The 110,826-nt window shown below is 41.7% G+C and overlaps 2 protein-coding genes across 6 annotated transcripts in view; both read left to right on the plus strand.

Moving 5' to 3' along the window:
- Window positions 1–6,443, plus strand: part of DEF6 (DEF6 guanine nucleotide exchange factor) — a 46,917-nt gene extending 40,474 nt beyond the window's left edge. The window contains exons 8-11 of the mRNA XM_069073511.1: window positions 337–503; window positions 2,873–3,071; window positions 5,365–5,455; window positions 5,854–6,443. Coding sequence (XP_068929612.1) covers window positions 337–503; window positions 2,873–3,071; window positions 5,365–5,455; window positions 5,854–6,071 — 675 coding nt within the window. The 3' untranslated portion in view covers window positions 6,072–6,443. The remainder of the gene's footprint in view (window positions 1–336; window positions 504–2,872; window positions 3,072–5,364; window positions 5,456–5,853) is intronic.
- Window positions 6,444–15,888: 9,445 nt separating this feature from the next.
- PPARD (peroxisome proliferator activated receptor delta) lies at window positions 15,889–86,935 on the plus strand. Of its 5 annotated transcripts, none has more exons than XM_069073513.1 (8): window positions 15,889–16,092; window positions 65,348–65,427; window positions 73,300–73,536; window positions 80,867–81,018; window positions 82,079–82,217; window positions 83,819–84,021; window positions 84,187–84,637; window positions 85,409–86,935. In XM_069073513.1, the coding sequence occupies exons 3-8, from the start codon at window positions 73,401–73,403 to the stop codon at window positions 85,654–85,656; spliced, it is 1,329 nt and encodes a 442-aa protein (XP_068929614.1). In that variant the 5' UTR covers window positions 15,889–16,092; window positions 65,348–65,427; window positions 73,300–73,400; the 3' UTR covers window positions 85,657–86,935. The 5 variants fall into 5 exon arrangements, with proteins under 5 accessions (XP_068929614.1, XP_068929618.1, XP_068929617.1 ...); XM_069073517.1 differs by having other exon boundaries at window positions 84,310–84,637; XM_069073514.1 differs by lacking the exon at window positions 15,889–16,092 and adding an exon at window positions 18,589–18,610.
- The last annotated feature ends 23,891 nt before the right edge of the window (window positions 86,936–110,826 follow it).

A 110,826-nucleotide genomic window follows, 5' to 3' on the forward strand; every position in this document is an offset into this window, starting at 1 on the left:
TCTCTCTCTCTCTCTCTCTCTCTCTCTCTCTCTCTCTCTCTCTCTCTCTCTCTCTCTCTCTCTCTGTGTGTGTATATATATATACATGTATATATATATACACATATCTTCCCCAGCTAGGTTCTCTGAGGGAAGAGATTGCATGCACTTTTGCCTTTGTGCTTAGTATAATTCCTGGTACATAGCAGGTTCTTAATAAATGTCAGTTGATTGATCAGTCAGCGGATTGGCTATTATGAGACTGGACTTCTGAGTCAATGCCCTCAGAAGTTCTGTGCTGTTATGCACTGGTTCTGCTGTGCCCTCAGTGACCCTGTGCTTCCTCCTCTGGATCAGGCACGAGCCTCCATGAAGGCAGAAATGGAGATAAAGGAAGAAGAGGCCATCAGGCAGCGACAGCGTATCTCTGAGCTGGAGGAGATGCAGCAGAGACTACAGGAGGCTTTGCAGCTGGAGGTGAAGGCTCGCCGCGATGAGGAGTCCATGCGCTATGCCCAAACCAGGTAGGTCGCACCTGCCAATGACCAGATACCCTGGCCTTGGTCTTCCCCCTAATTGAGCCCATTCTCAATCCTTTCCCTGAATCTACTGGGACTTACCTCACCCCAACTGTTCTATAGACCTCATCCCAGCCCACTTTTATCCCTGCCCCATCCTCACCCCATCATTGTTCAGTTGTATCTGACTTCATTTGGAGTTTTCTTTGCAAAGATATTAGAGTGGTTTACCATTTCCTTCTCCGAGTTTCTGAAGAAACTGAGGCAAACAGGGTTAAGTGACTTACCCAGGTCACACAACTAGGAAGTGTCTGAGGCTAGTTTTGAACTCATATCTTCTTGATTCCAGGTCTGGGTACCCTATCCTAGCTGCTCCAGTAGACCTTACCTATGATAAATAACAACAACAATAAAAATAATGATTCATGTATAAAAGGACTTTACTATTTACAAAATTCTTCACCGATATTAACTTGGATTTCTCAAAACAGCCCTATGTAGAAGAAAAAAATTAATACTATAAAATACTAAAAAAAAAATTACTATAATCTGTGTTGTAGCTTGCCAGAAACAATTTTTTAAAATTAATTTTAGGTTCACTTAAATCTAATCAGTGTTCTGCTTAGCTCATTTAATCTTTTGGCATACCTTTGGCCATATTTCTAAAACCATAAAACCACTCAATCCTTCTCTGACCGGTTCCCTTCAAGGGTTCTACTCTTCCTCTGATTAAAGGTGAACAGAAACTTCTCTCTTATCCTCACCCTAATCCCTTCACGGTATAGGGAAAAGCAATGATCTTTAACTTATCTTTGAACACATCTTAACTAGACACCAGGTATGCATAGTCAGGGGTGTGCTGGTAAATGTTTAACACAGAAAACATAGACTTTTAAGTTTAATCTGCATTTTTAATATTTTCTTCATCACTTTAAGTCAAGACAATCAACAAAACAATAAATCAAGCCCTTGTTTGTAGCATCTGCTCTTTGACAGTTTCTGAGGTGTAAATGTTTACTTTCTGGGTGAGCAATTTAACAATTGGCTCTTTCAGGCCTACTATAAGCTGACTTTAACACCTCCTGATGGTGCAGTGTACAGAGGGCTGGACCTGGAGTCAGGAAGACTCATCTTCCTGAGTTCAAACCTGGCCTCTGTCACCAGTTGTGTGACCCTTGGCAAGTCACTTAACCCTCCTCATCTGTAAAATAAGCTGGAAAAGGAAATGACAAACCACTCTGCCAAGAAAACCCCAAAAGGACTCAACAACAACAAACACCACCCCTTAATCCATTTTCTTGATTTAGGGCCTTAGTTTTTTAGTAACATGATTTTTTAAATACTCTCTTAAAAGACAGAGGTTATTCCTAAGATAAGGGGGGAAGGGATTTAGTAGAGGGCATTTTTTCTAAAAAAAAAGTTTAAGTACTGATAAAGGATTCCTTCTTTCAGGTAAGTCTGAAAAGAACTTCAGACCTGATAAAATCTTTAATATTTCCAGTTGAACTAAAAAGGAGACTTTAATATGCTTCCACATCTGTGAGTTAGGTAGGGCCAGAAACCATACTGGCACATTTTACTTTTTACTCCATTTTACAGAAGAGGAAACTGAAGCCCAAATTGGGGAAGTAACTTGCTCAGCGTCACACAGTTAGGAAGGGACAGTGCCTAAACTCAAAATCAGGTCCTCTGATTCCACATATAATGCTCTGTCTATTACACTTCACTCCCTCCCACTCTGGCCACATTTCCTTGGCCCTCTCAGCTGTCAACAGACTATGATGTTAGGCTGTGTTTGTTGTTCAGTCGTGTCCCAGTCTCCATGATCCCATCTGGGTTGGTTTTTTGTTTGTTTGTTTTTGGCAAAGATACTGGTGGTTTGCCATTTCTTTCTCTAGCCCATTTTACAGATGAGGAAAACTGAGGTAAACAGGGTTAAGTGGCTTGCCGAGGATCACACAGCTAGTCTGAGGTTGCATTTGAACTCGGGAAGATGAGTCTTCCTAACTCCAGACTAGGCATTCTATCCACTGTGCCACCTAGCCGCCCATGATAATTATAATAGCTAACATTTATCTAGTGCTCACTGTGGCAAGCACTATATTAAGTGCTATACAATTATCATCTTATTTTGTCTTCACAACAACTCTGGGAGGTAAGTACTATTATTTTCTCCATTTTTATAGTTGGGGAAACGGAGGCAAACAGGATTAAGTGACGTGCCCAGGGTCACACAGCTAGTAAGTGTCCGAGGCCAGATTTGAACTCTATGGTAGTCTTCCTAACTGCAGGTCCAGCTCTCTGTGCACTATGGCGCCACCTAGCGGCCCAATGTTAGGCTGTACTCCTTATTAACCTCCCAACCCCCTGAACAGGCTTCTGGAGGAAGAGGAGGAAAAACTGAGGCAGCTGATGCAGCTGAAGGAGGAGCAGGAGCGTTATATTGAGCAGGCCCAGCAGGAGAAGCAAGAATTGCAGCAGGAGATGGAGATCCAGAGTCGCTCCCTGCAGCAGGCCCAGCAGCAGCTGGAACAGGTGCGGCAGAACCGCCAGCGGGCGGACGAGGACGTGGAGGTGAGAGCCTGCGAGCCCAGAGCCCAGATCGGTTTCTTTAGGCACCGGCACCCCAGGGGATCAGCATCCGCTCCACCCAACGGCTGGGCCCCTTTGCCTCCAGACTGAACATCTTTTGTGTCTCCGGTGTTAGGGTATATAGGAGAAGTGTATGCAATTGGCTGGTTGGGTGTTATCCTGCGTTCCGAAGAGGACCGAAATGGTCACTACGCTAAGTCAGGTTTCAATACGAGCTCGGAATGCTCTACCGCAGGGTGGGCACAAACAGTCCGCGTGAACATGTGGGGTGGGTTCTCCAAATCTGTGCATCCCGCATTTCCTTTGAGCTGTTTCAGTTCTGTTTGCTCATGGAGCACAGCACCTTCTCTAATGAGGGCACACCATGCTGAGTGGTCCTGTGCCAGTGTCTCCCATGTCATACAATCAGGTTCCAAAGTTCTTAAGAGAGACCTTGAGAGTGTCCTTGTATCATTTCTTCTGACCACCATGTAAGCACTTGCCCTGCGTGAGTTCTCCATAAAAGTCTTTTTGGCAAGCGTAGTTTTTGCATTAGAACAACATGGCCAGCCCATCAGCGTTGCGCTCTCTGAAGCAGAGTTTGAATGCTTGGCAGTTTAGTTCAAGGAGGGACATCAGTGTCTTCTACCTTATCCTGCTGGGTGATTTTCAGAATCTTCCTAAAACAATTCAAATGGAAGTGATTCAGTTTCCTGGCGTGTTGCTGGTACACTGTCCAGGTTTCACAGGCATACAACAATGAGGTCAGCACAGTGGCTCTGTAGACCTTCAGTTTGGTTGTCAGTCTAATAACTCTTCTCTGCCACCTCCCAAACACTGAACTAGCTCTGGCAATGCATGCATTAACCTCATTATCAATGTGTACATCCCTGGAAATTAACTACAAAGGAGATATGGAGGATGACACTCTCTGCATCCAGAAATTGGCCTTATCCTCAACTCACTTATAATGCAAAGGCAGGGGAAAGAACCCAAACGCTATTTTTCCTTGAAGATTTTACAAAGATGGGATTCACCAAAGACCAAAAAAGCACTAGTTGAGATTAGCACCAAAAAATTAAAAATTGAATATATATATATATATATATATATATATATTTTTTTTTTTTAAACACCTACTTTTTTGGTAAGGAAATGGTTATCAGCACAACCACTCTTTTTTTCATTGTATTTTTTTTTTTGGAGGAGGGGAGGGCAGGGCAATTGGGGTTTAAGTGACTTGCCCAAGGTCACATGGCTAGTAAGTGTGTCAAGTGTCTGAGTCCAGATTTGAACTCAGGTCCTCCTGACTCCAGGGCCAGTGCTCTATTCACTGGGCCACCTAGTCGCCCCTTTTTCATTGTATTTTATTCACTGTATCAACTTTTAGTGGGGCAAGAGTTTGTTATTGTTTTTTTTTAAAGTGGGATCCGTGAGCCCCAGTTTAAAGGCTTTGCAACTTAACAGCAATGGCTATGGTTGGCCATATTTGGAGATGTTTTTCTCAACAGGTTTCCTGGTTGAACCCATATACTTGGAAAGGCAACTGACCATCCAGGGCAGTGTTAAGTAAATGTCAGATGAGTAGTTGACACAATAAGGGTGTGTGTGTGTGTGTGTGTGTTACTTTTTTACTATCCTGCCTGTTGGATTCTGTATCAGTCCAGGGTAGGTTCTCATACCTCTTTCTCCTTGGCACCTTGTCATTATTGTAGATTCCCAAGATCATAGAATCATAGATTTGGAGTCATAAGGGACCTCAGAGGCCATCTAGTCCAACTCCCAGATTTTACAGAAGAGGAAACTGAGGCCCAGGGAGTATATTTGCCCAAGGTCACATAAGCAATAAGGAGTAGATACAGGATTTGAACCCATATCCTCCTACTCCAAAGACAGTGATTTTTCCCACTGTGCCATAATGTTGGTTCTTTAATTCCATTCTATTCAATGAACATTTATCAAGTACCTACTGTTTACAGATAACAGAGTTGGTACAGGGAGAGATACAGAATTCATTAAGACACTGACACTCACTTTACCTGAATAGGTAGAGTTATATCTATGAAAATAACTGGCAATACTGAATAAATTAAGTGCTTAGGAGAGATAAAAACAAGATGAGATTCCAGGAAGGAAGGCTCTATTCTAGACTTAATTGCAGCCCCTTACATCTGTTACCAACCAGTGTGGAAAGGTGGTCCTGTGCCGGGATCCAGTCTTGCAATGCTTCTCCCTCCTCTGCGCCCTTCTCTGCTCTGGACTCTCTAATAGCTCTGCTCTGTTCATTTCCTGGCAGGCGGCCCAGCGGAAGCTTCGCCAGGCCAGCACTAATGTCAAGCACTGGAACGTTCAGATGAGCCGACTCATGCACCCGATCCGGCCTGGAGGTGAGAGGGGCTAGTTTCTGGGACTACTGTTCCAGAGGCTTCCACAGGCCTCTGGGTAGACAGATAGGGAAGGGCAGCCAGAGCAAGGTGCAAGGATGAAGATGAAGTGTAGAAAGACAGTATTCTAGGCATAGGATGACAACAAATAAGCCAGTTGTCTTGAACTATAGAGTGCATGAGTGGGAGTCATATGAAATCAGGTGAAGTAAAAGGTTACTACAGTATTTTAGAGAGAATTGCTATAAGCAGTGGCCAGCTCTCTCAGGCCCCATTCCTCCTTCTCTGGATGGCTAGAAACACAGAGGAAATAATAGTATGGGGTGGGAGTAGGGGAAAACTGGTACCGTCTCTCTCCTTATGCACCCTCCCTTTATTCTTCTCCCCTTCTTTCCTGACAGACAAGCGTCCTCCCACCAGCAGCTCCTATCCTGGCTTCCAGCCTCCACTGTTAGCCAGGCGTGACTCCTCTCTGAAACGTCTGTCCCGTTGGGGATCCCGGGACAATGAGACACCCACAATCAATAGTTGTGAGCCACCGAATAAAGAGGATAAATCCTCTACCCTTGCCCCCACCTCTCAGGAAGAAAAGCAGCCCAATTTGGAACCAACCAACTAGCTTCCTAAAGACCGTCTACCGTGACTTACACAGCTGGACTGTGAGTGATACCAGCCGTCTACTAAAAGAAACCATTTAGGCCAGGATATCTAGAGGTTCCATGCCCTCAAATTCTCTACCAGTCAACAGTGGGGTCAGGTACACTTTTTCCATGTGGCTTCTGGCCTCAGACAATTGAGGGCCCTCAGGATACTGATCTTTGACTTAGTCCTAAGAACCTGCCAATGGAAGCTGAGACAGAGGGACCAGAGCAGGGAGCCAGGAGCTCTTTGCCCCCTCCTATCCATCTTCTTCATTCCTCCAGGATGTCAATATAGTGGATTTGTTAATATACATTTCTAAATAAAACCTACTCTTAGAATTCATAGATAATGTGGGGTCTGTCTATCTTTTCTTGGTACCCCAGCTCTGCTCATCTCTCAGTCCATTAGCAAATATGTTAATCATTAATTTGACATGTATTTACTAATCCCTCCTGTGTGTCTGATGCTGTCGTAATCTCTGTGTAGGATACATATACAGGACAAGGCATGGTCCCTGACTATAAGGAATTTACAATATAGTTGGAGAGATAAGGTATAAAACAAGAGTGGGTGATATATGGCAGTATAGAATTGTGTGGTTCAGGTTATAAGTGCTATGGGAGGCTGTTAGTGAAGAATAAATAAATCAGTGAAAAGTATTTACTAGAGGAGAGCTGAGAAGATGGAGTAGCATGAAGTAGAACCTGGCTTCCTACCACAACTACTCCAATCTAAAATATGCAACAGAGTGAGTCCTGATGGGGAAAACCAAGAAAAAAAAATCACAGTGAGTCATTTTTCCAGGCCAGATCAGCATAGGGAGACAGATAGAGAGGTCTACAGACATTGAAGATAGGGTCTAGGCAGAATCTCCCTTAGCAGAGCATTCCAGTGTGGCAAGTGAAGAGACCAAGGTTGTCTACCAGGCAAGGAGAGGTCCCAGACCTGAAAGGGCCCATTCGTGTGTGAGGTGAAGGAACAGGTGCCAAGTGGCAATTCTTTTGCTTACTACCCAGATCCCAGTCATGGATCCAGGGCAGACTGAGCAGGGAAGGCAGGGACAATTTTCCAAGGCGAGTATTGAGGTGGCAAACCCTAAGCTGAATATTGAGGAAGGAGTAAGTTCAGAAGCAAACCGCAACATGACTCAGACTTCTGCTATCGTTTTGGTCCTTCATTCTTGAAGAGGACCAATGACATTGTGACGGTAATGTCTTGACTTACAAGTGAACTGGATTTAAGTGAGGCAGAGATGTGCAAAGTCATCAGCCTCACTCTCTCCTCCAGAATCATGGGAGTCCAGTGGCAAAGACACAGGTCAGAAAGACTGACCCAGGATGCAGTGAGAGACCTTGATGTTTTTAAGCTAAGGTCTTTCCCAGGTCTCAGTTTGTCTGAATCAACACCCATTCAGTAGTTGAAGGCTAGGTAAGAATTGAAGCAAAATATGTCCTAGTTTGCCTTCACAAAGAATCAATGGGGGGTAGTGGAGGAGAAGACCCTCAGAGTTTTTATAAGAAGAGGGAAAGGCAGCTCTGTGCAGAAGAGAGGTAGAGCTGGCCTTAGAGCAACAAAGATCTGAGTTCAAGTTCTGTCTCTGATAACAGTGACTGAGACGGACTCTGAGACTGGCAGTGTGAATCTTGACAAGTAATTTAACCTCTCGATGCTCTAGGGAAACTCTCTAAGCCTATAACTGCAAAGATTGTGCTGACTGGAATGGTAAAGGGAATTTCATATGCCAATGAAATTACAGTTCCAATGCTTATTGGCATCCCCAATATAAAGGTATTTTGGAAGGATATAAACAGTTTTTATCCCAAACAAAGAGAAACTGCAGATATAAGTTGCTTAAGTTCACAAAAGTTTGGTTTTAAAAAATCTAATAAAGCTAGAAATGTTCTTGAGGAAAATTTCTAAGATAATCAAGGGGATGGAATAGTTTACACATAAGAGAAAATCAAAAAGATTAGAAGCTTTCATTATGGCTCTATGATAACCAAGGATGTGGATTAAGCTCAAATATTTTTGTCATCAAATCCTTAAAAAACTTGAATTGATACCCTCTCAAGTTTTGTCATGAATCATAGAGCAGGAAAGCAAGTTGGTCATTGACTCATTTTTTTCCTGCTTTTTGGAGGAGGGAGGGCAGGGCAATTGGGGTTAAGTGACTTGCCCAAGGTCACATGGCTTGTAAGTGTTAAGTGTTGGAGTTGAGATTTGAACTCAGGGCCTCCTGACTCCAGGGCTGGTGTTCTATTCACTGCACCACCTAGCTGCCCCATGATTGACTCATTTTACTGATGAAGACCTAAGAAACTGAAGTGTGAAAATAAAGTGGGCTGTTTCACTAGATATACTGTGAATTCCTCTCACTAGAAGTGCTCAAGCACAATTGTCTGGAATGCTTTAATGACCTCTTAGTAATCCAATGGAAAGAAAATATTGTTAGTTTAGATCTATATTGAATGAAGGTATTTATAGGTAATTTTTTTAAAAAGTAATTTAAGTTCAAAGCTATACTATTATAGGGAAGCAGTGTGTTTTAAGAATGAATTTGTTGACATTCAGTCATTTTTGAGTCATGTCTGACTCTTCATGACCTATTTAGAGTTTTCTTAGCAAAAGTACTAGAGTGGTTTGCCATTTCTCCAGCTCATCTTACAGATAAGGAACTGAGGCAAACAGGCTTAAGTAACTTGCCCAGGGTCACATAGCTAGTATGTGTCTGAGGCCAGATTTGAACTCAGGAAGATGAATCTCCTGGCATTTTATCTACTATACCACGTAGCTGCCCCCCAAAATGAATTTGTTAGTTTTTTATATATGATTCTAAGTGTAAGGTACCAAAAAGGATATACCCCTGAAGTGGATTTCATATTCCACTATTAAGACCACAAAGTTAAAGAGCATAGTAAAATGGTTTTAACAGTGGCTCTGCTAAGACTATCACTAGCTTGACAGCAGAGGTCCCACTAAAGAAAGTGGGGCTCCCCACACAATGCCACCCTGCCCTTGATTCCAACTGTTCACTCTCTATTCACTTTCAACACATTCCATCCTTGCAGCTCAGCCCAGATCTGCTTGTCATTTGAGGATAGATAAGCAACTTCAAGTCACAAATTAGAGTTGTAGACAATGATGAATCAGTGAAATGAAAGCAAAATAGAAAGCAAGCAAACAAAAAAAGAATCCAATTATAACCCAGAAGAAGAGAGTGACTCCAAAATATCTAAGCAAAACCTCAAAAAAACAGCTTGGGTACATATTCAACTAGAATTTCTGGAAGGCTGTTAGTGAAGAATAAATGAATCAGTGAAAAGTATTTATTACAGCAGAACTGAGATGATAGAATAGCAGGAAGTAGGACCTGGCTCCCTACCACAACTACTCCAATGTAGAATATTCAACAGAGTGAGTCCTGATGGGAAAAAATTGCAATGGGTCATTTTTCCAGGCCAGATGAGCATAGGAAGACAGATAGAGAGGTCTACAGACACTGAGGGTAGGGTCTAGGCAGAATCTCCCTGAGCAGAGCACTCCAGTGTGGCAAGTGAAAGACACCAAGGCTGTCTACCAGGCAAGGAGAGATGAAACAAGCGTCTTTTTTTTTAAGAGTTCAAAATGTTTTGATAATAATAATGAGTACTAAAGGAAAAAAAGGAAAAGAGAATAGATATGGATGAGACAATTAGAAAGAGAATTAACAGGTTGGCATAAGAAGTACAAAACTTTGCTCAAGAAACAAACTTCCTGAATATTTAAATAGATGAAATAGAAGCCAATGACATCAAGAAACAACAAAGTTAAAAGACCAAAGGGAAGAAAATATAAGATATCTTAAAGCAAAAACAACTGACTTGGAAAGCAGATCAGAAGATAATTTAAGAAAAAATAGACTACCTGAAAGCCATGACCCAAAAAAGGGACCTAGACATTACATTTAAAGAAATCATAAAAGAAAATTGCCTAGTTCCTTTAGAATCAGAGGGTAAAAATAAAGTGAAATAAAATAGAATGAATAAATAATAAATGTAATATATAATAAAATAGAGTGAATAAAGTGAAAATAGAAAATCCACCAGTCATGTCCCAGAAGAAAGCAAAAAGTTAAAATATCCAGGAACATTGTAGCAGAGCTTCCAGGTCAAAGAAGAAATATTGTAAGCAGTTAAAGAAAGAAAGAATTCAAGTACCAAGAAGTCATAGTTAGGATCACACAAGATTTAGCAGCAAGTATTCTAAAAGAGTAGAGAATATGATATTCCCAAAAACAAAATATATCAGCTTACAACCAAGAATAATTTACCTAGCAAGACTGAGTATAATACTACAGGGGGAAAAAAATGGGTCTTTAATGAAATAGAAGACTTACAAGCGTTTCTGATGAAAAGACAAGAGCTGCATAGAAAATGTGAAGTATAAATACAGGAGTCAAGAGAAACATGCACTAAACATGAACAAACAATCATAAGGGACTGAACAAGGGTAAACTCTTTACATTCTAATATGGGGAGATGATAAATATGTCTCCTCAGAACCTATCAGATGCCATAGAGGGAGCATCTAATTAGACAAAGGGCCTGAGAATAGTTCTAATTTAGAAGTCTTGATGATCCTAAAAAAAAAAAAAATGGAAAAGGAGGGAAAGAGGAATATACTGGGTAGAAGGAGGAAAAGGAAGAATGAATGAAGAAAATTATCTTACAAAATCAGAGTATATAAGTAAAAGTCTATACAACAGAGGAAGTGGTGAGGAGCAGGTAAAGCCTTGAACCTGATTCTCATTTGAACTGGTCAACAGAGAGAAGAACACATACGCATATGTACAAAGTTGGGTACAAAAATACATTTCATTCAAGAGGGAAATGAGAGGGAAAGGAGAAAAGGAAGATGAAGGACTAAAAGGGAGAATAGATCAAGGGAGGGATTAGTCCTAAGCAAAATAAGTTCTAGTTAAGGAGGATGGTTCTCAAGGAGCAATTTAAAAGAAAAGAAAGAAAACATAGCCTGTGATTGGTTGTAGGATGATGGAAAGAAAAAAGGGGTAGGGAGCAGAAGCAGACTACACAGAACAAAGTACTAGTGCTAAACATACTTCTTCTTTAAAAAGAAGGGGCAGAGGGCGGCTAGGTGGTACAGTGAACAGAGCACTGGAGTCAGGAGGACCTGAGTTCAAATCCAGCCTCTGACACTTAACACTTACTAGCCGTGTGGCCTTGGGCAAGTCACTTAATCCCAATTGCCCTCCAAAAAAAAAAAAGCGAAAAAAAAAGAAGGGGCAGGACATCAGAAAACCTAGAAAGACTCAAATGAACTGATACAAAATGAAGTGAGCAGAATGAGGAAAACATTGTACATCGTAACAGCAATATAGTAGGATGAACAACTATGAATGACTTAACTATTCTCAGCAATATTGTGATCCAAGACAATCCCTAAAGCTCTTATGATGAAAAATGCTATCTGCCTCCAGAGAAAGAACTGATATTGTCTGAATACAGACTGAAGCATATTATTTTTCACTTTCTTTTTTGCTTGCTTTTTCTTGCACAAAATGACTAATATGGAAATGTTTTACATGACTGCATATGTATAACCCATATCAGAGTGCTTACGGTCTTAGGAAGGGGGGAGGAGAGGGAAGGAGGGATAGAATTTGGGACTCAAAACTTGAAAAAAAAACAACAAATGTTAAAAAATAATTTTACATGTAATTGGGGGAAAATGAAATATTATTTTTAAAAAGGGGGCAGGAAACAAATAGAATAAAAAGTATGAGAAGAGGATGGAGTAAACCACACAATTATCAATAATTACTGTCAATGAGATGAACTCACCTATAAAATAGAGGATGATGGCAATAATGGATAAGCAAGTGGAATCCAATAATACAGTTTGTTGTTGTTTTTTACAATAAACACACTTGAAACATAAAGATTCACATAAACATAGACATAAAATAAAGCATGGAAGAAAAATCTATTATGTTTCAGCTGAAGTAAAAAAGACAGGGAGAGCAATCATGATCTTAGACAAATCAATAGCAAGAATAGATTTATTTAATAGAGATAAACAGGGAAGCTATGTTTTGCTGAAAAGTACCATAGACAATGGATTAATAGCAATACTAAAAATGTGTGTGCCAAATGACATAGCATCTAAAAACTTAAAGGAGAAGTTAACTAAGAATGCTGGAAGGGGGAAGGTTGTAAACAACTTTAAGTGCAAAATACAAAACTTTATATTTGATTCAGCAGGTAATGGGGAGCCACTAGAGTTTATTGAGTTGGGGGAGGGCAGTTGAAGCTACACTTTAGGAAAACCACTTTGACAGATGAATGGAAGATGTGTTGGAGTGGAGAGAGACATGAGAGAGGGTAACCAATGAGAAGGTTATTTCAATAGTCCAAGTGAGAATAAAGAGAGCCTGAATTAGAGTGGTGGCTGTATGGTGAAGAGATGGGGGATACATAGTAGAAATCACAAGATTTGGCTATAGATTGGGAAAGACAGAAAGAGAAGTACCATATAAAAAGCTACAGAATGTAAAAAGGTATTTAGGAATCTAACTAGCAAGAAACCACAGGAAATATATCAGTGGAAAAGATATATATAAAGAGGAATTACCATCTATTTGCTACTGCAACTTAAGGCCCATGGGACATTTTCATTTACTTTGTAGCTGAAACCTTCCATATGTGTTTTTCTCCCATTAGAATGTGAGTTCCTTAAGACAGAAACTATCTCATTTTTCTATTTTATTCCCAACCCTTACCACAGTAAGAACTTAATAAATGCAATTAATTAATTCATTAATTCTTTCACATATGAATACAATTGCAAAACATGTATTTAAGATGTAACGTGGCCAGTCCTTCCGTTACACAAGAATAAAGACAGGCAAATAATTGGAAAAATATCAATTACTCATTGTTAGACTATGCCAATATAATAAAATGACAATAGCACCTAAATTAATTTAGTTATTCACTGTCATATTAATCAAACAAGCAAAGGATTACTTTGTAGAGCTAGAAAAAAATAATAGAAAAAGTAATTTTCATTTGGAAAAACAAAAGGCCAAGAATCTAAAAATAAATAATGAACAGCGGTGGAAAACAAGGGGGCTCACAGTACCAGACCTCAAGCTATTATACAAAACAGTAATCACCTAAACTAAAAAGGAAAATAGAAAATTTGATCAATGTTGTGAAGTGAGCAGAACCAGGAGAAATAATACAAAATACAAAAAAATATAATAACAACACTGAGAACCACTACCACCACTTCAAAAAACATAAGAACCGGGGCAGCCAGGTAGCACAGCAAGTAAGAGCACCGGCTCCAGTGTCAGGATGACCTGGGGATGGAATCTGGACTCAGACACTTAGCACCCACCCAGAAACACCTGGCCGTGTAACCTGGAGCAAGTTACTTAACCCCGATTGCTTAAAAAAAAAAATAAGAATTCTTATAAATGGAATGACCAATGACAGAGGACCAGTGATGAAACATATTACCCACTTCCTGCTAGAGAGGAGACTTAAGATTCAGAGTAAGACATACATTTTGGGGCACAGTCATTGAGGAAATTTATTTTTTCTTGACCATTAAAAAGATTTGTTTTTCTTTTTCTTTCTCTTTAAATTTTAGGAGAAGAGTTGAGAGGGAGTCTAGCAATAGAAATGTCAAAAAGAAAGAAAGAAAAGAGGATAATTGAAGCATTTTTAAATGCACAGAAGACAAAGAAAGCCAGAGAAGCAAGTCAGTTTTGAAGGTTACATATTGAATTTATGATATACTTAAAAGGAAAAGCAAGTCGTACATAAAGAAGATTGTTTCATGTGCAATCTTTTTCTGTTCTACTTTGTTCATGGAAATGTTTATTTTATTTAGTATTTGGTAAGTTGAGAATAAAGAAAAATAAAATTGAAGGGGCGGCTAGGTGGCACAGTGAATAGAGCACAGGACCTGAGTTCAAATTTGCCCTCAGACACTTAACACTTACTAGCCCTGTGACCTTGGGCAAGTCACTTAACCCCAATTGCCCTGCCTTCCCTCCTCCAAAAAGCAAAAAAATAAAATAAAATTTAAAGACATTTCCTAAATTGATAGGTCCCACTTTGTTTCCCTTCTTTTTGGTTACCACAAAAAAAATGCTGCTATAAATATCTTGGTATATATGGTCCTTTCTGGCAGCCTTTCATATATTTGGGAGTATATATACCCATTATTGGGCCAAAAGGTAGGAATAATTTAGTCACTTTTCTAGCATACTTTCTATTTGTTTCTTTTTTCCTTTAATAAATTTTTATGACAAACTTAATCATCAGCAAATACAAACATTTTAATATAGAAAGAATAAAAAAGGACATTGTATCTGAAATTGTAAACTTCTGCTGCATATGACTAAAGTGTATGTTGTTTAACATGGTAGTAATAAGATTACCTTGTGTCTTTTCAACTGCCTTTTTTTCTGCATATTTTTCAATGTTTTACTGATTATTTTTTGGTCTCTATCACTACTCACTTCTCACTTCTGCTCCTTCCCATTTCAATTCGTTTTACAGAATGGTTTGACTAATTTGTAGAGCCATCAATAGCCACTTAGTGTGCCTGCCTTCCCCCAGTTAATAAGTCACTAAGCATTTATTAATTGCCTACTATGTTTCAGACTGTGCTAAGTGGAAGGCATACAAAAAGAAGTTAAAAAAAAAAACAGTATCTGCCCTCAGGGAGCTCACTGTCTAATGGTGGAGATGTCAAGCAAACAAATATGCCCCAACAAGATATATACAGGAAACCCAGGAAATAATGAAAGAGCGAAGGCACTAGGATTAATAGAGTTTGGGAAAATCTTCCTATATAAGACTGGATTTTAGTTGGGACCTAGAGGAAGTCAGAAAAGCCAGGAGACGGAGATGAAGGTGGAGATCATTCTAGGCATTTAGGACAACCAAAGTAAATTTCTGCAGGGAAGGGATGAAGTGTCTTGTCAGTGTCACTGAGTCCAAGAGTATCCGTGGAGAGAAATATGTAAGACTGGACAGGTGGAGGTGATGTGGGACGGGGATGGGGGGAAGGGAGGGGAGGTGGCTGTTATTCCGTCGTGTCTGACCCTTTATAAAGCCATCTGGGGTTTTCTTGGCAAAGATAGTGGAGTGGTCTTGTCAGAAGGGCTATGCCACTAACTAGACCTGGAGTGACTTCATTTAAATTCTCTGAGCCTAAATCATCTTCAACTATACTTCCCCCTATTCACTGAAGCACTCTCCTTTTAATCAAATGCAGTAATATTTGGAAAGTGCTTAGCACAGTGTCACGTCTGGCACAGAGTGGTTAATAAATGCTTGCTGACTGATGTCAACCCTTTTCCCCCTTCCTTCCCCCCAAAAATCCAGATTTGCATGAGTCCAGAGCTGAGGACCCTTGATGCAAAGGGCCAACTCCCATCCTGGGCCCCCAACAATTGGATAGGTTCCTCCCAATCTGTAAAGAGACGACGAAATAAAAATTCCAGCAAAGTCACCAGTCCACAAAACTACCTGCCAGCCTCGCTCCCATCTCGTTTTTAATGCCCGCAACCGGACACCAGGAGGAGCTGCAGCTAAGCCCAGAGCAGCAGGCGCGGCTCGCAGCGGGAGGCCAGACTTGAGGATCAACAACTGGCCAATGTCTATAGCGGGGGTGGGGCGAAGTGCGGACGAGAGACTGGGTTGGAGGAAGGTTACGTGAGGAGGACGCTAGACGGAGGGACAGGCAGAGCCCGGTGGGAGGAGGATGGGCGGGGGAAGAGGAGGATGCGTGGTGACGTCACCTGGTGAGGGCGGGGCCTTCCGGGGCGGCGCAGCGTGTGACGCCTCCGCTGCTGTGCCGGGGTTAATGGGAAAAGTTTTGGCCGGACAGAGGACCCCGAGGAGTCCGGGAGGCAGCGACGGAGGCGGAGGCTTAGCAGGTTCCGGAGCCGGATCCCGAGCGGGCCATAGCCCGGGCAGGTAGGCCGGGGACACTCAGGTCCCGAAGCTTGGGCTCGGGTGAGAGGGAGCGGACACCCCGCGGGAAGATGAGCGGGGCTGGGGCCAGCCCGAGGCCGAGGAGTGCGGACGGGGGTCGTCCCTTCCCTCCCTTATTCCCTCCAGTTCTCAGCCTCGGCCCCTTGGCGTGACGTCTCCGTAGCCTCCTCCCCCTGCCCGTCTCGGCCGTCCCAGTCCCTCCCGTTTCTCCTCCCTTCCCTTCGCTTGTCCCTCCCCATCTCTTCCTTCTCCTCCCTCCCCATCTTTCACCTCTCCTCCTTTCCCATCTCTTCTCCCTCTCCATCTCTCCCATTTCTTCTCCCTCCACATGTCTCACCTTCCTCCCTCCCTGTCCCTCCTATCTTTTCTCCCTTTCCATCTCTCCCACCATTTGTCCCTCTCGGTCTCTTCTCCCTTCCCTTCTCTTTTCCTTCCCTCTCTCCTACCTGTCTGTCTCTCCTCCCTCAATGTCTCTCTCACCATCTCGCCCATTTCTTGTTGCTCCCCATCTCTCATCTCTCCCACCTTTTGACCTTTCCGGCTTCTATTTCCTCCCTCCCCATCTCTGCCATCCCTTCTCCTTCCCCGTCTCTCCCATTCCTTCTCCGTCCCTTCTCCCTTCCTACATCCCTCTCTCCTCCCTCCTCATCTTTCTTCCCTCCCTTTCTCAGCAGTCTCTCCTTCCTGTTTCCCATCTCTTCTCCCTCCCTGTCTCTTCATCTTTCCTATCTCTTCTCCTTTCCCATCTCTCCCCCTATCCTGTCCCTGCCATCCCTTCTTCCTTTCCATCTCCCACTTATATCTTCTCCCTCCAAGTCTCTTCTTCCTCTCCCTCCCTCCTGTTCCTTCTCCTTACCCATCTCTGTCATCCCTTCTCCCTCTCCATCTCACCCATCTCTTTTTCCCTGTCTCTTCTGCCTTCCCATCTCTCCCCTTCTTTCCCATCCCTTTTCCCTCTCCATCTCTCCTGTTCCTTCTCCTTCCCCATCTCTTCAGTTCCTTCTCCCACCCCATTTCTGCCATCCACTCTCCTTCTTGCCTCTCACTTCTCCCTCGCTAGCTCTTCTCTTCCCCTCACCTCCTTTCCCATTTCTTCTTCCTCCCCATCTCTTCTTCCTTATCTCCCTCATGTCTTCTCCCTTACCATCTCCCTTCATCCTTCTATCCCAAATTCCTCTGCTTTGCTATCTGTTGTCCTCAGTCCTCATCTCTCCCTATCTTACTTCCCCATCTTCTTTCTTGTTTCTTCTTCTCCTGCCCCTGATCCTTCCAGATCTCTGCCTTCTTCCCCTCTATCGATGTTTCCATACTGCTCTTCTCCCAAGTCTCTTCTTCAACCTTGTGTCAGGGCCATTTCTGTTTTCTGTCTTTGTATCTGTTACTCCATTTCCTTGTCCCTGTTCTTCCCTCTCCCTCCTCCCCCCATTGAGCAGTTTCTCTTAAGGTCATCTGTGTGTCCCACAAGTCTCACCATTGATTCCTCTGGAGCTGATGGTTATGGGGAAACTGAGCCCCATCTTCTGAGTACTGCCACCCTCACTATACTTCCAGCCCCCACAGGTGCACCCCAGCTCTGTCTTCTTGCCACCTTCCCAGTCCGTTTGTGTTCTCTCTCTATCCATCAGTGTGTCACTTCCCTCTGGGTTCATTCCCCACCCCTTGTTCATTTTCTTATCCTTTTCCCTATTCCCCCAATTCTGTCCTCCTACCACCTTGCCCCATGACGCTCCCTTTCTGACTCCAATTCCTCCATTATCTCAGAGGCCTCATCCTTTCTTCCAGTTTCCATATGTTGTCTTCTATCCTCTCTAATGGCTTTTCCAAACTTTCCTTGTTTCTATACCTTCAGTGTTCTTTTTCAGTGTAGGTCCCTAGCCCTAGTGCCTGTTACTTTCTCTGTCACCCCACTTCCCTGGTTTAAATCACCCATTTCCCAGTGGCTCTCATTAACCCATCAGCTTCTTTTCACACTCTGCTGATCTGATCTACTTCCTAGTTGTTTTCCCCAGTCCTTGTCTCTCCCTATTCTCCTAGGTGCTTGTTGCTTCACTTCAGTTTTTATGGTCCTGACTACTTATCTCTTCTCCTTCTGTAACCCCAATTTTTTATTCAATACAAGTCCCCAGTGTCCTTCCTGGATCCTTGTCCCCTTGCACTGGTGAAGGAACATTAGCTCCACACATTGTTTTTCCCTTTCTCCCTTAGGAGTTTAAGATCCTAGCTTGTGTGCAGCCAAACATGAGGAAGATGGGGCAGGAATGTGAATATGAAGAGTGGAGGGTGGGGGTGGGGAGCAGGGGAACAGAGGCAGTGAATATGCTTTCCAGTTAGTGGGAAATTTTTTGTAATCTCAACTCTAAAATTTCCCTCTTTATGGCCGATGACTTCCAGGAATCTTCAGGGAATGAAGAGCAGCTGAACTGGGTGTGGGCCAAGGATTGCTGGAGGCCTCCTCCAACCTTTTCCCTTCCAGGAAGAGAGAGAGAGAGAGTGTGTGTGTGTAAGAATGATTCCATAACTCTGCTTCATGTTTCTCTTCCCTGCTATATCCTAGCCTAAGAATATTATTCTTCAGTTCTGGTTTTAGGATCAGATCTCTAGTCTGATGAGCCCAGGAATTTGCAGATATCCATCCCTTTTAGATAAGAGATAGTGGAGTAAAGTAGATAGTAGACCTGTTTTAGAGTCAGGATGACCTGGATTCACATCCAGCCTCTGACTCACATTACTACTGTAACCTCAATCAAGCCATTCAACCTCTTTTTGACCCTGGACAACATACCTCCAGAGATAGACTTTCTCTCCCTCTTTCCCCCACTCTGTACCATCCTTCTGGACTGCAAGTTATAGATGATTTGCCATCTACATGGAGGGCGTTTCCACTCCTGAAATTCCCTGCAATATTGAAGTCACAATGGGTTTAAAAATTAAAACCCAAACCTCTCATCTTTTGTGGTTCAGCACCATTATCCTTTTTCCATAGCTCTGACCCCATCTGTCTGCGAGATGAATTCTATTTCCCTGCTTTCTGAGATCTAGGTAGAAATTAGGAAACCTAGAGACCCTCAGACACAGTTGTGGGACTGGTGGACATTGGTCTGCCTGCCTTATGAGGTATACAGCAGCAGACCAAAAGCTTAAAGAGAATCAGAAGTTATCTCCTATTGTATAGCACTATACCTAAACTGTACAAGAAGAATGGCCCCATTCTTAAAAGATTCCTCAGAGAGGAGAGATCTTACCATTTTAGTAGCTTGTCATTTAATTTCCCTGAAGGCAGTTTATGATTATTTATTCTGGTCTTGTCTTATGGAAAAACCTTGATTTAGATGACATAAAACATCCTTTATTTAGGTCATATATTTCTGACCTTATTTTGGAAGATCCTGAAAGTTTGACTAGCTTTCTTTAATTTCAGAGCAAAATTACTGTCCCTTTAGGCTTCAGTTTTTAGATCTTCTGTTTTATAGAATTGTTTGGATTTCATCTTAGAGGCTGACTTGGATACACTTGGCAAATATCAAGGGAACAAAATTCCCAAAGATTTGGAATCAGTTTCTGAGGTTCCTCAGGATCCTCACCAAGGAGAGGTAACTTTAAGGTTGATGTAAGGAAAAATTTTCAAAAAGTAGCCTGACTCACAAGTGAACTTAAACGTCAAGAGATCACTGAAATCCTGCTAGTTGAAACTGGATGGATACTTGTCTTTGGTCTTGTCTGAGGGCCTTTCCCACTTTGTGAGCTTGTGGAAGTAGGATTCAAGGAGATTGATGATCCCCCTTTTCTCTAAGAACCTCTTAACCTTGAGATGCATATAAACCATGAAAGATGTAATGACCCTCTTGTTTTTCTTTTAAAATATTTCTTGATGCACCTTTTTTCACATCACTGTCATTTTCCTATGATTCCTACTCCCCTCTCCAAGAGCACTTCCTTGTAATAAAGTCCAGTCAAGCAAGGCAGATCTGTATACTGGCCGTGACTGAAATGTATATTATGCTAGTTTGCATTGATAAACCACCTTTATGCCAAGAGGCAGATGTACTTCACCATCAGTCCTCTGAAGTCAAGTTGGCCCCTTCATCTTTATGAAGAATATCCCTGCAGATTTCTGTTGGGTTATTTTATTGAGGTTGTAATGAGGTCCTTTGGTGGTCATCTGTAGCCTTTGGCCTTCAAACAACACTTGGCCTATACAATCCAAGGAAGTGAAGATCTACCTCATTCTGACATTCACTAATCTACCCCATTGTTTGCCATTTCTTTCATTTAAATTGACAGAAAGACATTCTTTCAGAAGACTTAAAGCTGCTTGATAATAACTTTGATTAGGAACTGACAGGCCAGTGGTTGTCCTGAGGCTGACTCAAGCTCTGGCTGCTACAGCCAGGTGAATCTCTTATACTTTGCTCACTCCTGTTTCTTCTGAGCAGGGAGTAGTTGTATATTATAATTCCAAGTCTAGTAACAGCTAGTTTCTATTTGATAGTCGATTTCAAGGCTGTATTTTTTCTTTGGTCTTTAAAGGGCATGGGATTGGCAGGTACCTCATACTCTCCTAGATTAGGTCTAGTAGCTGATTTGCTCATATTGGTATCTTATGTCTAGCTACATGAATTTGACCTGGCTTATTGAATTTATAGCCCTTGTGTTCCCTTTCCTAGCCTTGTCTCTTTGGAAGATGTGGCTTCTCCCCTTCCTGAATCCACTGTCGGAGACCTGCTTTTATTAAGGCTTCCTGTCCAATATTCTAGGCACTCTTCCCTAAGGGTATCTGAATAGGCCCAAGCAGTACCAGTGTTAATTATAGCCAGGGGACCTGTCAGGTGCTCTCATTTGGCACGATTTAGGCAAGAATGCAGCTGTCCTTTTCTTTATTCAAGCAGTTGTTAGGGCCTACAGATCCCAGCATGTTTTCCAGCATTGCAGGCCCCTGGGCCCCTTCTCCTTCCCTCCCCTCCCCCTACTCCCCAAGCCAGGAGGAGTTGGGACCTGTCCCTTTCCCAGATTCCAGATACTTATGGAAGAGGAAGAAGACTATCTTCCTTACCCTCTGTTGTGCCATCTGCTTTCCAGGGGCTCCTCCCGCCAAGTCATAGTATCCTGCACCTCTGCCCCGAGTGTGCTCTCTCCTTATTGCCAACATTGACATCTCTCAGCACCTTTTCTATTCCTTACTTCTCACACAGAAATACTGAGGGTAATTTATGATGTCTATGACATGTCATGTAATGTTATTTAATCAGTCAACAATCATTTATTAAGTGCCCATAGTATGCTAGAAACTAGGGCTACAAAGATTAAAAAAATGAACCTGAGGGTTGCCCTAAGGATTTCTAGGATCTTGACTCAGACTGGGCTACAGTATGTCAGAGTCTGTGATAAACATCTAATCTGAGAATAACATGAAGTGAATTACTTCCCTAATCAAGTTTCAGACATGTGAATCTTGCTTCATTGACAGATGGCTCCCAGCTTTCATAATGACAGGGAATGTGTATTTAGGATATGACTTAGGATTTGTCTCCAAGTGGCTTTGGGGTTATGGAATCAGATGTGACTCTGGGTGTTAGCATTTTGTAGAATTTCTGTGTGTTGGATGTCTAGTCTTTTTTATTTAATATTTTATCCCCCCCCCAGTTACATGTAAAAACAATTTTAACACTTTTTTCAAATTTTGAGTTACAAATTTTCTCCCTCCTCTCCTGTCATTGAGAAGGCAAGCATTTTGACATAGGTTATACATGTGTAATCATGTAAAGCACATTTTCATGTAAGATGTGCTATGAAAGAAAACATAGACCAAAAGAAAAAAAAACAAGAAAAAGTATCTTCGGTCTGCATTCAGGCTCTACTAGTTCTTTCTCTGGAGATGGACAACAACTTTCATTATAGTCCTGCTTCAGAATTGTCTTAGATCAGTTTTATTGCTGAGAATAGCTAAATTATTCACATTAGGTCATCATATATTACTGTTACTGTATATGATGTTCTCCTGGTTCTGTTCATTTCACTTTGCATCAGTTCATGTAAATCTTTCCATGTTTTTTTTTTCTGAGAGCATCCTGTTTGTCATTTCTTTTAGTGCAATAGTATTCCATCATAATCATATACAACTTGTTCATTCAGTTTCCCAGTTGATGAACCTTCCCTCAATTTCCAATTCTTTGCCACCACTAAAAAAGCTGCTATAAATATTTTTGTACATACAAGTCCTTTTCCTTCTTGTTTTTTATTTCTTGGGGATACAAGCCTTGTGGTGGTATTGCTTGGTCAAAGGAAATGCATAGTTTTATAGTCCTTTGGGCATAGTTCCAAATTGCTCTCCAGAGTGGTGGAATCAGTTTACAACTTTACCAGCAGTGCATTATTGTTTTAATTTCCCCAAATCTCCTCCAGTATTTGTCATTTTCCTCTTCTGTCATATTAGCCAATCTGATAGATGTGTAGTGGTACTTCAGAATTGTTTTAATTTTCATTTCTTTAATCAATAGTGATTTAGAACATTTTTCCTTAGGATGATAGATAGCTTTGATTACTTTGCCTGAAAACCGCCTGTTCATACCCTTTGACCATTTATCAATTGAGGAATGGCTCTTATTTCTATAAGTTTGACTCAGTTTTTAATATATTTGAGAAATGAAGTCTTCATCAGAGAAACTTGCTGTAAATTTTTTTTCACAGTAATGGATCACTGTGTATTTCACTCTGTACTGCTTTCCTCCTTTTTATCCTGCTTGGTCTCTCTCTCCTTTTACCCTCTCCATTCTCCGGTATTTGGCTTTTGACTTTTACTTCCCCTAGTCCTCCCCTCCTTCTGTTGGTGCCTGCCACCCTCTTCCCCTCCTACTTTCCTGTATGGTAAGATAGATTTCTACTCCCAGCTGAGTTTGTATGTTATAGAGAGTATGGTTCACGTCCCCCCACACTTCCCCATCTTCTCTACTGTAAAATCTCTTTCAGACCTCTTTTATGTCAGATGATTTACCCCACTCTACCTCTCCATTACCCCTTCTCCTAGTACATTCTTCTTTCTTATCCCTTAATTTTTTTTTTTTAGGTAATAGATGCCTAGTCTTGATCCTACTCCCTGGCCCTCTCCCTTCCCCTCACCTCAGCCCAGGCACACTCTTGTGAAGCATGTGTCTGCTTACTTGGAAGTAAGCTGGTTGCTTTTAAGAATGAGAGACATTTTCTGACTCAGACCAAGAGAGTGATGACATTTCAGGTCAGGGAAAGGGAGATGCAGGAGGAGCTAGCCTGTGTTGATATACCCTGTGTTTTTTGTTCTCAGACTGAAACCCTTTTGAAATTTCCTTGCCTGACTCTAGCTCCTTTTATTAATTAATTTATTTTTAGTTTTCAGCATTCACTTCCACAAGATTTTGAGTTCCAAATTTTCCCTCCATAGCTCTCCCCTCCCCCCACCCCAAGATGGTGTGCATTCTGATTACCCTTTTCCTAATCTGCCTTCTCTTTTATCACCCCTCCCCCTTCTCTTATCTCCTTCCCTTCTATTTTCCTGTAGGGCAAGATAGATTTCTATACACAGATGTTTTCTGTTGCATATATGTGAGATATATTTCTATATTCTATACCTGTATATCGTATTTCCCAGTTGCATGTAAAAACAGTTAACATTAGTTTTTAAAACTTTCTGAGTTGCACATTCTCTCCCTTCCTCCCCACCCACCCTCATTGAGAAGGCAAGCAATTTGATATAGGGTATACATGTGTAGTCATGCAAAACACTTCCATAACAGTCATGTTGTGAAAGGCTAACTATATTTCCCTCCATCCTGTCCTGCCCCCCCCATTTATTCTGTTCTCTCCTTCGACCCTGCTCCTCTTCAAAAGTGTTTGCTTCTGATTTCCCCCTCCTCTCATTTGCCCTCCCTTCCATCACACATACCCCCATCCCCTTCCTCCGTACTTTCCTATAGGATCTGATAGATTTCCATATCCAATTGAGTGTGCATGTTATTCCCTCCTTAATCCAACAAATATCATCTTTCCATGTAGGAGTTCAACTTTAATAAGTCCCTTATGAGTTCTCTTTCCTATTTTACCTTTCATCCTTCTCTTGATTCCTCTATTTGAAAGTAAGATTTTCTGCTCAGCTCAGGTCTTTTCCTCAAGAATGCTTGTCCTCAAGAATGAAAGTCCTCTATTTCATTGAATATCTGTTTTTTACCCTGAAGTATTATACTCAGTTTTCCTGAGTAGGTGATTCTTGGTTTTAATCCTAGTTCCCTTGACCTGCAGAATATCATATTCCAAGGCCCTTGATCCTTTAATGTAGAGGCTGCTAAAACTTGTGTTATCCTGATTGTGTTTCCACAATACTTGAATTGTTTATTTCTGGCTACTTGTAACATTTTCTCCTTGACCTGGGAACTCAGAGATTTGGCTATAATATTCCTAGGAGTTTTCCTTTTGGGATCGCTTTTAGGAGGTAATTGGTGGATTCTTTTGATATCTGTTTTGCCCTCTGGTTCTAGAATATCAGGGCAGTTTTTCTTGATAATTTCTTGAAAGACGATGTCTAGGTTCTTTTTTTTGATCATGGCTTTCAGATAGTCCGATAATTTTTAAATTATCTCTCTTGGATCTGTTTTCCAGGTCAGTTTTTTTTTCTAGTGAGATATTTCACATTGTCTTCTATTTTTTTCATTGTTTTGGTTTTGCTTTATAATTTCTTGATTTCTCGTAAAGTTATTACCTTCCATTTGCTACATTCTAATTTTGAAGGAATTATTTTCTTCAGTGGGTTTTTGGACCTCCTTTTCCATCTGACCAGTTTTGTTTTTTAAAGCATTCTTCTTCTCATTGGCTTTTTTGTACCTATTTTGCCATTTGGGTTAGTCTATTTTTTAAGGTATTATTTTCTTCAACGTTTTTTTGTGTCTCCTTTAGCAAGCTGCTCATTTTTCATTATTTTCTTGCATCACTCTCATTTCTCTTCCCAATTTTTCTTCAGTCTCTCTTACTTGATTTTCAAAATCCTTTTTGAGCTCTTCCATAGCCTGCAATCAATTCATATTTTTCTTGGAGGCTTTGGATGTAGTAGCTTTGACTTTGTTATCTTCTTCTGGTTGTATGTTTTGATTTTCCTTGTCACTAAAGTAAGATTCTGAGTCTGATTTTTTTTTCCCCACTTTGTTCATTTCCCCAGCCAATTACTTGACATTTTGTTAAAGCTTTTTATTAAGGTAGGTCTCTGCTTCTGGTGTGGAGGGGGTACTGTCCCAAGCTTCAGGGGTTTTGTATACCTGTTTTCAGAGCTATTTCTAGGGACCTGTAAATTTTTAGTTCTTCCAAGGTTGTATGATCAAAGGAGAGGTGTTTATTCCTCCACCTAGGACTGTGACCTAGATCTAAGCATGGGCAGCAAAGCAAGAGAATCCTGCCTCAGCACCAACAAAGAGATCCCAGCAATCTCTCTGTGATCAGCCACTCGATTCTCCCCCCCACTGTCTGTGGGCAAAGAGCTCCAGAAGCAGGCCCAGCTGCTGCCACCACTGCCTCTGCCTCTGCCCCTGCCCTGGGGTGGGGACAGAGGCAAGATCTTGCTCCTCTCTCACCCAGTTCCAACAGACCTTTCCTACTGACTTTCTAAATTGTGTTTGGTGTTTGTGGGTTGAGAAGTCTGGAAACCACCACAGCTGCCAGTGATTCAGTCCCTGAATCCTGATCTGGCCCTGTCTGTGCCTGTGTGGCCCATGCTGGACTGTGCTCCTCTCTCACACTGGTGCAACAGACCTTTCCTGTTGACCTTCCAGATTGTCTTGGGCTGGAAATCTGTTCTATTCAGTCATTTTGTGGGTTCTGCTGCTCTAGAATTTATTTAGAGTCATTTTTATAGATATTTGTAGGGGTTTGGGGGAGATCTTAAGCAAGTCTATGCTTTTATTCTGCCATCTTGGCTCTGCCCCTCCTCTGGCTCCTTTTAGCTGAAGGTTTTGGTTTTCTCTCTCCAGTTTTCTGTGGTGTGTTTGGCATGCATGTGGCGGTTTGCTGCTCAATGACATGTTTACCTCCCCAAAGAGGTAAACTTATTTTTGTAATTGGAATTTCCCATTATTTCAGATATAAATCCATGAAAGGAGATTTGGGTGATATTCATGTGGGGGCAGAGCCCCAAATGACAAAATTCCTGGGTAGCTACTGTCTGCCATTGTTTCTGTACAATTCTTTACACAGAGTAGATGCTTGGTAAATATTTGTTGGCTAAATAAATGAATGTCAGTGTCATTGCATTTTTGTTGGGAAAACCAAGGCTTCCAGTGCTCTCTTCTTTCAATATTCCTGCTGCCATGAAGATCTAAATGTCGAGTCACCACAACTTCCAGCCTGTGATCTGCAAATTTGTTTCCTCCATCTTATTTTTTTTTCTTTTTGGAGGGGGGAAGGCAGGGCAATTAGGGTTAAGTGACCTGCCCAAGGCCACACAAGTAGTAAGTGTCAAATAACACAGGTCCTCCTGGCTCCAGGGCCAGCACTCCATTGACTGTGCCACCTTGCTGCCCCTTCCCCTATCTTGTTTGGGCCACTTCACTGTAAAGCATGTAACAGTGCTTTCAGCTTACAGTATTTGTTCTTAAGATAACTGATGTTTTATGGCATCCTAACTTTGGGTAGGTAATGTTCACTATCCTGCTCTGTATCTGTACACATGAGGGAAAACACTTACAAAAGATCTGGCTGCAGTCACTGGTTCTAACTGGGACACCAGAGGGAAAGATCAGGCTGTGCACTGTCAGAAGTTCATCAGTACTTTCCCTGAAATGCTGCCTGTCTTCATAGGCTATGCTTTCCCTTCTCTATCTTTTGGATTATTTTGGTTTTCCTATGACCAAAAAGGCTAGTGAACCTAGTATGTCTGTCAGTAAGGACTGGGAGGGGTGGGGGGTGGGGGTGGCCAGGAATTGTTTGCAGAGCTTGCAGAAAGACCACAGCCAGGGGTCCATCTTGTTCTCATAGCTGCACAAAAGGAAATTTGGAGTTGTTGGGCTGGGGTGTGATAATGAGGAAGAAGAGGGGTCTTTGGGTGACTGAGACTCACTGGGAAGGATTGAGGTAGGACACACACAAGCACACACACGTGTAAGCAATGAAGTTTCTCAAGATTTTGCTTTTTCTCACAGGGCTGCTCAATAGTTGTTTTTAATTTTTTTTTTCATTAGAATCATCATCAGCTGGGCAGTCGAAGTAATTTTTCATACTCTAAGAATGGTCTGCTTAGCTTATTCTTCTACTTCAAATTTTGTCTCTAATCTTAGATTTTTCTGAAATGGGAAGTGGTCCGCAATATCTCTTAATTAGCCTTCACATTTTTTCTGTTAGGGAAGTGATTTTCTTCCTCTCTGTCATCAAAATAGCAAATAACTATTAAGCATGACACTAGGTTTGTAAAAAAGTAACACTTGTCAGCCTTGCCCTGAGAGTTGTAAAGTCTAGCTGGGAGCTAGGACATGCAAGTTAAAAGATAAAAACAGCCAGTAGTGGCAGCCAGCACAGTAGAGCCCTGAATTTAAGTCACAAGGTCTGGGTTTGAATCATAACTTGTAATTTATTGCCTACATGACCTTGGACAAGTCACTTCCCCTCCATATTTCTCATCTATAGAATGAGAGAATTGGACTGTTTTATCTCCAAGGTCCTTTATTTGCTCTGACTTCACTGCATGGAATGCAGTGCAGACACAGTTATAGGTACTCGAGGAGAGAGTGCCACCAGTGTCGAGTGATTGTTGGTAAGGTGACACTTGAAGGAAGGGTATAACTTAGAAAATAAAGAGGAAGCTGTCAGGGAGAAGATAAGAGAATGAATGTACATGGTATGTATACGAAACAGTGACTTCAAATTAAAATTTCAAGTTTATTTAAAAATCATATTACTAATCTCTTCACTACTACTGCTGCTGTCTAAACTGCTTCTCTTTTGGAAACCTGTGGTCCAGTGACTATGATAGGACCACAAGGGTTTTGTAAGCAGCAGAAATAGGTATCTCTGATGTAGAACTTTGAGGAAGATTGGTTTGTCTTCATTATTCATGGAAGATGAAGTTAGAGAAATAGAATAGTAGAATTTTAGACATAAGAAGGGCCTCATATATCTTAGAACAACCTCTCATTCCTTCTTTGGAACCGTGGATAGACAGTGCCTTAAATGACAAGGAGCTCACTATCTCATGAGATAGCCTATTTTCATTGTCGAAATATTCTTAAGATCTTAGAAACTTCTTTGTAGAGTGTATTGGAAAGATTATTAGACCTAGTGTCAGAATGCCAGAATTCAAGTCCCAGTTTTGCCATTTACTTGGGCACGTCACTTTACCTCTGTTTCCTCATCTGTGAAATGGGGATAATTCTTGCACTGTCAATCTTACGGTGTTGTAAGAATAAAAAACTTTATAAACTCTAAAACCCTGAAGAAATGTGAATGCCTTTGGTTATTGATTGTGGTGGTGGTGGCCAGATTGGGATTGTGGAAAGCTGAAGAGTTTATTGAGTATCCAGTGGGTAGCCATGGAAGGTGGGTTTTTTTTTTTTAAAGGAAGGAGGGACATGATATGATGAAAACAAAGTTGTAAAAAGATTACAGTGGTATATGTTGAACTGATTGTAAATAGAGACAATTTTGAGTCAGGGGAACTAGTTAGGAAATTGTAGTATTTTATTGATTTTTTTTTTGGAGGGGGAATGGCAGGGCAGTTGGGATTAAGTGACTTGCTCAAGGTCACATGGCTAGTGTTAAGTGTCTGAGGTCAAATTTGAACTCAGATCCTCCTGACTCCAGGGCCAGTGCTCTATTTATTCACTGTGCCATCTAGCCACTCCTAAATTGTATTTTAGTAAATCAGTAAGTTCTTCCAGGTAGCCTAAATGAATGAATGAAAAAAGCTTTTATTAAGTGCTTCCTGTGGGCCCAGCACTTTGCTGAGAGCCAGGGATACAAACCAGAAAGCAAAGTCATTTCCTGCCCATTAAGAGCTTACCTTCTCATGAGGGGAGACACCATTCATACGTGGCCAGGAAAGGCCACCTTTCTGCTGTAATTTAAGGTTGTTTCATGGAATCGATTGGGCAGAAGACTTCAGATTTTATCCAATCCAATCAATATCTGAGCTAGAGTCATCTAACAACTCCCAGTAAGTGGTCATCTAGCAACTGCTTGAAGACTTAGAGAAGAACTTTGTGACCAGATTCAGTGACCAGATGTGACTTTAGTATTGAGGGTGAATCTTTCCTTTACCTCCTTCCATTCCTGTCTTCTTCTCCTCTGAAGACAGATGTGGAATGAGGGATAAATTTGCATAGACAGCCAATGTGTTGATTTGTTTTGCTTAATTATATTTGTTACTAGGGAAGGTTCTGTTGGGATAGGAGAACTCACTGGAAAGTGACAGTGATTTTTAATGAGAGAGCATCAATAAAATATTTGAAAAGTCCTAGGGAAAGGGGAGCTCAGGACCTCCCTTTTGCAGGTTTTATTTTTTGACATTTTTAGGAATTTGTTCTTTATTTCAAGTCTTCTGCATCTTGTCTAGTTCTGCCCTCTGGGGTCAAGCCAAACTAATCTTATCTTTCACATGACAGTTCTTCAGATCCTTGAAAATCACTATCTTGTCCTATTCCCCTGCCAGCTTTTCTTTTCTAGGCTAAATATTCCCAGGTAGAATAGAGCATAGTAAATTGAAACACTGGGAAATTGGGGTGTTTGAAGTAGCATCAGTATACATGTTCAAATTCTGTAGTGTGAGAGTAGGTCTTAGCATAGAAAGACTATCAGCTGGGCACTGAACTCATAAAAGAATGAAGGAGAGTGTCTTTGGGGTTGGTAGATAATATCTAACAGAAATGATTGTGTGATAAATTTGGATTGAATGAAACTCAGAAGAAGAGAGATCATTTACTGATAAAAGGAGAGTCTAGGAACATAGCAGTGAAGAGCAAGGAGTATTCCAACCCCTCCCCTCATAGTTATTAGGTTGGGGGAGGGGTGTATAATATGAGTGAAAATGCAGCCAGTGCAAGAAAGGGTGACCAGGGATGCTGAGTCATCAGGCAGGAGCCTGGTCCCTGTGAGTGCTAAAAGGCGGGAGAGTGAAAAGGAAAGGTTAAAATAAAAGTAAGTTTGCTAGTAAAGGAGGGCAGGTAAATCTGGAGCAAGGAATTGAGGGGATAGAGTTGAGGGAGGGATAAAAGTAAGGGATTGGGTAGTAGAGATGGGGAGCAGGTTTGTACAATAATGGGAGTAGGGTTCAGAATCACTAGGGCGGACAGAGTTTAACAACTGGGTGCAATTATGCTAACCATTGATGATGAGTTCAGGCAGATTATCAGTGACTGGAGATAAATTATCATTGAGAGAGGCTGGTAATTAGACTGTTCAGGGTCCTCCCTCAAAACCTAACCTCCTGGTATAGGGCATAAAGGAGTGAGGCAGAAGATCCCCAAGATTAAAATTGGAAGTGGATTTTATTACCTTGGGACTGCCAGGGTCACATACCCAAATCAGACAGTGAATTGGCCTGAACAGTATGCCCGTTTTTAAAGAGATTACAATAGTCAGGTTACATAAGCTGAAACTACATACAATCAGTGATTGGTCAGTGTATTTTTGAATTTTCCTGAGCCTGCAAAGTTTTTGCTAGGCTGAGGTACAGGGAACCCAGAATGGGTGGAGATGGGGAATACTCGGTAGGTGGGGGGGAAGAGGGGGAGGCAGGGGACAGGGAAGAATGGAGCAGGGATTTTACCCCACGCTGAAACCCCCACCCACAGATCAATTAGGAGAGGGAAGGGTGGAGTTTGTGCTGAAATTCCTGTTTACAGATCAATTAAGGGAATGGAAGGTGGGGTTGTGCTCCACACTGGTAGGTGATGATGTTGAGTCCTGTGAAGCCCAATTCCTAATAGGTGGGAAGAAGTGAAAATTCACCCTAGGGGAGTTGGTTTGGAGGTTGAAGCTGGCAATTCTAGTCGAGTCTAATCCCATGAGGGCCTTACAACAATTAGTGTTTTTCCTTTCCTTCTTTTCCTGTGGACCAGGCCCAGCTCTTCCCTCTGTGGGTGGAGTGGTCTCCTTCTGGAACTCCTGAGATTGCAACTCCTGAAAGCAAAGGAAATTGGGAAAGAGACAAAAAGATAAGAAGAGAAACTGGAGGAGAGTGAGCCTTGGGTAGAGGGAGTGATGAAAGAGATAGCTTACCCTACTATTTGTGTTCTTGGGCCCTGAACTCCTAGGGTTTCTTATCTTTGAAATTAAAATTAACCAGATAACTACCTGTTCTTTGCTGTTCAATTGTCTTTGTTTTTAAATTTTTAATAGTTCTTTTCTAAAGGGGGCACCTTCTCTTAAAAGGATAAATTATTCTCTGGGATAGTTGAAGATACCTTAGGATCCTATATCTAATCCTACAAGGGACCTTAGAGACCATCTAGATCAACCTTTATATAGATGAAAAAACCCAAGGCCTAGGGAGGTTCTGTGACTTCACTGACTGCCCAAGGGCATGGGCAGTGTCAGCGGTGGGATTTCTGCCCAGGTTCTCAGACTCTGGAATGGTTGGTCATCATTAGATAATTTGGGATTCATGACCCTATGTTGCCATGGCCTTATTCTTTAGTTTTTTAATCTGGATCTGTTTTCTAGCACCATTTCACCTGGTTTCTTTTGTATTATTTGTAATTCTCTAAACTTGCAAATTATACAGGTCAGGAAACGGTGTAAAGGTACAGTATGAGTTAGACTGTTCTTGTCGCTTTTCAGTCCTGTCCTACTCTTCCTGACTCCATTTGGGATTTTCTTGGCAAAAATACTGGAGTGTTTTGCCATTTCCTTTTCCAGCTCATTGTACAGATGTGGAAACTGGGGTAAACAGGGTTAACAGGGTTTAGTGACTTGCCCAGAATCACACAGCCAGTGTCTGAGACCAGATTTGAACTCAGGAAGAAGAGTCTTCCTGACTGCAGGCCTGGCACTCTATCCGCTGTGCCACCAAGCTGCTCCCTTAAAGCGTTCTGCCCACTTTATGTGTGTGTGTATATGTTTGTTTTAATGGATTTGCATTGCTACCTCACTTTGTTTTGGCTTATTATGATCCTTTGAGTCTCCTCTTATTACATTAGACAGCCAATGATGAGTTTACTTTTCTTCCTCTGTTGTATTCTACTCAATGCCTATTAAATTCTAATTTGTTCTTACTCCTTTTCTAATTTGAGGTTTTGTGGAATTTAGCTCTTATACCTGTGAGCAGGAGATCCTCAGGACTTGGCTTATTAGCTTTCAAAGAAATATTTTTACAGTCTTTTATTAACTTCTCTACTTTGCAAAGTACCTGTTTGACTGGACAGACTAGTATTTCCTTCAAAGAAAGCTGTATGAGCTATCACTCTTGCTGATCCTTGTATGGAAGCAAAGGGTTGGGTGGGCGTGGAAGATTCTTCTTTCCTCCAGAGATTTCATTCCAGATCCTAAAAAGAGGAAGATGCTTTAGTCATGAAAAGAACACTAACTAGCGTTAGAGCCAGGACACCTGGACTTGAATGCCAGTAGTTGTGAGACTAGAAGCAAGTCACTTACATTCAGTCTGTTTCTTCTTTTATCATGTGGGTATAATGCTTGTACTACATATCTCACAAAGGTGTGAAAAGACCACTTTATCAGTTAATGAGCAAGCATTTATTTATTAAGGACTTATTAAGGGCAGATGGCAGTCCCTCAGTGTCTTTATCACTATTGTTCTTGACTAGTTATGGCTAAAAAACTCATTACCCTTCAGCCAACCTGGTATCAGGCTGGGGCTCTACCAAGCTACATGTAGTCTATCATACTTGAAGCTTTCTCATATTGAATGTAGAAATGAGCTTGGCCCTCACTATCATCTTTTAATAGCTCAGGGTCACCTAAAAGTAAATAGTAAAAGACTATCTCAAAATGTTTTGACATCAGCATTTTTATATATTACCAACAAAGTCCAGCAGGAAGAGATCGAGAAATTTTATTTAAAATAACTGCAGACAATATAAAATACTTGGGAGTCTTACCTGCCAAGGCAAACCCAGAAACTATACGAATACAATAATTACTAAACACTTTGCACACAAAAATAAAGTCATATCTAAAAATTTTAATTGCTCATGGGTAAGTTGAGCCAGTATAATAAAAATGACACTTCTTCCTAAATTAACTTACGTATTCAGTGCTATTTTTTGTTGTTCAGTCATTTTTTCAGTTGTATCCTACTCTTTGTGACCCCCTTTTAGGGTTTTCTTGGCAAAGTGGAACGGGTTTGCCATTTTCTTTTTCTTTTCTTTTCTTTTTTTTTTTTTTTAGACGGGGGAAGGTAAGGCAATTGAGGCTAAGAAACTTGCCCAAGGTCACACAGCTAGTTTTGTGTTAAGTGTCTGAGGTCATATTTGAACTCAGGTCCTCTTGACTCCAGGGCTGGTGCTCTATTCACTGTGCCACCTAGCCACCCCAGTTTGCCATTTTCTTAAGCTCATTTTACAAATGAGGGAACTGAGGCAAACATGGATAAGAGACTTGCTTAGGGGCACATAGCTAGTAAGTATCTGAGGCCAGATTTGAACTCAAGAAGATGAGTCCTCCACACTTCAGATCTGATACTTTATCCATTGCTCTACCTAGCTGCCATTCAGTGCCAGACCAACCAAATTATTAAAAAATTATTTTAGAGAGCTAGAAAAAGTAGTAACAATTTATCTGGAAGAACAAAAGGTCAAGAATATCAGGGGAATAGATGAAGAAAAACGTGAAGGAATGTGACCTTGCAGTACCAGATTTCAAACTGTATTACAAAGTTGTAATCATCAGAATAATATGGTACTGCCTAAGAAATAGAGTGGTGGATCAGTGGAATAGATTCGGTAATATACAGTAGTAAATGACCATAGTAATCTAGTGTTTGACAAACTCAGAGATCCAAGCTTTTGGGACAAGAATTCATTATTTGACAAAAATTTCTGGGAAAACTGAAAAGCATTTTGGCAGAAACGGCATAGACCAACGTCTCACACTGTATACTAAGATAAGGTCAAAACAGGTTCATTATTTAGATATAAAGGGTGATATCATATGCAAATTAGGGGACCATGGAAAATTTTACCTGTCAGATCTGTGGAGAAGGGAATAATTTTTTTTTTGTCTTTTGGAGGGCAATTGGGGTTAAGTAACTTGCTCAAGGTTTTTGTGTGTGGGTGTTAAGTGTCTGAGGTCACATTTGAACTCAGGTCCTCCTGACTCCTGGGCCAGTGCTGTATTCACTGCGCCACCTAGCTGCCCCAAAGGGAATAATTTATAATGAGGTAGAGAGCATTATGGTATATAAAATGGATAGTTTTAATTACATTGAGTTAAAAAGGTTCTGCACAAACAAAACCAATGTAGCCAGGATTAGAAGGCAAGCAGGAAACTGGGAGAAAATTTTGTAGGAAATTTTCTTTGATAAAGTTCTCATTTCTCAAATATGTAGAGAACCGAGTCAAATTTATAAGAATAGGAGTAATTCCCCAATTGATAAATGGTTAAAGGATATGAAGAGTTTTCAGAAGAAGAAATCAAAGATATCTATAGTCATATAAAAATGCTCTAAATCACTATTAATGAGAGAAATGCAAATTAAAACAACTCTGAAGTATTACCTCACTTATCAATTGGCTAATGTGACAGAAAAGGAAAATGACAAATGTTGGAGGGGGTGTGGAAAAACAGGGACACTAATGCACTGTTGGTGACATTGTAAACTGATCCAACCCTTTTGGAGAGTATTTTGCAACTATCCCTAAAGGATTATAAACCTGTGCATACCCATCAACGCATCAATACCTCTACTAGATCTGTATCCCAAAGAGATCAAACAAAAAGGAAAAGGACATATATGTACAAAAATATTTATAGCAGTTCTTCTTGTAGTGGCAAAGAATTAGAAACTGAGGGGATGTCCATCAGTGGGGGAATGGCTGAACAAGTGGTATGTGATTATGATGGAATACTGTCATGCTATAAGAAATGATGAGCAAGATACTTTCAGAACACTTGGGAAGATTTACATGAACTGTTGCGAAGTGAAGTGAAAACAACCAGGAGAACATTGTACAACAATATTATAGGATGATGAACTATGAATGACTTGGCTATTCTCAGCAATACAATGATCCAAGACAGTTCCAAAGGACTTACAATTAAAAAATGCTATCCACAGCCAGTAAAAGAACTGGTGGAATATGAATGCAGATTGAAGCATATTTTTCAAACTTTATTTTTCTTGGAATTTTTTTTGGTTTGCATTTTCTTTTGCAATATGACCAATATGGAAATGGTTTGCATGACTACACATGTGTAATCTATATCAAATTGCTTGCCTTCTCAAGGAGAGAGGCAGGGAGAGAGTTTGTAACTCAAAAATTTTTTAAATGGCAAAAAAAAAGTCTGCATGTAATTGAGAAAAAAAAAAAGCAACAGTGTTTTGAAAATATAGATTTCTATCCCCAAACAATTCTGTCTTTTCATTTTTAATTTGGTCTAGGGGTTGTAAAGTAGGGGATATCCTGTTGATATTTGTCAATATAGTAGTCCTCCCAGTGGTAACTGAAAAAGAATTAGGATTCTTGGGTTCTAATGCCATGTAACCTTGAACTGACATCTAGAATATCACTAGCACTATATTTACTCTAAGCTATGCTATTAGTATTATCTGTTCTCTCTGATCAAACCCACAATTCTGTTATATTTTCTTTCTTTCTTTGAACCTTGCAATCTCTGGTTTATTTTTAGTGTGTTTTCTATTTCTGTTTCCATTTCCTGACTAGGAATGGATGATACAAGAAAATAAAAGAGCAACTAGTGTGATAACTCATGGGAGCTTCAGCTGGGGACATGCATTCCTTTTGGTAAGAACAAGGCAGCATACTATCTGCCCTCACTTACTGGTTCTTCCTCAAGCTACATTCAAGGGCATCAGAGTTTCCAAAACCAGGAATGTAGCTTTGTAGAAAGCTCTGTGCTTTTATTTCTAAATCAAAATGAGCGTTTCCCAACAGTTAAAGTAAAGATATTATTAATCCTACTATACCTCCTCACCTTCTCTCCTGCCCTCCACCCCCCATGGTTATTTACATTTTGCTCAGTGTCAACTCTAGTATGAATGGAATCTGGGACCAAGATTTTTTGCTGTATCCTGAGGAATTGCTTCTAGACTTGTCCTGTATGTTGTCCACCTCTACCTTTGGCTGGGATGCTTAGAAGAGTCTGAACACACACCAGCTGAGATTCTCTTCAGCACCTTAGTCTCTCAGCTCCATTTTGTAGAACTGAGATGATGTGGGAATATCTCCAGGGAGGCTTCTTGTATTCTTTGTGCTATCTCTGAGAGGAGGAAGGAGAAACACTAGTTCAAATACTGAGCAACCCGAGTAAGGCAAGGCAAGAGGTCTGGTGAAAGCTTAGGAGCTCTTTTAACTGATCATCTCTTTACTTTGCAATAACAAAGGGTAAAGTGTTCTCCCAAAACTTTTGCTTAGCATTTACACTGATAAGATGGATGAAATCAGAACAGGGGAATCCATCTCTTCTGAGATTATAGCAGCAAGCACCCCAGTGTCCCCAGGGTGGCTGCCAACATAGGTTCTTAGATCTGCTCTTCTAAAGGAAAGCAACTCAAAATGGGTAAACATAGCATTTACCTAGTTCAGGGGAAAAAGTCAGCACCCCAAACTTCAGAGTATATGGACAGGTTACTAGCAAAAGTTACAAGACAGAGAAACGTTTCAAGCAGACAAGCCTCCAACTGTCCAACCATTACATCTATACCTAGTCAGTTACCAGAGAGGGAAGCATCAACATCTGGGTTTTTCAAAGGGGTGGGGGGGCCTCTCAATGGCTGCCCAGAGTCTTATCTGGTCAAATCACACAACACTTCTCAAAGTGAGCCCCAAAACAAAGCCTCCTGTCAAGGATTATATAGCCTTCTCCTGGCTCAGAGAATGTAACAACCCTCTTGACCCACTGCCCAATCACAGAGTATCTCCAGAAAAACAAGCCTTCAGTCACAGACTCCAGGTGCACTTAAGCCTATCAAAAGACCTAGGGGGCAATCAGGGCTCAGACACTTAGCACCCACCCAGAAACACCTGGCCTGTAACCTTGAGCAAGTTACTTAACCCCAATTGCTTAGGGGCAGCCAGGTGGCTCATTGAGTAAGAGCACTGGCCCCAGTGTCGGGATGACCTGGGGATCCAATCCGAGCTCAGATACTTAGCACCACACCCAGAAATAACCAGCTGTGTAACCTTGAGCAAGTTACTTAACCCCAGTTGCTTTAAAAAAAAAAAAAGACCTAGGAGGAGGGAAGATCTTAAATTTGCATTCCCATTACAGAGATAGAGAATTGGCAGCCAGGAGTATATTCACTCCTGATAGTAGACTGATCCTATCATTGGCAAAGAAGGAAGGTCCTTTGTCATATCAGTTTTTTGTGTTCCTCAGTTTCCCTGTTAGATCTGAGAATTAAGTTTAGATTTCCCTACCTAGCATGCAGAAGACATTATTGAAGGATAAAGGTTTGTTTGAGAAAAGATCTGCCCTATAGAAAAGGAAGTTGGTGAAGGTAGATGTTCCTCAGCCGTGCATGGACTCTCTTATCTTTTTCTCTTGAAAAAAATCTTTTATGTTCTTTTTGTTTCTCTTGCTTTCCATTAACTCTCCTTCCCACCCAATAGAAGCTTCTCCTGTAACAAAGAAATACCATCTGAGCTGCTAGGTGGTGCAATGAATAGAACACCTGGCCCTGGAGTCAGGAGGACCTGAGGTTCAAATCTGGCCTCAAGCACTTAACACTTACTACCCATGTGATCTTGAGCAAGTCACTTAACCCCAATTGCCCTGACCTCCCCCCTCCAAAAAGAAAAAAAAAAAAGAAATACCCTCAAGCAAAACAGATGGACACCTTGCCCATGTCTGCCATTCCATCCCTAGTGAACACTTGGGATACCTGTAGAATGCCTGAAGTAGGGAGGCCTGCCTCATTGTCAGTCTTTTGCAGTCATTTTTGGTCACTACATTGTTCAGAGTTCTAATGTTTTTCACTGTCAAGTCACTCTGGTAGCAGTCAGCAAAGCCGGGATTTGAACCTTGTCCTCTGGATCTAAACCCAGTGTTCTTTCTCTTTCACCATACTGCCTCTTATGTCTACAGATATGAGAAATATGGCCATATGTTGCAAATTATGGGTAATACTTTGAAGGATGACAAGGAGTAGGGCCTAGGGCAGAGGTGGGAACCTGCTTCCACCTCAAGGCCTCCACATGTGGCCTTCTAGGCCTTTTGACTGAGTCCAAGTTTTACAGAACAAATCCTTTTATTAAGGGAATTCGTTCTGTGAAGTTTGGATTCAGTCAAAGAGCTGCACTGGAGGACCTAGAAGGCCACATGTGGCCTCAAGGCCCCAGCTTCCTCACTTCTGCCCTAGGGTCCCTAGGACGTTAGACATTGACTGTGGCCTGGAGAGAAATGAGAAAAGAGTCAGCAAGGGACAGAGGACCCTGAGACCAGAGCTAGAAGACAATTCAGATTGATACAGTGCTATTTTGCAGAGAAGGATGGATAGCTAGCTGGGAATGTTAAAGAACAGGGGATTAGGATTGGAGGTAAGGAATTACAAATGGTGATGAAAACAACTGGGGGAGTTAGGTCTTCCAAAGCGATGTTTGGTAATTCTGAAGATACAGTTCATTTTATTTTCTCTGTTCTTTTCATTCTTTTCTCCATGAGTTTTTCTCTACTTCCTCATTAGGGATCCAGCATGATATAGTAGCCATGAGGAAAGAATGGTGGTTCTGGAGTCCGAGCACATAGGTTCAAATCTCACCTCTGACAATTACGGCTTTGTGACCTTGAGCAAGTTATTTAATCTTTCTAGGCCTCAGTTTCCTCATCTACAAAATGAGAGGGTTGGACTAAATGACCACTGAGGTCTCTTTCAGCTCTAGACCTACAATCTCATGAGTATTAATTTGGTTTCTTCTGCCTGGCAGTCCACAGTGTTGGTTCCTTGTGTTAAGTAGAACCAAGAGGCTGAGTTGTTTAATAGCACTTGGTGATTCTGCATTGAGTTCTAGATTCATGGCTTAGTGTCAAGCCCTCTAAGAGGCTGGGGAAGTAGGAATGGGGGAGGGGAAAGGGGCGGTGCTAAGCTTATTGGGATAAGTTGACAAGATGCAGGACCTTCTCTGCTGGACATATCTCATAGGTGATCAAACTTGGTATCTCATATCAGGTCTCGTTCCTGAAAGACTTGACTTTCAATTAATGAGAAAGTATGAATATGAAGTATGCTATTTGATTGGGTTTTTTTCAAGGTAGTGGCTCATCTTCCCTCATAGAATAAAATGGGCCCTGGTGGTGATGGGAAACTTGCCTCTGTTCTAGTCTGTTGTTTTCCTCTGACCTTTATGGTAGAAAGTTTAATTCTTTTGATGTGTGGTATTATATCATTGTCATCAGGTGAATGTCTACCCAAACATTTTAAAAAACTGTTATTGATATCTTTATTTCGTTTCCCAGGATATATGGTCCTTCTTCCCCCACTCAGAGAGCTATGCTTAAAGATTAAAAACAACTTTAGTGGCCTACTGTAATGGAAATGCAAATTTAAAGATCTTCCCTGCCCCTAGGCTAATGTGCACCTGAAGCCTGGGGTGGGGGAGGCTTGTTTTTCAGTAGATACTCCTTGATTGGCCAGTGAGTCAATGAGGTTGTTACATTCTCTGAGCCAGGAGAAGGCTATATAAGCCCTGATGTGTAGCCTTGTTTTGGGACTCACTTTGAGAAGTGTTCTGTGATTTGATCTGAATTCTGGGAAGCCGTTGTTGAGAGTCCCCTGGCTTTGAAAAACCCAGAATGTGGAAATCCAGATGTTGACTGGGTATGGATGTAATGGTTGGACAGTTTGGAAATCTGTCTACTTGATCTGTTAATGTCTTGATAATTCTGTCTGTATGTTCTGAAGTTCGGGGTGCTGACCTTTTCTCCTGAACAAGGTGGACGATGTGTGTCTGACTGATTAAGGTGGGCTTGTTAACCCATTTTGAGTTGCTTTCCTTTAACAAAGCAGATCCAAGAACCTGTGGTAGCTGCAAACCCTGAGGACGCTTGGGGTGCTTGCCGCTACACCTACAGGGACAGAAAAAGAACTTTTGTGCATGAAAAACTTAAAATCCATGTGTGAAGACATAGTTTTTCTATTAAAATGTGAGGACTGAATAGAGAACTTTGAGGACCTGTTTGGAAGTAGAATGACTGAAGCATTGTGGTGAGCTGAGCATTTCGGTCCCTTAGCTCATTTGCATGTTGTGACTATTTTTAGAGCTTGAAAGGTTAAAATTCATATTATGGTGCATCAAATAATTGTTTCCAGACTGTGAGAAAATTAAAAAAGAGCTGTTGGTTTCATGAGCGACTAAAAGTTGGGTATTGTAAGGGATATCATAAGGGATATGTATCATAAGGGATAGATGGGTCACCGACCACTAGGAAGTTATTTTAGCCATTAGGAGAAGTGAAAAACCTAGTGAATGACAAAATGCTAGAAGGAGTAATCAGATGACAGAAAGGCAGCTGCTGTACTTGGGAAACCCAGTGATTGAAAAAGAAGCATTACTTTGTGGACTGGCTGAAAAAAAGGATTGAGAGCTTTCCGATTGGACAAAAGTGGAACTCTGGTATGGTTTCAGCTCTTGCCCTTCAGTGTTCTCCCTAGTTTGAGAGAGTGTCCTCTCAAAGGCTGTTCTGGTTGTCCTCCCTTCACCTTTTCTGTCCCCTCTCTATGGAGAAGGAAAAGCAGAGGAAGAAAAGATAGGCCTTGTAGCCGCTTTGCTGTGAGTATAGGCTGAAAGTAGATTGATTGGATGCAGAATCCTCTTGAGCGTAGCATTGGCTGGTCTTCTCTGCCTTTCCCAGAGAGCCAACCTGAGAAGCTCTGCAGATCTCTGGCTTGCTGGAACAGCATTAACACTTTCTCAGCTCCCTTTTAGGGTAATTGTGAGTTAAAAGAATTTGTCATTGTTTACAGTTTCTAAGTAGAAAAGGAACAGATTTGCCTAGCATTAGAGCAGTTAGGACCAGTAGGGAAACAGCTAGTAGAAAATCCGTTTTGTGTGAATTAGATTGTCATGAAGGAGAGTGTATAAAGATGTACACCCCAGAGTTGTGAGTTGCCCCAAGCAAATGAATTTTCTTAACTCATGTCCCTCTGCTTGGTTTTTTAAGTGTGTGGCCACTCTTCCCCAAGGACGTTGTCAATGTATTTGTGGAAGTCTGTGACCTAGATTTATGTTTGAGCTGTGATAGTTTGATTATTACTGCATTTACTTTATCTTTAGTAACTAATGTTTAACTATTACTGATTTCGTCTTAAGTCAGTGTTTTATGTTTGAGTTAATGGTGTCATCATGGTAATTGAGTTCATATAAATGAAGAGCATGTTGTTGAAGACTTATGAGCCTTAGAGATGAGAAGTAAGAGTGTATTGCTCCTGTAACAGAGTTACCCTGAGAATCCTGAGAGAGTTGTAGTTGTAGTTTTGTCGTAGTGGTCTGTCTTTGGGAAATCCAGATCTGCTGTTGTGAGGGTAGTTTGGGCACATGAGCCTACCCAGAGAAAGAAAAGGAGGCTACATATCCCATGCGAGTGGCTCTGTTGGGGGTTGGGGGGGGGAACATGTCTTGGATGCTGACTCTCCTCTGTGCTATGACATCAGCACATCAACCAAGTTTGATACTTCTGCAAAGAAGAAAGGCAGTTCCATTCCTATAAGTCTTCTAGGCCAAGCTTGTTCACTCAGTGTGCAGTTTTGATTTTTGTTGTTGTTCCTTCCATTATTTACATTGTTGTAATTCTTATCTGTCTTGTTTTCCTGGTTCCACTTACTTCTCTTTGCAGTAGCTCATCTAAGTTTTCCAATTTTCTTCTGTAATCTTCATATTTATTGTTCCAGATTCTATTATATCTATTTTGCATGCCAAAATTTGTTTAACCATTTGCCATTTAATGGACCTTTACTTTGTTTCCATTTCTTTGCTACTATAAAAAGTACTTCTATTAAGTATTTTACTTCCTACCCATACTTTAAAGCCTAACTCAGATTCCATGAAGTCTTCTTGTATTACTTTGTCAGTAACTGACCTTACAAGTGCTTTTATCATGTATTAAAGTTGCCAATGCCTTACTGTCCTCTAAACTCTGTGAGGGGTGGGAAGCATGTCTCTTCTAAATGTCATATCTCCACCAGTTGGTATTTAATAAATTTTCTAATTCAAATGTGTTTCAAACATTGGTTTGATCTCCTTCCTTGGTTTACTTGACCCCATCACAAAGCGCTTTGTGTCTGTAGCACTAGCAGAGTTCATCCTAATCTTTGATCGTGTATAATCTGTGAAACTGATGCTTCTTGTTTATAATTTGGCAAGTGGAAGAAATAGGATTATGAAATGCATTGCCACTTGATTTCCCAAGGACCTGGTTTGTAAAGCAGTACTAAGTTGCCTTTTGAGTACAGAGGTATCAGTAAGCTCACTCCTTCCATGGCCCAAATTTGAATCAAACTTCTGGCCCAAGTTGGTGCTATGAAGCAGGACAGCCTGCTGCCTTCCCTGTTGAAATCTGCCCTGTTGAAGTTCTGTTCTCTTATGGCACTCCTAAGCTATAATTAAGTTCCTGTATGAAACTGTATCCCTCAGCTGGCACATACTGTAACTACAATCCCTAGAATTACATTTGAGATGATTGTTGTTTCTTAGGAGTCTGACTGGCCTCCACCTGATCTCCTGGAGACATAAAATGGGAGCCAGAACAAGCCAGGAAATGGCTTCAGGAATTCTGTCTTAAGGGTGGAGGCCCAGACCCTCGTTACAAACTGGTAAAGGGGTGGAATGCTACTGGAGGGTGAAGGTGATTTGATTTCACTTCTGACTCCTTACTCATAGAATGTTTTCACCTCCTGAGCCAATAACATGTTGATGAAACATGCTGCCATTGGCTCCTCCCTTTCATAGAGAAAGGGTAGATTATGTCTGTCCTTTACATTAAAGACAAGAGCACTGCTGCCTTTGAGCCCTTGTTCAGTAGGGGAGAGGAAAAGTCTCTCAGAGGCGTTAGGGCCAATCCCTTCATTTGGTTGAAGGTATTTAGATTTAAGTAGGAAGTAGCCTTAGAGATATGTCTCATCTCTCTTTGTGAATGACTCTTGCTGTGGCATAAGTAGCAGCTGTCTGAGTAGATTTATGAGCAAACTCATAATTTTATTCTGAATCTTCCTCATGAAGTCAAAGCTCCTTTTAGGGATCCTGGGTCTGAACTATAATTTGATATGATGCTCAAGGTCACTACCATCCACTTAGATCTTACCTTTTCTGTAACTTTTCCCATAAGTTCTCCCAAAGATAAAACCATATTTAAGGCATCTTCTCATGCTACTTTCTCAAGATGTCAGAATCTGACTGGGCAAGATCCATTAGGATGTTGCTAAATGCTTTTGTGTTAGCTGGCATCCCTCACTGGCAGTTCCTGCTATATATGTTTACATGGAGTTTCCCTCTCAAGCAATCCACTGTCCTTAGTGATCTTTGTAACATATGGTTCAGCAGACACTAAATTAAATTATTCCTAGTGTCCCAGAGCTTAGAGGGACTTTGAGAAACTCACTTTCTTAACTCAAAGAAAAACTACATTCAGACCACTCCAGATAGGTGCCTTGTAGCCAAGCCCTCATGAGCGATTCCTTCTGCCAATAAATGGTTTCAGGTAGATTCCTGGAAGCATCCGACTCAGTCTGGCTCAGCTGAGTCACACAGGTCTTCAACACTCATTAGCTATATGATCTACAAGTCAATTAATCTCTCTGAACCTTGGTTTCTTCATATGTAATCCGGACTAACAAAACTGCGGCAACTTCACAGGGTTGTTCTAAGGAAATCACTTAGTAAAAACTCTAATATATTCTAGAAGTGGGATCTGCTAGAAGTGGGATCTGCTGTTAAGCTTTTATTGCTGTATTTTATTGTTTGGTTGCTTAGATTTGAGAGTAAATCCATTTTATAAAAATGTAATTTGTGGAGTGGGTGAAGGCTCTTTCACCATTTTCTAGAAATTCTTCCTAAGAAGTTCTTGATTTTCCTTTTCAGAGACAATCTTAAGTCCCTTGTGCCTTTTACAGACTTGGATGTTCAACAGAAAATCCCAGAGGATTTCTAAGTAGCCAGATCAGTTGTACTTTCTCAGTTCTGTGCTTCTGTTGAACTTGTGGTATTCTTAAGGAGGTGAATTTGAAAACTTTGGATAACCTGGTTGCTGTAAAAAAGACTTCCATTATCCTTTGGCGTGTGCTCTTTTCTGAGGTGGTTGTCTCTGTCAGCTGCTGCTGATCCACACATTGTTTTTAGTCCTTCTTTCTTACTGGGTAACCCAAATCAAGGTGAGCCAGTATACCAGGGACCCTGACCCATGGCCTGCCTCTTGTGCCATTGGCAATCTCATTAAGTTTTCTCTGTTTCCCATTGTCATCTTAGGAGGTGTGTCTGTGTCAGTGTCTGTCTATCTGTCTGTGTTTTTTTTGTTTATGTTTATTTGAGGTTGGGAGGAGGGGAGCGGGTTTAAGATACTTCATGCTAGTAAAAATATTAAGAAAGAAAATTATTTCCTTCTCAAAATGGAACTTTTCATTCCCACAGAATTCCTTATTCTGAAGGTTGTTCATTTTAAAAAATTAGAAACAAAGAATTTCTTACAGGAACCTTTGTGGACTTTGCTTCTTCCTTTCCAGCTCTAAAAGTCTCAGTCTGAATTGCTGACTCATTTTTGTAAACTCTTCTATGGGAGAACTTATGATACCTTCATTATGATTGCTTTTCAAATCTTCCCATCTGGCCAGAGGTACCAGGAGCCCATAGAGAAGAACTGCTGCCCAGTAAAAAGTCAAAGACCTGGAGTGAACCCTTACCCCAAGATGGGGAACATGGATTTCTTCAGGGCAGGGACTCTCAGTCTTTTGGGAATTGTAACACCTGCTGTTGGATTTCACAATGCAGCTCCTCCCCTTTCAAAAAGGGCTGTGTATTACTTATTTTTAAAATTAATGTTCTAGGTACTCGTTGAGATTTGGGAGAGACTTTTAATTTTTCTTTTTAACTTAGTAGTACCTTTAACTTAGTGGTTAGGGTTAAATTTCCTTTTTTTTTTTGCTTTTTTTTTTTTTTGCTTTTTGGAGGGGGGAAGGCAATTGGGGTTAAGTGACTTGACCAAGGTCACATGGCTAGTAAAGTGTTAAGTGTCTGAGGCTGGATTTGAACTCAGGTCCTCCTGACTTCAGGACTGGTGCTCTATTTACTGTGCCACCTAGCTGCCCCAAGGGTTAAATTTCAAAGTCAGGGTTTGGCAAGGTTGTGTGTATATGTATGTCTGTATGTGTGTTTCTCTGTGTCTTGGGAGCAGGAAGAGCTCAAACATGTGTGTGTGTTTGCATATATGTGTGTGTATATATATATATGCACCCTTTCCCTTCCATTTCCTGTTGTCATTTTCTCTGCTTTAGGATTTCTATCTGCTTAACCAAATGGACACACATGGGAAAGAGTCTCATTGGTTCAGTGTGTCCTGCACTTTAGATAGCACTCATGACATAGGCCTTGGGGCCAGGTACACTGCAAGTTGTTAAGAATTGCCATTACTGAGGGGCGGTTGGGTGGTGCAGTGAGTAAAGCGGCGGCCCCGAAGTCGGGAGGACCTGAGTTCGGTTCCGGCAGCAGACACTTAACACAAAAAAAAGTTCGGTTCCGGCAACAGACACTTAACACAAAAAAACTAGCCGTGTAACCTTGGGCAAGTTACTTAACACCAATTGCCCTCCAAAAGGCAAAAAAAAAAAAAAAAAGAATTGCCATTACCACATCCTAAGCACCTCTCACACCACAGCAGTACCATTAGAGGAGAGGTTTGACGTACTACCTTGTGGTTTGTCACACCCTGTCACTATGACAGGTTCCTTATGAATGTTACTATGATTAGGCTAGGCGTGTGGGAATTTTTTTTCTCTTTGAGAAAGAAAAGTTATGTAAGTCCCAGAATAATGTTAGTTCTCCAAGCACCTTCTTCTTTGGAAGAGCCTAGAGGCTTTAGTGAGCTTAGATCTTTGGTCAGGAGGAAGCATTTGGCTAGGGAGTTGGAATTCTCATGAATAGACTGGGGGGAGATCTAATGTCTTCATGGGTTGGCTGGCAGCTTGGTGTTATAGAAAAAGCACTGGAGAGAAACAGGAGGATGTGGTGGACAGGGAGCCAGCCTCAGAGTCAGGAGCATCACAGTTCTTCTCCTGGCTTCACATTCTGCCTATGTGACCCTGAGGAAGTCACAGAGCCTTTCAGGGTCAGAGAAACAGAAATCTCTTCCCTTCCCCCCCAGTTGCTTCCACCAAGAATGCCAGAAGCCTATGGAAACCCAGCCTCCCCAATGAGGATTAGAAGAAGTGCCACATTTAAGTGGCTTCTGACCTCAAGAATCACATGCTCCTTCTTTATGGTCAGAAATCTGACCTTCTTTGGTGCCAGAAAGCCCAGGGCAAGCTGATTTTAGCCCCCAGTAGGCAAACGAGCCTTCAACTTGAAAATAAAGCCAGATTTTCCCAAAAGGCAAAACTGCCTTTGTAGCTGACAATATCAATAGGCTGAGTGGGAGCCTTAGCCAAGAAAAGGTCTACCTTTAAAGGAACTATGCTCAGAATTATGAGTTTCAGCAGTTTCCTTCTGGGTGTTGTGTATGGGTGCGCAACACTTCCAGTTGGGTGAAAGGTAGGAGTAAACAGTACCCAACTCAATGATATTTTATTCGCTTAAAAAAAAAAAAGAGCACACAGCCCTTAAATCAAGAGCAGATGGGGCTGGGGCATTTCTCCCCTTTTCTCCTGAATTTCATGGGTTATACAGTTGTTTTCAGCTTGAGATTCTCTTAAAAGAAGGCTATTTGGTCTTTGCAAGGAAAACAAAATGACTGTGTATACCTCCTCTGAGAGAAACCAGGTAGGATTAGGTAACATCAAACTGTCCTTTATAATTTATTGAGCATTCATCCATCATGTGTGATCAGCTCTCTACTGCATGTTGTAGATGGCTATATTCAATATTCTTATAACCTAGTTGAGGAAAATAGTCATATAGACTGGCTGTGACATCTTGGGCAAGTCACTTAATTCCTCAGTGCCTCAGCCAACTTTCAGAGGTCTGTACATTGTAGAACAGTTGCTAAATTTTATGGTGCAGAATGAATGCTATAGGAAGATCTAAGGGAAGGGGAGATCAGTGATCAGAGATCAGCTGGAGTAATTGAATGTTCACAAAGTCTTTTCTTCACTGTAATGGAAGCCTCTGAGATACAAGGTACAGTTATGACTATTATCCCTGTGCATCTCCAAAGAGGTGATGACGCTTGCTTCCTATGGAACTGGGATTTAAATCTGGGGCTTCTGCCTCCAAGTTCAGCATTCTTACTATTTTTAAAAAGTAATTTTTTTTTTTTGCTGAACTTGACAAACACCAATAAATGAATATTTTCATGTGCAAAAAAGAATAGAAAAAGATTTACATAGGAAATTTACATAGGTCTACCTGTCTCCAAGCCCAGCACTCTATCCACTTCACCACCTAGCTGCTCTAACTGGACCACTTACTTTTCTCTAAATAATATATGTATTATGGTTGTTAGTAATAATAGTAACGAGGCATCATACTTATATAGAACTCTAAACCCACAACCTTATGAGGTAGATAATGTAAATATTCTCTTTTAAAAGATGAATTGACTAAGAATTGGAGTTTTAATGTGTTATGTGTGTCACTCTGAGAAATCGAGACTAATACCCACTATCACTTGTTCCCTGTGTGACTTAGGCAAGATACCTTCTAGCTCTGGGCCCCAGGCTCATAGACTAGATCATAGCTAAAGCCTTTTCTAGCCCTAAATCTCAGGACTCACAAAAGCTAGTAAGTGATGATCCAGGGCTTAAAACCTAGGTCTTTTAATACCAAAACTGTTTTTTCTTTCCACTGCATCAATTTTATTTTCAGTTTACTCTTTTTTGTACCTATTAGTTGTATTTCCCCAACTGCACTGTAAGCTTTAGGGTGGGGATCTCGTCCTAAACTTCTCTGTCCATCAGCACTTGTCTTCAGTAAAGACTAGTTGAATTAAGTGTCTCTTAATCTGTTTCCTACTCTCAGCTGAAAGTATTAGCTAAGAGTATGTCTAAACTTGTGCTACTCCCTGCAGAGTAGGAGGAGGGAAGCAGTTCCCACTTGTTTGTCTCCCGATAAATACTAAGACTAGCAGAGAGTTGAGAGTTCTGCCCTTCTGTTTGTCCTCAGTAACCCTGCACACCTATCTCACTCTGGGTGCAAGGACAGTTGTTGGACTTGGACTGCAGTCACCCTGATGGTTGGGCTTCCCCCGATGTCCAGGGTCAGCCATAACTTGGCAGAAGCATCATCAGTTCATGATGGGCAGCTCCGTCAGTTCGAAAGAGAGGTACTTGTTTGCACGTGCTTCCCCCTTTATCTCTTCTTTCTTCCACTTTATTACCTGTTCTTTCCTATTGATTTCTTGTTCTTCAATAAGATCTGAATCTCTAAAGTGAAACCTTGGGGGAAAGAAGTAGGTTATATGTCATTTTTGTTCAGGGAACCTTGCTGGGGAATCAGTTGCTTTGGGTAGCACAGCATTATCAGTGTTTTGCCTCTTCTGTATTTATGTTCCAGTCCAGTCCCTCCATCTGAATGGCATAGATATGTTCCTGGCCACACTGTTTACAGTTGGGAAACAGACTGTATTCTAGGAGCTTTGTTGTGTGTTCTTGGACTCCCAGATTAATCCCTCCTGGTATTTGGTTCATTAAACTAGCAGATAGAGTTGCATCAGTTGCAATTCTTTTAGTTGCTGCTCCTCATCAGGTCCCACAGCGATGTGCTCCTGGTGAGCTAATAGGCTGTTTTCATATCCAGTGTCTTATGTTGAAATTCTGCCTTGGTGTCTTTTGCAATGAGTCTGGCTTTTAGGGGGCTGCACGTGGGCCTGTATCTACACCATGGAAAGCCTCTTGAAAACTGAAGTAAAAACTGAAGCCAACTTAGTAGTGTTTCAACTTGAATCCTTTCTTCCTGATCTACGAGTTCTTTCTTCCTGGCCTCTGTTCCTCTCTCAGACTGACATACCTTGTGTCATACCTCTCCACAGACTGGGTAAGCGTTCATTCAGGGTACAGCCAGTGATCCCTTGGTGATCATTGGGATGAGTTCCATGGTCCCATTTGCATTTGAACTACATAAAGGAATTCAAGAATCTCAGCCAATTGAAACCTACATAGGAAGTTAGCAGGGGTACTGGGGGGGGGGCTACCTAACTTTCTTCATTGGTATAGTGAAAAGATCAGTACACCAGGAGTCAGGAGATGTGGTCACTCTGTGTTTGACCTTGGGTAAGTCAGCTGATGTCTTTGGGCCTTTATTTCCTCACCCTTAAAATAAATATCCTAGAGTTATAGACTGTTAGAACTGGAATAAACCTTAAAAATTGTGTAGTCTAACCCTTGTTTGGGAAAAAAACTAAAAGCTAAACTAGATTAACAGAACCCAGGGAAAATCAGAGACATGAAAAGAGACTTTATTTTTCAATTATTTATTGTTATTCATAATTTTTAAAAATTGTGATGAAGCAAAAAAAGAATATAATGAATATTAATCTCTTGACATTCCAAATTCTCTAATAATTTTATGTAATATACATATATATGCATCTTATAAAGTTAGCATCATTTAATATATTATTATTCACTTAATATTTTCATATACATTTATTGATATATCGGCATAGTTCACATACTTCATGTGTAGTACTGTATTTTGTTATACTATTATTTGCTTGGCCACTCCCCTAATGTTGGGCACTTGCATTTATAATTTTTTAGAAATTATAGATGGTGCTGATATGAATATTTAGAAAAATTCATTTTTGCTTCTTTTGGGTTATTTGCCCCAAATTTAATTTATCCAAGTTAAAGAGAATAAGCAGAAAACTCATTACATGTATTGCCAAATGGTTCTCCAGGAAGACTAAACAAATTTGCTGTGGTACCAACAATGAATAAGAGTATCCATTTCCATGAATCCTGCCAACCTTGGGTTTTGGTTTGTTTTTGCCATCTTAATTACAGTGCCATATTGTTGTGATAATTTGCATTTCTTTAAATGTTAATGAGGCTGAACATTTTTCTAAGAGACATTTACTCCCATGTAAATTGTTGATTCATTTCCTTTGACGCCTTGACCAGTGGAATCTAAGTACTAACCTTATGTAATTGCACCAGTTCTACATGTGTTTTGGATAGCAAACTTTATCGGTCAGGTTTGTCACAAATATTTTCCCTCTGTAATACTTTCCTTTAAATTTTTCTTTTATTTTGTCATGCAAAAATAGCACAGCCAACCATATACTATCTCATACATTCTCCCTTGGTATTGATCACAGTCCATCCACTCCTTGTCTCTGTGAATCTTGTCCATAAATCCTCTTATAGGGTTGACCCAATTCACTGAAGGAGTTCATCTAATTCTCTTACTATTTCATCATTACCAGTGCTGCATTGGAGCTGTCCCTCACCTCAGAACCCTCTCTTTTCCTGATCATGCGTGCTCTTAAGCTTATTCCTAGTATTGGGGGGAGGGAGAGAACAGCGTAAGAACCATACTAGCTAAGTCAGGAGACACTGGTCACTGGTGAATCCTTTGACCACTGCAATTGAAACAAAGGAAAATACAAAATGGTTCTCAGGCTTCTGTGGTCTCCTTCTACTTCTGCAGCATCAGTGGTGGAATAGGAGAACAAGAGGGTGTTCAGCATCATAGTTTTTGGACCATCTATTAGCATTAATTTCACTGATTCCATGATTGTGAGATACATGTTCAGTGAATGTGTTCCTGGAAAAACTGAATTTTATTAATCTTCTCATTCTCACTATAAATAAAGCCTAAAGTTAAAGGAAGTTGCAAAGAATGGCTTACAGGCTCTTTGAGGATCAAACAAAAGATTTGAAGGAATTGGTTTTATGGTGTGTCTAAAGGGAACAAAAAACAATTTCATGGGATATTCGGTCATTTTGTATTACAGTGACGCTAATAAGAATCAATAAAAAAGATAATCATGAATAATAATGTAATTGTAGCTGAGGTGCTAACATCAGTTGGAAAAGATGAGGTGGAGAAATTCTACAAAGAACGAGTTCAGATTCCACAATTAAGTCAACATGGGTTAAGCCCTGGGTATAAAAATAAGGAGGGGAAAAACAGCCCCTCCTCTCAAGGAGCTCACCATCCAGTAGGGAAACAACATATATACAAAGAACTATGTACAAACAAGATACATGCAGTTTAAATTGGGGATGGTCTCAGAGTGACTGTAGCTCCAGTGCAATGTTTACAGCGCCCATGATCATGATAAAGACTGTGACTATAACTATCACCTGATGTTTGATCACAAAATATACTAAAGTCTCCAGATAGAAGATAGAGCTGAATGAAGCATTTATTTAGACACCAGAAAACCCAATCCCCAAAACCAGTAAGCTGATTCCATCATAGTACCAAAGATATTCAGAAGCCATAATAACACTGAGAGCCACAGCATCCTTCAGCCTTCCCACAAACCAACACAAGATCAGTATTTACTCACAAACCTCTCTGACTCCTTGCCTGAGGTCCTCTCTTTCCCCTACTGTCTGGATAGCTCTGACTCCCAGCTTCCTGTGGGCTCTGCTTCCCTTCCGCAAACTCCTCCCACCACAGGTTCCATGTGATTACATTCAGCCTATTGGGGGCAGAGTTTACTTTCAAAGCAGGGGAGGTCTTCAGACTCCCCCCTAGGTCTATTAAGGGGCAGGGAAGATCTTCAAATTCCCATTCCCATTACAGGGACTTAAGAGTGAGACAGGCTTCTTGGAGAAGGTGAGATGTTAGCTGAGACTTAAAGGAGACCAAGAGGTGGAGATGAGGATGGAAAGAGTTCCAGGCATGGGGGATAGTCAGTGAAAGTTCCCAGAGTTGGGAGATGGAGTGTGGTGTTCAAGGCACAGTTGTGAGGCCAATGTCACTGGATCACAGAGTATGTGGAGGGGAGTGAGGTATAAGGAGACTGGAAAGGTAGGAAGGACCAGATTATAAAGGTCTCTGAAACCCAAAGGATTTTATATTTTATCCTGCAGGTAGTAAGGGATCCTTGGAGTTTATTGAAAAGGGGGGGGGATGGTGACATGGTCAGATTTGTGCTTTAGGAAGATCAGTTTAACAACTTAGTGGAGAATGGTCTGGAACATGGTGGGGATGGCAAAAATATTTTGGATAACATGGTTCAGGAATGAAGAATGAAGGAGATCGAAGTCTCATAGATTACCCCACAAGCCTCTTCACATTTCATCAGTACTTTTTTCAGAAAGTCAGAAGTGTTGGACTTGGGGAACACTGACTGATCTGACAAAAAAATGAAATATAATATGGAAACAAATGGTTACCAATATGGAAATCATTTCTGACTTGGCTTTCTGTGTACCATTGAGTTGTTAGAGCAAAGACTAAAATTAATACCAAATTAGAAGAGGTGGTATGTAATTAAGGCAACTCTTGTCAGCCCTTTTTAAGTGAACTCAACCCCCCAAAATGGGAAATGATATCAAACAGAAAGTGGGGATTGCACTGATACAGGCCATTCCTGTTTCCTAAGAGATTATGTAAATCAGTCACCACTGAGACAGTCTCACCATTGAGACCAAAAAAGTCTGGAAACTGTTTCAGCCAGCAAACTCTTTGTTTCCTTCCCTAATCAAGTGAAGTCATTAAACATTTATTAAACATCTACTGTGTACCAAGTACTGTGCTAAGTTGTGGGTATTAGGAAAGGCAAAAATAGTCCCTGCCTTCAAGGAGCTTCCAATCTAATGGGGAGGACAGTATGCAAATAATTATAAACAAATAAGCTATATATGTAGGATAAACTGGAGAAATCTCAGGGGGAAGGCACTAGCTTCAAGGGAGACCAGAAAATGCTTCTTGCAGAAAGTGGAATTTTAACTGAAACTTGAAGGAAGTCAAGAGGTAGAAACAGATTGGAAGAGCCTTCCAGGTATGGGGGAGACAGCCATTGAAAATGGAGTCTCAAAATGGGGTTATCTTTTGTGAATAACAGAAGAGGCCAGTGTCACTGGATTGTAGAGCATATGCAGAAGAATAAGTTGTAAGAAGACTGGAAAGGTAGGAAAGGACCAGATTATGAAGAGTTTTAAAAGTCAAAATGAGGGTTTTGTAGTTAATGCTTGCAGATAATAGGGAGTCACTGGAATTTATTGAATAGGAGCAGTGACATGGTAAGGTTTGATAGTTGAGTGGAGGGGTATAACAGCAAGCACCTTGGCATACCCAAGATGGCCTGCTAGCCTAAGTTCTTGGATCTGCTTTTCTTAAAGGAAAGCAGCTTTTAAAGGGGTCAGCGATCTCAACAGTCTTCTTTAATTACATTTACTAGTTCAGGAGAAAAGTCAGTACCCTGAAAGTCAAGAAAATACAAGCAGAGAAATTACCATAAAGACCAACAGACAGGGCTCTGACTGCCCGAATCAAAGCAATATTGCTATACACTTTACATACATCACTGGATCAAGAGAGCCTTTAGATCTAAGCAGTCAGGGGATGGGGGGTACTGAACATATGGCTATTCAGAGTCTGGTCCAGGGAATCACAAGGTCCTTCTCATAAACACCAGCCTTCCAGAATATATAACAAAGACTCGACATCTGATTGGCTGAGTGCCGAGGAGTTTGAGAATCCACATGCCCCAGCACTTAATTGGAAACTTAATTGCCTGGTAGCTCAGAGCCTGATTAGCCCTGGGCCAGGGATGGGGAACCTGCAGCCTTCAGGCCTCATGTGGCCTTCGAGGTCCTTGGGTGCAGACTTTTGACTGAGTCCAAGCTTTACAGATTCAATCCTAGGGCAGAACTTTGCCATAAGTCGCCTCGAGGCTGCAAGTTCCCCACCCCTGGGCTAGGCCTTCAGGGTGGGGTCAATGTTAGAAGAAAGCAGAGAGCATTTACAAGAGATGTTAAGAAGGTAGAATCCATAGGACTTGGCTGCAGATTGTTTGGGGGGGGCGGTGAGGTGAAAGTGGAATATGATACCTTGTTGATGAGCCTAGGTGACTGAGACAGTGCTAGTGCCATTGACAGTAACAGGAAAGTTAGGAAGAGAGAAGGATTTTGAGGAAAAGATAACGAGTTGTTTTGGAGATGTTGAGTGTAAAAGGTGTATGTGATATCTAGGTTGAGAAGTCATTGGAGATGTGATTGTGGAGAACAGGAGGGAGGTTAGTTCTGGATAAGTAGATCTGGGAATCCCCAGCATAGAGATAATTGAATCAAAGAAAGCTAATTATTTCACCACGCAAAGTAGCATAGAAAAAAAGAACAGGGCCTAGGAAAGAAAGAGGTGAAAATCAAGTTACATAGTATAGTACTGTCACCAAAACCTAGAGAGAAGAGAATATCTAGAAGTGTTATTAACCACACTCAGGGTTCCAGAGAGATCAAGCAGGATGAAGATAGAGAAGAGGCTGATAGATTTGGCAGTTAAGAGATCCCTGGTAACTTTGGAGAGAGCAGTTTCAGTTGAATGATGAGAATGGAAGCCAAATTACAGAGAGTGAAGAAAGTGGAGGCACTGATTGAAGATGGTTTTCTCAAGGTGATCCATGACTGAGAAAGATGTAGAACAAATCGCTAGTGAGTATGTATGGATATGGTGTGGGTTTTCTGAGGATGAAGGACACATTGGTGTGTATGTAGGCATCAAGGAAGCAACACAAGGAAGTGAGTTTCAGCCATTAGTCATCTGAAATCATTGCGTTTGGTATGAATTCTTTTGTCTTTTTAGTGTTAACTTACATTCTTATTGTTTTCCTGGCTTCTGCTTTCTTCATTCAACAGTTCTTGTAAGTATGATCTTGAGGCTTTCTTTTGCCGCTTTGAGCACAAAAGTCATTATTGAATATGCTGGAACCTATTTAGAAGTATCCTATATTTAGATATTTGTAAATAGAGGGGAAACAACATGAAGCAGAGGAAAGAGAGCTGGATTTAATGACAACAGACCCGGGTTTGAATACAGCTCCACCATTTACCATCTTTTGTATATATGGATATTATAAGGAACTTTTTCACTGACTTTGGGAGGGGGGACAAGTTTAGGAAGGAATTATTTCTTCATTTGAGTTCTTTTGTTAACCTTAGACTGAAAACTGGATTCCAAGTCTAGGCCCCAACTATATCCACCATACTTTACCTAATAGTAAAATTGAAGAGCTCTTGAAGGAGTGGCTTGTGGGGTGGGAGGAAGGGGGAGAGGGCATACACAGTGATTGTATAACATCTTGTTAATATCTGAGAAGCAGCTTGTGACATGCCACAGTTATTAAATCTTTTTACTACAATTTTTCCTGAAGGAGATAAATGTTAAATGCCTTGCTGTAGGCACACACATCTAGAAGTATCTGATAATAGTTTCATGGGCTTACATTTATAAATTAGCTATCTCCTCCCACACTTAGACTGTTTTGTATTTCCTATACTTAGAAACTAAGAAGAATAGCACCAACCATGTGAAATTCAGCTGATAAATGGGAAGAGAAAAAAGCTATCTTTATCTCAGTTTTCTGTCACTGGCTCCCTTAGGTAGGCACTAGCCTCTTTGGGCAGATCCAGATCATGCTTTCTCCGGCCACCTTTGGAGTAAATTACTTGACTGTGTGTGTTACAAAGGTGAATTGACAATATGCCAGTGCCTGGCCCAGCCCAGACAGGGAAGTGTTAGAAAGCACCTCCTCCAACTGTAGCCAAGCCCTATAGTGCTTGGGACACCACCCAGGAAATCTCAGGAGGGCAGCCTGAATGGAGAAAGGTACCCATTCAATCTGTACCCCAAGGAGGAATGGGAGGGGAAGAGAATCTTAGAACTGAGCTAGGCAGCCAAGTTACTGTGGGTGCTGAAAGGACTCCTCAGCAGGGATTCTCCAGAGGAGAGCTCTTGAGATAACTGCACCGAAGCCATTTATGTGGGAGACAGGATTCTGGAGGACAGCATCAGGTTCGTCTCTGCTCTAGCAGGCTCCTCCATGGCTGATTGTTTCTGTCTTAGAATCAGATGCTTGTTAATTCTTCGTCACAGCAGGGACCTTAGGTATAGGTGACTGTGCAGAAGAGATCTTGACTTCATTCTCAGGTGTACCTGTGTAGAGGAAGATTATCTTAATGGGTGGGAAGAATGAGAGGAGTGGCTGACCTGGAAGGTTTTTGTGCTCCTTTACAAGCCATTTTAAAAAGGTGATTGAGCTTCCCCTACTGGCATTTGCTTTCTCAGTCCTTAATTGACCAGCCAGTCATACATCAGGAAAAGTATCTGATTCCTGGCTTTTCCAAGAGGCCGAGGGCCAGGGTCCCAGTTGGGGAGCAGAGAGTGCTGTGCTCTGTGTTAACAGTCCAGCTCTCGGGAAGTGAGACGAAACAATGTGTTCCCATTCATCTCTTCCAGAGAGACCTGCTGTCATTCTGTTCTGGCTTTTTTTGTTCCATTTGTGTCCTTGGTTACTGGGCAGGTGGGTGTGGCTGAGCTGCAATTTTTGCTCCGCATGGCAAAGTGGGTAGTAATTTTGAAGATAGTGTGGGACTTAAGTAATGAAGTCTTTGGGGAGTGACAGAGCCCTAAAGAGAAAATGTGGTATTTAATCACAAACTCTAAATGCTTTCTCTATATAGTCAGCAAACACCAGCAGTTCCTCAGCTTTTTTCTTTTGCCTTGGTGATTTAAGAGACTGGGGAAGGGTATGTATAAGACTTCCCCAAACTGGGCAAAAATTTCAGGCTTGTCATCATTAAGTCACTTCCTTACTTCAGGTTTCACGTTTGCTCATATTAGCTTAAGTCTTCCTCTTCCTTTCTGTTCTGTGATTCTGGGAGCCTCAGAATGAGATCACCAACTTAATTACCAGCACTGTCATTGAATAGGTATGCCAGCTGCTCCTCAGTCCCTGTTGTCAGACCTGTGTAAATGCCACTAGCTACTGAGTTCAGTGTCACTTAAGTGACTTGTGCTGGGAGACCATGTGGTATCTTGATTCTGTTAGGAGTCCTGGAGATTTTTTTCATGACTGAATTCTTACCATATTTTTATTGATTCCTTTTTCTTTAACGTTATTTATTTCCAAAAATGACCTCTTGCTCCCCCTCTTCTCAGTGAAGGAAAGCTTTTTGTGCTGTGCCGTGCTGTCATTGACTATTCACAAGCCGTTTAACAAAAATTTAGAAAGAAAAAAAAGCAGTTCAGCAAAACCGAAACATATCAACCATCTCTGAAAGGATATGCAGTTTTCCCACTCTCAAAAGCCACCCCAACCTGTGCAGTGAAGAAGGCTCCTTGATATTCAGACTTCCCTTTCTTTGACTCCATTTAATCCTGATTTTTTTGTCCCTTTACTGTTTTGCACCGCCCTAGTTTTCCCATTCCTTCCTTGGGAGTTTATGTTTTTCAAATATTTGTTGACCAAGATCTCTTATCTAGGGCCTTAAAAATCAACCCAGGAGAGGGCCAGAATGGAAACGAAAGAACTGAAAGCCACTATTAAAATGTTTTTGAAAATCTATCAGCTCCTGGAATAGGGCAAAACTTTCCATCGTATTGTAAATATTTGTTCTTAATTCACCATCTGCCTTTTTCCATATGAGCTTCAGGAATTCTGAATTCATTTAAGACCTTTCTTGAGCACCTCATGTACAAGGTGCTACACTCTGCAGATGATACAAAGATGAACAAAGCCATTCTCATAATAGAGAGATCAAAAACTTCTCAAACTCCATCTAAGAATGAGAGGGTTAGGCTGGATGAGAACCTATAATGTCCTTTTTTGGTTCAAATTTGTAAAGGTAATAACTCAGGTTTAGATAGCATTTGAAGGCTTCTTTGCTTATAAGAACTCCAAAAGGTAAATAGTATAAACATTGTCATTCCTATTTTACAGATAAGCAAACTCAGTCTTAGGTTGAGTGACTCACTTGTGTTGCCAAAGCTTTAATATGTCAGAGCCAGAATTTGAAGCCATCTATTGACTCCAAACCTAGTGCTTTTTGTGCTGTGCCGTGCTGTCATTGACAAGTGACTATACCATGTGGTAGGGCTAATAAATGCTTAAGAAAAATGCAAAGCCCTGTTGTGAGTAGGGACTCACCTAGAGTCAGATGCAACAAATACATTAATGATAGCCATGACAAAAACGAAATCCCCTGACTGGATTGTGTTTTTCCCACTATGCCACAGAAGCTTTTTTCTTCTTTATAGGAATGAAGGAATGCTATAGAAAGAGAATAATAATAGTAGTTGACATTTGTACAGTGCATTAAGGTTTGAAAAGTGCTTCTGTCATCCAACACTGAAGCACAAGTGAAAGTATAAATGATGGTAAAATGCAGACAGTAAGCTAGTATGTTTAGGTTGATTCAGAATTGATTGGCTAGTTCTACCTGAAAAATAATCATGTTAGCCAGGAGAAGAGGATGTAACAATAATAGCCTTTTCCAAGGCTTTGTCCTTGGATTTGTCTTTTTCAACATTTTTACCAATGGCTCTGTCACAAACAAAAATACATGGTTTGGGGATTGCATACCGCTGGGAAGGATAGCAAAAAAGTGGGGTGATAAAATTAGGAAGAGATTATCAATGAAAAGAAAGACTTAGGACCAATGGATAAAATTTAGGCAGACTTTGCTTAGTAGAAGGGAATACTTTCCCATAATTAGAGCTGTCCCACTATGGGTAGTAAGTAGCCTTCTATCATTGGGCATTTTCAGGCAGAGGCCTAATAACTGCCCATCAAAGATGCTACAGAAAAGGTTCTTGCATTTCTAGGGAGACTGGATTGACCAAGTTCCATTTGAGCTCTTAGGTTATATGATGTGACCCCATTTGTAAGGTTAATGTTTATGAATGAATGCCAATAAAATGTTCTGGGAACCTTAAAAAAAATAGGTTACCCCCTGCATGGGTACTGAACATGCCCTAACTACAATCTAGAGCTTAAGATCCTGTATGTAAAGAAGCTTCCATAGAGACACTGTTGACCAGCCCCTCAGTTCTGGAGACTTTCTTTTCCATTAGTTTCTATGACAGCACATGATCATGGTTCTCCCCATTCTTTGAGTGTTCTTCACTTTCTTTTGCTGGCTCTTCTCCTTTGCATTCCTTAAATGTAGGTATTCTTTGAAGTTTGGACCATGGAACTCTGTTCTTTGTTGCTACACTCTTAATTTGAACATCTTACTTATTCCTGTGGTTTCAGCTATCACCACTGTTGAGATGACTCCCAGATCTTTAACCACAGTTTACCTCTATCTTAAGTACCAGTCTGCCTGCTAGATATTTCTACCTGGATGCCATATGGGCACCTCTTACCCAGAATGTCTAAAACTAAACCTCTCCACCACCCTTCCTTCTAAGCCTTCTCCTTCTCATGACTTCCATATTTCTGTCAATGGCTCCATTATTCTGATCCCCAGGGCTTAAAATTATAGTCATTTCTTTTTCTCTTTTCTTGTCCCTGATAGTCTGATAAATTATTCCTTTATATCATCTCCCCATTTCCACTATTTCCAGTTTATTTGAGACTTTTATTACCTGACACTCTTAACTGATTCCTAAAGTGCCAAATTAATCATGTCCCTTCCTTCAGAGACTCCATATTACCAGCAGAATAAAGGTTTTTACTTAACCTGGAAATCTAGTCCTGTCTGTAGTCCATCTAGCCTCATCATTGTTCTCTGAACATGTTTTGCATCTTCTCATCTCTCTCTTTTTTTTTTTTTGCCTTTTGGAGGGCAGTTGAGGTTAAGTAACTTGCCCAAGGTTACACGGCTAGTTTTTTTTGTGTGTATGGGTGTTAAATATCTGAGGCCGGAACTGAACTCGGGTCCTCCTGACTGTGGAGCTGGCACTTTACTCACTGTGCCACCTAGCCGCCCATCTCTTTTTCTTTTCTTGTATCATTTCTTCCCCTTTGGAGTTACCCATCTCCATCAAGATTCTACATGTCTTCGAAGACTGGCCAGTTACTGCCTTGTTCATAAAGCCTTTACAGAGAAGAGAGCCGTCTGCCTTTTCCACCCCCAGTGTACGTAGAGCACGTGTTCTATACTGCCTTGTCTCAGGAGGCTAGAAGGATAATCCAGTGCAGCCTTTTCTTCTTCAGGTTTATAAACTCTCTGAAGGCAGGAACTTGACTTCTTCCTCATTATATGCTGTCAGGTTGATTCCTATGGTGTGTCCCCAGCAACAAATCTTCTACCTTGTGTTGGAGAAATTGTTCCTCTCTGCTTCCTCAATACTCCCCCACTTCTTTCCTTGTTCCCAGCATTTTTATGGCAATATATATCGACCAAGCTTCAAGTTGTATTTCTCAGTTGCTTTTTACAGTGGACTGATGAGCAGCTGGGTGGCTCAGTGAATAGAGCACCGGCCCTGGAGTCAGGAGGACCTGAGTTCAAATCCAGCCTCAGACACTTAATACTAAACTAGCTGTGTGATCTTGGGCAAGTCACTTAACCCCAGTTGCCTTGCCTTTTCCCCTTCTAAAAAACCAAACAAAAAACCTAAACAAACAAAAACAATGGACTGGTGAAATCAGTTTCCTCCTAGTGAGGAAATCCCATGGACAAATGAGTCCCCCAAACTCCTGGTCTTTGCCTTAATACTTGAGAACCTTGAATTATTGAGCCATTTTCTTTGTTTAAAACACTGTTATGCACTGTCTGGTTTGGCTCTTGGCTTGTCTTCTATTCTGTCTCTTTCCTTGGAAGTCAGGAAGTATGGCGTTTTCCCATTTCTAATCTAAGTCCCAATTCATGATCTGTGTTGGGGGGGAAGGGAAGATCAGAAGACTGCAGTTCCTCTCTGTAATCTTGCCTCCTCTTGGGGCCGTGCCCTTTTCCTTTACCATCAGCCTTTATCCTCTCCCTTAATGTTCCACTGATTCACAAGTAACCAATGAAGAGCTTACTAACTTCATGCCCTACCTCCTCCCCCAACCCTCAGAAAGCCCAAATAAAACTGGATCTCCATCCAGTGTATCAGAGGCCCTAGGGGAACATAGGGAAAAGAGGTGGGCACTCTGGGTCCCCATAGCCTTCAAAACAGGATAAATACTTAGAAAAAAATTCTGGGAGATTAGAATTATGAATGGTGGAACTAGAAGGAACTTCAGGGACTGAGTCACAGAAATTCAGAATTAGAAGAGACCTCAGTGGCCATGTTGACCAGACTCTTTCTGAAAACAAATTCTTCCTACAGCACACAAGTGGGTCATCCAGTGAGGGGAAGCCTCCTGCAGCATTCCATTCCACTTCTGGTTAACCCTCATTGTTAGGAAAGTTACCTGACATTGAACCTAAATTTGCCTCTTTCTATAGATTGTGAATCTGTCTTCTGAGGTTAAAGAGAACCAAAAAAAATCCTTTTTCTTCATGAGAGAAGGAGGTACTTGTCTCTGGGAGCCTTCTCCTCTTAAGGCTAAACATCTTCATTTCCTTCCATAGAACCTCTTGTGGCCTGAACCCAAAACCATCTACTCAGATCTCTTCATTTTACAGATAGGGAAGCTGGGACCCAGAAATGGAAAGTGATTTGCCTGGAAACACATAGTGGCAAAGCTGAGACTAGAACCCAAGGTTCTGACTCTACAGCTTAGTGTTCTGTCTTGCAGCATCATGCAGTCTCCACTTTTTATGTCCTGGCAGCCCTGGCTTCAGGCTTGTTCCATTGTACTTTATCCCTCTGTCTAATGGTTTTTCCTTTCTTCTTCACCTCATTCTAATGGCAGATTTTTCTAGGGCTCCTGCTTCTATCTTCCTGTTTCAGGTCAGTGAGTAAAGATGGCAGGTAGTAAGTAACTTAGCCTCTTAATTGGCCTTCCCTTTCTGAGCATTCTGGGAACTGAAAGCCAAGGATAACAGAAAACCTGAATGACTCCTTAGTGTACAGGAAAAGGACTCAAAGGGATCTCTCTTCAGAGTTTGTTCCTACTGCCCCTCAACCTACCTTTTCCTGGGAATGGAGACAGAGCAATTGCTTCCAAAGTCTGTACTGTTCCAGTCCTCTAGGTTGTTATTATACTGAGTCTGTTTCCTGTCTCAAACCCTGAAGGCAGCCCTCTTTCTTCTCCTGAGCTCTCCACTTCCTTCTCCTGATACTCTTAACAGCTCCACACTGTTCTTAGAGCATTGCCATTTAGCTTCATGTTTGGTACTTTTGTGGTATGGTTTCCCAAACATGGGCTGGATAGTTTCTTCTTGCTTTAGGATGCTCTGTACTCTGCTTCCTAATGGATACAGCCAGTGAGTCTCCTTTGGAGCCAGGAGCAATGTCTCTTCTTTCACAACAAGATAGTGGCTCCAGCTTGCCACACTGACACCCAGGCTTCCCCAGCTCATTATATCCTGGGCCAGCCTCACCAGTCTCCTGACAGAATTCTGCAAGGAATATCACTCTTGTCTCATCTCATCCCCTCTACCTTTCACTGCCTGCCAAGCTCTCCTTGGTTTGCCAAAGTTTCAAAAATGATATCACTTCTTTTTTTTATTATTTTCAAATTCAATTTTATTTTCAGCTCCAAATTAATGACATCACTTCTAACTGGGGCATGCTGACCCCTTCCTCAGAATCAATTTTGGGAGCCTGCTCAGTGTTTTTATCCTCCAACCTACTGACTGCTCAGGGCAAACAAGAGGAGTGAGTCATAGATTAGCCAGAGACTTCTTTGGATTTAGAACTGAATGAATGGCTGGACTCAGAATGGCATTTAGTGATTCCATGTCCTCTTAGAGGGAGACATCCAGTGGAGTGGCCCATGGGACCTATTCAGCTCTGTCATGTTTAGCATTTTTATCAATATTTGTATAAAGGCATTGACTCCTACTCAAATTTGCTGTTGACACAAAGTTGGGAAGGATAATTAGTACACCAGATGACAGAACTGGGATAGTTCTTGATCTTGATGGGCTGAAGCCAGTAAAATAGAATTTAATCTTTCCCTCACACTTTTGATTCCTCAACCCTTTAACTTGGGTCACAAAAACAAACAGCTTCACAAGTACAGGGTGACAAAAATAGGTCTGAACAGCAGTTTATCTGAAAAAAAAAATCCGGGTTTTAGTGGACTGCATGTTCAGTATAAATCAGTATTGTGATAGAGAAACCAAAAATGCCAACGTGATCGTGGGCTGCACCAAGGGAGGCAGAGCTGTGGGCCCCACTGCACTTTACCCTGGTCAGACCACACACAGGTGGAAGATCAGGTTCGCTCTGGGTGCCAGCGTTTTGGAAGGACATCGATAAGCTGGGATAAAATGGGAGAATGTGCAGCAAAGGGAAACCAGGACGGTGAAGGGCTGTGAGTCTATGCCATCTGAGAATTAGATGAAAGAACTGGCAGTATTTAACTTGAAAAAGTTTCAGAAAGGAAGAGACTGATAGCTGTCTCCAAGTATTTGAGGAGCTGTCACATTAAGGAGCAGTGAAGAAAAGTTAGAAAAGAGCCACATTTAGGCTTAATGTTAGAGGGAGAAATTTCCTAGAAATGGGAGCTATCTTAAAGTGGAATAGGCTGCCTCCAGAGGTAGTACCCTCCTCCTCATTGAAGGTCTTCAAGAGGCTAGGTGACCACTTATCAGCTAAGTTGTAGTAGGGATTTTTTTTCCAGGACGGGGTTTGACAGTAGAAGCTTCTGAGTTCCTTTCTGACTCTGAAATTGTATGCTCTGTGATTTTCCGATTGTAGCTTCTTCCTGTCCTGGACACAACTGGCATTAGCTGGAGAGCCCTGGTAACACATGTGAGATCAGCAGCAGCAGCAGCATATCCTTTAGGAACTGGGACACCATACTTTGAATCCTAGAACCTTGGAGTAGGGAAGGGCCCTCAGGAAGCATTTAGTCCATCCTTTTTACCTGTAGAAAGAATTATTCTTTTTACTTTTTGCTTTTTGGAGGGCAATTGGGGTTAAGCGACTTGCCCATGGTCACACAGCTAGTTTTTATGTTAAGTGTCTGAGGCTGAATTTGAATTCAGGTCCTCCTGACTCCAGGGCTGGTGCTCTATTCACTGCGCCTCAAAACCGCCCCCGAAAGAATTATTCTTAAATCATCCCTGTGGGGTGGCTAGGTGGCAAAGTGAATAGATCACAGGCCCTGGAGTCAGGAGGACCTGCGTTCAAATCTGGCCTCAGACACTAAACACATAACTAGCCGTGTGACCTTGGGCAAGTCGCTTAACCCCAATTGCCTTCCAAAAAAGAAATCATCCCTGAAAGGTAATTATTTATTCTGTTTTCAAACATTCCAGAAAACCAAATTCCAGATCTAGCTTGGCCACCCATCCAATATCTTATATTATTCTTTTAGCTAATTTGAACCTCTACTTCTCTCTGTGTTTTTTTTTTAAAAACCCTCAACTTTCTCTTTTCTAAATTAAATTTCCCAGTTTCTTTATCTTCTGTTCAGACTTCTGATTCCCTAGCTCTTTGATATACACCTGCATAATTGACCCCTTCACTGCCTTAATATTCACAAGTTGGTTCCTTTTTCCCTCTAGTAATGAGACACAGGAATTTAGTCAGATTCTATGTAATGCCAAGTACAATGGGAGAATCTCTCATAACAGCAACCATATTAGATGTCTGTCTTAAGGAAACTCCCACTGAAAACAAATGTAACTGAGACTACCCTTGTGGGAAAGGGTTTTTTTTTTTCCTTTTACTCTCTTTCTTCCTTTGGGAGATTGGAGAAAAGGGACAGTTCATGAAGTTAATAGTGAATTATTTTTTAAAATGTTTCCCAAGTAGAAAGCAAGAAGAAGTCTAAAGGGGAAAAATAGCCTCCAGGGATAGGTGGAGGTATTTGAAAAGGGGAAGCCCACATTATGGTGTAATCCTCCCTCCCCAAGCAGAAACCCCTTTCCCTGTAGGAAGAAACTTAGTGTTGTTTTCTCTTCCATCCCTGGGAACAGATACCTGTCTCCTCTCACCCCATCATATCTGCCTTTTTTCAGATCCCAGAATTCACTGCATGGCTGCCCGAGTCTCAAGAGTCTCTTAGAAGTGACATTACTCTCAGTTGACCCTTCAACATGTAAGCAACCTCTGTGTCCACTTACCTCCCTCCAGAAGACACGTGAGCCAATGGCTTACTCCGTGTAGGCCAAGGGCCAAATCTGGCTGCTCATTTACCCAAACTCTGTCTTGGATTATACAGACCATCTTCATAGACCTCTCTATATTTCATCTTTAGTCTGGGGGTGAAGTTTTTTCCTTGGATGGGGAGAGAAAAAAGGCAGTGTGGTATAGTGGAAATGGCACCTGACCTGGAGTGAGGGGGCCCTGGGTTTTGCTACTCACTGCCTTTGTGACCATGGGAAAGTCCCTTCTCTAAGCTTCAGTTTTTGGGTCTGTAACACCCACCTTACAGTGTTGTTGTGAAAGCCTTTTTTAGACTCCCAAATAGTATATGCATGTTTATCATTTGGGGCAAGTTACTTTCCCTTACCAGGAGTCAAGTTTTTCATCTATGAAATGGGTTAGAAGATCATTCCAGCTCTAAATCTTCTGATATCCTGTATCTTCTTCGGATTTACTTTTGAGTATTACACAGCATAAGCTTCCAGGATATTGCAAATAGTTACGTAACCACATTGGTATGGATTCATCCTTAATGTAGAAAGGTCATTGGCACCTTATGCCTCTGATAAGATGGCAGGATATTGACTTGGTTTGGCACGTAGAGAGAAGAGAGTACTCGAGAGTAATTGGCCTGGAAAAACTAGGACACACTTCTTAGATGGAGGCTGCTGTGTCCCACATCTTGGTTTAATGATTGAAAGAAAGAGGGGGAAGGGAACAAAGAGACTGTGGGAACATCAGGCTGGTGCCCTCCCTTGGGAGAGCAACAGCCACCTCTTTCTTTATCTTTTCACCAAAGCTTGGAGGACACCCACTAAGCTGGTCTGGGTTAAGGAGGATAGTGACAGTGACCAAGTCAACTTCAAGGGGATATAGTAGAGAGTAATTTATGCAGGGAAGGATACTTGTGATCCTGTTCCAAAAGAGAAACTGCTCTGAATGGCAGGTTCTTGACTGGTTACCTCAACTGACAGGGAGATAAGGAATCTCTCATCCCCTTGGTCACCCTAATCGAAGTCCTTGACTTGAGCATCTGACAAAAGAGGCAGCAGCCAAGAGAGACCTGGATTCAAGTCCCAGCCCTGACTCCTTGTAACCATGAGCAATTACTTCATCTCCCTGAGCCTTGGAGTATGGGGATGGAATGAAATACCATGTGTAAAAACACCATCATCAAGTCATACACATAAACATCAGCTGTTGCATACAGCTAAGATAAGCAAGTGCTGAACACCGAAGAGGATGAAAACAGCTTCATTAGTGAAGCGAAAACCCCCCTCCCACTTCCTAGCCCCCCTTGAAGCCCACTCAGCCAGTCCAGATTTCGGAGTATTGTCATTTCTGCCTCCCTCATTGGCTTGGCAGTGGATTGGCAGCTTGGCGGTGCCCATAATAGTGTTTCCATTACAACACTACTATATTACATTACCCTTGTAATCAGAAACCTTTGACTCTCCCTTGACTACTGAATATGACATAAATGACTGATCCAGGCATTCAAGACCCTCCACAGATTGGCTCATCCTCCTTTCTTTCACACTTGTGCTGCAGCCGCCTGGACCATCTACTATCCCTACTTCTTGTCCTACCCTCTCCCATGCCTGGAATGGACTTCTCACCATCTGATAAAGTCCTTGCCTTTCCTCCAGACCTACCTCTGTTGCTATTTCCATGAAGAATTTTATCACCAGCCCCCAGCTTCAAGTGATGTCTTCCTCCTCACCTTTCTCTTAGTACTGTCTGGACCTCTCCTGTGGTCTTTGTATTCTGCCTTGTCTTAATTTTGGTGCATATCTTATGTTTCATCCACTTTTAATTATAAGCTCCTTGAACTGTGTCTTTATTCCATCTTGTCCTCTCGAAAGTGCCTGACCTAGAATCTTGCAAGTAGTTGGCATTTAATAAATGTGCATTTAATTAATTCTAGACTTAAAAGGTATCCTTGCTTCTGACCCTATGATACAAAACTGACTTGTACCATATCCTCCTTCCTGATCCAGTTTACCTCTCATTACCCAGGTCTTTTGGTTGATGTTAAAATATGACTTACATTTGTCTACCTCAGTGCCATTCCAGCTGCCTCCCCTCCTGCCTTGAATGCCCTCCACACTTCTCCCTGGATGGGTATTCTGCATATCCTTGGAAGTCCCATTCATCTCTCTCCTGCCTTCTCCATGCAGTCTGCCTTTGTGTCTGTCCCATAGGGCCTTACATGTGATAGATGCTCAGTTCTTGGTACTAAAACATCCCCACAAGAACCTGAAGCTTATTCCATTCTCCTATGAGTTCCAAACTCTCCTCAGACTTTTAGTACTGGAAAGGCCCAGGCTTAACACTTCCCCTGGCCAACCCCAACTGAATGCCTAGGGGTAGAGTCCCCTCCTCGAAACCTCTAACCTCAGACATATTTTGGCAGGACCTGTGATGCTGCCGAATTGTATTGCTATCTCCTTGCATTCATTCATCCCTGGCCTCCCTCGCCCTTAGCTGTGCTATCCTTAAGTCTGCAGTCGGACCTAGAGCTGGGAAGCTCTGCTTCCTACTTCACAGTTTTGTGTGTGCCAGATGCAGGGAGGTACTGAGCTGCCTGAGGTGAGGCTGGCTGGCCCTGAATGGAGGTGGCCAGCTCAGCCATTGGCTGGATGTTCTCCTCCTAGTTAGGAAGAGTCTTGCTTGTCTGTGTGCTTGTGCACCTGTGTTTACTTACTCCCTGGCACTGGTGCCCTTCAGGGTAGGCCTTGGCAGTTTATAGGATCCTAGATGTGGGGCTGGAAGGGACCTGGTCGGCCGGTCCAACTCCTTTGTTTTACAGATGTGGAAACTGAAATGAAAATAGGTTGCAACTTTCCTCTTCTTCTCTTAGGTAGTAAGACCCTAAGGCAGGATTAAGCTATGCATACCAGGCTGAAACACTAGACTTCTTGCCCTCCCGGGAGCTTACAGCCTAATTGGGACATAGCTGGGGGGGGGGAGGAGGGAGGGAGAGGATATATGTGAATAGGTAGGATCTAAGATGGAATGTAATATGAGTCAAGGAAGAGAATCTTTTCAGCTTCTCTCTGTAACGTCCCTGAACGTTTTAGAGGACCTGTGTCTGACATTTATCTGCCTTTGCAGCATGCAGAGGATTAGAAGGTCAGTTTCATTAGACATGGATTTATTAAGCATAGCCTGCATGTGTAACACAGTGCTAGGCTTTAAGAAGATACAAAGTTTAGATAAGATCAAGTCCTTCCCTCAGGGAGCTTAGAGTTTAATGGAGGGATGTGACATGTTAAACATAACTGAAATAAAAATAATACAAAATATTATACAAACAGTGCTGTGTGAAGTCCAAGAGGAGAAAGGTTATTGCCAACTCTAGTGGGTCATAGGAGGCCAACTTTCATAGGAGAGGTTGGGATTTGTGATGATTAAAAATGTTTGAGAGACATAGTTTCTGGGTAATTTAATCATTTTATTACAAAGGCCAGCACATTGTTAATAAAAGGATGGTCATTTGGCTGCCTCTCTTAGACCAAAAAACCAGTGGGCTCACAGTTCATATACCCTTGGAAGAGTAGATGTTGGGGGCGGGGCGCCTTATTGACGCTGATTGGTTAACACTTATGGGAGGTGGGCAGTCTTGGGGTATATGACTTAGGTCACTCCAGCCAAGGTCAAAGAGACATCAATTTCCATATCACCTCTCTTGATAATAGGGAGAATCAACATTTTCCCAGACCTGAGCAAACACAATGAGCAGGAATATACCCATTAGCTCAAGCTTAGAATTTCTTTGATTGTCTAATTAGATCTTGGTGGGGTAAATCTCTAAGAGAGATTTCCCACGCTGGTTGTTTGTGGGATGAAAAAGTAGAAAAAAGGGAAAAACTTTTGTACTGACTTAATGGTTATTAAATATGAGATAATTAATTTCTCACGCTTTTAAAGAATGGGACTTTAAAGAATTTAACTAGGGGAAAGAAGGGAAGGGGGTAGGAAACAGGGAGAAATTCTAGGCATAAAGAATAACATAAGCAAAGGCGAGGCAGAAACTTGGGCCGGAGCAGTGGTTCTTCTCATTCCTCATTGTATTTGGGGAATGGGGCAGCCTGGAAGTTTGTTTTGCAGGAAATTCCTTCCTTGGAGAATTCACTCTCTGTTCTGACAGGCGGCCTGGTGGCCCTCAGCCTGTCCTCCCAGGCCTGTGCTGACTGAGGGAGGGAGGGAGCCACTGCTGGGGGGCGTGGCTTGCATGATCAGGAGATACCAGACTACCAAGTGGTGCTATGGGGCTGGGAGAGGGCGTAGAAACTGGAGCCAGGATGGAGGTATAGTCAGCACTGAGTCCTCCTGGGAGGCAGCTGCGACCAAGGCTTTTCAGTCATGCTATGCCGAAGCTTGTGCAAGGTCCTGTTATTTTTGGTGAGTGTGCTGAGGAGAGGAAGTGGAGGGAGGGCTTCAGTTGTGGGAGAGGGAGAAAGGGTACCTAGGAAAACATAGGCTTTGGATCTGGTTCCTGTATAGTTTGAGGTACTTTGTCCAGGTTGTCATTTCTGCCCCAGATTCAGTAAGCTGGAGCAAATTGGGCACTTCATTTGGCTTCAGTTTTCCATCGCCATTATCTGTAGATTGGTGGTTGGTGGAGCAACAATAAAGAGAATTAAAAAATGAATGGCTTTGGTGAAACCCAGACATTGGTTGCAACACAACAGTTAAATATTAAGTTTTAAGCAACCCGAGGTGTCTGGGTTTTTGTCCCCCAGACTGAAGCCATCTCCCCAGTTGTGCTAGAGACTTCGAGGAAGCACAACTTGAGCAAACACCCACATCTGGAGAGGAAAACAGGCTTTCATGGGCCTGGCACAGATCCCCAGAACCACTCCGGGAGCTGGAGCTGGAGCTGATTGGTTTCCCACCACAGAGCTGAGCACAGATCGATCCATCACCCTAAAATGTATAGCAAACTGATACTTAAAAGATACTTTGTGATTCCTCAAAATGGGAGCTTTTAACTGTGGCTACTTCATCAGGCCAAGCCCTGGGTGGGAACCTTGATTTTATCCCCCTACACCATCTGTGTCCTGGACCTCATTGACCTAGTTTGCTATCACCTGTTGTACACAGTGTGTTTGGTCTTTTATGCCCAGCCCAGTTTCCTCCCCTCTTCAATCCTTCCTCACCTGTGTACCAGGCATTTCCATTTAGATGCTTGCCAACACCTAACACTGAAATGATCTGAAGCCCAGGTGATTATTTCTACTCTCATCCCAGCTTCACTTTCACTGTGGCCCTTGCCTCTTATTAACTTGGGAGCCACGGGTAAGGCAGGCGGCATTGTAAGTAGTCTTTGTTCATGCAGGCTGTTGCCTGTGCCTGTCAGTTCTCTTCTTCCTCATTACATTTCTCAAATTGTTCCTCTCCAATTCTGCAGCCACTGCCCAAGTTCATGCTCCAATTACCTCACACCTGGATATTACAACAGCTTTCTCAGAGGCTTCTCTCACTTCCAGTTCATCCCACCCAAGACACAAGGGTCTTGTTCAAAGGTCACATCATTCTTCCCATCCCAGTTCTTTCTGGTTCCTAAATTTCTTCTCAGATTAAAACTGCTAAACATGAATTTTAAGCCCTTACCCAAAAGATGTTCTTTGCTGATATACTAAGGACTCTAACAAGGTCATCTAGACCACAGTCCTAGAACTCATGGGCTTGGCAAAACTCCAAAGTGAGGCCCAAACCAGATTAAAAGGTAATTGGGAAATGTTTAACAAAGTAAATAAAAATGCAACATAGATGTAATGTTAATTTGTGGTTTTCTAGATCAATATGTGGCCCACAGCAATTTCTTTTTAGAATGGGCTTTGTTGGGAGTAACTAAAGCTCAGGGTATCACTGTCTGTGTCTGGCCCTTAGTTTTGCAGGTTCAGAAAAATAACTAAATTCATCTGGGTTGATGCTGATTACCTGAGAGAGCTGATTCCCACAGCCAAACTCACAAGAAACTTTGTTATAAATCATAACGCCAGTTTGTGAATTTATTGAAGTGGTGGTGGTTGAAAGTGGGGAGCATAAAAAATAGGAATAAAAAAGAAATGAAGTGAAAGTGGGGAATGAAATTTTGCCGGGACCAGTATACCTGAGCCTACTATTCAGGGTGGCCCTTCTCCAGTATCAAGATATTTGGGGAACTAAATTAGTAATTAGGAAGCTATCTAACCATGGATATTTCATTTAAACTATGTTAAAATCTGGTGAACTATACGGCTCCCCTGTGAAGTACACCTTTCTAATGACCTAATACTTTTGTCCCAAATATCTATAACTTTCTTTTCATGGAAAAAGACCTCAGACTCAGAAAGATTTGAGTTCAACTTTTAGTTCTGATATTTAGTTATGTGACCTTAGGCAAGTCATCCTTTTTTTCCTCAGTTCTGTCATAAGGGTGAGGGGGGGGCACGGCAGCGGCTAGGTGGCGCAATGAATAGAGTATCAGCCCTGGAGTCAGGAGGACCTGAGTTCAAATCCAGCCTCAGACACCTGACACAAAAAAAAACTAGCTGTGTGATCTTGGGCAAGTCACTTAACCCCAACTGCCATCCAAAAAGCAAAAAAAAGGTCATAGTATTTGTACTGCTTGCCTTACAGAGTTGTTGTGAGTAAACCACAAAGTCTTCTTTAGAAAAAAAAATTAAATATTGGACTGTATAGTATAAACTAAGTTCTTGTTCTCTAGCTCTTTTTCTAGATTCCACCAAAATAACCACCTATTACCATCCTGATTGGTTTTGCAGCTATCAGTTTGTAACACACACACAGCCCCTCTTCTGGCTTCAGAGCAATGTCTGCCAATGGTACTGGTTCACTTTGGAGGTAGGATAGGTTCCTCCTTGAGAAGCTTGAATTTCCTGTCTTGTTGAGTATACAAGTAGAGAGAAAGCATACTGAAGTGGAAGAAACACCGGAGTTGGTGTTGGAAGACCCTTGGGTTAAAATCCTGAGGCTCACACTTATTTTTCTCATCTATCAAATGGGGATAATAATACTTATATTACCTTCCTCACAGGCTGGTTGTGATGACAATGCTATTTGTTTCCAAATCTCCTTCTGAACTTAAAAATATATATATGAAATAGATTGAAATAATTATGACGGGGGCAGTTAGGTGGCGAAGCGCCGGCCCTGGAGTGGGGAGGACCCAAGTTTGGTTCCTGGCCTGAAACACTTAACACCCACACAAAAATAGTAGCCATGTAACCTTGGGCAAGTTACTTAACCCCAATTGCCCTCCAAAAAAGGCAAAAAAAAAAAAAAAAAGAAATAATTATCATGATCTTGAACCCTACAAATTCTTCTCAGGATATGGGATAGTGGGACTCCAAAGTCTGTATTCATCCTTTGAAATGCCTCCCCTTGATCCCTGGGAAACAAATTACTCCAAGAAACTTTCACTTTCAGGTTGAATTGAACTCTGTAGAGACCTGCCTTTTCCCATAGTGATGGATGGGCAAGGTGCTTTGAGGCAGAAGGGAAGGGTGGCTACACATTTCTGGCCAGTGAAACTTATAAATCCCACAGCCCCCAGTTCACCATCAGCAGGCAGAAATGACAGAGAGTGAGTGGAGGGAGTGCTAACTGTGGGTATAAGTTCGAGAAGACTCCCTAGTCCCGCTTTTTATTATGCCTTAATAACAGCAGGCGGTCTTTGTTCTCCCTCAGCTGTCTACCCTGTTTCTCAGGCATTCCACAGTTGGGTACTGCCCCCTGAGTATTGGACCCCTGGCTATCTGCCATACCCCTACCCTTCTTCTGGTAACCTTGTTTCTCCTTTTCCTCTCCTCAGGCTAACAGGAAGCCCCCTGTAGAGGTCCACCTGTGAACAGATACAGATGATGCCAGAACTATGACAGGGCCGGCAGGCGTGGCACTGAGGGGTGATCAACCATGGAGCAGCTACAAAAGGAAGTACCTGAGATCAGGGAAAAGGAGGAGAAAAAGGAAGTGGCAGTGGCAGTGGCAGAAAGAACTCCAGACCAAAATGGGGAACCGGAGAGTTCACTTCCTTCCAGTAGCTATTCAGGTAAAGGGGAGGAGGAGGCCATAGAGGGATGGGGACAACAAAGGATTAGGCCACTTTGCCCTACCACCAAGTTGTCTACTGCTTGGAACAATTGGATATTTCCAGAAATCAGTTATTGAGCGGTTCTAGGAGCCTGGTAACCTAGTCCTGTCTTCTGTCCTTTCTCTCAGGAAAGACCTCAGAGAAGATTTCTAGCTATTGGACTTTCCTGAGCACTCTCTGTGTGTACAGCCAATGGGTACTCTTTCTTAAAAGTTGTGAGTGGACAGCTGCACTGCTTTAGAAAGGTCATAGATGACCCTGTGCATGAGAAAAGTTTATTGTTATAATCAAATAAAATTAAAATTTATAGCAGCTAATCTGACACATTGGTAACTTTGGTATTGCAGTGTGGCAATTGTGCACAGGTGTTTAGAGATTCGTATCAATGGCTGTAATGCAGTACCATTTTCCCATAGTCAAACCAAAAATACTTTTCTCTTTTTACTTTATTTTTCTAGACCTTGTAATCAGTGGCAGTCTTGTTCTCCCTGATACAGTGCATTGCTTAATCATTATTACTAAATATAAACACAGAGATACAACATCAATTAAATTAAAAGACAAAGTTTCTTAGTTACAGTTCACTTGTTCTCACATGGACCCTTCCCCCTTGTAGTCTTGGCCGAAAATTCCCTGTTCTCTGTCCATTTATTCATTCATTCTTCTCCTGCCATTCCTTTCTGTTGCCTCTCTTCTGGCCACCACGTCTGAAGAGTGCTTGGGCACCATATCCATCTGCTTTTTGCCCTCCTCCCTGAGGTGCCAAAGCTGTTGAAGCAGCAGGGACTGTGAACTTTACCACGTAGGGATTGCTTGAGTCCTGGGGTGGGGGGAAGGAAGGCGACGGTGTGATCACCATTCACTTGTGAACAGGTATAGAACATCCTGGCCAATGGTGGTGAAGCAAGAGGGGCGAACAGTTTAGGAGGGTAGATTCCTGTCATTTGAGAGTCTTAGAGGATAGGTATGGGAAGAAACATGTTAGTAAAGGGAGGGTAAGACAGGGCCCCCCAGTCAGGAGGGCCTGTCCCAAATCCTGGGGCCAGTGCTGCAAGAAACCACGGATCCCAGGACATACTTCTCTTCACATCTGGCATGTCCCTAGGGATATCATCAAGTGTAGCTGCTCCTGCTTCCCAGGTCAATAGGAATGGCATTTGGCTTGGAGGTGGTCCAATTACAAATCCTCCCAATCTAGTACCTTTCATCCCAGGTATCCCCAAATGGCCTAAGTGTGGCTAGACTTAGGCCTAGTTGGATTTCAAGGGCAAAGACAAGCCCCCTGCTCCAACCTGTTGGCCAATTCCTTAAATTCCTTTAACCGAGGAGCAGCAAGCCTTTCATTTCACAATTAGATAAGTCTTTTCAAAACAAATATGGTGGGGATTGGAAGTGGTGAATGGGTTTTAGGCAGCAGATCTGTCACTGACTACAATCAAGTCCTTTCTCGTTTGATAAGGAGGGGTGGGCTAGAAAGCAAGACATTGTGCCCCTGGAGTAGCATAGAGACAGTGTGCCTCAGGAGAAAAGGCAGTAAAGAGCAGGAGCCGGGGATACCAAATTCATCTACTTTTGCACTTTTGCCTAGAGCTTGCCATGTTTATCTCCATTTTTGCTCAGGCAAATAGTAGGTGTTCAGAGGTATGTTACTTCCTGTTCACACTGGCACCCAGGTGGGAATGTTGCCCATCACCCTTAGGCCTTGAAAGACAGACTTGCCACTTGAGAGTCAAAGTGGCATGTCTGTGCTGGAACTGGCAGTGGTTAGGAAGAGAAGGCCAAAAAGCTAGGCTAAGTCAAGAGTGGAGGGTGAGAACCCCGACAGTGAGCATGCCTTAGGAAGGACTCAATCGCTGAGGGTTTTGGTTTTTTTTCAGGTGGCCACTGGGATAGGGATTATCGCATGTCACCTCTGGCCATGGTTTCTTTCTTGTTTACTCCTATGGTACTGTATATTTAATAAATTCTTTATTAATGAATTAATAGTGAAATGGGAAAGACAGGTTGAAAGTTTTCTTTGGTCTAGAATGGAGACAGGAAGGTGTTTATTGTACATTAAAAAGAAAATGCAGAAGAGAATCTCAGTTACCCTACAGGCTTTAACCAGGGCAGTTCCTTCTGACTGTTGAGCCCACTACCCTCTTCTTAATTTAGTCCCTTGACCTTTCTAGCATAAGGAGGGGCTCAAAAAATGTTAAGAATGTACCTGTCATTTATGTGGTCACGTGTCAGCTTTGCCTAGATCTCTGTGCCTCCAGCACTATCACATAGTCTAATGCACAGGACTTTTCCTAGGGACACATGGGGAAAGCCACCTAGATAACTAGCCTAGGGCTCTCCTTCCTTGCCACTGAGAGATCGCAGTTGTCCCCCTTGCCTTCTCCTAGTCCATCCAAGTGCTGCAGCTTTGGTGTAAGGGCCAGCCTAGAACACCATTCTAGAGCTGAGGGCTTTCTCAGCTTTTTAGGTATTACTTAAAGGCAGCCTCAGACTAAGAGATAGGCTGTTGCCCTCATTTGGGCTATTGGCAGGAACTGTTGACTTTCTCCTCTAATGGCTCAATTGACCTGCCTTCTTGATTGTGAAAACGTCTATACCATAACCCTTTCCATCCTATTATTGGGGATTCAGAGCCTGTTGTCTCCAGCCTCTCCCCTGTATCACTACCTCTAGTACAGATGTCCCCCATCTGCCCTGTTTCTGGTGTAATCATTCTATCACATACACAGTTTCCCTCCCTTTCCAGAAGGGTTCAAAATGACCTTCCTAGGCCAGGAGGCAGTTGAAGCATAATCTGATGACTTGTAAGAAACAAAAGGGGCTTTCCAGAGCAGCTCCAGCATGGGCAAGTATTGTCTGCTAGTAGGGATAAAGGTGGGGCTTAGCCCCGTGTACTTAACTCTAAAAACCTTCAGAACTAATTGGTAAGGATTTATATCTGTATGAGCCTCTGTTTCCTCCCAAAACAAGGTAGTCCCTTCCAACCTTAAAGTTCTTTGTGGATGAGTATTTTCAACAGCTTAAACCTGAGTTTGAAGAGGTACAGTTGCCTCTCTTCAATTCCCTTTCCCCACCTCTTAACCCCCAAACCAAAGTGGAGCCCTGTCTGTCTGGTGTAAAGACCCCAGGTAATGGAAAGATACTTTGTAAGCCAGCTAGGATATACTGATAGAATTGTGTGTTGACTCACTTCAGCACCTGACCTCAGTTTCAAAAGCCTAAAGTGCCTTTGGATGTGAGGTTGTACAAAGCACGTCAAACATAAGAGATTTCTTGTCCATACTCCCAGGCTACGACAACAAACAGCCCTCCCATCTCTGACAGGGAGAGACATAATTAGGAGTATATTAAACAAATACATCAATTAAAAGGACATGGTAGGTAGCCGCATGCTTACCTTTGCCACCTAAGACCAGGTCTTATGGTCCCTATCTTGGTGACTCATTTAAATGTTCACAATTAACTCAGAGGGGTCCATTTATTTAGTAATATGGTTAAATAAATATGAGGAACTGATTTCAGGCTAAAGTAAATTCTACTCTTTCAGTTAGAGAAAGTTTCCTTGTAGAAACAGGATCTTTAGAAGTAGTTAGGAGGCAGACATTTATGTAGTGCTTAATGTATCCCACCTAACAGAAGTCTTAAGAAGGGAGATGGCTTGCCAAAGGTCACACAACTAGCTGACTGTAGAGAACCCAGGCCTTCCCCAGCCCAGGGCTCCATCCACATCAGCAGTTTCAGAGGCAGCACTGGATAGTCGGAGGAAGAAGCTGTATTGCTTTCTTTGATTAAACGTGAATTAAATGAACAGGAGAATGTTGTTCAGTCATTTTTCAATTGTGTCCAGCTCTTCATGACCTTATGTGGGGTTTTCTTGGCAAAGATACTGGCTTGGTTTGCCATTTCCCTCTCCAGCTCATTTTACAGATGAGAAAACTGAGGCAAGTGACTTGCCTAGGGTCATACAGCTAGTCCTGAGACTGGATTTGAACTCAGGTCTTCCTCACTCTAGGTCTGGTGCTCTATCCACTGTGCCACCTGGCTGCCAGACAGTAGAGTAGGAGGAGGCAAAATGATGAAGGATCATAGATAAGTCAGCCCCATTCATTTAACATCTGCTATATGCCAGGCATTGTCACTGCTAAGCAGTAAAACTTCTCCAATTAGAGCTGGAAGGGACCTTAGAGTTATCTGATCTCATTTTGCATTTAAGGAACTTGAAGGTTAGAAAAGCTAGTTATCCAAGGTCATACAGGTCAGGTGAGGAGCAGAACAGGGAACTCAAACCATGGTACTCCGATTCCAAATCCATTACTCTTTCCTTATGCTTAACAGACCAAATCTAGAATGCAAAAGCATTCGGAGATAGAGCTTGGTATAATAAAACTGGAGGCCATTTTTCAAGGCAGCAGCACTAAGGATCAGCTGGTGGTGAAGAATCTTGAGAATTGGCCATCATTCAAGCAGAAGTTAATCTAGACCAAGGCTAGCCATACCAAGTGTCACAGTCTAAGAAGGGGCACTCAGAGCCTGATGCCTCTGTTCTTTGTGCCCTTCCTCCCATGATACACACAAGGAGGAATAAGGATTCCAGTTATTTTTATCTTTACTAGAAGCCAGTAGCAAGTAATTCATTTTCCGCCTAAGCTCTCCAGTGGTATCCATGTGGTATCAGTGGTATCAATGTGATATCAAAAGAATGAGAGAAGGGCCCCAGCAGATTTGTGGTTGGACATGTTTGGACCAGGATCTGTGTTGTTGAAGGGAGTGTCCATGTGGATGAGTCATATGTCTCTTGGAGTGTTAGAGTGGGATTCCATTATCAATGCAACATAAACATAAAAGCTAGGTGAGTGACTGAAGAGAGAATGGAAATAACCTTTCTTCAGAAAAGGCATTGGGTTCCTCGCGCCTTTCTCTCCCCCAGCTTCTCAGACAAGGTCAAAATACACCTCAAGCAAAACCCTCACAGAATGAAATATAAACATGGCACTCTCCATCAGACATCACTACAGGCTTCTGCTGATTCTCATAGCATCTGTCTAGCAAGATTTATCACCAGGGGACCATCTTTGTCTAAAAGTTCTGAGGATCCAGTGTAGATTACTGATAGCCCCTTTGATGATGCTGTGAAATGCTCCCTGCTAAGATCTGGGCAGCTGGCTGAGAACTGAGATGCTGAGAGCCCTTCAGGGTCTCCTCTTCCTCCTCACTCAAGCTCAGCCCCCTTTCTACTTTACTCTTCTCATATCTCCAGAATCTCTAACAAAAGGTAAGGAGGACTAAAGCAGCAAGGAGCAGAGTGGATCCAATTCTGGGAAAGAGGGAGAGCTCCTCTTCTTCAGATGCAGAGTTCTTAGAGTAGTCATTGTGGGGTGATAGAGAGGAAGGAGGGTACATGGCCCCTATCTTGCAAAGCCCCAGCTCTACTGAGGGAGATGAAACAGGCACAGCACATTGACAAGATCCACAAACACCAACCTATGCACGCAGCTGGCTAGCTTCCTAGGCAGGTTCTAATAAGCATTCTGGAGCCAGGATAAAGGGCATAGACCATTGTCACAGCTGGATAAGATGAGTCTGAGGAGGGTTTGCAGACGAGGGCTGAGTCTGACAGAAAAAGGAACATGGATGTATATCGTGCCCCTTCTTATTAGCCCCTGTGGGTGATGGGAAAGAATGAGAAGATTGCCGATTCCTGAGGGAGAGCTCTAGAGCCAGGAGACCCAAGTTCTAGTGTCAGCTTGCCCCTGCTTCTCTAACTCTGGACCTCAGTTATCTCCTCTGTGAGCTAACATAGTTGATGATGTTGTTCAGTCATGTCCAACTCTTCATGGCCCTTCCATCCTCCCATTTTCTCCTGAAGTCTGTCCAGGTTCATGGTCATTCATTTTTTCTGGGACTCCATCTATCCATCTCATTTGTTGTCCCATTTTCAAGCCTTCAGTCTTTCTCAACATCAGGGTCTTTTCCAGTGAGTCTTCTCATTACGTGGCCAAAGTATTTAAATCTCAGCTTCTGTATTTGACCTTCCAGTAAATAGCCTGAATTAATTTCTTTAAGTATTGACTTATTTGACCTCCTTGCTGTTCAGAGACTCTCAATAGTCTTCTCCAGCCCCACAATCCAAAAGCATCAGTTCTGCGGTGCTCAGCTGTTCTTACAGTCCAGTTCTCACAGCCATACATTGCTACTGGAAAAACCATAGCTTTGACAATATGGATCTTTGTGGGCAAAGTGATGTCTCTGCTTGCTGTCCAGATTTGCCATAGCTTTCCTTTTTTCTTTCATGGCCATAGTCACTGTCTATAGGGATCTTTGAGCCCAAGAATATATAAAAAGGTGAGAAAAGCAATACTGTAGTATAATCTCAAAAATGACAGAATATCTGTTCAAATCCAAGACAGACTGTTCAGTGTCACAGTAACCAAATCTATGCTCCAACCATTGATGCTGAAGGGCCAAAAAGTTGCTTGCTTCTTTGAAGACCTACAACATGTAGAATAACACAACACCAAAATAAAGATGTCCCGTTTATCAGAGGAGATTATTGCTAAATTAGGAAATCAGAAGATAACTGGAATAAGAGATAAGTTTGGCCTTAGAGTACAAAATGAAGCAGGGCAGAGACTAATAGAGTTTTGTCAAGCTGGTCATAGTAAACACTTTTTCAGCAACCCAAAAGGCAGCACTACACATGGGCATCACCTCATGGTAAATACAGAAAGCATATTGATTATAATGGGTGGAGAAGCTCTGTACAATCCATTAAAATAAGACTTGAAGTTGACTGGCAGCAGCAAAAAAATATTCTAAAGAAAAAGATGGTGGATAATCTCACCCAAACTCTGGGCCATGTAGCTCAGGAGGAGGCACTCTCCTTTCTCTGACTTTTCCCCCCTCTCCCCCCCCATACACACGCGGATATTATGTCATCTGTGGAATTGAGACACAGACACGGGGCTACCACCTGCTGAAGGAGTGTATCACACTACTGGATAAACTGCTGTGCAGACGGATCTTTCAAAAACATCATAAAGTGAGGCAGATGGTGTCTGAGCCTCCCCCCTGCACAGGCCTCTTCCCCTTGACTTCAGCAGCAGACAGACCCCTCCCGTGTGACCCTGACTTTCCCCACCACACTCTGGCTTGCAGAAAGCAAGCACGTCCCTAGACAAGGAGCAGCCCTTTCTAGGGCTCGGATGCAGCCGGCAGGCCGCTCTGGGCAGACCCCGGTGTGAGGCCCCGTGCTGAGTGTGACCAGTGTGTTTGGTGTCCCGCCCTTTAGACCTCCCTCAGAGCTCGTCGCCGTCTCTGTCCGATCAGCTGCAGGGGGCCTGCGATGGCGCTTCCGCCGCAAGTCTTAACATGGAGTGCCGGGTGTGTGGGGACAAGGCGTCGGGCTTCCACTACGGCGTTCATGCCTGCGAGGGCTGCAAGGTAGGTGTGGGCAGCTGGCCGGACGCAGACCCTCCCTGCGGGGCTCTGGGGGCAGCTCGCCCCCTGCTGGCTATCTGTGGCACTGGCCGGCCCTTCCTTTAGTACCTCTCCCTTTGGCCTCCTGGGCTTCCGGCGCCCCCTTGGGGCCTCACCTGAAATGACAATAGAGACAGTGTGACCCAGGGAGACGTTCAAAGCTTCTTCCTCTGCCTAAAAATCTGAAAGCCTGGGAAAATTTGGGAAGAATTAAGAGCATTCTTTTCTGAGGCCTGCCCTACTTTTATCCCTTCCCCTTCCCTCAAAAGGGGGGGGAAATGTTAGCGTTTTTCTGAGATTTTTATAAACAAAATGTACCAAACATGATGCATTTATGTGCAACTCAAGTTAGATATGATACATCTTTGTGTTCCTGAATTAACAAAGTAAATTGGGGTTGTAAGGGATTTTCTAAAATAAGCATTGTATATATTATCCTTAATTTTTTTCTTCCATTCCATTCTCCCCCACAAGAAACAAAAAAAAAAAACCCTAAACATTTTTCTCCCCTACTTCCAAAGTTGTAGAAATTTTACTTTTCTTCTTGCACCCCCGGCTTTAGCTTGGCCTAAAAGGCAGGCATAATATGTTCATTGAACCTGTTATTCAGTTCAATTCAGCAGACATTAAGTATCAGGCATCATGGTAAGTGCTGAGTGTAAAGATAAAAAGAATTGAAATGTGTGTGATACATCTAATACTGTACAGAATATAATGAGGGCAAAGAGAAATCCAGGACTGTGCCCTCAGAGCCAGCGTTAAGTAAAAGGGATGAGAAAAGCAAGGTGGATTTTGTAGAGAATTGGTTACCTGAGCTGGGTCTTGGAAGAAGAGGGCAAATGTAACAAAGGCTGAGACTGGCCAGCTAGCAGGGCGGAAGGCATGTGGTAAAGCCAGAGCTGTGTGGTGATCAGAGGGCTGGAGCTGGAGCTTTCCTCAGCACACCTCCTCCTAGCCTTGCATGACCAGGTGGAAGACACTAGGCCCTTTAATACCTCCCTCCCTCTCCATTCTGCCCCTATAGGGCTTCTTCCGTAGGACCATCCGCATGAAGCTCGAGTATGAGAAATGTGACCGGAGTTGCAAGGTCCAGAAGAAAAATCGGAACAAGTGTCAGCACTGCCGCTTTCAGAAGTGTCTGTCACTGGGCATGTCTCACAATGGTGAGGGCTTGGAGACATCACAAAGAAAATTGGGACTATCAGGAATAGTTCTGTTATGGGGACAAGTGGAGGGAGGAATAATGCAGCAACTGTGGGGCTGCTCATGCTTGTGAGTCCTGGGAAAGGGTCATCCCTGTGGTGAGTGGGTGTTCAGCCTGTCCGTGCCCCAGACACGGAGAGCCATGTGCTCGGGTTGGAATGAGTGATGGCTATAACCTTAGTACTAGAAACAGATCGCCTTCCCTCCTTACCCTCCACAAGTGGTCACTTGGAGACCTCCCCTGCAGAATTCACTGTCTCCCTAGGGGAGGGTATCTGGCATAGGAACTTCCAAGCTTAAGTGCCTTAACTCAGCCAGAAGTGACTTCTCAGGTACTTTGGGCAGAATTGACAATTCATGTGGGTCATGCTGGTAGCCAGGCAGGAAAACAACAGAGGGCTTGAGCCCTAGAATATATTCATTGGGGGGGGAGGGGCAGGACAGTACGTTGCACCTAGGAGCTTCGTTAATCAGTGTGCACTGAGCTGATGGTGCCTTCATAAATAAGGGCCCTCCCTTCAGGGGCCAGTCAGCTCCTTGTTCCTCCAGTTTGGTCAGCAAACATTTAATGCCTACTGTGTGCAAACCATTGTGCTAGTTGCAAGGGACTGACAGAAAGACAATGACAAAACATTCCTTGCCCTGGAGAACCACTTGGTTCTGCTGGCCCAACACTGAGGCCCAGATCAGGGAGAACTGTCCAGTAGAGTAATGTGGATACTTCAAGTTTAAACCCATTAAGGGCCTGCCCTCCCTGCCTCCCACCTACTTCTGTTGAATGTCTCTATCTGCTTTAGACTTTGGATTTCTCCTGTGCATTTTACAAGTAACTTTCCCCAACTGTGATTTTATTACATGGGTGATAAAGATCATTTTCTCCCAAATCCTTCCTTTCAGTATCTTTTGCCTGTTCCACCTCTCAGGCCACAGGGGTATTCCTTGAGAGACTTTGAACATAGTTTCCCTCTCTCTAACGTTCCCAATTCTTAAGTCTCCCCTGGTCCCCATCCAAAGAAACCAGCTCCTAAACATGTTCTGTGATCTTAAAAGGAGCCATGGACACAGAAGGTGATTAAAATCTCTCCCCTGACAATAATAATACAGCGTTTTACAATTTACAAAGTGCTCATAACAGTCCTGTGAAGGGATTATTTTTCCCACTTTATACATAAGGAAAATAAAGCTAAGAGAGCCTAAGTGACCTGTCCAAAGCCATATGGGTATGCTTAAGTGGCAAAGGTTTTCTGACCCCCTAGTCTGGGCTCTTTCTGTTATAGCAGGCTGTGTCCTGGATACCCAGGTCAGGAATAGGGCAGAACCAGGGTCTGTTGACCAACCAGCTGTTGGTCATAAAAATTACCTGATTTAGCCCTAGTGGGGTTTCAAAGGTCTCCAAAGCTATAAACAGGGCTTTGCAAACAGTAGGTGCTTAAATACAAAATAAATGGTGCCTGGATGGCTGACTAGGCAGCGAGATGTTCACAGTAGTACATGGGCACCTGCCCAGCAGGCAGTTTACAGATAGAACGTCCAGTGACCCTGTCTTATTCCCACATACCAGCCATTCGCTTTGGCCGGATGCCAGAGGCAGAAAAGAGGAAGCTGGTAGAGGGACTGACTGCAAGTGAAGTGAGCGGGCAGAACCCTCAAGGAGCTGACCTGAAGGCTTTCTCCAAGCACATCTACAACGCCTACCTGAAAAACTTCAACATGACCAAAAAGAGGGCCCGGGGGATCTTGACGGGCAAGGCCAGCAGCACACCTGTGAGTAGAGCACGACACGCACTCGCCTCAGACCCAGCCCGTGTCTGGGAAGCTCTTACCCTTGGGGATGGGTGGTGGGCGGGGGAGGTGGGGAGGTGGCGTTCCCATGGGCACCCCCACACACACACAAGGCTCCCGTCTCTAACTAGGGCTGGGGTTTTGTAGCCCTTTGTGATCCACGACATGGACACGCTGTGGCAGGCAGAGCAGGGGCTGGTCTGGAAGCAGCTGGTGAACGGGCTCCCCCAGTACAAGGAGCTGAGCGTGCACGTGTTCTACCGCTGCCAGTGCACCACAGTGGAGACAGTGCGCGAGATCACCGAGTTTGCCAAGAGCATCCCCAGCTTCGTCAACCTCTTCCTGAATGACCAGGTGACCTTGCTCAAGTACGGCGTCCATGAGGCCATCTTTGCCATGCTGGCCTCCATCATGAACAAGGATGGACTCCTGGTCGCTAATGGCAATGGCTTTGTGACCCGTGAGTTTCTGCGAAGTCTGCGCAAACCCTTCAGTGAGATCATCGAGCCCAAGTTTGAATTTGCTGTCAAGTTCAATGCCCTGGAGCTCGATGACAGTGACTTGGCCCTTTTCATTGCAGCCATCATCCTCTGTGGAGGTGAGCAAGAAGAGGGCCTTTGGAGGGCCTTCAAGGTCATGGTCCAGCCCCTTTATTGTACAGTTGAGGAAAGTCGGGTCCACTTGCCTAGTGAGAAGCCAGGGTTGGGGCTCAAGTTCTCTGAAGTCCATGCTAGTCACTGCTCCCCTGCCCTGCTCCTCCATTCTGGAGTTCTCCTTTCTCTCCATTCTGAGGACCATAGTGCTGACAACTTAGCTCACATTTATGTGGCACTTTCTGGGCCCAAAGTGCTTGTGTCACACTGCTCATGTTGACAGGATGAAAATCTTACTGGCCTCCCTGTAGAAGGAAGGGTCACGATTATAAGTAATAGCTCCAGTTTTAAAGCACTTTATGTATTATACTTGATCTTCACAACTGACCTATAAGGTTGGTGATCTACATTTTACAGGTGAGAAAATAGGCTTGGGGGACATGAAGTAACTTGCCCAAGATCCTGACAGGTCAGAGGATCCAAACCTGGATTTTTAACTTCAAGGCTACTTCCCTTTCACTCTGTCATGTTGTGCAGTGAGTGAAGCTACCTGCAGAACACATAGTGTGATAGTTCAGATCTAGTTCTGAAGGAGCCTGGTTACCTCGCCAAGCAGCTGCCTGCAATCTCAGATGGACTCAGGCACAGAATATGGGTATTGCCCCAGCTCCAGAAGGGCCTAATAGAGCCAGTGGCCACACCCCTGGAGGGCAAGGCAGGAAGAGGTTGGAGAGAGCCACAGGGCCCTCTCCCCAAATACTCCCTTCTCCCCATAGATCGCCCTGGCCTCATGAACGTCAAACGAGTGGAGGAGATCCAAGACAGCATCCTGAGGGCCCTGGAGTTCCACCTACAAGCCAACCACCCTGACGCACAGTACCTCTTCCCCAAGCTGCTTCAGAAGATGGCCGACCTAAGGCAGCTGGTGACAGAGCATGCCCAGATGATGCAGAAACTCAAAAAAACTGAAACAGAGACCCCACTGCATCCACTTCTTCAGGAGATCTATAAGGACATGTACTGAAGAGCTGCCAAGGGTGGTCCAGGCCAGGTGCTGAAGGACACGTGGTGGGCAGGCCTGAAGAAGCACTGTCCACATCCCAATTCCGTTGACTTTGCCCAGAGGCACTTAGCATTACTCCTGGAGTAGTCCAAACTTACATTTGTGCTTGTGTGCATACATGTGCGTGCACACACACACACATTCTCCCCCCCTCCCTCCTCTTATCCCTTTTTGTCTGTCTTTCAGAACCAGGTTTGTATTATCTCACCAGCAGAAACTAGAACAGGCCTCTACTACAGGATGAGGCCTGTCTATTCCCTCCATTCTACTGGGACAGAAAGGTGGAGGAGGTGCCAAGCTTCTCAGGCTCTCAGTTTCATAGTGTGAGACATCCCAAAGAAACACTAAGCTGGCCTCCTGATCCCCTCCCAGACTTTAGGGCTTGATCAGCCCCCAGCTGTCTCCACCTTCCTCTCCAGTTCCCTGGGAAGTTGGTAGGTGCAGTTAGGAGTGGTGACCCTTAGAAAATAGGAGGAATATGCAGACCAGAAGAGGGGCACCTGGCAGAGACCCACATGACCTCCCTTCACTGCCTTGGACTTTGTGAATAATTATGCTGGAGTCAGTTATCAGCTTTGGCAGCAGACCACATTTATGTCTAGCATCATTTCTGTTCTAACTGGTCTTCCATATTGGTGTTCACTCAGCCTCTGGTACTGACTGACCTAGGAGCTGGACACTTATATTCCCCTTTCACCCTGATGTCCAGGAAGAGGGTGGATGGGCATCTCTGGGAGCAACAAGTCCCAGGGTGTTTGGGAAGAGCTCATCTCATCCTGAGGGCTGAGTCCCCAGACAGGGGCTAGGCCAGGCCTTCTCCCTCCCAACATGACAGTTCGTGGGATACAGCCACGGCACCCTCCTTTCCTACATTTCATTACTATTACTACACACTACCCTGCCCAGACTCCATCACCAGTATCTAGATGTCTTGAACTGAGTTTGAGCTTAACCTCCCCCTTTCCTCCTAGGGAATGGAGAAGCTGGTGCTGCTACCCAAGTCCTAACACCCCCTGCTACACTCCCAAGAGCCACCATGCTGGCACCTACCACAAGCACTGAATTCACTTTAATCACAGGTTCTGTCCCTCTTCCCTAAACAGGACAGGGCTCCAGGCTCCCGGGCTGTTAGACTAGGTGAACTGCATTCCCTGTTTTTGAAAGGGTTTAAACAAGAAATTCCAAGTGAACAGAACATCTCTGTTGACTCAGCAGCAGCCTGTCATCTGATCACAGGGGCTCAACTGAAAGAGGTAGTGACTGGGGATGATCTTCCATAACCTGTAGTGGACTTCTCGCTTTTCCTCCAAGCTTCACCCTACCACCTCTCTCCCGCAGCAGTCCCCTGCCCTCCTGGGCCCTGAGGAGGTCAGACAGACTGATCTGGCCCAGCTTATCATCTCAGGGCATCTGTGAACCACCTCCCTCCTTCCTGACCTGACCCTCACACCCCCTTGCACTAGGAGAAAGGGCCAGGCCATTTTTTAAGTTGTAGCTTTTGAGGTAGGCCCTAAGGTCTTGGGCACAGCCTAGGAATTTTCCTGGGAAGTCATACCTAAGAGAAACAGCAGGCCATACACTCCAGCTCCTGAAGGAGGACAGTGATTTGCGTTGGGTCATACAGGGGCATCTACAGCCTAGAAGACCACTGGGAGCACCCAGACCACTGGGTGGGCCTTTCAGGCTGCTGGCAGCTTTGTGTTAATGTTGGGGAGGGGAATGAAAAGAGGAAGAAGGAAATCCAGCTACTTTACCCCCTCCCCACTCCTTATGCTTTTTCTTGGAGGGGGTGGGGGGAAAAGGCAAAGGAACCAGACCACCCCTTCCCTTCCGTATTCTGTCTTCTCCAAGTCTGCCCCTGGCTTGGTATTGGGGTCAGAAATTCCTGAGGCAGGACCTCCAGCCCCCACTCCCACTCTTACCCCCCCACCACTGGGGCAAGCGCCCTGGAACAGCTTTGCACACTCCCTGGGCAGGGCTCTGCCCTAGCCTGATGCTGTGAAGGAAGACACTGTGCCTGATTATCCCACCTTTCCTTCCCCAACCTCCCCTCCGCCCCACCGTGCAGATGCTCAAAGCGGCCGCTCCCTCCTGTGTCATAACAATCTCCAAAACTGAAATGTATATTTTTGCTAGGAGCCCCAGCTTCCTTTGTTTTTAATATAAATAGTGTACACAGGTTGATGGAACTTTAAATAAATGGGAATTAAATATATAAGAGCCGACTGACCCTAAACTGAGTTTGTCAATTATAGTTGTTTTGGTTTATGTTTTTTTTCCCTAAGAGCTAATTTAGGATTCTTGGAGTTTTTCTTCCTTTGCAGGTCTCTGGGGAGAAGGAGGCTGAAAGCTCTTCACCCAGTCTTCCCTCCAGGGTTTTCCCTGAGGGCTCATAGAACTTGCTCAAGATTTCTCTCCAACCTGTGCTGTTTTTAGCATTGCAACACAAGGCCTCACTGGACATCTGTTAGGAGTGTTAAGACTATGGGAAACAGTGGTACGTGGAAAAACAAGGTGAACACTGGAGAGGGAGACAAGATGATAAATCTCACCTCCTGAGTCTGAATGTTTTTGTGTTTTTTCAGTAGCCGCCCCACCAAGAATAAGTTCCTTTTGTTGCCCAAATTTCTTTGGGTTTGGGGGAGCCGATCCTTTTGTTGTGTGTGGATGCCTCTTCTGACCTTTGCCCAAGTTTTTCCACTGGTAGGAAAGCCTAGGGGAGAAACAAGCATTGTGATATAGAACGAGCACTCAAGGATTCTATAGCCTTCTCCTGGCTCAGAGAATGGAACAACCCTCTTGACCCACTGCCCAGTCACTGAGTATCTCCAGAAAAACAAGCCTCCCCCCACAGGCTCCAGGTGCACTTCAGCCTACCCTAGGGCCTAGGGGCAGGGAATGTCTTAAATTTGCATTCCCATTACATTTGGCCCCAAGATCTTTCAAGCACAGGCAATTTACATTTGAATTAGCATTTAACAACTCACATTTGCAAGATATTTAACTAAAGTTACCCAAATGGCCACAGGGCCTTAAACACAAAGTACACTGCATTATCACCTCAATCCAAAACAAGTGGAGGGTATCCTTCCCCTCACGCTTCTCCAGCCCCCACTACCAAGTCCTGAGAGGTGGCTGGGCCACAAAACCTAAAGGGTGGGGTCCTTGGGAGTCCATAGCACTTCACTTTTTTTTTCTCACTAAACATTTTAATTGAATGATCATATATATAATTAGAAAAATAACAGCATCTTGTCAGTGGGTATAACAGTGCAGGTGGCAAAATATAGCAATTCTATTATATAAACATTCTATGATGTCAGCTAAACTGATTGACAAGAAATACAAGTGGACTTGAAAAACCTGAGGCATTAGTGACTAAATAAATAGGGAAAATCATCTAAAATGTGTACATTGCTATCTTTCTTTGTGTTTGATAGGCAACTGTGCAGGTTGAAAACCTCTTCTCTATATCGAGCATCAGTGGAATTCTACACATAATAATCACCAACCAGTGAAGAAAGGTAGATGAGAACATGAAGGGGTCAAGGGCAGATCACTTAGCTATGCTGGCTAAGGAGAATCCATTTATTCAGATAGGATGAGACATGGCAGCGGAGCTGGTGCCTGACTACAGACAGGAAAGCTGAGCCTTCTAGTAACATACACTGGAGCAGGCTAAAGGAAATGACAAACATTTAGCAAAATAAATGGCGATCTTGATTCTAGCTCAATATCGGTCAGTACCTCTAGAGCAGGGTTTCTCACTGTAAAACCCAGAGGTTACTGTTACCCTTTAAAGTTCTCTGTGTTAGTCACTCTTTTTTATGTCTTGTTTATATTTTGCAATCTTTTGATGCATCTCATTCACCTCTTGCATAAGCTGTTGCATTTTTTCATATGCCAATTTTGAGGATCATATGTTCTCTCTCTTCTTGCAAATTTTGAGATGTTCTTTCATCGCCCCTGCTCTCATCTCCTTGTACATTTTGGTTTTCTTCTTGTGGATCTTGCTGAAGGCTTTCCTCTTTTTGCTCAGTCTCTGCATGTCTTGGCAGCTCCATGGAGTTTAGACACAAGTCCATCATCCTCCCCCTGGGTCCCAAACTATGAGTTGCAACAAGAAAACAATCAATGCTCCTGCCTTCCTGAACAGTCCTTATCTTGTCCTGTGGCTGAATTCAGAACTCCTGGGTTCCTCCTCCTCCCACAGGAGGCAGCCACTCCTGGCTTCTGCCCCAGTCCAGATGCAGGCAGTTCACCATTCCTGCTCTCTGCTTAGCGAGGTCAGCATGCAGGCTGTTCTCTCCTGCTCCATGGCTCCACAGAGTCATAGCTACCACAACTGGGAAACAATTATCCCAGACCCCATACTTTCCTTTTACTCTGCAGATCCTGTTTGTGACGCCATTTGTAGCAGCAAGCACCCCAGCGTCCCCAGGGTGGCTGCCAATACAGGTTCTTAGATCTGCTTTTCTAAAGGAAAGCAAATCAAAATGGGTTAACAATCTTGCTTAAATCAATCAAACTTATCGTTTATCTAGTTCAGGGAGAAAAGTCAGCACTCCGAACTTCACAGCATACAGACAGAAGTTACAAGACAGAAACATTTCAAGCTGACAGGCCTTCTGAGTGTCCAACCATTACCTCCATACCTAGTCAGTTACCAGAGAGGGAAACATCAACATTTGGCAACATCTGCGTTTTTCAAAGGGGGGGCATTCTCAACAGCTGCCCAATGTCTCCTCTGGTCAAATCACACAACACTTCTCAAAGTGAGCCCCAAAACAAAGCCTCATGTCAAGGATTATATAGCCTTCTCCTGGCTCAGAGAATGGAACAACCCACTTTTCTCCAGAAAAACAAGCCCCCACCCACAGGCTCCAGGTGCACTTAAGCCTACCAAAGGGTAGGGAAGATCTTAAATTTGCATTCCCATTATAGCACTCCATTCCATATCTGAGGACCTGGGTTCAAATATTGATTTCCTTGGGCAACTCCTTTAGGGTCTTTGATTTCCTCAAATGTCAAATGAAGTGAGGGTGGGAGCTGGGAGGAAATCAGGAAAGGCCTCTTACAGTAGGTGATATTTGAGTTTTGAAGTAGGCTTGGGATCCTAAGAGTTAGACAAATAGGATAGTTATTAGAACATGGAGTTCACGGTAGCAGTGTGGAAGACAGCTGGAATCAGAAAGATCAAGTTGGGGAGGGGTTGGCATTTCAGAAGTCTAGGCGAGAACAGACAGTGAGGATGATGGCCAAGTGTAGAGAAAGGCCTTGGTGCCAGAGGTAATTATCAACAGGACTTGGCAACAGGTTGTATATGGTGAAGGAAGAAAAATGACTGAGGTTATAGGTTGTGGTTACCAAAAAATGGTGCCTCCCAACAGAAACAGGCTAGTTCAGCTGAGGAGATAATTTCATTTTGGCCATGTTGCGTTTGAGATCAGCATACCTGCTGTCCATCCTGGTACATTTGTCCAGCAAGCAGCTGAAGATGTGGAATTGGAGTTCATAAGAAAACTTAGGGCTGGGTAGAAAAATCCAGGAGTCACTTACATAGGGATTACAGTTAAACACTATCAGTATTAGTGAAATGCCCATGGCCTCATATACTAAGTCCCTGTATGTAACAAGTTTGGAAAATCACCGAATTCTTCCTGAACTTGTGTGTGCTTAGCCAGGAGCCCCTCTCTTGTGAGAAACAGACCTAGCCATACTTCCTGATAAGATGTCAGAATGATCCTGGACATCTGGGTCTCACAATAAATCAGGGTAAGGACTATACAACTGTCCAGACCAAGGCCTGGCTACAACGGATGTGCTTATCTACCATTGTCAGACTAACTTTATTTCCCACACCTATTTTTACGGGTTTTTTACTTTAAATATTCCCCCTTTCTCGATGGTCAGGGCAGCTCTCCTAAGGTTTCCTTGGGAGACTGTCGCTGGCCAGCTCAATAAACTGATGCTCAGAACAACTGACTTGGCTTGGGTCATTTCTCTCGGCCTATTTCATTATAAAATAAGTTATCATGATCTTTATGCTATGTTTTATGGAAACCTAAATTTAGGAAAACGCATTGGACATTTGGAAAGTTGCATTAATTTGAATCATGAATGTGAATGGTTAGATTCTATTTTTTTTTCCAAATGCTTTATTAACTTCTGGTTTACTTCATTCATTTCCACCAGATTTTGGGTTACAAATTTCCTCCCTGTTTTTCCCCTACCCACCTCCCCAAAATAGCTGTCCCCCAGGATATCCCCTCCTTTTATTTCCCAATTACATGTAAAATAGTACTAATGATAGTGTGTGTATATATATACATATATATATATATATATTTTTTTTTTTAAACATTTGGTTTTAACACTTTGAATTCCAGATTCATTCCCTTCTTCCCTTGTCACCCACACTTACTGGGAAGATAAGCAATTCAATATAGGTTGTACATGTGTAGCTAATGCAAAACATTACCATAGTAGATATATTGTAGAAGACTGATTATATTTCCCTCTCTCCTATCCCATCTCCCATTTGATCTATTCTCTACTTTGGTCCTGTCGCTTTTCAAAAGTGGGTGCTTCCAACTTCCCTCCCCCCAAGCCTGCCCTCCCTTCCATCATCCCCCATCTCATCCCCTTCCCCTCTACTCTCCCATAGGGTGAGATACCCTATTTAGTGTGTATGTCATTCCCTCCCTAAGCCAAATTCAATGAGTATAAGGTTGACCCATTCCCTTATGGCTTCCTGTTCTTCCCCTCCATTGTACCCATTTTCCCTTGCCTTTTCTTTATGAGATAGTTTGCCCCATTCTGTGTCTCCCCATCTCCTCTCATTATATTACTCTCTCACCTCTTAATTTCACCATTTAAGTATCATCCCTTCCTGTTAAATTGGTCATGTGCCCTCTATCTATGTATACCTGTAAACATATATATACACATTCACATATGTATTCATACGCTTATATACCCTTTGATAAAGACTATATATATATTTCTATTCCCTTCAACTATTTTCACACTGAGAAAAGTTTCATCAGCTACAATCATCATTTTTCCATGTAGGAATGTAAATAGTTCAACTTTGATAAGTTCCCCATGATTTCCTTTCCCTGTTCACTCTCTCACGCTTCTCTTGCTTCTTGTATCTGAATGTCAAATTCTCCATCCAACTCTGGTTTTTTCCTCAAGAATACTTGAAAGTCCTCCATTCCACTGAATGACCATATCTTCCCCTGAAACATGATACTCAGTTTTCCTGGGTAGGTGATTCCCGGCTTCAATCTCAGCTCCTTTGACCTCCGGAAATATCTAATACTTTAGGCCTCTCGATCCCCTCAGTCTAGAAGCTGCCAGATCCCACATTATCCTGATTGTGTCTCCACAACATTCAAATTGTTTCTTCCTGGCTGCTTGCAATATTCTCTCCTTGATCTGGGAATTCCAGAACCCAGCTATAATACTCCCAGGAGTTTTCTTTTTGGGATCTTTTTTCAAGAGGTGATCATGGATTCTTTCAACCTCTATTTTGCCTTCTGGTTCTAAAACATCAGGGCAGTTTTCCTTAAGAATTTCTTACAGGATGATTTCTAGGTTCTTTCTTTGATCATGGCTTTCAGGTAGTCCAATAATTTTTAAATTATCTCTCCTGGATCTATTTTCCAGGTCAGTGGTTTTTCCCATGAGATATTTCACATTGCCTTCTATTCTTTCATTTGTTTGGATCTGTTTAACAGCATCTTGATTTCTCTTAAGGTCACTAGCTTCCCTTTGCTCCATTCTAAATCTGAAGGAATGATTCTCTTCAGTGAGCTTTTGAGATTCTTTTTCCATCTGGCAAATTCAGCTTTTTAAGGCATTCCTCTCTCCATTGCCTCCCTGAGCCTCCCTTGCCATTTGAGTCAGTCCGTTTTTTAAGGTGTTATTTTCCTCAGTCAGGCTGCTGACTCTCCTTTCATAATTTTCTTGCATCGTTCCCACCTCTTCTCCCAACCTTTCCTCCACTTCTTTTGTCTGCTTCGTAAGGTCTTCTATGACCTGCAACCAGCTCGAACCTTCCTTTGAAGCTTTTGGTGCAGGAGTTCCGACCCCACTGTCCTCCTCCTGCTACATGCCCTGATCCTTTTTGTCCCCAAAACAGGAGTCTAATGTTTGATTCTTCTGTTTGTTTTGCTTCCTTTGCCTGGTCATATTGTCACTCAATTACTTGACTTTTGGGCCTCTTGCCACAGCAGGACTCTGCTACCAGACAGGGGAGCCTCTGTCCCAAATGCTGGGGTTTTCTGAGCCACCAGAGGCACTAGTTGGGTGCCCTCTCTGAAACCCCACATGCTCTGTCAAGCTGATCACACACCCTAGGACTCCCACCCCAGACCACAAGCCAGATCGAAGTAGGTTAAAGCAAGAGCAACCACCCCCTAGACTGGTCGCCTGACCCCCCTCCCCCAGTCTGCAGGCCAGGAGCCTAAGCTGCAGCGTAGTGCTGGCTGCCCCGCAGCCCTCAGCGTCTTCACGCCCTGGGGGCAAAAGCTGATGCACTCCCAACTACTGGGTCCCAAAGTCCACACTGCACTGACCTCTCACCCTGTCCTCTGCATCTATGTGTTGGTAACTCTGGATCACCACAGCTGCTGGTGATCTGGAGTTTCCCCAGCTAGTGGCTGGCCAGGCCCACCCCAGGGCCAAAACATCCTGCTCACATGGGCCCAGGCCCGGTTCCCAGAGTGCTGCACAGGCCAATCCCTGCCTGCCAGCTGGGCTGTCCCCAGCGGGAGGGCTACGCAGCCCCAAAGCTTATTCAGAGTCCCCCTCCACATGAACTGGGGAAGGTGGAAGCCAAAGCCATGCCTAGATTCTATTTTTTGTACCTAAAATGTACTTTAAGTTCTAAGAGGTAGTGTAGCATAGTGGGAAGTTATTATATGTGCTATGTGAAGAAGTAGAATTGTATCCTAATTCTTATTAACTTTTCATGATGGATATATAAATTCATTCCTTTGGGCTTCATCATTCTCATCTGTAAAATGAGAGGTTAGGATTATTTGACTTCTGAAATTTTTCCAGCTCTAAATTTATAACCTGAATGACTAAAAAAAATCACTATCACTTTTATCACATTAGTATTGTTAGCTTGGTTTCAGTTAGATATAAGGTACTTAAAGAATAGGATACAGGACAGGTAACTTTTGTTGGGTAACACTGACTGAAAAGATCTAAGGAGCTTGCGGTGGCACAGGTCTATGAATCATCAATGGCAGGTATCTGGGGGAAAATTAATAAGAGAAAGGTATAGAAATGAAGATAAATGTTAGCAATATTGGAGATACGAGGAATTGACTATTGAATGATAAAAGATTATAGTTTCATATTCTATTTGTAGAATTCCACAAATGTCTTTATTTTTTTAGACCTATGATTTAATTAATTTAGCAAACTTACAGTTTCAAAGCTCTTTCTACTAAGTCAGTTTGGCACATCTGTGCAATTACCAATCATAGACAACTGCCTAGAGCACTGAGAGGTTAGCTGACTTTCAGAGAGTGAGGCAACAAATATGTCATAGCTGAAACTGCAACCCAGGCCTTATAGACTCTGAGTTCAGCTCTATGCCCACAGTAGCACATTGCCTCTCTCTCACAGGTATCGTGACTTAAATTTAAGAATATTTGGGCAGACTTGTTTATTCCTTTGTACTTCGCAAAATGATGAGTTCTTTTTTTCACTTCATTTCTATATCTTACCTTAAATGACTATCCTGCCCTTTGCTTGAATGCTGTTACCCTAGTTTTAGTGTTAACGCACAAGGATAAGAAATAGAATTCATTCTAAGCTCTACCAACTTAGAATATAATCAAGTTTTTTGAGGCTGGATTAACCACATCAATCTCGTGGACTACATTTAAGAACTTCCACTTTAATTTTTCTCCAAAGGTATCTTGAAAACTAATAGTATCTCTGAAGCCTCCTCAATTCTTTTTTTTTTTTTTTGCTCTTTGCAGGGCAATTGGGATTAAGTGACTTGCCCAAAGTCACACAGCTAGTAAGTGTGTCAAGTGTCTGAGGCAGGATTTGAACTCAGGTCCTCCTGACTCCAGGGCCTCAATTCTTAATGGAATTCATTTAGGATAGTCCTGCAGGGCACATTGCATTTATCATAAAGACAACAGCATCTCTTCTCTGCCTCCATTCATAATTTTTTGAATGAAATAATTTTAAAGGAGAAAGTTACGTCTATATGTGTAGGGGTTTTTTTTCCTTGTAGGGTAGTGAAAAGGGAAAATAAAATTATTACCATTCTATTTCTGATTTATTTTTATCTTTTAATTATCTAAAGAAACATTACTCATAAGATATTTGTTAATTTACTATAGAGTGCCTTGTAATCAATTAATTTTTGTATATTTTATCTATCTAACTATACTGTAGGTTCTGGGAGATTAGGAATGGTATTATAACGATCAGTTTCACTGAAATAAAAATCTATCACATTGCCATGAATATATATAGATGCAGAAGACAGACATGTTATGGATACAGATATATTTTGGTTAATAACATAATTTCTGTCCTTACTCCTAAAAATTCATGGGATTTAAAAAAATTCAATGTTTCCTGCCCCTGTATGATAGCAATTTTTCCTGCAAACTAAGCCTGATGACCTATTTAGATGTTTTGGAGATGAAAGAGAGAGGTGGCTTCATGGGAAGTTATCAGAGGCCATTTTCTGCTGTGTAGTGAGAGAACATTTTAAGTAAACAAAAAGCAAGTATGACTTTAGAACTACACAGATATACCTCTTATAAATCCTACAGCTTAATACTTTTTTTCCTAAGTTTAAAAAAACAACCCTGATTTTCTCTCTCTGATTACTTTCTCTATTACTTTTCCCCCCATTTAACTATTATTCATCTTCCCCAAGTAAAGTGGTCAGTCATTCCCATTTGTCTTAGAAAGTCACACCATTGATGATCTGTACCTTGGCCTTTAGTAAACAGAATGTATCTCGAGGTTGCTCAAGTAAATTTTTTTATGAATTTCTATATTGATGTTCTTAGTGACAAGCTAAATTAATAATGAGATAAGCAGATAGCTCAGACATTCTTGGAAAGATTAGATTTACAGGTGGAAAGGATCATAGAAGTTAGTATTCCAACACCCTCATTTTATATATGAAGAAATTGAGCCCTAATGAAGATTTGTAACTTGTTCACAGTCATACAACTAATAAGTAGCAGGGCCAAGAACCTGAGAGATCAAATTATGAATTCAGTGTTTTTCATATTATCCAAATCTATCCCAATATTTGTTATCCTTCAAGATTCTGCATAATGTCATCCCCTATAGGACATCTCTGTCCTTTCCAACCTGTAGTGATCTCTACTTATTTTTAATTCAGTACTTGTTATCTCATCTCCTCACAACTCAGCCTAGGAAAATGGCACTTTAAAAAAATTTTAAACATTTTACATGTATTTTATATGACTCTACAATCAGTAAATTCCTTGAGTTCAAAGAGTATTTCAGTTTGATCTTTGTATAACCTAGAACCTACACAGTTCCTAACATATACTAGATGGTTGATAAATGTATATTGATTGATTAAGCAGGCCCCAGGAAATTTCAGATATCCTTCAGGGACATCTATGATTACTCAGAAGAGTAGGCTTTGTAGGCTAATCTCTTCTGAGTAATCATAGATGTCCCTGAAGGATATCTGAAATTTCCTGGGGCCTGCTTAATCAATCAATATACATTTAAGAAGGTAACACATCATTACATATATCTAGGACAAGCATTGAAGATAGACAACAAATTGAGAACAGAATTGAATCAGAAGGGAATCATTTGTATTGCAATAAAAAATGTATCAGTACTTTTAATCATCTAAAGCTGTAGCTCAATAGAAAAAAAACTATATCATGAACACTATTTTCTTGTGATGCTATGAGCAGAAAATCTTGAAACACCACTGTCTTGGAAGAATCTTACTTTTGGTAAGAGAAGTATAAATATCCTATAGGATATTTCCAGTGATGATGTACATGCAAGAAGTGTTAAAATCAATATAATTCAAGAAATTTATTATAGAAAAACAAATGTGTTGGTCATATCTAAGGATAAAATCAAAGTGTAACAGAAAGTTTGTGTGAATACAACACTGGTACATATGAAATGTAAAATGACATAGGGAGAGGACTTCAGTCTGGTTGCTGCATGTTTTGTGTTGGATCAATAGCGGAATGAAGATAAGAATTACATAGGATAGTAAGTTGCGGTTGAGTTGGGCACTGAAACAATAGAGATCAGATCACACAGATCCACTGAAGCACTAAAGCAAAATTTCTCCTGTCAATAACATCTGAATTGGCAACTTCCAGGTTTACCAGTGTGATTTGCAACATTTCTTTCCTTCTGATCCTCATAACAAAGATTTGTTAAAAACTCTAGAGATTACTTGATATATGAAGCACACTAAAATATTTATCTTATTTTCTTTGAATGATAAACATATAGGGGAAATTTTAGACAAACTATAGTGTGTGATATCTCATCACCCCCCTAAGTTCTAAATTGTGCATTCCATTTCTATATAAACAAATTAGTATCATCCTTTTTTCATGGATACCAACTACAAGGTGAATGCCATCCAGTTCTCTTGAAAATAGATGTTCCTGACTCTAAACAAACTTTGGACCTGCAGAACCCACAAAATGACACAGAGAAGCTAACCTCCCGCTAAGGACAGCCCAGCAGGCCAGCAGGAATCGGCCAGTACAGCGCTCTGGGAGCTGAGCCCAGGCCCACACCAAGGCTTTTTAGCCCCAGGGCGGGCCTGACCAGCTGCCGGTGGGAGGGACTCCAGATCAGCAGCAGCTGTGGCCATTTCCAGATTTATCAACACATAGATTCTAAGGACAAAGTGAGAGGTCAGTGCAGTCTGGACGTTGGGACCGAGTAAGTGGGAGTGCTTGGCTTTTGCCCCAGGGGCAAGAAGCCGCTGAGACACCAGCACAGCCAGCTAGCACCATGTGGCAGCTTCAGCTCCTGGCCTACAGAGTGTAGGGGGACCAAGCAACAGCCCGAGTGGTAATCGCTCTTGTTTTAACCTGCTTGGATCTGCACTGCAGTCTAGGGTGGAGGTCCTGGGGTGTGTGTCCAGCTTGCCAGAGCATGTGAAGACCTCAAAGAGGGCACCCATCTAATACCTCTGGCAGCTGAGAAAACCCCAGCGTTTGAGACAAAAGCTCCGCTGTCTGGTGGCAGAGTCCTACTGTGGTAAAAAGCCCAGGGGTCAAGTGACTGAGGGGCGACATGACCAGCCAAAGGAAACAAAGCAGACAGAAGATTACAACATTAGACTCCTATTTTGGGGACAAAAAGGAGCAAATCATGGAACAGGAGGAAGACAGTGAAGTCAGAACTCCTGCACCAAAAGCTTCAAAGGAATATACGAGCTGGTTACAGGCCATAGAGGACATTAAGAAGCAGATAAGAGAAGTGGAGGAAAAATTGGGAAGAGAAATGAGAACAATGCAAGAAAATTACAAAAAGAGTCAACAGCCTGAATGAGGAAAATCACACCTTAAAAAATGGACTAACTCAAATGGCAAAAGAGGCTCAAAAAGGCAATGAGGAAAAGAATGCCTTAAAAAGCCAAATATGCCAGATGGAAAAAGAATCTCAAAAGCTCAATGAGGAGAATCATTGCTTCAGAATTAGATTGGAGCAAATGGAAGCTAATGACTTTATGAGAAATCAAGATGCTATTAAACAGATCAAACACATGAAAGAATAGAAGGCAATGTGAAATATCTCATGGGAAAAACCACTGACCTGGAAAATAGATCCAGGAGAGATAAGTTAAAAATTATTGGACTACCTGAAAGCCATGATCAAAGTAAGAACCTAGAAATCATCCTCTAGGAATTTCTCAAAGAAAACTGCCCTGATGTTTTAGAACCAGAGGGCAAAATAGAGGTTGAAAGAATCCACCAATCACCTCCTGAAAAAGATCCCAAAAAGAAAACTCCTAGGAATATTATAGCCAGGTTCCAGAATTCCCAGATTAAGGAGAGAATATTACAAGCAGCCAGGAAGAAACAATTTTAATATTGTGGAAACACAATCAGGATAACCCAGGATCTGGCAGCTTCTACATTGAGGGATCGAAAGGAGCTGGGATTAAAACCAAGAGTCACCTACCCAGCAAAACTGAGTATCATGTTTCAGGGGAAAATATGGTCATTCAGTGGAATAGAGGACTTTCAAGCATTCTTGCTGAAAAAACCAGAGTTGAATAGAAAATTTGACATTCAGATACAAGAAGCATGAGAAGGTAAACAGGGAAAGGAAATCATAAGGAACTTATCAAAGTTGAGCTATTAACATTCCTACATGGAAAAACAATAATTGTAACTGATGAAACTTTTCTCAGTAGTTGAAGGGAATAGAAATATATATATATATATATATATATATATATATATATATATATATATATGAGGGTATATGGGCATATGAATACATATGTGAATGTGTGTATATATGTTTACAGGTATACATAGACAGAGGGCACAGGACCAATTTAACAGGAAGGGATGATACTTAAAAGGTGAAATTAAGAGGTGAGAGAGGAATATAATGAGAGGAGACGGGGAGAGACAGAATGGGATAAACTATCTCATATAGAAGAGGCAAGGGAAAATGGTTACAATGGAGGGGAAGAATAGGAAGGCAAAAGGGAATGGGTCAACCTTATTCTCATTGAATTTGGCTTGAGGAGGGAATGAAATACACACTAAATAGGGTATCTCACCCTCCAGGAGAGTAGCAGGGGAAGGGGATGAGAGGGGGGATGACGGAAGGGAGGGCAGGCTGGGAGGGAGGGAAGTTGGAAGCACCCACTTTTGAAAAGGGACAGGATCAAAGTAGAGAATAGAACAAGTGGGAGGTGGGATAGGAGGGAGGGGAATATAGTCAGTCTTTTACAATATATCTACTATGTTATTGTTTTGCATTAGCTACACATGTACAACCTATACTGAACTGCTTATCTTCCCAGTAAGGGTGGGTGACAAGGGAGGAAGGGAATGAATCTGGAATTCAAAGTTTTAAAATCAAATATTCAAATATATATATACTATTATTAATACTATTTTACATGTAATTGGGAAATAAGATATACAGGCACTGGGGCATAGAGATCCACCATGCCCTACTGGAAAAGTCGAAGGGGGTATGGGAGAAAATATGGGAGAGAGCAGATTGGAGGAGGGGATATCCTGTGGGACTGCTATTTTGGGGTGGTGGGTAGGGGGAAAATGGGGAGAAAATTTGTAACTCAAAATCTGGCAGAAATGAATGATGTAAATCAGAAGTTAATAAAGCATTTGAAAAAGAAAAAAGAAAGCACTGGTGTGTATTACCCTTTATAACAAATTGTGGAAAAAAGAAATTAAGCATTCCATTAGTTGGTAGAATGGAGGGTTCACTGCAGAGGAAAAGATTATAAAAGAAATGGAAATGGTCAGAGTGTCAAACACTACAGAGTTCAAGGAAGATGAAGACTGAATAAGATATCATTGGTGAAAATGGAAAAAGTGACAATAGACTACTTGGTACAGAAGTCAAAATTCAAAGGGATCAGAAACATGTCTGTCTGTATGTATGTATGTGTGGGAGTATCTTCATTTTTGAAGTTTTATTTCATGGAAATACCTAGTTTCTTTTACACTCTTTTTTTATTGTTCCTCTTTGTATATGGAAATATGTTTGCTGGGGTTACTGAAGTTTTTCCAGTGTAAAACAGATTTTGTGTTATCTTGTTCAGCTAAAAAATGAGATATAATGTTGCCACCCATCCCACAAGGGTATTTAAGAATCAAATGAAATAATGTGTACTACTCTCCCAGATGGCAGATACTACTCCCATAAGTGCTAGGGGATAAATATATGGACCTGTGTTTCTGATATTCAACTATTCAAAAGTTGTTCCAGAAAAACTTATATGACATATAAAGGAAACACACTGGAAAAATGACAATCCAGTTACAACCTAACAAAAAAGAAAAAAAAAACTTTTTTCCTTCTAATGACTCCCTTCTAGGGCATTGAAGAGAAGAGTCTTCAATGGAGAATCTCTCCAATAGTCCCTTGAAGATTCCAAGAGCCCAAATATATCCAAGAGAAATCTTCTATCATAAGGCAGGTCCCATTATTCAACTACTCCTATTTTTCCCCACAACCTCCTGCTACTGTCACGTAACATTAAAAAAAACTGCACTTTTTCTTTATTTTTTTTGTCAGCAATCAGTACACAATCATAGAAAATATTTTTGTTGGGGCGGCTAGGTGGCGCAGTGAATAGAGCACCGGCTCTGGAGTCAGGAGGACCTGAGTTCAAATCCGACCTCAGACACTTGACATACTTACTAGCCATGTGACTTTGGGCAAGTCACTTAACCCCAATTGTCCTCCAAAAAGTGAAAAAATTCTATATTTCTGTCAAAACACCTTAAAGTTAGAGCTCTATCATGGTCTCTCTTCTCTGAGGTTTCCCTTTCAGTTGTCACCTTTAAACTGTATTTCTGGTGAGTGCACTCCCACTAACAAACAGTGGTCAACATTGTTTCTAAAGAAAAAGAAAACATTTAAAACAAACAAGCATAAAAGGAAAACTATTTTGCCAAGTCCAAATGAAAAGTCTTTAAGATTTCGAAGAAGGGGTCAAGGGGGGGAAAGTAAATAATTTTTTTTTCTCATTGGGGAAAAGTCCAGGGAATTTCAGCAATAGAGTGTCTATGCTGGTGCAACTTTTGCCTAAGCATCCCCCTTAAAGGGTCTTAGCCCTTTATTTTATATTAATTGCCTCTGACTGTGCTTTCTTCTATTCCAGATTTATGTGTCTTCTTACAGGATAAAATTTTCTAGCTTCATGAATTTTTTAGAATTGTCAAGAGAAAAAATATACCCTTGAGTCTTTCTCCTAGATTCAGTGTATTGACTTCTAAAGATTAATCAGGTGACTAACTCATCATTCTTCATTGTGTCATATTGCTTCCATTCTGATTCTGTTGAAAAATTCTTCAAGTCTTCAAGGAACCGGGATGGCAGAGTTAAACAGTAAATCATCATAGCTCTCCCTTTTCACCTCCAAAACCATAAAATAGAACACCAAAACAAATCTTGTAACAGCAGAACCAACAAAAAGATGGGATGAAACAATCTTTTAGCCCAACAAATTTTGGAGATAGGTGAGAAAGGTCTTTCTCACTAGTGCAGGAAGGGAAATGTCCCAAAAGGCCAGCAACAAGCCCCTTTTAAATAAGTCAGGAGGAAATCTTGAGCTCCAGTGTGGTGGAGCAGACAAATGCCAATACCAGGACACTCCATACACCCAGCAAAGACAGAGGAATAAGAGATTCCAGCTCCAAGAACCATCACGTGCTGTAATATAGCCCTGGATAAACAGTCACCATCCTTATGGGTGCCTAAGCAAGCAGACAGCCAGAAGCTCAGGTATCTTACAATGTACTTCAGCATAGCCAGGGCAAATAGGAAGCCTCCAGTAGCTAGACCATCACATGCTCTATTATAGCACTGGACAAATGCAGAAACACCTCCATCAGTCTCAGCACATGCCAGACACTAGCCCTAGGACCCCAGTTTAGCACCAAGTAAATTGCCAGATCGCTACATCCTCGAGCACACAAGTTGTCCCCCAACACACCTCCTCAGTGCAGTAACAGATTAAAGGGTCCCCTGTGGACCTCAGGACAACATCAGCATAACACCAGGTAAGCAATCAGGACCTGCAGCTCCTATCACAAGAAGCTTGATATAGTGCCCTTTCACCCAGGGATCAGAGCTCAAATTTGAAAGAAAGTAAAAAGGCCAAAAGAAATTGAACAAAAAAACAATAAAAAAGGAATCTGACCATAGAAAGTTATTGTGGTCAGGGAAGATCAGAAGTAGACAATGTCAAAACATCTATGGGGAAAGCCCAAACAAAAATGGGAAATGGTCTCAAGGCCAAAAAGACCTAATAGGAAGACTTTAAAAGTTTAAAAATCACAAAGAGAACTAGAAGAAAAATTCAAAAAAGAAGTGAGAGTGATACAGGAGAATTATGAAAAAAGAGTCAACAACTTGGAAAAAGAAAACAACTACTTAAAAAGTAGAATTGACCAAATGGAAAAGGAGATACAAAAAACCATGGGGGTGTGATAGTAATGGCAATTAAAGATTCCCCTGTATTGGCTTGGTTTTCAAATTGATTGTATTAAAACCCAGAGTTTGTTAATCCCACCTGTGGGATGGGCTTGTTGATGTGAAAAGAAAGTCCTGAAGTGGGAGGAGCTGGTGATGTAGATTTGGAGAGACAAGTGAGAGGCGGAAGTTCTTTTTGGAAGCAGCACCTCGTGGAGAGGGAGAGACTAAGAGATTGCTGGTGGCCGCTTTGAATTGCCCTGGACTTTTGAGACCTGCCCCCTGAGCTGCCAAGGACTGAGGAGACATGGCTGTTTTGCTAGTACTTTGTCTGTCTGTTTTCATGTTATTTTGCCAGATTTGTCCACTGGTGAAAGACTGTCCTGTTGAAGAAGTCCTGGAACCTGGCATTTGGTTAAGAAGGCCTGAGACTGTCCTGCAGACAGAGAGTGAATACTGTCCACTGGTGAGGGACAGTACTGAGAGTGAATACTGTCCACTGGTGAGGGACAGTACTGTTGTTGCAGGGGTCTGGGGAGGAGGGGAGGACAGACATTTCCTTAAAAGTTAGAATTGGACAAGCAGGAAAAAAAAAGAATGGACAAGTGGAACCTAATGACTGTGACACATCAAAAATCAATCAAACAAATTCAAAAGAATAAAAAAATAGAAAAACAATGTAAAATAACTCGTTGGAAAAACAACAGACCTGGAAATTAGATCCAGAAGAGACAATGTCGGAATCACTGGTCTACCTGAAAACCATAATTAAAGGAGGACCTGGACAGCATCTTTAATAAATTATCAAGAAAAACTGTCCTGATGTCTTCAAACTGGAGAGCAAAATGGGCATTAAAAGAATTAGGAAAGAGATTCCAAAATAAACATTCCAAGGAACATTATAGCCAAACTACAAAACTATTGGGTCAAGGAAAAGAATACTGCAAGTGGCCAGAAAGAAACAATTCAAATATCAGGGAGTCACAATCAGGATTACACAAGTATTAGCAGTTACAACATTAAAAGATCAGAGGACATGGGACATGATATTCTGTAAGGGAAAGGAGTTAGAACAACAACCAAGATAATAATGTAATACCTCAAAAGGGTTAAAAAAAAAAAAAAAGGTAATTCAATGAAAAAGAAGGATTTCAAACTTTCAGAGAAAACCAGAATTGAACAAAAAATGTGACCCCCAATATCAAGACCCCAGAGAAGCCTAAACATGGGGAGAAAAGGGAAAGGAAATGGAAGGCATTCAATGAAGCTGAACTGTTTACATCCCTACATGAGAAGATGATACTTGTAATTCTTTTAAAAGATGTACCACTAATAGCACAGCTGGAAGCAAAATACATACAGGTGAATTTGAGGGAATAACATTAAAAAAATTAAGAATGAGTACCCTGGGTGAAGAAGGAAGGGAGAGGTAGAATGGGGTAAATTATTTCACATGAAGAGGGGTTAAAAAGCTATTATAGTGGAGGAAAAAATGGGAGGATGGGCAATGGGCATTGTGTTTTACTCTCATCAGTATTGTCTCAAAGAGGGAATATACACAATCAGTTGAATGTGGAAAGCTATTTTACTTTATAGGAAAGAAGAAGGGAAAGACATTAAGTAAAGATCAGTGCATGGGTGGGGGGGGGAATAACAGAAGAGAAGGGGTAGACAGAAGCAAAACACTGTGAAGGGGGGAAAGAGTAAAAGGAGAGAGGAAAAAATAGGAAGGAGGGAAAAGAAAAGTTAGTGATTATCATTGTGAATGTGAATGGGATGAACTCTCCCATAAAATGTAAGTGGACAGCAAGAGAATCAAAATCCAGACTCAGACAATATGATGTTTACAAGAAACACACTTCATTCAGAGAGACATACTGAGTAAAGGTAAAAGACTGGAGCAGAAAATATTATGCATCAGCTGAAGTAAAAAAAAAAATCAGGAGTAGCATTCCTGATATGAGACAAAGCAAAAGCAAAAAAAAAAAAAAATAGAGCTAATTAAGAGATATGGAAGGAAACTACATCTGGCTAAAAGGTACCATAGACAATGAAATAATATCAATAGTAAACATATATGCACCAAGTGGCATAGCAACCAAATTCTGAAAGGAAAAGTTAAGTGAGTTAAAGGTCCATGACTAAACAAGAAATAGCATTAAAATTCCTTAAAATGGATCATTTTATTGTATTAAACTAAAAAGCTTTTGCACAAACAAAATCCATGTGACCAAAATTAGAAGGAAAGCAGAAAGCTGAGAAACAATCTACAGCAGGTGTTGCTGATGAAGGCCTAATTTTTCAAATATATAGAAAACTAAGTATCTCTTGTTCTAGAATGTACTAGATTTTATAGCTAACACTGTCAGAAAGGATTTCTTTATATAAAATTCAAATTTGTCACTCTGCACTTTCTACCAGCTGCTTTCTAGTTCTTAGTTCTAGAGCCAAGTAAAACAAATCTAATTCCTCTTCGTGACAGCCTTTCAAATACTTGGACATAACCATCACTACCCCTACCCCACTTTCCCCACCACCCATACACACTCCACTCCCTAAGTCTCCTTTTCTTCAAGTTAGATATTTTCATTAGCTTATTCTACCAGTGAATGACATGAACTCAGGACCTTTGATGATCATGTTTGCTTTCCTTTTTATGCTTCCCACCATAAAGCTTCATGTTCCCCAGAGACAATGCCCTTCCTAAAAGGTTGTTCCTATAACTAAACACAATACTACAGATACAGTCTGATGAGAGCAGAGTATAGCTGGAACTAAGACCTCTCTAGTCCTAGACACTACAACAAACTCAGTTAATTGATTCATTCATTTATTATTATGAAAAAGATAGAAATTTTAAGAACATCCAATCAATGGATGAAGATATAGGCAATAGGACATGAATTTACCATATCAATTCTTTCCGGGTCTGAGGTGGAAACCTTGAAAAATGTAATGACTTTTATAAGTCCACAAAACAGACCATTAAAGTCCAGTGGCCTTCTGTTAACTACTCACTGGGATGGAAAAAATGAATATCTGGGTTAATTAGCTGTGCACTGACAATTCTCCAGTTTTAACGTCTGACTCTTAAAATCTTCTTGGAGTTCAAAATGGTGTAATGTAAAAAGTAACTGGAGCATGATTAGAAAAGAAAATATTCGTGTTGACCTTGGGCAAGTCACTTAACCCCAACTGCCCTCCAAAAAAAAGCCAAAAAAAAATATTCTGTGATTCAGTGTTCATCAGCTTGAAACTTGGGAAAGAAGTTAAAAGTTATGATAGTTCAATGATACAAATATAAGTATAGTCTTCACAGAAAAGTTTTCTACTTAATTGTGTTGCCTTTCCTTTCCCTTTATGTATCAAAAAAAAAATCTAACTTTTAAAAAGGAAAAGATATTTCCTTTTGGTGGTCACAGATACAATCAAAAGAATCAGCTCCCATATCTACATAGTCTGGGAAAGGAATTAGAACACGAAATGTATTCTTATTTAAGTTTTAGTTTGTACACAGGGATTAAAATACACATACTTCACTGATGAAAAATGTAGATATTAGGCTGCTAATCAACATTTTGGAAAAAAAACAACAGCAACAAAAACAATATACACTATTCTTGTCACTGTGCCCTCAGATAGCAAAGAGGAAAATGTATCTGTATTGAACAATTAAAAGGTATCGAGCTAGTCCAGTCCCTATAGCCAGAGTACAACTAGCCCAGCTATTTCCAAGGGCAGCTCTTATGGCTTCTAATTCAGTTCAAAATCAGCCATAAACTTTCAACAGTGTGTTAACCAATTTATAGATTCATACTCCATAGTATCATTCAGAACCATTGTGAAGATAGATATCAACTTGGATAGATGCAATAATTGGAAAAGAGTTAATGAAAGTTATATCAGTTGATGCTAAAATTTAGCAATCTTTAAAATCAACTTCATTGAAAATAGATACATGCATACATACCTATGTATGTTTGTATACATATGTATTTATATGTAATCTGCTCCCATTTAACTAGTTAAAATGTAAATTTAATGGACAGCATGGTAAAATGAAATTTTAAGTTGATCATTGAGGAATTCAAGAGATGTGATGAATTGCATTATTTTCCACTTCAAATGAATGAGTTTCTTTTCTGAAAGCAGACTAATTGACTTGAAACAACCCTGCTTGACTTAAAAGCAAAGTTGTACTTCTTGTACAGTTTTCAGGACAGCAATTTATTAATTACAGTATTAGATCATAGTGTGACATATTTTCTAAAAGCCAGTGTCAGACATACTAGAAAAGCCAAAAAGGTGATATTTATAGCTAGGAGACAAATGAAGTTAATTTTCACAGAAAAAAAAAAAAGCTGTTGGAATTTTCATTGTTTAAAAGGTAAGAAACTAACTTAATTAGCAATAAGAAATCATTATGAAAGCTAAGTTTCAAAATGAGAAAATTGTTCTGAGTATATATATATATATATATCTAGATAGGTAGGTAGAGAGAGAGAGATCTTATTTGGTCAGTGTTATGTTGTTTGACTTCATGGTTTTCTTTGTCACAAGGGAAAGTTTAAATTTAGAGGGAATGAATGAAAAGGTCAAAATGACTCATGTGAGGACAAAAGGCACATACGGTATAAAAATATTTTTAAAATGGAAAAGTAATGTGAATATTTAAAAGGTATGTCATGTCCATTTGCACATACACACAAACATAAAACCATATAAGCATATGTGTTGAGCTTCAGAATACATTGAATATCAAAATCGGGACCTGAGAAATTTCTATTCCAGGCTTGGAAAAAAACTAAGTTCCCTCAATAGCTCAGCACTTCATTTGGGCAAATGAGGTAACATTGCATAGCTCTTCTGTGGAATTAAAAAAAAAAAAAGAATCACCTAGCTACTGAAAAGTATCATGTTAGAAATTAGATTTAGATGAATATCTTTACCATGTGCACCAAAAAAATTCTCCAAATTACATAGACAACCCAAATAGCAGAGGTAATAAGATGAAATAATACATTTATGCAATATATTTAATACATATATATCATGTATCTATGTATGTGTATGAAATATATAAAATGCATTTATACATAAGCATAATCTATATCTCTATATACATATATATAAATATGTGTATATATATGCATATATATATAAATGTGGTAAGTTTTAACTTGCACAACTATGGGAAAATTTTTTAACTACACACTAGAAATGAGTATAAAAGAAAAAAGATCCATTTCTAATTAAATAATTAAAAAAAACCTTTTGCAAACACAAGAACAATGCATATAAGATGACACAAGAAGATATTGTATAGTGAATGAAATATTGGCTGAATATATTTCTGATAAAGGAATGATGTGCATGACATATAGGGTATTAGTAGAAATATATACTAGAAGTTATTTCCTAGGAGATAAATATTGAGACAAATTTCAAAGAACAACTAGAACTTATCCCATAGGAAAGAATCCTCCAAATTACTAATAATGAGGAAATGAAAATGAAACCAAACTATATATTTTTGACTCACTATTCAGAATGGAGAAAATAATAAAGAAAAATTGGTAAATATTAGAGAACTTTTGGAAAGACAAGTGCACAAATGCAGTTGCAGAGGAGCTTTGAATTGGATCACCTTTTTTGTTTTGTTTTATTTTGTAAATGCAATAAAGAGAAATATAGAGACAGACAAGAGACAAGAAAGACATAGGAGAGACAGAGACAGTGAAAGAGACAGGGAGAGAACAGATACTTATACATATTGTACATACAGATTAATTTGGGGGACTGGTTGAATGATTGTACCTAAATGTGATCATTAATGACTCAATAGCAGCTGAGGGGAAAGTACCTAATGAAATATTAAAAGATGTACTTAGGCCTTTGTAGCATACAGGTGTTTTTTTTTTCAATAATTTGGATGAAGGCAAAGAAGAATGTTCATCAAATTTGTAGATGATAGAAGTTAGAAATGTAACTAATATACCAGATAACATAGTAGAAAGTTTTTGACAGGCTATAATGGTAGGGCAAATATAATTAGGTTAATTTTAATAGAGATTAATGGAGATTCTTAAATTTGGGTCCAACAAACCAATTATTCAAATATAAGCTGGGAAAACAGCATATAAACAACATTGTAATTTTTCCAAAAATTAGAAATTTAGTGAACTACAAGCTCAGCATTAGTTAGCAGCTTTTGACAGCCAAAAAAATTAATGCAATTTTAGGCTTAATTAAACATATATATATACATATATGCATGTGGGTGCATATATACATATACGTAAGTACACACACACATTCTGGATATAAATTTGCAATGAAAGAAGTCATAGCCTGGCAGTACTTTCTCCTGATTCTGGCATCTTATTTTAGTAATGACACTGAAGAGCTGTAGTACATTCAGAGAAGGTGTATCAGCAATGCCATATTCACAATGCCTATAGAGATGACAAATATGCTGATATAATTATCCATCACAAAATACATCAGGTTTACCATTTGGGGAAATAAACTAGAAAATTTATTAAGATACCAAAAGACTGAGTCCCAAAACCAGAAAGTGAAAGCCATCAGAGTAGTTATGACATTGGCACAGGTAGATAAAGTAGAAAGCACCCACATTTTCAAGCCTTTAAAACAGAACAGGCTACCTCAGGCAAAGGTCCTCCTCTCCCCTCTCACAGCAACCACCCAGCGTCCTGGAAGAGCGCTCCCAGCAGCTCCGGCCCCTGGCAGTCCTCAGCAGGAGTCCTAACTCAAAAAAAAAAAAAAAAAAGAAGGCAACTGCCGCCAACTGCCAACCACAGGACCGTTAGCTCGGCTTTTCACTTTCTCTTGCTCTGCTATGTCAGCACGTCCATGGGGCATGGGAGATCTTTAAATCCCATAACCCTTACA

Source organism: Petaurus breviceps, unplaced genomic scaffold, assembly GCF_028583685.1.
Source record: "Petaurus breviceps papuanus isolate PSGF00001 unplaced genomic scaffold, PetGlider_PUasm1.0 90865, whole genome shotgun sequence".
In the NCBI taxonomy this organism is placed as follows: Eukaryota; Metazoa; Chordata; class Mammalia; order Diprotodontia; family Petauridae; genus Petaurus; species Petaurus breviceps.

Coding starts and splice junctions, on each gene's coding strand:
- PPARD (XM_069073513.1), top strand. CDS start 73,401: ATGGAGCAGCTACAAAAGGAAGTACCTGAGATCAGGGAAAAGGAGGAG. Junction 73,537..80,866: donor TCCTTCCAGTAGCTATTCAG/GTAAAGGGGAGG, acceptor CCCGCCCTTTAG/ACCTCCCTCAGAGCTCGTCG. Junction 84,638..85,408: donor AGCCATCATCCTCTGTGGAG/GTGAGCAAGAAG, acceptor TTCTCCCCATAG/ATCGCCCTGGCCTCATGAAC.